Raw genomic sequence first — 135803 nt, 5'->3', positions numbered from 1 at the left:
TTTATATATCACCGAAACCTCTAATATTATTATATACACACACACACACACACACATATATATATATATATATATATATATATATATATATATATATAATCATAAATAATTTATGATAATCATAAATAATTTATTAAATTCATATTTTAAATTTAATGTTACTAACATAATTCATTACTTAAATTACACTAAACTCAATTGTTATTATTACTATTCCTTATTTGGTATCGGTTTCATGCAACTATAATAATAATATACCGTAATTATTACTAATTAAGAATAATTAATTATTATATTCATAAAATTTTAAAATTTTTTCATTTTCAATACAATATAATAAAAAATATATTAATTAAATATCTAACTAACAACACACAGTAAATTGTTAATCCTTAATTAAATATCTAAACACTACATTTATAATAACAATTAGCTTAATAATTATTCAAAAAAATTTTAAATTTATTTTATTGTACTGACTATTTCTAACAATAAATAATGATCTTATACATACCTAATATAATATTTTTACTTAAATCTATCACTATTATTTTTATTAAATCAAAATATTTAACAGTCATGCTACACATTCATGTAATTTTGTATCCAAGTCCATCCAAGCTGACCCAACACCAAAAAATTCCAATACCATTAAATGAGCATATATTACACGCGCCCCAAACCCCTCAAAAAGTTAACATTCATTCGCGCTTCATTATGAAAAAACGTTCCTTCTCCAACCTTGAAACCGCAATTGAAGAACTTCGAATCACTCTCAAAATCTCTCAAACTTCACTCATATTCTCTGCGAAAACCACTACTAGAGAAGAATCGTGAGAAGATTTCGAAAGGAAGAAGCAAAAGCAAACGAAAACAAGAACAAATACTGTGAAAGGTATGAGAAAAACTACTGTTCATTTAAAATCTCGCGATCTCGCATTTCTCCTAGTTGCATTTTAGGTTTACTGGATTGAGTTGCTTCATTTAGTAAATCGACTTATTCTGAATCAATTTTTTTTGCGTAACTAGGGCATAGGAATGGAAATGTGTTCTTAGTTTCATTCAGTTAAGTGGAGTTGGTCATTTTGATTCACTTGATCGTTAGTGTGTTCAATTGAGTCCTTTTGCATGCAAAAATGCTTTTGTTGCTAATTGAATGTTTATCACATTTTATTTACAGCATGAATGGTGTTCTGTTTAGTGGGCTTGGTTATTTTCATTTACTTGATTGTTAGTGTGTTTAATTGAGTCATTTTGCATGCAGAAATATTTTTCTTGATGATTGAATGCCTATCACATTTTATTCAGCACATGAATGGCGTTCGATTTAGTGGAGTTAGTTATTTTCATTCACTTGATTGTTAAAGTGTTCAGCTGAGTCCTTTTGCATTCAGAAATGCTTTGTTGCTGATTGAATGTCTATCATGTTTTATTCAGTACATGAATGGCGTTCGGTTCAGTGGAGTTGGTTATTTTCATTCACTTGATTGTTAGCATCTTCAGTTGCGTCTTTTGGCAGACAGAAATATTTTTCTTGATGATAGAATATTTGCCACGTTTTATTCAGAACATGAATGGTGTTCAGTTCAGTGAAGTTGGCTATTTTCAGTCACTTGATTGTTAGTGCGTTCAATTAGGTCCTTTTGCATGCAAAAATAATTTTCTTGCTGATTGAATGTTTATCACATTTTATTCAAAACATGAATTGTGTTCAGTTCAGTGGAGTTGCTAATTTTGATTCACTTGATTGTTAGTGTGTTTAGCTAGGTTCTTTTGCATGCAGAAATACTTTTCTAGCTGTTTCATTATTTATCATGTTTTATTCAGTACATCAAGGGAGTTCGGTTCAGTGGGCTGGGACATTTTTATTCCCTTGATTAAAATATGCATGCTTGTGCTTGTCGGTGTATTGAGTGAAGTATTGACCAAATTTTTTTGTCCTTACAGCAAAAATGAAGAAGACAATGGTGACAAAGAAGGAGAAGCCACGCTATAACCTAAGCATATGCACACATTAAATATATTTATCTGCTTTCATTCGAATAAAATCTATTTTGTATTATAAATATATCGTGACATTCTATTTCGAAACCTTACAGAAAACTCACGATTGCAGATGCCAGACAAAGGCAATAGCGAAGGTGTTTAAGGAAATGAGTCAGGAAAAGAAAGATATTGTTGAAAAAATGGGATTCGGTGCCCTGGCACATGTCTCGGAAATGAACGTCTCTCACAGCCTCTTGAGAGTTTTGATTGCTTGCTATGATGACTATCATGGATGTCTGAAAACTCTCCATGGAAAAATATACATAACACCTAGCAAGATAGTAGCTGCGCTGGACATAAACTATGGCGGTAATACACTTTTCACTTTCTGCTTATTTTCGGTTCACTGCTTCCTTTAATTTCAGTTCATTTGGGTACAAAAAATTAAACTGAGCCTTTTTGGGTGATTTTTTGATATTAAAATATTGTAGGGAATCATTTTCTTGAAAAGGTTGAGTATGACAGCCTAAATAAGGCAGACAAGGCAATAATTGATAGGCTTAAATGTGTTACATTGGCGTCTTTGACAAAGTCTGTCCTCGATATGAGTGTTGAAGGGGAGGAGAACCGGCAGAAATTCCGGAGGACTTTTGTTGTCTTCGTACAGAAGTGCTTCTTGCTGCCGACGACAGTAAGCATGGCCTCCCCGATCCATAAGCTGCATGCCCTTTGTGTGGACAACATCCGACAGTGAGATTGGGCAAATCATGTGCTCAGCTTCTTGAGGAAGGAAATCAAAAACAAGAGAAAGAGAAAGAAACAATCCGTTGACGGCTATGTTTTTGTTTTGATGCTAATTTATTTCCATGAAACCAATTTTCCTCGCTTGGATGCACCTAATGCTCCCGGGCCACCGTGGGTGGCCCACTGGACAAAGAAGATAATGCTCGACCGGGTTTCTCAGGAAGCAACCGACATAATGGTAAATTAAACAAAAATTTTCCCCTGAAATTTTGTTTCAAATGCTTCTAAAATACTCTGCTAACTAAATAAGATTGTGTTTTAGGTTATAATTAATTTATTTATCTCCTAGTTGTGTTTTAGGTTTATTGGATTGAGTTGCTTCATTTATTAGCTCGACTTGTTCTGATTCCATTTTTTTTCGCGTAACTAGATCTTGGAATGAAATGTGTTCTTATTTTCTTTCTGTTCAGTGGAGTTTCTAATTTTGATTCACTTGATTGCTAGTGTGTTCATTTGAATCCTTGTGCATGTAGAAATATTGTTCTTGATGATTAAATGTTTATCACGTTTTCTTCAACACATGAATGTTGTTCAGTTTAGTGGAGTTTCTCATTTTGATTCACCTAATTGTTAGTATGTTCAGTTAAGTCCTTGTGTATGCAGAAATGTTTTTATTATAATTAAATGTTTATCACGTTTTATGCAGCACATGAATGTCGTTCGGTTCAGTGGAGTTGCTCATCTTGATTCACCTTATTATTAGTGTGTTCAATTGAGTCCTTGTGCATGCAGAAATATTTTTCTTAATCATTGAATGTTTATCACGTATTATTCAGCACATGAATGGTATTCGGTTCAGTGTATTTGCTCATTTTGACTCACGTGACTGTTAGCATATTTGCTCGTTTCAGATGCTTCTAAAATACTCTGCTAACTAAATAAGTTTGTGGTTTAGGGACTTCTGTATAGAAAGCAAATAAAGGAGGAAAAAACAAAAAGAAAGAAGGTGGAGACGAAACCAATTTTTTTGAAGGGGAAAGAGAAAGGAAAAGGGATGAAAAAAGGAAAGAAAATTATTGTTCTGGATTCTTCTTCGGAAGAAGACACTTTTTTCCGAATCTGAATCTAAATTTGAATCCGACAAAATACCGCCAACCAAAAGAACAAGACAATAGAGGCTGGTGAAAAAATAACAAATTGTTCCAACAGATTCGGAAACAACAAGTGAATCTCAAAACCAGAGCAGTTCGACGGATTCAGAAAGCCGAACTGAATCAAAAAACTAGTAAGTTTTGGAAATGCCTATTTTCAGCTAATTGCTGTCTCTGTCTGATGTTAATTGCTATTTGTTTAAAATTTTTCTTATGCGCTGGTTCTTATGTATCAGAGAGAAGAAGAATAAATTAAAAGAAGAGAGACAAAAAAAAAAAAAAGAAAACAACCAGAGAAGGTGGTTGAAAAACAAAGCAAAAAAAAAAGAAGCTTGTGCCAACAGATTCCGAGAGCACAAGTGAAATTGAAAATCAGTAAGTTTGAAAATTGATTGTTTTTGGTTCAGTGCTGTGATTGTATAATGTTCATCTGGTTTGGTTTTGCTTCTATTTGTTGAAAATTATTTATGTGTGCTTGTTAAGTAAATTACGGGTGTGCTATTTGTCTCTGGTATAAATTCGATGTGTTTGTGTATGTTGCAGAGAAAAAAATCAGAAAAACACCCACAGTGAAAAGAAAACAACCGGAGAGGGTGGCCAAAAAACAAACCAAATCAAGTAAGATTGTTCTGACAGATTCAGAGAGCAAAACTAAATCTGAAAAGGAGTAAGTTTCTAAAATTATTTCAGTAAGCAAAACTAAATTATTGATGCTTTCATTTTAGGTTCTTTGGTACTTATTTTATGATTTTTTTTAGAAGTGAACAAGTAAAGGACAACGCTGCCGAAAGAAGAAGACAGGCTTTGCAACTGTTAAAAGAAAAGCGATCAAAGAGAAAAAATGATAGAGCTAAAAATAAAAATGTTGCTCCGGATGACTTTGACTCCACAGAGGCCCAAAATAATTTCTCTGAGACGTAAGATTTGGTTCCTTATATCGAGTTCTTTTTCTTTGTTTGCTAACTTTGCTAAAACCTCTTGTTACTGGATTTACTGAATAATATTGATTTTCTTGCTTAGACTGCCGACTGTAAATTTGGACAACGAGGCTTTAGAAACTCATATGAGCTCCACACCGTCTGTAAATGCACTGGCAAATGCCAAGTAAATTTGGTTTATTCTGGGTTTAAGTGTGGTTTATTGGATTCCAAAAATGAATTTGATGTATTTTTAATCATCTGCTTTTAATCTTGGTTGATGATTTGAATTTGGTATATTTTTTATTAGGAAAAATACCCCGAAAACCCCGATAAAAGTTTTTAGAAGAAAGAAAGTCCATCAAAAACAGAGATCCCAAACTCCACCTGTGTAAGTTGAAATATTTATGTTGGTCTTTTAGATTTAGGTAATAATTTTTGGTTAATTTTTGTTTATTCAAAACATGAATGCAGTTCGGTTCAGTAGAGTTGATCATTTTGATTCACTTGATTGTTAAGTGTTCAATAGAGTTTTTTTTGCATGCAGAAATATTTTTCTAGCTGTTTGAATGATTAGCACGTTTTATTCAGAACATCAATGGAGTTCGGTTTAGTGGAGTTGGTCATTTTGATTCACTTGATTAAAATATGAATGCTTGTGCTTATCGGTGTATTGAGTAAAGTATTGACCAAATTTTTGTTTAATTGTCAGTAGCGCTACACCTGAACCTGACCTCCAAATCATTGTAGGTCGAGAAGAAACTCGTTCTCAACCTTTGAAAATGTGAGTTTTTCAATGTACAGATTTCAGTTTCTTAGAACCTATTCTAATTATTCAACATTAACTTCTTCCTTGTTTAGATTACTTAGAACTCTGATTGTGGTGTCTCTTCTGAGTTCTCTTAAGGAAGAGCTAATAAAAGATGACTTTACCTATGACCTTTCCGAATTTCAAACACAAGAAGCTTCTGTTAATGAGTAAGTTGCACATAAAATTCTTTCTATTAGATTTAATGGAATAGGATAATAATTTGGGGTCATTATTGAACTCTTTTCTATTTAATGTAGCAACCCTCCGGAATCGCAACAGCAACCATGCCAAGAACCCCTGGCGGCAGGGCAATTGGAAGAAGAAACACATATTGATGGGTAAGTTTTACTGCTTGTTGGATCTGGGTAATTTCGGTTCATCAGAATCCAAAAATCAATTATTTTCTGTTTGTTACAGCCGCCCTCCAAAACCTAAAAAGCAGGCCGGCAAGGAATCTTCTCCGAGGAAGGCAGAGCCAGCACCTCCATTGAATGTGCACATTTTAATTAATATCATTTTTATTAACTTTTGTGTTATATGGTATACTGCTTTTTTCCTAATTGCTTGAAACTTTCCTCTATCGTCTTGTAGTGCTACTCGTCTTAGGCAATGGGAAGATGATGCACCTTCATTCAGCCTTGGGATAAGTCCTCCAGCATCTCAACCAAGTGCCCCCGCTCAACCGACAGTGAGTCAACTCGAAATATTGGTAGACACGGTGGTAGATGCTGGGGTGGCAGCAGCATTAAAATTTGCTGATGCAACAAGTGCCAAGCTGAGTCACACAGCGGCTGAAAAGTACAAAACTCCGGAGAAAGAGAAAGAAATCACGGAGGAGTTGATGGAGAAGTGTTATCATTGGATGACACATCTAAAACAAACCAAAGATAGTACCAACGAATATGATACTATATACGTCTTGAAGCATGAAGGAAATTTCGAGGGGCTTAGACATTATTTCATGTATCTAATGCCCGAACAACATGTGGAAAGCACGGTAAATTCTTTGCCTATTGCGTTAACATTAGTGATTTTTCTAAAGACTCTTATACCGTATATCTCATAAATTTTCTTCCTGTAGGTGGTCACTGCACATAGCATGATTCTCAACTAAATAAAAGGTCGCCGGTTTCAAGAACAAATATACTGTGTGCCGCTGGATATTGTGGTAAGCCAAATTTTTTATTCTCTACTGATTGATGTTTATTGCGTTTTGTTCAAAACATGAATAGAGTTTTGTTTAGTGGAGTTGTTCATGTTGATTCATTTGATTGTCAAGTATTTAGTTGAGTCATTTATCACATTTTATTCAGCACATGATTGGTGTTCGGTTTGGTGAAAATGATCATTTTGATAAACTTGATTGTTATGAGTTTTGTTGAGTTCTTTTGTATGCAGAAAAGTTTTTCTTTATGATTGAATATTTATCACATTTTATTCAGAACATGAATTGTATTCGGTTCAGTGGTGTTGGCCATTTAGATTCACTTGCTTGGTTCATTTGTGATAAATAATTTGGTTCATTTGTAATTTAAATGAGGTTTGTTTTGCAGTTGTTTATGTTGGGAAACCATGGCGAGAAATACATTGATCCAAAGACCAACAAGGCCTACTAGTTCGATATCGATCAATATGCCCACTACTGCTGTTTTCTTGACAAAAGAAAACTCGCATCGCATGCATTTATAAGTTGTGATTTCTATACATTCTTTGATAATTCTCTCATTTGCTATCGTTTCGACTAAAATATTCTATGATTTTCCCAAATTTCAACTATTTGTGCCGATTTGCAATGGAGGACACTGGTGGTTGTGGATTGTTGATGTCCAGAAAAAGGCATTCTATGTTCTTGACCCTGTGAACAAGAAGAAAAAAAATACCTGACTTGAGAATTAAACTGAACAAATTTGTTGTAAGTTATTTAAATCGTACATATTTTGTTGTAAATTATTCAAACATGAGTAGAATTCGGTTCATTAGAGTTGGTGATTTACATTCAGTTCATCCTTAAGTGTTCAGTTGAGTTCTTTTGTATGCAGAAATATTTCCCTTGTTGATTGAATGTTTATCTTGTTTTATTCAAATCATGATTGGTGGTCGGTTCTGTAGAGTTGCTGATTTTGATTCACCTCATTTTTATGTGTTCACTTTGGTTCTTTTGCATGCACAAAATGTTTCTCTTGCTGATTGAATGTTTATCACGTTTTATGCAAAACATGAACAGAGTTTGGTTCATTGTAGTTGCTAATTTTCATTCACATTTTGTATCCCTTTCAGGGATTAATAGTCTCCCAGATGAGGGTTTACGTTGGGGCAGAACCCTTAGTGGAGGACGGAGAGGGAGAAGAAGCAGAGTGTATCATGCTGAATGGTGAACGTACAAGGTAAAAATCTTTCTCTTTTATAGTGCTATTTTTAATGTATTTTATTTTGTATACTATTAATCGTATTTTACTTAATTCTTTCTTAGCTATGATTGTGCAATATATGTCATGAAATTACTTGAAACAATTGATTTTCGAAAGATCAAAAGCGGGAAGATGTATCAATATAAAGCTTGGACACAAGTAAGTGGTTTCTAAATTAATGAAATTCTTTCATTTCTTATTTCAGTTGGGTTTATTTCTTATGTAACTAATTCCTTACAATTGAATTGTAGGAAGAAATTGATGACTTCAGGCACGAATATGGTCCAAACATTCTGTTGCACAAAATAAACAAAATCAGAGACCAAGTGATTCGGGCATTAGAAGCAATAAGACTCTCGAAGCCATCTATTGTCCTCTCTAGCCCTTTTTGTAAATTCACATCTGGGGATTTAGATAGTAAATAGGATATACTTTGTTTGACTGGTTGTAATTAACAATATTTTGTTTAACTTGTTTAAAAAAGTAAACACTGCTTCTTTGAATGTATATATATGAATATTACTGTAAATGTTAATATTAATGTATATATCTAATGTTAATGTATATATCTAATTCAAGATGGATTAGTCCTTGTCCTGTCGGTCTGAGATGTTAATCTATATACCTGTTGAAACTGTCTGGCTGCTGTTTTGTTCCAGGTTCACAGTGAATAGAATTAGGGTATTTATCAAAACATTAAGAACCCCAAAATAGAATGAACCGAAACTAATACACTGTATGAACCGAAAAAGTGAATATATCAATATAACAAAGAGCTAATTTAAAAAAAAATGTTTCTATCAGTATTTAGTTCCAGAAACACCTGATAGAATAAAGTGACTATTCAATAAACAAAAAAGTGACTATTCAATAAAGAATTTCAGAAAGCTAATATCAAACACAAAAACGTGACTATTCAATAAAGACCAACACCAGTCAGATATTAATCCTCCTAAAACTTCAGTGAACTAAAATTTGCTCATACATGAATGGAAATTTATGTTAATAAAAACTGAAACTCCTATAATTCTCTCCGGGATAATTGATGAATCCATATTTAACGATATATTTTGGTTTAATTTGAGTGGATTTCATCATACAAACCTACATTTATTCACCTAAATAACATGCTTTTGAGTTCTCCTCCTAAATTATGCTTGATTATGAAAACATGCTCTTTTGTGCTTAGTATTAGTCAATTTTATTCCATTTACATTCAATTCGATACCTTGATGTTGTTTGTGAGTGATTTCAGATGCAATAGGTAGGAATGGCTTGGTAAAGATGGAAGAAGAGCATGGAAGAGGGAGGAAACATGAAGAAAACAAAGGAGAAGCACACACTGAAGTGTGCGTACACACAACCTACTATGCGTACGCACAAGAAGCACAACGGCATGTGTGCACACGCACAACAATCTGTGCGCACGCACAAGTGAAAGATCAGCAAGTGTGCGTACACACACGTCTGTGCGTACGCACAAGTCCCAGCACGTGACTTCATTAATGCAAATCACTGGGGGCGATTTCTGGGACTCCAGAGCCCAGTTTTGGGACTTTCTGAAGTTGATTGAGTACTATATCAAAGGGTCATCATTCCATGTGAAAAGGGGGGTGGGGGGAGCAATTAGGATTAGTTTAGCATCATGTAGGTCATTTTCTAGAGAGAGAAGCCCCCCTTATCTCTAGAAATTAGGGTTTTTAGCTTAATTTCTTTGTAATTTCTCTTTTTAATTCTTGTTTTCATCTAGTTTCTTCTACCTTTCTTTGTTCTATTGTCTTAATTTCCTTTGTTTATCTTGTTAATTTCTCATTTTGGTTACTTTTTATGTTTATGAGCACTCTTGTTATTTTGATTTCCGTTTAATGCAATTTATATTTTATGTTCCTTTATTGCTTAATTAAGTTGTTATTCTTACTTTCCTTGCTTGGTAGTTGTAGAATTTATTATTTCTTGCTATTTTATCATGCTTTCTTTTCATGCCTTCCAAGTGTTTGATAAAATATTTGGTTGGATTTTTGCCTAGTTTTTCACACTCTTGGTTGGAAAATTGGGTGATTGGATGAACTTGAGTGGTGGATGTCCATTCCACATTGTGTGAGGATTGTTAGTTGATTTGGTTTACACTTACTCTAAGCCTTCCATTAATAGAGTTGGCTAGGACTTGTGGATTGAGATTAACTATGCCCTTTTTGACTAATTCTCGATGTTAGGATTGACTAGGGATTAATTCCACACAATTACCATGTTTGTCGTCCATAACTAGGATAGAAATCCTTAATTCCCCAATTCTTGCCAAGAGCCTTTTTTGCCATTTATTTCCATTTTAATTGCTTTTACTTGCTTTTCATTTAATTACTTGCCATTTTAACTTCTTGCCTCTTATAATCATCAACCCCCATTTTCCCACATAGCCAATAGTTGATCATTTCATTGCAACTCCTAGGGAAGACGCCCCGGGGCTTGAAAACTCCTGGTTATTTTGTATTGATTGAGACACCTTTAGATTAAAATTTGATTGAGAGGATCCATTGCCGGTTTGGACTATACTTGCAACGGAAGAAATACTATTTTATCTAAATTCTGAATTGGCATAATTCTCTCTACCAATAATTTGTATCCGGTGCATTGTAAAGGATGGAGCTTGACTGAAGCATTGATATGCCGTCTAAAAGGTTCAACTGCAAAAGACATAATAAATCGTATACTAGCAAAATGCATAAATGAATTTTTCCCTAATTGAAAGCAAATCAACTTTACCTTGCTTGGAGTTGTCTTTTCCTTTTTCTTCATGGCGTTTGAGATCTTTTTTCCAGGTTTGATCCAAGTCTGTTCTTCAGCCGGCATCTTGTTCTAACACGTGGAGGGCTTTGAAGGTTTCACGTCGCTCAACGTCGCTTCTTCGTGGGATAACAAACTTTTCCCTTTGCTTCTCACTTGATATTCTTGCATCTCGGCCATGACATTGTCAAAGGCATGGTGTAGAATTCCGGTCAGCTCCTCGGACTCTAAGGCAAATTTGCAGATATTGTGGGATCGAAACACCAAATCATTGGATCTCTTGCTTCTCGGCTCCAATAGAGGCTCGTCTTGGCTGCTCTTGATGTGTTTGTGCCTCCTTTTTATCTTCTTGCTCCAGCATTCCAGTATGTATTTCGGTGCCATGTTTCTACTCGCTCAAAGCTTAGGATGCTCAGAGAATAATGGCACAGTATGCCCCTTGACTTGAACAACAGGCATTGACACTTTACCTCTCGTGATACTGCGTCATAGGTGACGAAAAACTTGTTGAATGTGGAGTTAGAAACCTGCTCCATCACTTTGTATGTTGTAAAACCTAGGGTGGAATGCTTTGGTCTTGTGATGTAGTTCACCTTTCCTCTAAATTGTGCTTGAACTTTCCTGATCTTCTGTGGTATACACATGCGAAAATCTGCAGCATCGAATTCTCTCTCTTTGCTCTTTGTTTGCTAGGCAATTATCGTATAGCTTTACAAATTGACTCAAGGAGCTGTTGCGTGTGATGAACTTGTTGAAAAATGCGTGCATGCTCTCGCTCCTTTGTGTGCTTCTCATCCTGGCCCAAAAGTGGTGATAAACTGAAATCCATATATGGCGATCTTCGTATAGCTCTGCATAATGAACTGAAGACATGAGCTGGGATAAACCGAAAGTTGTACACGTTTTAACCAGAAAAGTAACTGCATGAAAATAATTCGAATTGAAACCTCGGTTACCTGAGAGCCACTTGTTGCCTCTGAGGCCATACTTTGTGACAAAATCGTCCCAGTTTCTGTTGAATGCATCTTTTGTGAACGAGTTCTAAATGACGTGACTCATTTCTTGTTCGATTTCTTCATGTTGCTTGTAGCCGTTTAGTTTGTTTGGGATCTTCTTCATGATGTGCTAGATGCACCACCGGTAAATTGTTATTGGCATGCACATCTTGATGGCCTTTTGCATTGATGTGCATTGGTCGGTGAGAATGCCTTTTGGTGCATTCCCTCCCTTGCAACGGAGCCAACACTCGAATAGCCATTTGAATGACTGGATGTCCTCATTTTTCATCAAGGCGCATCTGAGAATTGTCGAATGACCATGGTAATTCTTGCGAGCAGCGAAGAAGAAGAAATCGCGAGCAGAGAAGAAGGTTTAGGTTGTAGCAGAAAAGGTTTACGTTAACAGTTTGTTACGTTAATATGTTAGGCATGTGTATCACAAACAAGTTGGAGGGTGGGGGAGGCGCGTCTAGTAAAAACTGCTTGGATAACTTGGATGTATTTTTTGCATGGATGTGGAGCATTATTGAATATTTAATAATAAAAACTTACATAATCTGAATGACCAAGATAATTAACAATGTGAAGTTCTGACTGATTAACTTATTTTATTTTTGGTCTTCTAGACATTGTTTTTGAATTTGTTGGTAGTGTTTCTTGCTAGTCCAACAATGAAAGAAGTGAAAGGAAAAGTGTGGTTGGGGGGTATGGGTTTCGGATAATGAGAAGGATGAGAGTGAAAGTGATCGGTGAAAGAGAGACTAACAAAGGTTAAGGAGAATCAAGGTTGGAGAGCGTTGCATGCAAGTCACGTGTCATTGGTATGCAAATCGAACGGTTCGATTTGTGTACCATTTAATTTGTGTAATCGGATCGTCTGATTATTTTTCCTCTCATTGGATTGTCCGATTTGTTCGACACTTGCATCACAACAGTGTGAATCAGCCTACATCCCAATAACCTTGTTATACACCAGCTATTACTCGTATCAAAATTAAAAAATTCTAGATATAATGAGTTAAACCCCAAAGTGGTCCCTGAGATTCACGATTTGCATCGATTTAGTCCCTGACTTACCAATTACACTGTATATGTCCCCAACTTTGTTAAAATTGCACCAAGGTCGTCCTTCTCTACATCTCCGGCCAAATTAACTGCCGCTGGTAGTGACATGGCGCTGAGATGCCATGTTGGCGTATATAACGGCTAGCTGAGGTGGCAATTAAAATTGTTTGATCTATTGTGGTCCCTGTACCTATTTTTAACCTTAATTTCTAGCATGACATTGTTATCGCTCTTTATCTTCTTGTCTTTGCTCAACAACGTTCTTCTCATTCTTTGTTGTTCTTACTCGTTGAACTGAAACGAAAACCATGATTGGATGCGGGAGCCATGGTCAAGGAAGCTCTACACGATCAACGACGAGATCTCAAAGTCAGAGCAGACCGTCGTGGGTGCCAAAGCGTTGTGGGTGCGGCTGTCGGCCCGTGCTTCGGTGATCCGGAACAAATACCAACCTGGACAAGCCCTTCTTTGGTTGTCCAAATTACAATGTGAGTTTTTGTTAAGAAAAATTTCTTAGTGATTTTTTGTTCTTTACTCCTTACCATACTTCATACACAGACTAGGGGCAAAATATGGTGTGGATTTTTCCTATGGGCTGATGATGTAGAAGAAGAAGAGGAATATAAAAGAAGACTGTATGCAACTGCAAATGACAATGAGCAGGTGAGAGTCAATTTAGCCTGGAGGATTAGAAAATTGGAAGCTGAAGTTAGGACCCAAAAATGTGTAATACAATTCTTAGGCATACTAGTCTTTGCCACTGTAGTTGTTGTATTAGTTATGTTTTTAATGTTCTGACAATGTTAGATGTAATGTGTTAATGGATGAATGAAAGTAAAATTGAGTTACTTTTTTTCTTAAGTAATGTTTCCTGTTTTGATAGAGTAGTTACCATAAAGAAAAATAATTACAAATCATAACTGATATAATGCATAACTACAAATCACTGATAAACATGATTGAGTCCCAAACATATTAAAGGGACAAAAGAAGTGTAACACAAAAGAAATCAAGTCTGGCAATACAAAAGTTTGGCCTATTGTCCTAAACAAAGCAACTATCTAGTAACTGTCTTTCACAAAACAAATAAGTATTGTCCTAAACACCCTGATGGAGAAAGTAGCATAGCTTCAAATTTCAATTGTTCTTTTTCCTTGGTATCTTGAAATCGAGAGTTAGGACAAACTTCAAAAAACTAGCCAATTTTGAATATGTTGCTACATTAGCTCCTTGTATTGGATCCACACCAATGGATTGAGGTGGTGGTGAGTCCCTCCTTTTGGTGGGTAACCTTGATGGTGCAGGTGCAACATCTCCTGCTATGTCCTACAACAGAAAAACAGTTCAATCCATGAGTCCAGTGCACACAAAAATATATTTTGTTATGTTGTGACAAAAAGAAGTGTATTACCTGTGATCCTTCATAGTTTGGTTGTGATAGCTCAATCTCCACAACAGGAGGATTATCAACGATTGCAGCAGCAGAAGGATTATCAGTAGGTGCAATAGCAGGAGGATTATCAGTAGGTGCAGCAGCAGTAATAGGTTGTGGGCCAGTCCTAGAAGCAGAAGCAGTGGCATTGGATTTGGATTTATCTGCAGCAGCCTTTGCAGCTGCAACAGCAATAGCTACTTCATCCAATCTCTTCTTTGAGCACCCTCTCTTAGTATGCCCTTTTACTCCACAATACCTACATGTGAAGGGCTTCAGATGCCTTTTCAAACTTTCACTTGGTTTGGCTTTCTTGTTGCCACCGTTACCTTCGTCAGCATCTTTTCTCCTTTTTTTGTTAGAGCTCCTGGCCTCCTCCTATCGTTAGGGGCTTGTGGCTGACTGTACACAGATTTCTCCCACAATGATTGGCCAGGAAGAGGGTTAATGTGATGGAAATAAGTCTTGTTGTCTGACTCCATAGTACACAAGTGGTGACAAAAGTCTTTCGGCCTCTTGTTCACCAGTGCAAGGGCAGCACAAGCATGAACACAAGAAATGCCTACAGTTAGTTACACAAATGCAGAATGAGATAATCATCAAAGTAATGAATACACAAATATTAATAATTAAGTAAAAGAGATTGATAAAGATCACCAGTTAACATCCAGAATTGGCAAGTGCATAGTCTTTTTCCAAGATCCACCACCATGTTTGTTGGATGGCCATGAACCTCAAATTTTTTATATTCTTCATCACCAGTCCAGATAGGCATCCAGTTCTTTTATTCTTTTCTGATTTTATCTAAGCGACTTTGAATTACAGGGGGGAGTATGCCAACATGATTTGCCAGTTTTACCTTATTTTTTGCAATAGATCTTATGACAGACATCCTCACCTCCTCAAGTAATGTGATGATGGATTTGCTTCTTGCCTCTTTGATTCTTGCATTGAAAACCTCACAGGCGTTGTTACAAATGTTGTCTAGCTTTGGCTTATGGCTGAACTGGGACTTTGTCCATGACTCTAGGCCATTTGTTGAGATATGCCCAAGCCTCCTCATTGACCCTCTTAATCTTGTTAAAATTATCAATGAAATTCTAGAATGTTGTTGATCTGGCACATTCCCAAAGTAGTCCCCTCAACTCAAGGTCCTTCCATTGTTTGTTGAAGTTTCTCCAAAGGTGCCACATGCAGAAACGGTGATGAACTCTTGGCATCACCTCCTGGATAGCATGAATCAAACCCTGCAAAAACATTGTTACACCATGTTTCTGTATCAGACAGTGTGTTCACAGTTTTATCATGCTACATAATAGTCCCTTAGTTTACATTAATGACCCATATTTAGTCCCTGACATTCATATTTTAATACAATGTAGTCCCTTCTGTTTGGTTTAAAATGCACGATTTAGCCCTTGTGCTATTTGGACATAACTCACAGTCTTTATCAACACCTAACCTCATGTATACAAAATCAAGTGGACAAATATAAAAAACAAGTGTAACTACCATTTCTCCAAAACAACAACATCAGGAAGGTTAACTTTATTAAAAGAATAGGAAAAGAAGCATAATTCCTGGGTCAAGTGCTTCATACACATCAACAATTCCTATACCTCCCACAAACCCCAAATCCACCTCTCCATCTAACACATCCTCAACCAATGCATCATCTGGTTGCATTATTTTCTCTTTTGTCTTAGCAATAGTAGATGCACCTCTCTTGCTGTCTTTTAGTTTCTTATTTCTTGGTTCGGACATACTTGCATTGTCTTTACTGTTAGAACTGTCTCCTTGGGTTGGCTTAAAGAAACCATCCTTTGAACGATCATCATCACTAGAGTCATCATTTATAGTTAAGTCAACATGCAGAACTTCCTTGCCCTTATTAGCAGGCCTTCTATATGTTCCAATAGCTTGAGATCTTGTAATTCTCCTAAGTAAGAACTAAGGTTTGGACTACATTTTTGATTTGCCTTTGCCTTTTGTTGTGGAGCATGCCTTGGTAGTCTCTCTCAGTTTGGTATTCAGGTTTGGGTTGGGCTTCTGAATGGGCTTTTGAGTCAATTTGGATTTGGAGATGGATGTTGGGTTGGACTTTGACTTAGGCTTGGGCTTCAGGTTAGATTTGGACTTCAGAATGGGTTTGACATGAGTCTTAGTAGGATTTGGATTAGGGGTTGTGTTATCATCAATGGGATTTGGTATAGGTTCAGGGTTAGTTTCAGGAGGGTTTGGAATAGGATTGCTTACAGGGCTTGGGTTTGCATTTGTATCACTATGGCTTAGGTTGGAAAATGAACCAGACTCTAGATTTAGTTCTGTAGTTGGGTTTGAGGTGTTACCATCAGCCTTGGGACCCTCATTTGTGTTCTTCTTACTCACCAAGTCTCCCTCACTAGGATATTCATAAGTATCATCAACCCATACCACAACTTCCTTCCCTGCTAGCAATTCTGGTGTGGACACCCCATGCTCAAAGTACACATCAACTACTCCATCACTCTAACGTGCAGTAAAGCACATCTCTCTTAAATCATCATCACTTGTAAGAGCCCTCAGTCCACCATCTAAGCTTCTCCCTGGAGGCAGCTAGGGGTGTGCAAAAAAACTAGTTTCAATAAATTGAATTGAAACTGAACTGAAACTATTTTAAATAAACCAGTTTTTTCAAATAAAAAACTGAACTGAAACCATATTTTTTATGAAAACCAGTTTATTAAAAACCAGTTTTTATGGTTCAATTTAGTTTTAAACCAAATTAAAACTGGTTTTATTCAAACTCCAAAATTAGCTTTTACATATTCTTTCTCTCTCTCTCTCTCTCTTTCTTCCCTTTCCTCTCTCTCTTCCTTTTTCTCTCTCTCTCTCTCTCTCCTCTTTCTCCCCCTCTTCTCTCCCTTTTCTCTCTTCTCCTATCTATCTCTCTCCTTCTCTCCCTCCTCTCTCTCTCATTTTCCTCTTTCTTTCTCTCCTTTTTGTCTCCTTCATTCTTTCTCTCCCCTCCTATCTCTCTCTCTCTCTCTCTCTCTCCCTCTTCCCTCTTTCTCCTCTTTCTTTCTCTCTCTCTCTCTCTCTCTCTCCCTTATTACTCTCTTTTTTCTCTTTCCCCTTCTCTCTCTTTCTCCCCTTTCTTTCCCCTCTCTTCTTCTCTCTCTCTCTTTCTCACTCTCTCACTCTTTTTTCTCTCTATCTCTTCTCCCCCTTCTCTCTTCTTTTTCTTTCTCCCCTTCTCTCTCTCCCTTTTTCTCCCTCTCTCTCTCCCCCTCCCATCCCTCCTTTCTCTCTCTCTCTCTCCCCTCTCCCTCCTCTTTCTCCCCTCCCTCCCATTTTTCTCTCTCTCTCTCTCTCCCTCTCTTCCCTTCTCCTCTTTCTCCCCCTCTACTTTCTTTCTCTCTCCCTTCTCTCTCTTTCCTTCCCTATTTCTCTCTCTTTCTCTATCTCTCTTTCCTTCTCTCCCTCTTCTTTCTCCCCTCTCTCTTTCTCTCTCTCCTTGTCCTCTTTCTCCCCTTCCATTCTCTCTCTCTTCCTCTCTCTCCTCATTTCTCTCCTTCCCCCTCTCTCTCTCCTTTCTCCTCTTTTTTCCCCTTCTCTCTCTCTCTCTCACTCTCTTTCCCTTTCCTCTTTTTCTCTCTCTCCCTCTCTCCTATTTTTCTTTTCTCTCTTTCTCTCCTCCTCTCCCTCTCTTTTTCTCCTTTCTTCGCTTACTTTTTTTTTCTCTCTCTCTCAACCTTCTCTCACTCTCTATCCCTCTCCTCTCTCATTCTCCCTCTTTTCTCTAAAGTGAAAAAGAAGAAGAGGAGAGAAAGGAGAAAGAGATAGAAAAGAGGAGAGAGAAAAAGAAAAGAGATAAAAAGAGAGAAGAAGAGGAGGAGAGAGAGAAAGAGAGGGAGAAAAAAGAGAGAGACAGAGAGAAGGGAGAAAGAAAGAAAAGAAAGAGAGAGGAGAGGGAAGGAGAGAAATGAGATAGTGGGGGGAGAGAGAGAGAGATAGGCAGACAAAGAGAAGGGAAGAAGAGAAAGAGAAAAATGGAAGAGAGAGAGAGAGAGAGAGAGAGAGAGAGAAGGAAGAGAGGAGAAAAAGGGGGTGAGAGAGAGAGAGAGAAAGGAGAGAGGGAACGGGAGAGAGAGAGAGAGAGAAAGAGAGAGAGAGAAAAGAAGACAAAGAGAGGGGAGGGAGAAAAAGATGGGAAGGGGAGAGAAAGAAAGTGGGGAAAGAAGAGAGGAGAGGAGGGGGAGAAAGAAGGAGAGAGAGAAAAAGAGAGAGAGAGAGGGAAGGAGGGAAGGGGAGAGAGAGGGAGAGAAGGATAAAGAGAGAAGGGAGAGAGAAAGAGGGGAAGTGGAGAGATAGATAGTGAGAGGGGAGGAGGGAGAGAGAAAAGGAAGAGAGGAGGAGAGAAAGAGGAGGGGAAAAGAGAAAAGTGGGAGAGAGGGGGAGAGAGAGAAGAAGAGAGGAGAGGAGAGGAGGGGAGAGAGTGAGAGAGGGAGATAGAAAGAAAGGGAGTGGGAGAAAAAGGGAAAAGAGAGAGATAGAGAGAGAGGATGGGGAGATAGAGAAAAGAAAGAGAGGAGGAGAGAGAAAGAGTGGAGGGGGAGAGAGAAAGACAAAGAGAGGGGAGGGGGAGAAAGTGGGGAAGGGGAGAGAAAGAGAAAGAGAGAAGGAAGAGAGGAGAGGAGCGGGAGAGAGAAAGGGATAGAGAAAGAGAGGAGAGGGAGAGAGAGAGAGAGAGAGAGAAGGGAGAGAGAGCGAGAGAGGAGAGAGGAGGGAGAGAGAGAATGTATAAACTAAAAACTATTTTTTTTTATATGTTAAAACTAGTTTTAGCCTATAAACTAGTTTAAACTGGTTTTTCAATTAAAATTGGTTTTATTTTTATGAATTGGTTTAAACTGGTGCACTGTATTATAAACTGGTTTAAAACCAGTTTCTTATGTGACAAAGCAATTTGGTTCAGTTTCTAAACCATTTAAAATGGTTTAGTGCAGTTTCAGTTCAGTTTATAAAAAAACTAAACCATGCACACCCCTAGAGGCAGCCACCAGCACTGAAGTATGTTGTCATACCCAAGCTCCTTGTAATAGTTCCTTACGAAGAACACATCCAATGTATCCTCATCTAAATCTCTTAAGCAAGTTCTATTGTCCGGTGAGTACACTAGTATTCCATCATCATTTTTTTAAATGTTCCCCAATGATAGAACATGATATCCATCAAAGTCTTCATCTGCATTATGCAAAAAAATAAATTGAAAAAACAAACAATCAGATTCACACATATAACAACAAACCATGACATTCAACCACAAACACCCATCAAATAACCCAAATAAAATTGCATTAGAAACAGAGCATGGAAAATTTTTTCACTGCCCACAAAAACCCTAGCAAATAACAAAAAACTTTAAACTTTCAACAAAAATCAAATTTTCACCCATGAGAGACAATGATGCATAACTTTAACTTCAAAAACATTATTTTTTTCTAGTTGAGGCCTACCTTCGTGTGTTCGCGATGAACTCTCTCTCCTTCCGTGAGCGACAACGATCGCACACAACTATCACAGTGGAAACGAACTCTAGGAAGCTCCGAACGTTTTCACCCTTCAAACCTTATACAGTTGCCAGGACTCAGGATTTCATGGTCGTAGTTTTGGTGTTCAAAAGAAGAAGAGAAAGATGAAGTGATCACAGAGATTGGGTTATTTGGGTTTTGAGTTTTAACTTCTCTCAAACGACGACATTTCATTCATTTTTCTCTTTAGTGCCAAAATTGACACTCCAACGTGGCACCCAGCATGGCATCTCAGCTCCATGTCACTGCCAGCGGTAGTTAATTTGGCCGGAGATGTGGAGAGGGACGACTGTAGTACAATTTTAATAAAGTCGAGGACATATAAAGTGTAATTGGTAAGTCAGAGACTAAATCAGTGCAAATCGTGAATCTTAGGAACCACTTTGGGGTTTAACTCACGTATCGTTGACAAAGGTCGAAATCTTTTACATCAAATTTAAATTATATAATAGCATTTTAAAATTTCCCTGTCTCATTTCTGCTAACACTTTTTCCCAAAGGTTCTACACTTCTACTTGACTGTCCGGTTGGCAGTTAATCAGCTATGCCTAATTCTGTAAAGAGGAAATAATCTCTCTCGACTCTTGTTTGTCATTGGTTTGCAGCTTCTTCACGTCTTTGTAGCTTTATATTACTATATCAGCATTTCCACTCACCATTATCATCAACGTAAAGTATTACCTCATTTTTTTCTATACTCTTTCAGTGCTACCCAAACAACTAGGGTTTAAACCCTAAATAATTCTAATCATGTCTGGGATGTATGGTCAAGATGGCGGTGGTGGCTACGGAGGTGGCGGAGGTTATGGAGGAAGGGGCGGAGGAGGAGGTTTCGGCGGTCGAGGTTTGTAACATGATACTATTTCTGGAATCGACTTTCTTTTTTTATTTTTTATTTTTTGTTTTTGATTGTAAGAAGCCCTAATTTGGTTCGAATTGCAACAGGTGGCGGCGGTGGTTTTCATGGTGGAGACCGCGGCGGACGAGGTGGCGGTCGTGGCGGTCGCGGCGGTGGTGGAGGTGGTAGAGATGGAGATTGGCGTTGTCCAAACCCAAGGTTTGGCTTTTTTCCCCCCAGATTCATTTATTATTATTTTTTTCTTGAGCTAGCTTTTCAGTGATTATTTCATTTTTTCTTCTGTTGAGTTTTTTTTTTCACTTTTACGGTTTCTGGAATTGATTTTAAATTGTTAATGTATAGTTGTGGAAACTTGAACTTTGCGAAAAGGGTTGAATGCAACAAATGTGGTGCTCCATGTCCTACTGGGTCTAATGATCGCGGCGGTGGAGGTGGTGGTTATAATAGAGGGGGAAGTGGTGGGGGATATGCAAATATTCGTGGGGGAAGCAGTGGTAGGGGTAATTACAGTGATGGTAGGGGTGGGGGAGGCAGTAGGGGTGGTTCATATGCTGGTAATCAAGCCAGAGACGATGGTGTATATGGCCAAGTCCCTCCTCCTACGGCTCAATATGGTGGTGGAGGAAACTATCCATCCAATTACAATTCTTATGGTGGGGATGCGAGTTATGGAACCGATGCTGTTCCTCCTCCTGCAAGCTACACTGGTGGCCCTACATCATATCCTCCATCATATGGGGGTCATAGTGGTGCTGGGAATAATCTTGGGGATGGGCGTGCTGGTGTTAGGGCTGGGCAACCTGGTGCATATGACAGTGGGTATGGTGCTGGTGGTCGAGGTGGGTATGGTGGAGCTCCTGCTGAGCCCCCAGCTAAGGTGAAGCAGTGCGATGAGAATTGTGATGATTCTTGTGACAACTCTAGAATCTACATATCAAACTTACCGCCAGATGTGACTATTGATGAATTGAGGGAACTTTTTGGAGGCATTGGACAAGTAATGTTCTGTTCTGTTGACTTTTGTATGATCTCTATATGGAGGGTTACCTTTTTTTTCTCTCAATTTTGTTAGTTCAAAATAGTTTGCAGGGAAATTCTTTTGGTATGTATGTATGGACCAAATGAATGGATCTATCTTGCATATGAAATACTTGAGTCTGTTATCTAAGGGGGACCAAATTTTAGCTGTTTATCTTTGTGAACTGTAGAGATGCTAGAAATTTATTATCTGTGATCTGTCGATTTCTTTATCTCTGATTTACAATTACAATATGTGAAGCTTCAGGCTAACTTAAGATATCACACCTTAATTGTTCAGGTTGGAAGAATAAAGCAGAAAAGGGGCTATAAAGATCAGTGGCCTTGGAACATAAAAATATACACTGATGAGAAAGGAAACAACAAGGGTGATGCTGCCCTTGCTTATGAAGATCCATCTGCAGCACATTCTGCGGGTGGTTTTTACAATAGTACTTCATCTAGCTACTCTCCAGTTAATAAAACACTCATGTTCTATGTTATACTTAGAGAAACTAATAATAATTCTTTCATTTCAGATTATGATTTAAGGGGCTATAAAATCAATGTTATGATGGCAGAAAAATCTGCACCACGGGCTCCACCTGCACATAACCATGGGTATCCATTATATATCATTTTACCTACTGAATGATTACTGTGTTTATTTGGTCTCCTTGCACTGCTTTTGAGACATTTAGGGGTACATCTGTTAGTATGTGTATTCTATTTGTGAATTGTTATTTCAGTGGTTTGTTGATGCTCATTTTCTTTTGGTTTATGGTAATAGTAATAGCACTAACAGGACCTTCACATTTGTATTTATGGTTACATACTACATACGATCTATGTACTGAAAAGGGGGGCAGTTAGCAATGCCTGGTTTATTTGCAATTTGGCATATAGTTGAAGATAAGATCTTCTGATTTCAATATTTGAGACAACTAATATGCCCATAAGATTAGATATTGATGTATGAATAAGAACCAGGTATCTGGTTCTGTATTGCTGTAATAACATATGCAAAGTTAATACTTAGAAAGCAAACTCGTGTCTGCCATGGTTGAGACTACATATTTTATTAGGCTATCTTGATATATGGAGCTGACTGATTATTCTTGTTATAAGTCCTTTTTTAGCTCTCAAATTATATTTACATTGGGCTTCATTCTTTGTGTTACAGCATGAGTAGTTTAACTGATACATGCATGTCATTGGATGTCTTCAAGAATTCAATTAGATGTGGACTATTGAGCTAATTTACCTATCAAATCATGTTCAAATGACAAGAAATGAAAAAAGCCATCATCAGATTTAGTCTAGAGGCTAATTAGACTGGGATATATTTTACTGTCAACATGGTCACTCAGATGTTTTTACTGACTATAGTAATGTAGAGTAAATGAATGCTCGTTTTTATACATGGTCAAATCTTCCCTTGGTCAAAATTGATAACTTATATAACATTGAGCATTAATTCCTTTTTCGCTTCTACACTCTGCAGAGGCAACAGGGGTGGCTATGGTGGAGATAGACGCCGAGACAATTATGGAGGTGGTTCTGGACCTGATAGGCGTGATAATTACGGTGGGAACCGTTCGCGTCCATACTGAGAGTTTCCGAAGTGAACCTTTTATGTACTAAGATTTGTTGTCTGAGGGATTTGTTGTATACGCTGGAATCTTGAAATGGAAGCAAAGAGGTAGGTTGTTCACTTACTTGAGCAAGAGACCTCTTTGCTATTTTCTCATGTGACTCGCTGGTAGGTTTTACTCCTTTAGGCAGGGATTAATTTGATAGTGTGCATGTTTTTATAGAGGCAAGTGGATAGTCTTCAAATGGCTTGCTGCTATGTAGGTTGATTGTTTCAGGTGAGTGCCGCTTTCATACTTAATACTTGATTGGTATTTGTACCTTGCATACCTGGTTGGCTGGTTCATGTGGCATTTGATACAATCAGTTTGAGGTATTATGGGGATCCTATATTTCAAAATAGTTTTATAGTCCAATAAAAATAACAAAAGATTATTTTAATAATTTCTTTTATTGCTTTTTCTAAGAAAAAGTAGCATTCCTGTTTTGTCATATTGCACATCCAATAAATCAAGAGTTTTGTTGGAAAGAGTGACACTACATGTTTTTGAAGAACACTAGCATTGTTCTTTAGCTTACTGGATGGCACTTTTGAAAATATTGATTTCAACTATAAATTTGGCTATAGGAACCTAGTTTGCTAAAGCAACGCAGTGAACTTAATGTCCCTTTGAGATGCTCTAGACACAATGTTATGAATTAGAACTATAGCATACACTCCGATGAGTTGCCTATAAGCATCCTATATCATCCTATTGTATTGTGTTTTAAAACTGATTTATTCTTAATTTCAGTTTTTGTTTCATCGTAGAACTAAGCAAAACTATATGGTACATACTAAAATCTAATGGCTCAGTAGGAGTTGGTACTTGGTAGGTTTATTAGTTCACTAGTCAACCTTTGATAATTTCATTTAATTGGTACTAAATATTCAAATGTCCTTCTGTGAGTTTGACGGTTACATGATTGGAACAAATTTATTCTTCGTTTAGCTTCTTTCCCGCTAAAAGGGTGAGTAGTTGTTTGGTTTCAATTTTGAAAGTACTTTGTTTTTCTTGGTTATTAACTTTCAACCTTGTTTTAGATGCATCGGATTAAACTTCTTGTTGTCATACAGGCAATTCAATGGTATAAATTCGAATTATGAAAAAGATGCATCTAACATGTATCAAATTGATACTTGATACGGAACAGAATCCTGTTCCAGGATAGGAGGATAGGATGAAAATCAAAGAAAGGGACTCTTCTACCTCAATTTGATTTTCTGATGCAACAGTTAAGGGAATCACCAAGGTTGCGAGAATTGAACCGGTCAATGAACCTGTGGAGTGACTGGTTCAATGGTTTAAAGGTTTAATGGGAGTTCAACCGGTTTAATTAAATATATAATAAAATTATTAAAAGTTTAATATATAATTTCAAATATTTAAATTTAATAATTTTTAAGTTGATAAAATTTAAAATTTACAATTTTATATAATAATTTATCTATAATTTATCATTAAAAATTAATAAATAACTTTAAACATTAAATTTTATAACTAAAAAAAATTAAAATAGACCAAAATGACAAATCAAAATTTAGAAAAATCAGCATATTCACCTCAGAATTTTCAAAACTTTCATATTGCACCACAACACATCAACAACTCAGAATAAAAAAGATCACTCACCAAATCAGAAAAACCAGCATAAACTCCTAAACAACTTAGAATCAGAATCATAGCATGAAGTCATAAACAACTCAAAACCAGAAAAATTTTAACATAAACAATATAGTGAAGCAATTTTTTTTTTTTGGTGACTGAACATAACACAAAGAAAAAAGACCTAAGAAAAAGAGTAGTACTCCTCTCTAATAATAATGTCTAAATTATTAGGAGGCAGTAACCACTCTAGATACATCTGCTTGTTTAAAACAGTAGTCTTAGCCATTAAATCAGCCGCTCTGTTTGCTGTTCGCTGGATGAGCACTAAAGTAGCTGTCTAATTCCGCTGGAGCATCTCTTTGATTTTGTCAAGCAGATCAGAGTCATTCCTAATCATGCTGGTTGTGCCTCGCGAAACAAGAAGAAACCCATCAAGATTATCAGTTTCACATATGACCTCTTTGCACTCGCAATCCCAAGCCATAACAAGCACTCTCCAAATAGCATGAAGCTCACAACAGAGAACACTAGAAAGAGGTATACTGACAGAACAACCTTTTATCCAAATTCCCATGCTGTCTCTAATAATACATCCAAAGCCAGCTAATTGTTCATTTTCAAAAACGCTTGCATCGCAGTTTACTTTACAGACATTCATTGGAGGTGGTTCCCAGTTATATTTCAAAGAAGAAGGAATAATATGTTTTTGGTTGATAACAATATTAGAGAAATCTCGAGCAGCATGTTTAACTAAGTGAACAATTTTCTCCTTACTCCATGGATCATCTTGGTGGAAGATGTCATTGTTCCTATCCCTCCAAATCCACCAAAAGGCCGCTGCAAAGAGAAACTCATTTTTGTTGAGGTTAGAACGAATCCAAGACACAAAATCCAAATTAGAGTCCTCAGCGGTCATTCCCAAATTTAAGCTAATCCAAATCTGACGAGCTTTTTGGCAAGTCCTAAAGCAGTGGTTAATATCCTCTAGAGCAAGATAACATCTCTGACAAAAATCAGAAGTAGAAATACCTTTTTGAAACCGGTAACTAGCTGTGGGAACTCCGTTGTTGAGGCAAAGTCAGAGCAGACACTTTATCTTCTCCGGTATTCTCAAGCGCCAAAGCCAAAGCCAATTTTCATTATCATTCCAGCCAAATTTCTTCTTCAATAGCCATTCATACCCGCTTTTAGTCGAGTAGGTGAGAGTATTTGAGTTTGTCCAAAACCAACCTGTTTTATCTTCTGCCTGCTTGATAGGATCAAAGAGCATCAAATCAAGTTTAACTTCTTCCGGAATCATTGTGCAAAGAATATCCCACCACCAATGCCCAAGGTGCCAGACATCTTCTAACTTCAAGTGAGAATCAGAAATGTGCACAAAAGGAGCCAAAGGAGCTAGCGTTCCGCATGGTCGCCAAGCATGATACCAAAAGGATTGAGACATCCTGCCTGTACACCAATCAAAACCATCACGAAGCTTTTCTATTGTCTTATAAATCGCTCGCCAAGTGCTTGAAACATTATTAGAAAATTTGGGTGAAAAGCAAGAACTCCCAGATAAATATTTTGCCAACATAATTCTTACCCAAAGCTTATCTTTATTATGCAATAATTGTCAAACAAGCTTTCCGAGTAAAGCAAAATTTACGCATTAAGTATCCCTAATTCCCAAGCCTCCATATTTTCTTGGAGTGACAACTTTGCTCCACTTGACCAAATTTAAGCAACGCTCCCCCACCTTTCCCTTCCACAAGAATTGTCTAAGCACAGAATCAATCTTTTGACAAACCGAAGTAATCTTTTGACAAACCGAAGTAGGAAAAAGAGTCACTTGCATCTGATAAATAGGAAGAGAAGAAGCAACAGATTTAATTAAGCAAAGCCTGCCTGCTCTGTTAAGGAGCTGACTTTTCCAACTAACCAGCCTATTCTTGATCTTCTCTAAAGAGTCCGAAAAAATAGATCTAGCAGCTCGAGGATGATTAAGGTTCACCCCCAAGTATTTGCCTAGGTCACTAGTAAAAGGAATATGAGAAACACCAGACAACATTTCCTTTCTTCTATTAGAGATATTTCTAGAACAAATAGCTTTAGATTTTTCAATGTTAATCTTCATACCTGAAGCTTTACAGAACAACTCCAAGGTGTGCACAACATTCTGAACTTGACTTTTCTTCGCTTTACAAAAAAGGAGGAGGTCATCTGCAAACATCAAGTGAGAAACTCTAGGTCTCCCTCTAGAAACAGCCACACCATCCCAAATACCCTCGTCAACTTGTTTGGAAATAGTGAAGTAATGCATCATAGCACCATCAACTGAGAATAAAAAAAATCAGCAACAAGCAAGTGAAGCATCTCAGAAATCAGAATAAATAAAATTTAACAAATAATGAATGACTCGTTCCACACACAACAGAGGAAACAAATAAAAAACTAAAGTGAAAAAGGGAGGAAATCAGTGAAAATAAAGAAGAGCACGAAGATGTTGAGGGATGGCGAAGATTGAAGAACTCACGGCGACGGCGAAGAGTTCACAGTGGCACGGGTATGTTTGCACTTCGCACAGAGAGTGGTGCTCTCCACACACACACACAGAGGGCCGACGACGGCGAGGATAGAGGCGGGCTTCACTACGAGCACAGAGACGGTGAGAAGGAGAAGAGTGGTGGCGGATGTTTGCTCTGATAGGGTTAAATACTTTGTGAAATTAGGGATTTTGCCATTTTGGTGACAGTGAGAGAGAATGGAGAGGGGATTGGAGGTCTTCTATGCGTTTTTTTTTTTAAATAAAAACGACGTAGTTTTGATGCTGAATGGGAGAATCGGGCCTTCAAAAAACCCTGCTGGTTCAGCCGGTTTTTCACTGATTTTTGCAGGCCGGTTTTAGATGTTAACCGAACCGGTTGGTCTGGTCTAGTTTTCAGAACCTTGGGAATTACTTTACCTCTCCTGTCACACCCAAGTTTCGCAAAGAAACTCAGAAATTTTCATTCATCAAAATTGATTCAGAAAGAGTAACAAGGAGTCTTTAAATAGGCTCCTAACAGATCAACCTAAGAATGAGCCAAATCTTCCTAGATATCTAATTTGAATTTAAATCTCTAAAGATAATTTAATTTAAATTAGATTTGATTTTTATTGGATTAGATCATATTTGATTTAACTTTAAACTTTTTAAAAATACTACTAAACAAATTAGAACTAAATCAAATCTTTTAACAGATCTTAATAACAAAACAAACTAAACATAAACTAAAAAGTCCTCCTGAATACGTATCATCCCCCCTGCAAAAAGATTCGTCCTTGAATCTTGTTCAATCACTTTTGAAAAATAATCCATCAACTGAGTCCACTGTGCATGCCTTTTGTTCAAGATCGCCTGAACTATCAAAATGCAAAACAAACTGCATTTTGTAGTATGTTGAATACTTGAGACATGTTCCATGTAGCCGCTCACTATAGAATGGAATTGGTTGTCCACTTGTCCTTCACTCCTTCCACCCACATTAATTCCTTCAAAATTCACCAATAAATCTGCAAAACCTTTAAAATCTAACATGTAAACACTAGGCAATTCATGATTACTTGATTAGATATATGAGAAACTGAAGACTCTATGAATGTCATAGACACTAATGCACTCTTGTTTAAACTATATAACTTTCAACATTTCTCTCACAAGTGTGTTTATTGCTCTTAGTTTCTTTTTTTCTCAATGACTCTTCTCTCTTACTATTTTCTGCCTTTTTCTCAAAACCCTCTTTTTCACTCAAACATTGATTCTTTTCACTGAAACACGCACTTTTTTTCTCGGTCTCTTCTCTCAAATACTTTTCTTTTCTCTCTTGTTTTTCAAATTGCTCACATCCCAAGCACTCCTTTGAGAACTGTTGCACCTTTGGTTCCTCTAAGTACTCATCTCCATCTACAACATACTCAACAAATGCTTTCATCATTGACTGTGAAGTAGAATTAAAGATAGGATCAAAAGAAGTTTGCTGATGTCGATCTATAATATTCTTTTTGAAATCTGCAACAGTGAATTTTGTCGTATCCTCAAACTTTGCTCATTTAGAACCCTGTGTAGAATTGGAGTCTGAAGAGCGCCAAATTGCCATAAATTGTTGTTGCGCCTCCACCTCAATTGCCAAATGGACTAAATCCTCCATTGTTGCATAATAGTAAAGGTCGACCTTATCTACAATTTCTTGGTTTAATCCAATAAGAAATTTTCCCATAAGAACTTTAGGACCCTTGTTAACATTAGCTTTGCACATCAAATACAGCAACTCCTTGTGGTACTCCTTTATTGATCTTGAACAAAAGGCATGCACAGTGGACTCAGCTGATGGGCTATTTTTCAAAAGTGATTGAACAAGATTCGAGGAAGAATCTTTTTGCAGAGGGGGAGAATGATACGTGTTCAGGAGGACTTTTTAGTCTGTGTTTAGTTTGTTTTGTTATTAGGATTTGTTAGAAGATTTGATTTAGTTCTGATTTGTTTAGTAGTATTTTTAGAAAGTTTAAATTTAAATCAAACCTGATCTAATCCAATAAAGATCAAATCTGATTTAAATTATCTTTACTTCTTTAGAGATTTAAATTCAAATTAGATATCTAGGAAGATTTGGCTCATTCTTAGGTTGATTTGCTAGGAGCCTATTTAAAGACTCCTTGTTACTCTTTTTGAATTAATTTTTATGAATGAAAATTTTTTCGAGTTTTTTTGAGAAACTTGGGTGTGAACAGATAAGATAGAGTGATTTTCTTAACTGGTGCATCAAATTGAGGTAGAGGAGTATCTTTCTTTGATTTTTCAGCTTATTTTGGATTCCGATCCGTATCAATACCGTTGTATGGCTTTAATGTATTATGCACTCAGGTTCAATGCAGTGCATCATAGCATTGTCCAAACGAAGGTGTTGATTGTGTTTTTGTGCGTGTGTTTTTTTCCCCCCTCCGGTTCTCTAAGATGGCAGCAGGTTGGTGCCTGGCGTGTTGTTGATTTTGTTTCCTTTGCCGATATTTTTGTTGTTTGATAAAGCAGTTCTGTTGCAAAGCTTTTGTTAGCCAGAGTGGAAGTTGGATTTTCTTATGTAATTGTGAATATTATTCTTGCTATTCAACAAGACGGAGCTCTAGGAAAACACGAAGTAGCTATTATAAGAACTCTTTCATTCTAGTATCATTCGGGCATGTTCAATCATATGTTGGCTAACCTTTCTTTGGGCGAAAAGAAGAGAAAAAAGGGGGAAGGGGGAAAGGAGGGAACAATTCTTTTTCTTTTTATCCTTTTGGACGGAGTGGCCAACAATTCTGGAGCCTCTAGTTTAGAAACACATGGAAACTACTTCTATGAATTGTTCCCAAAAACAAAGGATAAATGTTTTATGCAAAGCCACTCCAAAAGGGAAAAAAAAATTGTTCTATGCCTGGGACACTGTCAATGTCATAGAATATTAATTATTTACTTGCCAATAAAAGCATTAAATTATGTAGTGATTAATTCAAGTCATGTTTTTTATTTTTTATTGTAATTGTAATAATAGAAAAAAGCACAAAATAAAGACATTGGATTTTGCAACCAAATAAGAAAAAGATCATATCCTAATAAAAGAAAGTGTCTTAATTTTAGAATTTCACAATGCTTTGGGAAAAAAGAAATAGTTAAAATTTAAGAATTTAATTTTTATCACTGTTATTAAAAAGTTTTATACACATATTCAACTGTGTATTGTCACATTATTAAAAGTAATTAATTTTTTATAATACTGAGAGCTTAAATTTATATTTTTTGTTTTCTCTCTTGCCCTGTTTGTATGAACTCGAAAACAATCACTATTGACACTTGGAAATGGTCACCAGAAGAGGAAGATTTGGTGGCAAGGAGTACGAAGAAAGTAAAAATTGAGGTTCTAGGCAATGGAGAAGAACTGATGGAAGAAGAAACTCAAAAAGTAGAAATAGCGGAGGTAACGATGGGTGATGCTATTAGGGTGGGCATGGTTTGGATTTTTATAAATCCAAACTGGATCCATTTCAGAACTAGTTTTATGGTTCATAAAACCAAACCAGAACTGGATTGAAGAGAAAAATCGGTTTTAAACCGATTTGGAAAAACAAAAATCGGTTTTAAACCGGTTTTAGAATTTAAATCCGGTTTTATTTATAAACCGGTTTTAAATCCAGTTTTACATATAAAATCGGTTTTTAATCCAGTTTTACATATAAAACCGGTTTTTAATCCAGTTTTACATATAAAACCGATTTTAAATCCATTTTTTTTAATCCAAATCTAAAATTCGGTTTTTTAAAAAGTCCAAATCTAAAATCCGGTTTTTTTTTATAAAATCCAGTTTTAAAACCAAATTTTTTAACCAAAAATTCAGTTTTAAAACCAATTTTTGAAAACCAATAAAACTTCAACATGATTCCTAAACTAATGCATGTTCATATATCTCGCAAGACAGCAGCAGTGTTTAAATAAAAAATTCATATAAATTGAGAGTTATGTACTCAAGAATCTACTGCTGCAGAATCAGAATTCAGTTTCTTTCTGCACAAGGCACCATTTTTCAAAAGAGGAAGCGTTATTTATAACTCATAAATTTCTTTAGGGATATGCAGCCTAGTATATCTAAATTTAAAACATTATTAATGATCAAATTTAAAACTCATCTGCATAATCCAAATTCAAGCTTGCATCAGAACACAAAAGTAAAGACAATAAATAAATTGTTTTGTACAAAATCTAAGAAAAAAAACCAAACAACAGCCACATTTTTCTATCACATCACAATACAAAATAAAGTTTTACAATTCAGGAATATGTTACTTCTAAGAGCGTTATATCTTGCCAACATTCATAATAACTGGACATATTTTTCTCAAATACATGAAATAGTAGTGCAATTTGCAATGCAAATATATCTAAGCAAAAACTTCTAAGAGAATATTTAATTTCTTTCTTAGCTTACAGCTTCAGGATTTCTAAATAAGTAAATATTTAATTTCTTTGACTTCGAAGACTATTCCTTGCAATCTATGTTCTATGCAAAGATTTTAGAGCCTCCTCTAATGAATTTCTTCTCACATTTACATAAAGTTCACATCCTCCTTCAGTTAAGAAGAATGAAGGGTATGTGCTTTGCAAAGTAAACATGTACTTCTTTAAAAATAATTTTGTGATCTGCTCCAGCAGCCAGCCAATCTTTTTGATATATCATCAACATGATTTGGATAGAGAAATGAAAGAACTTCAAAAAAGCTAGAACTTGTGACAACATCTTTCACGGATAGTAAAATAATCTTCAAGGTTTAATTATATTTTTAAAGCAAACACAAATAAATAAAAAAATAATGAACAACAACAAAAGGCAAAACTACAAAAGCATATATATAGATAAAATCACATATTCAGAAGATCAATTAAACATTTGCCATAACATAATAAGCACAAATCCAGCAACACAAACTCAACCAATACAACTTCATCATTTCAGTTTATATATCATATGATTGAGCTTCTAACTACCCTAACCCTTATTCTTAGTAGCTGATTTCTCTTAGTATAATTCTCTTGGTCTTAAATCACAAAGAACCTGGAAATCCATTGTTAACCATTACTAAAAATTTTGCAATTTGCATTCATATATTTCTGTTTAGCTTTGGCAGGGAATAAAATACTGCTAAAAATCAACTATCAACTATAAACTATTCCCTAATAAAATCATACTTGCTTCCCTTCCCCAGTAAACAAACAATGAACTTTGATGTGTTGTATCCTCAGCAATAAACCATTAGCAAAGTGAAATATCCTATGCTTTAACAGTATGCTAGAACTAGAAACCTGGTGCAATGTCTCAACAACAGAGTAGCATGATGAATGAACAGGAACAAAATTCAAAGCTAATTAAAAAATTTAAACACAAGGCAAGGCAAATACCTGGTGCTTGGTGAGCCTTTGTGAATGGCTCTGGTCTTCTTACTTCTTAGGGTGGAGATCAAGAGCTTGACGTGTACTTCTTCTTCTTATAAACTTCCCTCAAGATAGCCTTCTACTTCTGAGAAATCACCGTCAACACTTGACCAAAGGACAACCACACAACCTTGCTGCAAAAAAAAAACCCCAAAATAAAAATGGCATTAACACAAACACTTGATATGCATAGCAGCATAAGCAATCAAACCTTGTTCAGTTTTTCAAATTGATGGAATGGAACAGAGCAGAAAAGAACATGGAAGCACCTTTGGCAATTTCAACTATATAATCACAAATGTAGTAAATCCATATCTACCACTCAATTCATTTTCTCAGATGATAGATTTACTCTGTGGTTCTTCTCTGTTGCTTCACAACATTTCAATCTACCAAATTAATTACTTAATGGTAAACCTATCTAACCTTGAGGGTACCCAGAGAACGGAGAAGAACAGAGCTGGGTCACGGCGAGAAAAGGCGGACGGCGGAACCGCGGATGGCGGAACAGAGCAGTGGCACGACGCGCTTGTGGTGGTGGTGGCAGCTACGAAACTGCAGTGCCAGTTGCCTGCTCCGGTGCGGCGGTGCCGGCTGGCGGCTGCGGGCGAAGGAGAAAAGGATTTGTGAATCATGACGGTGCTCTGGATCGGGATTTTGAGAATCAAAAGTTAAGAATTAAGGTTTTGTGAGATTTGGATTTTAATCTGGATCCGGATCCGGATTAAAACCGTTTAAATGGATTGGACTTAAAACCAAATTATAAAATAAATTTGGTTTGGTTTGGATTTTTTTTTTTTGTTTAAAACTGGTTTTTTTTTTTAAAGGTTTGGTTTGGATTTGGTTTAAAATCCAAATTTTGGATTTTTTTTGCCCACCCCTACATAAGACCTCCTTTGGCACCATATCGTACGCTTTTTCCAAATTAATAAACACCATATATAGATCCCGTTTATTACTATAATACCTCTCCGTCATCCTTCTTAACAGGTATATCGTTTCGGTCTTATGGCGGAATTGCCATAATTTACAGCATCAGAATTAATTACATAATCTTCCCTTGTCATTGCAACGACTCCCTCCTTTAATTTCTCTCCCAAAGATTTTGTTCCAATCAAATCTTTCTCGTTTTGGTTTGCCAAAATTTCCTGTTTGGGATTATTCTGGTCAACAATCCCCCACCTCCCTCTTGGTGGTTTTGGCAACCCATAACCATCTTTGACAGCACATTTCCATTGCATCACTAAGCATCTTCGGGCACCCATCCACTTTGTGTTCATATCTCCCACAATGGAAACAAATTTGATGGAGTCCTCCATACTCCAATCTGAATTCTTTTCCCAATGCTGAAAATGAAGGAACCAACTTTTTCCTTAGGTCAACTTCCACGCAAATGTGTGCAAATTTTTCTCTAAAGTGTATGAAAGTAAGTTCGTCCACCCTTAGCTTTGTGACTATCGTTTTACCCACATTTCGAAGGAAGTACTTATTATATAATTTCACCAGAAAATTAGGGATCTTAACCCATACTACAACCTTCTGTACTTCAATCTCCTGTGGGGTAAGCAATGGCTTCCATCTCTAGACTAACATGTAGTGATTTGCAATGATCCATGGACCTTTGAAGAATGCATGCGTGTAACCTTCTTGGTTAAAGAACCAAACCAGACAAAATTTCATCAAGATCCATAACGCGGACAACTTCCTTCCTAGTCCATCTCCTACTAATCCATTTTTCCATGGTCAGTAGGTTAAACTTCTTTTCGAAAGATTTAATTATAAGAGCTTGTTTCCAAGTCTACACCATTCATCATATTCCTCAAGTGAGACGTCTAGGATTGTATTTGGATTGAAGGGAGTTTGGTTCTTTTCTCCGTGATTCATAAGCTCTTTATCGGAATCTTTAACCACCATCTCAACAATTTGTTTAAGATTCAGCTTTCCAAGCCCATCATCTAGCAATCTGTCCTTATAGGACGTCTTAAGCTCCTTCGAAACAACAGCATCGGACTCTAAATTGTTCTTGAACGTGGGTATAGCATCTAGGGGTGGGCAAAAAAAAATCCAAAATTTGGATTTTAAACCAAATCCAAACCAAACCTTTAAAAAAAACCAGTTTTAAACAAAAAAAAAATCCAAACCAAACCAAATTTATTTTATAATTTGGTTTTAAGTCCAATCCATTTAAACGGTTTTAATCCGGATCTGGATCCAGATCCAGATTAAAATCCAAATCTCACAAAACCCTAATTCTTAACTTTTGATTCTCAAAATCCCGATCCAGAGCACCGTCATGATTCACGAATCCTTTTCTCCTTCGCCCGCAGCCGCCAGCCAGCACCGCCGCACCGGAGCAGGCAACTGGCACTGCAGTTTCGTAGCTGCCACCACCACCACAAGCGCGTCGCACCACTGCTCTGTTCCGCCATCCGCGGTTCCGCCGTCCGCCTTTTCTCGCCGTGACCCAGCTCTGTTCTTCTCCGTTCTCTGGGTACCCTCAAGGTTAGATAGGTTTACCATTAAGTAATTAATTTGGTAGATTGAAATGTTGTGAAGCAACAGAGAAGAACCACAGAGTGAATCTATTATCTGAGAAAATGAATTGAGTGGTAGATAGGGATTTACTACATTTGTGATTATATAGTTGAAATTGCCAAAGGTGCTTCCATGTTCTTTTCTGTTCTGTTCCATTCCATCAATTTGAAAAACTGAACAAGGTTTGATTGCTTATGCTGTTATGCCTATCAAGTGTTTGTGTTAATGCCATTTTTATTTTGGGGTTTTTTTTTTTTTTTTTTTTTGCAGCAAGGTTGTGTGGTTGTCCTTTGGTCAAGTGTTGACGGTGATTTCTTAGATGTAGAAGGCTATCTTGAGGGAAGTTTATAAGAAGAAGAAGTACACGTCAAGCTCTTGATCTCCACCCTAAGAAGTAAGAAGACTAGAGCCATTCGCAGAGGCTCACCAAGCACCAGGTATTTGCTTTGCCTTGTGTTTAAATTTTTTAATTAGCTTTGAATTTTGTTTCTGTTCATTCATCATGCTACTCTGTTGTTGAGACATTGCACCAGGTTTCTAGTTCTAGCATACTGTTAAAGCATATGATATTTCACTTTGCTAATGGTTTATTGCTGAGGATACAACACATCAAAGTTCATTGTTTGTTTACTGGGGAAGGGATGCAAGTATGATTTTATTAGGGAATAGTTTATAGTTGATAGTTGATTTTTAGCAGTATTTTATTCCCTGCCAAAGCTAAACAGAAATATATGGATGCAAATTGCAAAATTTTTAGTAATGGTTAACAATGGATTTCCAGGTTCTTTGTGATTTAAGACCAAGAGAATTATACTAAGAGAAATCAGCTACTAAGAATAAGGGTTAGGGTAGTTAGAAGCTCAATCATATGATATATAAACTAAAATTATGAAGCTGTATTGGTTGAGTTTGTGTTGCTGGATTTGTGCTTGATTATGTTATGGCGAATGTTTAATTGATCTTTTGAATATGTGATTTTATCTATATATATGCTTTTGTAGTTTTGCCTTTTGTTGTTGTTCATTATTTTTTTTATTTATTTGTGTTTGCTTTAAAAATATAATTGAACCTTGAAGATTATTTTACTATCCGTGAAAGATGTTGTCAGAAGTTCTAGCTTTTTTGAAGTTCTTTCATTTCTCTATCTAAATCATGTTGATGATGTATCAAAAAGATTGGCTGGCTGCTGGAGCAGATCACAAAATTATTTTTAAAGAAGTACATGTTTACTTTGCAAAGTACATACCCTTTATTCTTCTTAACTGAAGGAGGATGTGAACTTTATGTAGATGTGAGAAGAAATTCATTAGAGGAGGCTCTAAAATCTTTGCATAGAACATAGATTGCAAGGAATAGTCTTTGAAGTTAAAGAAATTAAATATTTACTTATTTAGAAATCCTGAAGCTGTAAGCTAAGAAAGAAATTAAATATTCTCTTAGAAGTTTTTGCTTAGATATATTTGCATTGCAAATTGCACTACTATTTCATGTATTTGAGAAAAATATGTCCAGTTATTATGAATGTTGGCAAGATATAACGCTCTTAGAAGTAACATATTCCTGAATTGTAAAACTTTATTTTGTATTGTGATGTGATAGAAAAATGTGGCTGTTTTTTGGTTTTTTTCTTAGATTTTGTACAAAACAATTTATTTATTGTCTTTACTTTTGTGTTCTGATTTAAGCTTGAATTTGGATTATGCAAATGAGTTTTAAATTTGATCATTAATAATGTTTTAAATTTAGATATACTAGGCTGCATATCCCTAAAGAAATTTATGAGTTATAAATAACGCTTCCCCTTTTGAAAAATGGTGCCTTGTGCAGAAAGAAACTGAATTCTGATTCTGCAGCAGTAGATTCTTGAGTACATAACTCTCAATTTATATGAATTTTTTATTTAAACACTGCTGCTGTCTTGCAAGATATATGAACATGCATTAGTTTATGAATCATGTTGAAGTTTTATTGGTTTTAAAACTGAATTTTTAGTTAAAAAATCTGGTTTTAAAATTGGATTTTATAAAAAAAAAAAACCGGATTTTAGATTTGGATTTTAAGAAAATGGATTTAAAACCGGTTTTATATGTAAAACTGGATTAAAAACCGGTTTTATATGTAAAATTGGATTTAAAACCGGTTTATAAATAAAACTGGATTTAAATTCTAAAATCGGTTTAAAACCGGTTTTTGTTTTTCCAAACCGGTTTAAAACCGGTTTCTCTCTTCAATCCAGTTCTGGTTTGGTTTCATGAACCATAAAACTGGTTCTGAAATGGATCCAGTTTGGATTTATAAAAATCCAAACCATGCCCAGCCCTAGTCTTATGGAAGGTTTTAGAAAAGAAGAGAGTAAGGAGCGCATATATTCGTGCAATTAAAGACATGTATGATGGGGCCACAACTAGTGTGAAGACTCAAGGTGGTGTGACAGAGGAATTTTCTATTGGTATAGAATTACACCAAGGATCATTCTTATGTCCATACCTTTTCACATTAGTCTTGGAAGTACTCATAGAGCACATCCAAGAGCCTGTGCCATGTGCATGTTTTTTGCCCATGATATCGTCATTATGAGAGAGTCAAGGGAAGACATAAAAAAGAAGTTGGACTTATGAAGAGAAGCTCTAGAAGTGTATGGTATGCGCATAAACTGTAGCAAGACGGAATATATACAATGTAAGTTCAATCTGAGGAGGGAAAACCCCAATATAGAGGTGAAGATTGGAGAAAACATCCTACGAAAAGTTAAAAGTTTTAAGTATCTTGGATACATCATTCAGGATAATGTAGAGATTGAACAGGATGTAAATCATAGGATCCAAGCAGGTTGATCAAAATGGCGTTGGTTTTATATGTGAAAAAATAGTGCATTTCAAACTTAAAGGTAAATTATATCGCACTGTATAAGACCGGCTATGCTTTATGGTATGAAGTGTTGGGCGGCCAAAGGGGAACACGAACATAAGCTAACTGTGGCAAAGATGAAGATATTGAGATGGATGAGTGGTCATACGCGATTGGATAAAATAAGGAACGAAGATATAAGGGAGAAAGTTGGAGTAACACCCATTGTGAAAAAATGGTAGAATTGCCTCGGGTGGTTTGGATATGTGAGAAGAAGACCAACAGAACACCCAGTTAGGAGGGTGGATGAGATGGAAGATGGATAAGGAGTGAAAGGCAGAGGAAGACCTAAGAAGACTATCTATGAGGTGATCAAACGAGATCTACATGTAAACGGTCTCTCTGTAGACATGATACATGATAGAGTTCAATAGCGTCGTTTGATTCATGTAGTCGACCCACCTAGTGGAACAAGATTTTGTTGTTATTGTTGTTGTTGGTGGTAGTGGTGGTGGTAGTGATGGTGTTGCTGTTGTTGTTGGTATTGCTTTTGCTGTTGCTGCTATAAATTTTGGCAATTCCATTAAAGATTCGGGATGAGTCCATTTGGACCTTGGATGGTGGGAAAAAACCCCAAAGGAGAAACAAGCAAGGATTAGAGAATCATATCGCAAATAATAAGGAAGGAAATTTTTCTACCCGTTTTGAGGCTCTAAGACGGGATGAAAAAAAATCAGAAAAGTGTGGATACCAATGAAGAGGGGGAACAACCGAGCCTTGCTAGCCAAGATCAAAGAAAAGAAATTAATGCTAGAGTAAGCCGGTTTCATGAGAAGCCAGAAAATCAACAGAGGATCAACAAAGCCCCACCAAGACTCAAAGTGCCAAACAACAATACCAAAGCAAAGAATATTAAAACAAGCAAGAAACAAAGCTTAGCACAACCCAAGTCGGGCAGAACTTCGCAGCAACACCAAGAAGCCAACAACTCGGATCAAGTAATAGATAACCAGGGAAATAGGATAAAAAAGGATGACAGTCATCAAGCTTATTGGAATCAATTCCATAGGCTTGGCAAGAAAATTTATAAGAATCACTAACAAAGAAATTTCATCCCTACAGATGGCTCTTTGGATCCTCTGGCAATCTCTCTTATAACTAAGATCATGGGAGGAAGCATCCAAGAGAACAATAGTGGCAAGTTCAAAGATAAACCACTTGAGCCAAAAGGTGCTACTGCTAGTCTAGATCATAATAGAGGAGACATGAAAGGTTTAAAGGCGGGTTCCCAAAGTGAAAACGATGCCCAGGATGATTCGATTGTACAACCTATGGAAGCATAATTTTCCTTAGAACAGGGAGTTCTTTTTCTCTATGATGTTTTTTATTTATTTCCTTTATGCTTTAATAATGAAAATCATTGTTTGAAATTGTCGAAGCCTTTGCTAAAGACTTCAATTCTATTGTCAAAGATATTATGATTAAGTATAAAACTAAGTTCTGGGTTCTTCTTGAAACCCAAATCAAAGGCCAAATCCATCATTAAGGTAGCGTTTGGTGGAGAGACAGAGACGGAAAGACTGAGACTGAGAGACAGAGACTAAGAGACAGGGATTGAAATAAATCTCAGTATTCTGTTTGGTGCAAAATGGGAGACATGAATTGAAACAAGAATGAAACTCTAATTTAATTTGCACAAAGGGTAAAATTGGAATTAATTAATTGAAATGAAAGTATTTTAGGTATAAAATGTTATTAAAGTTTCAGTCTCCATCTCTAAAAATTCCAGTCCCCTGTGTCCCTACTTTTTGGAGGTACTGAAATACTGAAATTTTAGAGACAGAGACAGAAATTTTAGTACCAGTCTCTGAACTAACAAACACGATACTGAGTCACAGTCTCTCAGTCTCTGTCTCAGTACCTCAAAACAAACGCTACCTAAAGGAATCGGTTTTGATTTTTGGTGTATTAGTGAAGTGAAGGTTTTTCGGGAGACATTTGGTGTTTATAGATGAAAGACCTTTGAAACGTCACATCCATCATTGTTCACAAACAATTCATACATATGGAAGTCAAATGGAAAAATGACCGACCTTGGCATTTTACTGCGGTTTATGGTAGTCCTACAATGGGAAACCGAAATGACCTTTGGAGTAATTTGAAAGACATGGCAAGGATAACTAATGGATCGCGATGCTTAGGAGGGGATTTCGAACTCGTTTGGGTGCCATTTTTGAAAAAGATTTTTTTTTAATATTTTTTTAAAAGATTTTTTACAAAAGTAAAAGGGATTTTATATTTGGATATCTTAAAGGTTTTTTTATCTATCAATTATCGTTCGATAAAATAAGATAAAAGTATTTTTTTTTTCATTTATTATGTGAAAAATATTTTTTTTATAAGAATAAATAGTCATTTCTGACCATGAAAGATTCGGATACTGACAAAACTGACCATGAAAAATTAAAACTAAAGTTATACCTATATAAGATAAGTTTTGTCTGACAAAAATAACTAATTTTAAATTTTTGTTCATAATTCCGTAAATACCCCTAGCCTTTCATCTTCCTCTATCTCTAAATCCAATCCCAAACCCTATCAATTTAACCCAGTTCCCTCCTCCTCGGTCTTTACCCTCCAATCTTCTCCGCCATCACAATCCCCTTCCACCACCACCATCCCTTCCATCCCCCTTACCCTCCCTTTCCCGGAGACCATCACCAACTCCAACACCACCATTGCTCCATTCCCTTCCCCACCCTCCCTTTTAATCACTTCTTCCACTGCATTGAAGACCCTCATCAGGTCCTTCAGAGAGAAAAAACTTTTCAAATTGAAAATCCCAGTGTCGATGATTCTATCGCACTCCCAGTGTTCTTGCCTTCCACTTGTTTTCTCGCTGTACGACAAGAACCGGAGGGTTGAGTCGTTTGTGTTGGTTCCATATTGGGTGAATTCGCCGGTGCCGCCTCCGGAAAGCTTGCTGTAGGTGTTGAAGCATTGTTTGAAGTTACTGTTGCCTCCACCGTAGCTTGTGAAGGTCTCGTTTTTGCCGCTGAAATTGCGGCTATAGGAGCGGAACTCGATAAACACAGGGTTGCCAAAGCTGTTGGGGTAGTTCTTGAAGTCGTTAACGCTTTCGGCTTCGTCGCTGTCGTAGTTGGTGAAGTTATGGCCGTCTTCATAGCCGGTGAAGCTTTAGCTCTTGTCTCACTTGGAGAGATTGGGCTTGATGTCCGGGAGGCAAAGAAGGTGCGCGGAGGAACAGAACTCAGGGAGGCGCGTGGTGAGGGCGTTGGTGGCGGCGAGTTTGGAGTACTTAGCAGCTTGGATGACGGTTAGTGGTGAGGCCTTGGAGGTGGGGAAGGATGGCTTTGGAAGCGTGTTTTGAATGGCTTTGCCCTAGTACCGCAGCACATACGTCTTGGCATGAATAGATTTTTGTCTTCATCATTGCCGCCGCTGCTGGAGAAACTAATCTGCGTGTTAATAATGCGTTTGATGAGAAGAATGTTATTAGTTTCTTTCTCACTTTTGAATTCTGATCAAATAATGTGTTAGACTAAAAACTAATATAGAAATTTTAATTCTACTTGTACTTCAATTTTTTGTAACAGGATTCCAATTTGAAAGTGAAATAATTATTTATGATGGATAATACATATATATTAGGTACGACGGGGTTTCCAATTTGAAAATTTTTTTTCTCTCTGGAGGAGCTGAGGAGATCTTCAATGGCGGTGGAGGAAGTGGTTGGAGGGGAGGAGTGGGAAAGGAAATGAAGCGGTGGTGGTGTTGGAGTTAGTGATAATCGACAGAGAAGGGAGGGTGAGGGGATGGAGGTCGTGAAAGGGATTGTGACGGCAGAGAAGGTTGGAGGGTAGAGGAAGAGGAAGGGGTTAAATTGATAGGGTTAGGGGTTGGATATAGAGATAAAAGAAGATGAAAGGTTAGGGGTATTTTACGGAATTATGAACAAAAAGTTAATAATTAGTTATTTTTGTCAGACAAAACTTATTTTATATGGATATAATTTTAGTTTCAATTTTTCATAGTCAGTTTTATCAGTATCCAAATCATTCATGGTTAAAAATGGTTATTTATTCTTTTTCTAAAGAAAAAAGATCTTTTAAGAAAAATGTAAATTGTAGTTTTTCAAAAAAGATATTTTTTTTAATTTTTTAGTGCTTTTATTTTTACTATTAAAAATTTGTCAAACACACTAAAAAATAAAAATGAAAAAAGATCTTTTTTTATCGATTTAATGGCGCCCAAACAAGCACTTCAACTTCACCTTATCCCGAAATGACACGAGAGTTCTTCTAACTTTTTCTTTGGATTCTCATGAATTTGTTAATTGTATTTATAATTGTGATTTAAAAGATTTAGACTTTTCAAACCCTCCATTTACTTGGAGTAAGGGTAATATTAAAAGAAGACTTGATCGCTTTCTTAGCGACCTTGAATTTTCTAATCTTTTCTCCTTTTTGACTATCTCCTAGGAGTGGCAAAACGGGTTGAATCAGAATAAAAAATTGGACTAGTTCAAGCAGAGAAACCCAAGAAAATGAGAGCTAAGAAGAGGCCTAATTGGATGAGAGACTTTGTTATGGGATGAAGGAAGAAAATGAGAGTTAAGAAGAGGCCTAATTGGATGAGAGACTTTGTTATGGGATGTATATGAGAAGCATAGGGTTATATCTCTTGCTGGCGTGGAGAGTTCGTTACGGAAATAATGGGATATAGTTGATAAATTTCATTTTATCATTCTAAATTGTATCAAAAAAATATGAAGTTTATCAACTATCTTGCACAATTTCGGCTCAATTAATTGAGTTTTTTCGAATATTGCTCCCAATGTTGTGTTATGAAAAATATGTTTTTTATACTCCTAATTATTAATCTATTAATCTCTTTCTATACCATACGATACTGTGATGAAATTTCTTTAAGTGTTTTAGGGTTAAGATATATCAACGACTTCGAAGGATCGAAGAGAATGGAGCGAAGAAGCGAATTCGAAAAGCAATTCAGAGTGGAGATTGTTGGCACCTCACGTGGGTAAGCATTTCTTGCTTAGGCAAGCTTTCTGTGTAAGCGATCATTTCTCGCATGCGCGAGATGACCCTACATGCTAAGTTAATAAAACACGTACATCATCATATTTTGGACCTTTCAAAAGTCCCCAAAAGTTATTTTCTGATGTAGTTTGAAGCCAAGATAAAGATTTTTTTTCAAACACTTGCCTTGTAATTTTTTTAATTATGTTTCTTAGAATTTTTTTTATTGCTATTCGATTATCTTGAATTTTCTCTAGTTAATGGCATTTTCATTTCGGGTATGTACATAACTTAGAATGTTTTTTATTTTAGTCTACTTCTAGTTTATCTTGGTGTTTATATAGTTTATTTTTTCTTTCCCTTAATTCTAGTGTAGGATGAATGCAAAGATTAGAATTTAGGTTTTTTCCTTTATGCATGTTAAGAATTGAGAATTATAGACAAAATAGAAAAAATCTTAGAATTATATTTTCACTCAACTACTTAAAAAAAAATAAAAATTAATTAACTCATTGTTTGCTTGGTTAAAATAATAAGTTTTCATGAAAATCTTTTAAGGGTGTCCCATTAACTTGAGTTGGAATTTATTTTTCAATGAACTTGGTTGAACAAAAAGGATTATAGAACATAGATTGTAGCTAGAATATACAACCTAGTGAGATTTGAGTCTTTAATGAGTGGTTATATACTTTTAACCACTATTTCGTTCTTGTGTGTTACTCTCTCTATAATTGCAATATTTAACTTATTTGATTCTTGAATTCCAATATTTTATGTATGTATCTATTTAGATGATTGAGTTGTTTCATATATGCTCACTTACTCAAATAGTCTTATCTTTTAATTTTTCTTTGTTAGCCAATTTGAGCTTTATTGATTCCCTTTTTTCTTAATTTCTAGCCTCCACTAACACTAAGCAAAAAATAATAAATGTTTTAATTAATCTTTGATTAGTTTAACCTAGTGGTGATTGTATCATTAGGTATGAAAAAGGAGAATTTGAAATTTTCGGTGTAAAAAATGGGTGTTTTAAGTTTATTGAAAATTTTTGAAATTGAGTGCATATACATGCATTAAGTACTTGAATCATATGCATTTATCTTTTGAAAAAAAAAAAAACTAAAAAGGGGATAAATATGGCCCCAAATGAAGTTGTAGAAGTAAGTGCATATGTGGTGTAAATTAATTGAGAATGCGTAAGGGGGTGTGTGTATGAAAAGTGAAAGATGGATAAAAATACAATGGGTAGTAGGTTTTGCATTATAGTAAATAGGTTGTTATAGGTTAGGTGAAAGTTTAAGCTAATTAAATATTCAAATTTCTAATCCTCTTAATCAAATATATTTTCACCTTGTCCCTAACTTCATTACAACTCTCTAAAGTTTTCTTGATAAGTGTATGTATGCATTGAATACTTGTTGATTGTTAAAAGAAAAACAAGTTTTAGAAATCAAAGTTGGAAGAGAATTGAGTGATTAAGCTTATATACTAGAGCGATAAGAGAGTAAACACATCCGGTAAAAGTTTAATTGCTTGATTCTATGTTCCACCTATTATATAGCCTTGTAAGTTTATACTTCTTTTAGAACTTAATTGATTAATGAGATTGAATTGCTTGATATTGCATTTTTGCCCTCTTTGTTTTACTATATCTTAAAAAATTATTTGATTTTAACCAATCCCATGTAAATAGTAGGTAGAATTAGGTAGTTGTATATAATAAACGGTATGCATATATTTTGGTTGACATCCTTCATTCTCTTTATTAATTAGCATTATAGCATAAGAATATGTTAGTGTTTAAGTATAGGGGATTGATAAGCTTCATTTTATTATTCTAAATTATATCAAAAAATATGGAGTTTATCAGTTATCTTGCACAATTTTAGTTCAATTAATTGATTTTTTTTAATCTTGCTCCCATTGAAGTTGTTTATAAAAAATATATTTTTATGCTCCTAATTATTAATCTATTAATCTCTTTTTATACCATTCGATGCCGTGATAAAATTTCTTTAAGTGTTTCAAGGTTAAAGTATATCAACGGCATCGAAGGATTGAAAAGAATGGAGCGAAGAAGCAAATTTGAGAAGCGATTCGGAGTGGAGACTGCTAGCATCCCGTGTGGACGTGCATTTCTTGCTTAGGTGAGCTTCCCGTGTGAGCGACTATTTCTCGCGTGCGCGAGCTTTTTTCGCATGCAAGAGACGATCCCACGTGTTGAGTTAATGAAACATGTGCATTATCATATTTTGGGCTTTTCAAGGCTCCCCAATAGCTATTTTCTGATGTATTTTGAAGCCAAGATAAAGAGAAAGGAGGCAAGACTCAACCATTTTTTATAATGTTTTAGGTTTTAGTTAGATTTTAGAGAGAGAAGTTTCAACTTATCTCCGAAATTCCTAGGGTTTTACTTATTTTTTTTTCTCTAGTTTTAGTTTTTAATCTTGTTCTAATTTAGTTTTATTTATATTTTTATGTTTTATTATCTTAGTTTACTAGGAATTTATTGTTAGTTTCTTATTTATGATATTTTTGTCTTGAATCTTTATTGAATTTTCATTTTCTTTTAAAAAAATTGATGTTTTATGTTTTCTTATGGCTTGTTCGAAATGTTATTATTACTTTTTTTGAATTGTATAGTTGTAGATTTTACTATTTTTTACAATTTATGATATTTTATATTTATGCCTACGAAGTGTTCTATAAAATGATTCACTTAGTTATGGAGTAGAATTTTTCTTTCTTGGCTTGGGTTGAGAAATTGGGTAACTTTGAGTCATTAATGTCCAAGTTAATTGATAATTTAGAGATGTTAATTAATCTTGTTTCTATTGACGCTAATATTTTACTAATTCAATTAGTAAGTTAGTTAGGACTTATGGATTAGGATTAATTAAACTTAATTGACTTTCCTCGATTTGTAGAGGTTGACGAATTGTGTTTGCTCTTTATAATTATCATGTTGTGGTTAATGACAAGGATAGTGATCCTTAACACTCAACCCTTGCCAAGATCTTTTAACATTTGAATTTACTCTCCTTTTCTTTCTTAGTTAATTAATTATCTTAATTGCTTCTAGTTTAATTCTTGATATTTACTTATTGCTTGCTTTTTTAATTTCTTGTTATTTAAATTCTTGTTTATTGCAATCCAAACCACTTTTTTTTCATAGCCAATAATTGAGCACTTAATTGTGATTTTAAGGAATAATGATACAGGATTAAACTCCTGGTATTTGATTTGAATTTGTGATATTTCACTAAACTTTGAAGAGTGTTAAATTTCGGGTTAAAATTACAATGAATCTTGAGTTTTAAATTTGTGAATATTTTAAATTGGTATTTGTAAAAATCGGAATAACCGTTTTAATAAATAATAATTTTTAACTGTCCGAAATAGGTTCAAAAATATAGAAATGATATTTTGAAAATAAAAAGGTGAAATTTGAATTCAATGAATTTTTTTAAGTGGGAAAATGTATCTTTTGCGAAAATTTTTTGTAAAAATTCGTACTGGTGTTTAAGTCAGCAGTACTGGCTCTAGTATATCTGATACCACCTATTTTGGAAAATAAGATTTTAAAAATTGAATTTATTGTTTTGAAAGGACAAAAATAATTTAGAATCGAAAACTAGTCACTAATCTTAAAGGTTTTGGCCTAAAGTGAGCCAAACGAACCTAAAATACTAACGAGTTGGACCAGGGCCAAGTTATGCCTAAGCCTAACATATATAAACCCCTTTTAAGGAGCATTCAGCTCATTCTTACCCTAATTTGAGAGAGAGGGGCTCTGAATTGATAAGAGAGGAGAAGAGGGTAATGTTACTATTCATCACCATCTTCCGGGAGCTATAACTCGAGCTACGATGCTCCGATTGACGAGCCGTTTATGGCCACGCGAAGCTCTCGTCAAACTCTTCGTTTCTATCTAAACAAAGTTGTAATATTTTTGAAATCCATGCTCTAGTTTCCAGCTCTAACAATTCCGCAATTTTGGTTTTAGTTCTTAAGTAGATTTTGGTTGTTTAGGTGATCTCTAGTAGCGGGTAATTGTTGGGCTTTGCTCCAATTATTGTTGGATAAGGTAAGGAACCTCTATATCCTTGTGGTTTGGTGTAGTGTGAGTTTTAGTTATTAATGTATGGTAATATTGTATGTATGAAACTTGTTTTTGGAGTTGGTTGTGGCTTTTGATTTGGCTTTGGTGGTTTGGAGCTTGATAGAAGCTTGTTGGAATCAAGTTTTGGTGTTTGAGCATATTAACACTACAACAAATATGGACTTTAGCAATGCCAAATTTTGCAATGCCTTAAAACCGTTCTCTTAGATAGTTTTAGACAACGGTTTTTTATAGTGTTACTGTTGAATTCAATTTTTTTATTATTTTACAGCAACAAATTAAAACCGTTCTCTTTGACTATTTTAAAGAACGGTTTTATAACCGTTACCATGATTTGGTTTTAAGCAACGGTTTTTTGTTGTTGTTTAAATAATTGTACAAAAGAAACGCATAAAAACCGTTGCCAAAATGCTACACTTTAAAACCGTTCTATTAGATGGTCTTAGACAACGGTTTTTACAGTGTTACTGTTGAAGTTCAATTTTTCATTATGTTATAGCAACAAAATAAAACCGTTCTCTTTAGCTATTTTAAAGAACGGTTTTATAACCATTACAACAATTTTTTTTTTATCAAACAATAATTTTCTTATATTATTTAAATAATTATACAAATTTAGATAATTTTTTCTATAAATATTAAATTTTTAGAACACTCAAAATTATTGTTATAAATATATTACAAATATTATTTATAGAAGAAATAAATTTATAACAATGATATATTTTTGGTTTCATTCCCACTCTAAAATTTAAGATAATATTTTTTTAACACATCAAAAAAATTTCAACAACCTCTCTTCAAAATAAAACATAGAGACTTGTTAATTTTTCCTTCCTCTATTAGCCCTAGCGCTCCATAACCGACACCATTCATCATTAGAGCCATCATCGAACAATGCCAAACTTGTAACAACCCAAATTTTTAGAAAATTAAATAATAATTTATTTATAATTTATCATATTTGTTGATAATTTTTGTAAGCCCCAGATTTTAGAAAATAAATAATGAATTATTTATAATTATATATATGATTTTCTTTTTAGAAAGGTTATGAGACTTCATGTTTTAAATTAATTTGATTTTATATAAATTTTAATTATAAATTAGATATTTTTGATTTACTAAAATTAATGATTTTTGCTTAATTAAAATGCAGAGTTTTAGTAATTGGAGATGAAAGAGAGTTTTGTATATAATTTAAATTGAAATAATTTAAAGTTTTGATTAATATTATGAACTAAAAAAAATTTATTTATTTATCTATAATTTTAAATTAAAGTATTTAATTACAAATAATTTGTAATTTGAAGAATAAAATAGTATTCTTAAAATTAATTATATTGATTAAAATGATTAAATTGAGTTTTAACTCAAAACTCTACTCAAATCCTAAATTCCCAACTCTAAACTCTAATTCCTAATTCATTAACCCTAACCCCTTTCTACCCAACCCACACACACATGTACCCCTCCCCCTACCACCTGTTCATTCTCCACTGAGCCACTTCACCTTTTCTCACTGCTACTCACTCACAGCACACACCACACACCAAATAAACAAACATGCACAGACACATAAACATACATAGAGGGAGAGAGAGATCTGAGAGTGAGAACCGAAGGGAGAAGAGGAGAGGAGGGGAAGCCGCGCCTTGCCGCCGCTGCTGTCCGCGAAGTCATCTTCATTACGGATCAGAACTGAGGCGAGAGAGAGGACCGCGATGGAGGAAGGAATCGCGCCGCCCAGTCGCCGTCCATGGGGAGTCGTCGCCGGCGTTGTTGCGAGGAGGAGAGGAGCCCGCGTCGAAGGAGAAGAGCCGTCGCGTTCTACCACTGCTGAGGGACCAGTCGCCGTTAGAACCGTCACTGCTGTTGTGTTCCGTCACCGCCGCCACGTCGTGACCCCGTCGTCACCACCGAAGGCTCTAGCACTGCCGCTACTTCTATGGCCGCCATCATCTATTGCATGTGCGAAAGGAGAGAGGAGCCTTTAGAACAAGGAAAGGAGTCGTGTGAGGCTTGTGCCGAGAGGCAGAGGGCTGTTTAGCCGCCACCGCTGCTGCCATGATCACCGTTACGGTTTCAAAAAAAAGGGGGATGCCGTCGAAGTACCTCTGATATGGTCTAGATCCCTTCCTCTAATTTGCTCTGTTTCCATTCTTGCTCTGCTGCTATTTCATTGGTTACCCTATTCTCGTTTTATTTTATTTCAGCCCCTATAGCTATGATTATTGATAATGTTACTGCTGTTGCTACTGCTGGGTCTAAGCCGCTGCTGCTGTGAATTTAGAATAAGAGAGTTTGTCGCGTTTAAATTCTGCGGTCTCGACTAATTGAGGTAGGGGATTTGTTTTAAAAATAAATGTTCAGTTATGAATGCCAATAAAATTAAATGAGTAACTGCAAATGGTTTATGGTTGCTTTGTGTGAATAATTGTTGGAATTGAGTTGAATCATGGCTGTAGTTGGTGATTGGTTTAATGATTTAATGTAGTGATTATTGACGATGTTGTGTATTTTGAAGTTATACTTGTTTCTAGTACTTGTTGATGATGATTTTGTGTATGGAATGTTGCTATGGTTGCTGGAAATTCATTTGATGAATCAGAACATGAGATATGTTGTTATAGATGAGATGCTGAAGAATGGATGTTATGATAATATGGTTACGTTGCACCTATGATATGAAATTGTGATATATTGAATTAATAGTTCTTGGGCAACTTTGGTTAGTGAAAAGAAAGTTAGAAATGTGGTTTTAGATGAATCCTAGGCTTGAATATAGGATTTGGTATGTGAGGTTGTTAGAAATACTTTGTGCAGAATTTCTGCAGAAATCTGCATAATTGGCAGCAGAACGAATGACTTTTTGGGAGCAGTCCAGACCTAATTTTTAGATGAAATTATTTTTCTGTAAAACTTTAGTGTGTCTTGAAAATTCCATAAAAATTTCAGGGAATTTGGCCAAGTGGTTTGGAAGATATGATTTTTTGAAGTTTAGTGGTTGCTGCAGATTTTTCTGGTTTTCTGGTTCTGCAGTACCAACTTGCAGACGCTATAACTTTTAATTTAAACAGAATTTTGAGTTGATTTTAAAAGGATTTTAAAGATCTATCAGTCTATTTTAAGTGAGTACAAGTTTCATGTTCATATCTATTTTATAGACTTAGATAAGTCACTTGGAAGGTCGGTTGTTTGCTGAAAACTCTGAACTGGTTTATGAAAACATGGCTCCACTTCCAATTGATAATTAATTAATCAAATGAAGTGATATGAACCTGAAACTTGTGGATTCTGAAACTTAAGGATGTTGACTGTAATCTCACCAAAATTTAGAAGCAACGGATTAGAATTGAACTAAACGCTAATAGCATAGAACTCGCACAAATAATATCATTTTGAATGTGTTTTAAGCTAATCATGTTTACCTTTATTTATTTGAATCTAGTTTTACTAATGCAAGTAAAATTGTTGGATAGATTCTTAACAAACAATAATGAGTTCTATCTAGAAAAATAGAATTAAAATGAATGCCACATTCTCAGATTCCCACAGTGCCAGGTTATTGAAGTGAATGCACATTCTTTATTCAGTAAATGGTTTTCTGAAAATGGCAAGCTGGTATGCATGTACAATAGTTATTAGAAGTACCAATGCTTTGTAGTTGATGAATTTCCAATTTGTTATCACTTCAGAGGTTATTGATAGATGAACTGTTATTATGTTGTATTGTTGCACTGAATGCACAATTGTGTTTTCTTGTTGTTTAGGTTGCAAAACTTTTCCAAAAGATTCAAGAAATGGTAAAGAAGAAAGCAATCTAGTATTTGTTTTGATTGGTGAGGCAGAACAAAATTTAACTTAATGCTATATGCTTGTCATGTGCTTTGGGTTAAGTGTGTGGTCATGCAGATGAAGTTGAAAGCCTTGCTGCGGCGAGAAAAGCTGCTATATCCGGTTTAGAACCTTCAGATTCTATTCGGGTATACCAATCTCTCTGGTCCTTCCTGGAGGAAAATACCCATTTTCTTCCCCGCTATTCCTTTTTTTTCTCTTTCTTTTTTTAAATAGTGTGTGAGAATGTTAAATATCATTTAAAAAATGCAACCGAGAGATGTTGGATTTTCTTGGGTATTTGTATAGTGTGTTAGTAATCCTTAAATATGAATATTTCAGGTTGTAAATGCATTACTAACTCAGATCGACAAGTTAATATCATCTCCAAATGTGATAATCCTAATCACATCCAACATAACTACTGCTATTGGTAAGCCTAAATCAAACTTCCATTCCTTCAATTATTAGCATTAGGCTTAACATTATATTTAATTTGCTAATTTTTTTTTTCACAGGAAAATTATTATGAAGTAGAAAAAGAACTTAATCACATAAATTGTGAAGATCAAATATTAGAGAGTAAAAATCACCAATTTGTGAAGATGATGAGGAATCTATTTGCTATTGTAATATATTAATCTCTTTTCTTTATGATTAGATATGGTTATGACTTAGACTCTTATTATGTAATTTTAAAGTATCTTAGTTTATTTGACTTCTAAAAGATTCACAAATATGTATGAATCTTATAGAATACTTTAAAAATCAAATTTTATGGTAAATATTCAATTAGTTTTCTTTAGTAATTTGATTCAAATAGTTAAGGTTATTTATTGACACTAAATTAAAAAAATAGTTGGAATATTAATTTTAATGCAATATGAGAAAATTATTGTAAATAAAAAATATATAACTACAAAAAATCGTTGTCAAAAGTCACAAAAGGAATGATTTTAAAAAACCGTTGCCAAAAAATGAAACTAATGGTAACGCTTTAAAATCATTGTCTTAGACGACTATTAAATGGTAATGGTATTAAAACCGTTGTCAAAAAACGACACTAACGGTAACGCTTTAAAACCGTTGCCTTTGTGAATAATAAAACTACAACAGTTTAAAACCGTTGCCTATTCAGTTATGGTTTTAAACCGTTGGATCATGAAAGAGAATTGTTTAAAACCGTTCCTTATCGAGTAACGGTTCGAAACCGTTGTTTAAAATTTTCTATCAAAACCGTTGTCTATACCAGTAACTTTGGCAACGGTTTTTTTGTTACCGTTGCCTTAGGTAAAAAACCGTTGCCTTTGAGCATTGGTAACGACCACATATACCACAGGTTAAAAATCGTTGCCAAAGCGTTGCCTAAAGTTTTGGGAACGGTTTTTCAATCTACGGCAACGGTTTTTTACCGTTGCAAAAACCCTTATTTGTTGTAGTGTAAAAATCGGCCAAAGTATGGTTTCGGTTTTCTTTATGTAATATGTAATATTTCTGGACACTTAGGCTAGTAGAGTTTAGGATAGGATTGAATTGGTTGTTGAAAATTATTGGATTGATGATGTATGATGATTTTGAAGAATATAATGATTTTGATGAATTATGATGGGAATTGTTGATGTTGGGTAATGAATGTAGATGATGAAATGAGTATTGATTGTGTGGATGATAATTATGATAAAATGATTGTGATGTGATGATGTTGTAAATTGATGAAGGGTGTATATGAGGAATTAGATTGTATAAATTATTGGTATGAAAATATTGAATTGAAATTATGGATTTGTGTTGATTTATGGTAGAAATGTTGAGTGAATTAGGTGTGGAAGTGATGGAAGTACAATGAAATGATAAAGTGTAGTGCGTGGTAGTGTTTTGTGATAGAATTGGGTATGTTTTGGTTTGGTTTAGTTTTGGAATTTGGAAAGTAGAGAACTTTGATGTTTTTGTGTAAAACTTGATTTTTGGTGAACTTTGACAGATCATAATTTGAGACTCAGTCGTTGAAATTGAATGATTTTTATTTTAATTAAAGAAGATTTCAAGAGCTTTAAAATAATATAAAGTTTGTTGAAAATGGAGTTTAGTAGAGGAAGTTATGAACATTTAAAGTTTGGAATTTAAAACTGAAATTTCTACAAGTTGAATTTTTCTAAATTCTGCAGCACATGCATACGCGGCACCATGGTGTGTACGCGGAATTTTGGCGTGTGCGTATGCACACAGGGACATGCGTACGCACAGAGGGATGTGAGTATGCACAGACTCTGTTTTACTTGGCATACGCACGCCCACATGGGCATGCGTACGCACAGACCCTATTTTGCTGAAAAATAGTTTTCCTTCTGTTTTTAAGGGTTCTCTAACCTTTCAAACTTCTTTATCTATTGTTTAAGATTGCTAACTAGTAATTAGGCCTTAAGGCTAATAGAGATGGGCTAGTAAATTAAATTGGTAATTTATATATGAGTTTAGAAGATGGAGACTTAGGTTTTTGAAGTGTGGGTGAACTAGTGAAGTGCTTTATTGGCGATGGTTTTGAGAACTTGTGAGTGGATGATAACTTGTGGAATTAAAATTGATGATAGTTATGATGAGTTGAGAACTTGAAAAGGAATGATGAGCTTGATGGATATCGAAAGACAATGTGCCAGGGACTATATCCTCGGAACGATAGTATGCCGGGTACTATATCCCTAGAATGTTGAAACTTGAGAGTTGAGAATGGAATGAGATGAGAAAATGGTGATGACTGATAATGATTTGAAAGCGTGCCAGGCACTATATCCTTAGAATGATAGTGTGTCGGGCACTATATCCCTGGAATGATTTATGATGAAATAGATGTTGTTGTTGTTTTTCTTCTCTGCCGCAAGAGTGTGCCAGACATTATATCCTTGAAATTATGCATGCAAGTGTGCTAGGCCCTATATCCTCGGAACAGTAGTGTTCCAGGCTCTATATCCTTGTACATGCACAATTAGAAAATGGATTAATACAAACAGATTTACAGACAGATTTAGTCTTTATTACAGACAGATTTTTGGTTACCGACGAAATTACCGACGGATTTTGTCCCTCTGTAAAAGCCCCGTCGGAAATTATTTACCGACGGATTTTTTTTTGTCGGAAAATTACTGACGGATTTTTACCAGTTACCGACAGATTTTTCCTCTGTAAATTCTGCATCCATTTTTCGAATGCGACGAACTTTTTGATGGATTTTCCGTCTGTAATTACAGACGGATTTTCAGACAGATTTTTCGTCTGTAATTACAGACGGATTTTTAGACGAATTTTCTGTCTGTAATTACAGAGGAATTTTTTGACAGATTTTCCGTCTGTAATTTGAACTTTGAAAAATCATCTTACATTCTGATTACAGACAGAAAATTTGTCTGTAAATCCTTCAGTAAGGTAAAATAGAATTTTTTTTTATTTTTCCAATTACAAAATAAACTTATTTTCATACAAAATAAATATAAATTTAATACAAATTTTTATCTAATTTATATTCAAATATTTATAATATTTCAAAACATAAACAAATTCATCGTATTATCAAACTAAAAGAAAAGTACTATAAACAAGCAAGTCAATATAATTCAAAACATAAACAAAGTGTATTGATACATCAATTATAATAATAAGTAATAACCATACATCAACAAAGTCCATTGATACATAAACTATAATTCAAAATATAAACTCTGTATTCAAAACATCTTTCTGAAATCCCATGTCCAGTAAATGATCAACTTCATCGAGCACCAACACTTTCACACCCATCAGCCGAGTTGCAAAGCCAGCAATATTCTTCACATGATCTGTAAGTCTTCCAGGTGTAGCAACAAGGTTCTGTATAGCATGTATAAAACATTAGTGATTATTTCCTAATAGATCATAATATTCAGCATCTATATGAAAAGGTTATTTAGTAATGTTGAAAAACTACTGATCTTTTTGTTTGCTTATATACATGTCCTTTGGAGGATTTACCTAATAGATCATAATATTCCAGTAGAAATGTTTGCTTATATACATCTATATGTAAAGGTTATTTAGTAATGTTTCCTAATAGATCATAATATTGCTTATATTCAGCCGCAATAATAGAAGGATTTACCTAGCAAGGATTTGCTTGCATACGTTTCTGTTCTAAGGCAAGTCTCGTCCCTCCAATAACAAATCAGAAGAAGTCACAACATTCGCAGCTGAGCTTGACATTGCTTGACTCATATGAAATGCGCTGCGTGGTTCAAGTTGAAGAGGGGCTAAGCTAGACACTCCACTGAAACCTTTACCAATATTATTTGCAGAAACATTTGTCATGGAAGCCATAGCTATGTCAGCAGGAAGGAAACCCTGCTTGCTGGCAGCATGCCGTTTGTTGTCGATTCTGGGGACTTGTTGACCCCAGCTACCAAAACTGCTCTCTGGCTCTAGTCTGAAAGCATCATTGTGTCTCACCACAGGCTTCAGAATTTTGGACCTTTTTCTTGCTTCAGCAGCAGCCTTGGAAACCTCTTCTGCATTTAATCGCGCCAATGTCCAAGGACTAATTTGACTGCTCCAGGATTCTTTCTCTTAGATGGTTCTTCTCTAATACTCTTCTTTCCAAGTAAGCTTATGGAACCGCTTTCTGGTGGGATTACATCAAACTGCAGCCAATGAAAGCAACATATGGTGCCATGTAAGAAAATGGAACACACAAAAGCACCAGGGATGTCATGTCTGACAAAGAAAGCACATTAATACCAAAAGCAAGTTGAATTTTTTTAAAAAAATGTTACCTGATCTTCATCGAGGCGTGGTGGTGTGCACCACGAACCACGCTGGAACGTAGTGAAGGATCTCGCACTGCTGAATCCAGTTAGTGAGCTAACAGTTGACATTTGAGGACTTTGTTGACCACCAACTCCTTGCTGCTCCTGCTCTTGCTCCGTCAGAGCTATGATGTAATCATAAGTGCTGATTCCCTAAGTAACTTAGCAATAACCATAACATTTGGCATAAAAAATGTACACTTAATGAGAATTACTAGAAAGATGAACTTGTAGAGGATTCAGAAAAGGGTACACAAATATCAGAATATTTTTCAATTGGCTTCCTTCATTTTCTTTTTGCTTTCTTTTTTCCTCTTAATGCCTAATGTTTTACAAAATTACAAAGTATGAATGTTTATCCATATTGAAGAACTACTAAACTAAACAATTAAGAGATTTTTCTTGGTCTCGTTAGGTACCTGAGCAAGGGAGGCAGCACTTCAATTGTTTAATTAAACTACTAAACTAAACAAAGTATGAACGTTTATCCTTAATTGATTTGATCATCACTTCAATTGTCCCCTTCTTACCATATTTGCTACCACTCCTCCTTCAAAATTCTACCACTTTTAATTCAACCTAAATTCTGCAAACGAATATATATAAGAATTAAAAAAATAAAAAATATTGAAGAGAAACTAATGAGTTAATTTTAATTTATGTGTGCAACTCACCACTTTTCTGCCAATTAGAAGACTATATAAGTCAAGATTGTTGTACTCGGATACATGGAAGAACACAGAATCTGGCTTCAATTTCAATACTCTGCTTTTCAAATGCATGCGAATATATAATATAAGAAATCCCTATAAAGAATAATGCTAAATACATATCGGGTTTAATTTATTTAACCCAAAATTGTTAATTGATTATTTAAAAAAGGTTCAATTAATATATTGTCATGTATGTGTGAGTTAGGAGGCACATTGTGCAGTACGTGAGTAACATTTTTTCCATATCATACAAGGATATACATTAATAAACAAACTAAAGAAAAATGTTTATCATCACAATGAGCAATATTTTGCCATTAAAATTTAAAATCACCTCTTTGTATGTTCAACATTCCTCTGTGGTATATAGTTGCTTATGAAAATCTTGGTCTTCCACTGAACAGTAAGCCTGAAAAATTAAGAGGAGCAAATAAAAAGTAGCACCCTACATATATATAATTATTTTAGAGTAATATCATATAAACTAATTTTGTATAATTTTTTTATATAGTTATGTTTAGTATTAAAAATGATTTATAAGAAATGAGAAAAAATGATGTAAATATTATTTTTTATTATTTTTATTCGTAATTATTTGACACTTAAGTTGTGTGGGTCATCGGCATATTCTAATTTTGCTACAATTTTATTGAAATACGCCTAGCTGATAGGTGATGGGATGGCAAACTGTAAATTAAATAGGATAATATTAAGGTCATCATCTACATCTAAATATATCCGAAACTTAGCTTCTTGCATTGCTAGCTTTTCTAAGCAAAAATTCAGGGGTAAAATAAAGGAGGATACACTTACTCAAATGGTGTCAATTTTTTCCTGTAGGCCTATTTCACAAATCAAATTTTGGTGTTTGGTGCAGCTTGAACTACTTCCAGAAACATCAACCTTCCTTCTTGCATAGTATCCTATGCTGTTTGGTGCAGCTTGAACTACTTCCAAAAGAGCCTGCTTTGCGGCCGCTTGAAAACTCGAATTCGTCCTAGTTTTGTTGCCACAAACAGCCTTGTCCCCTGGCCCTGCATACTCATCAAAGAAGCTATAATTTTCAGACCTCATGAAGCATCCATCAAGAAATATTTGGGACGTTGTGGCTTAAAGCAAACATGTTAAGGAACTAGTTTGTTGCTCAACAACAAAATACTATCATTAACTATAACTTTGCAAAAGCAATATCAGGACAGCAAAGAGAGATCAAATTAAACATGACCTGAAGTATTATTGTAATAGCAGTTATCATGCAAATTGAAATGAGTTTAAAATGAAGATGTAAATTAAAGGATACAATGAGAAATATCCATCAGGCCTCAAAAAAGTAACTCTCTGACCACCATTGAGTATGACTTTTGACATTCGACACTTTTTTGGAAATTATATAGTCTTTTGTTCCTAAATCTGCAAACAAATTTATGCACACCATTAACAAGAAATGGATGCACACCACAATGAACTCTAGCAAAACCTTGCTGAATTCCACTCAATTAACATTATCAGATACACCTAAGTAAATAAAATGACACCGGAGATGCTAATAGGCTCTGACAGCCATCTTTCTAAATATTTCAAATTACAATTGATACTATAAACCAACCGAAGCTTCAAATTAGATGAATTCTGAATGACTAAATCAAACTTGATTTTGGTGTGAACTCCAAAACAATATGAACAACTTGAACTGACATATGACCCCAAGCACCATTACCAGTCCCATCAACAATTCAAAGTCAATCTCACATATTAAAGTGCTTTAGTGCATCTACATATTAAAGTTGAAAGCTTTAGTTCATCTAAATTTTATTGAACAAAATATAAAAAATCTGCCAATTCAAATGCAATGGTTATTCGCATCAGTCACCATCCAACAATTAGATTTTGAATTAACTAAAAAGTAAGAAAATAAAAATCAGAGTGACAAAAAAGAAAAACAAAGCATACTGCTGGGGATCTTCACTCGACCATAAATGGTGTAACCTTCAGCGGACCTGAAAAAAACAAATTAGGATTAAAATCGATCCACATAACATAATTCTAAACCAGAGAGAACAAATGGAAAATTAGGGTTAAGGGACGAGAATTAGGGTTAAGAAAAACAGGGAAGGGACAGGGTTAAGGCTAAGGATAATGAAATCGGAACGGGTTAGGGCTAGGGACGAGAAGGAGGCGGAGGCCTTCCTAAACTAACAGTGACGAGAAGAGACAATGACAAACCTCCGGCGAGGAGAGAAAAAGCAGCACGAGAGCGGCGGCGGAGGGAGCTCGTAAGACAAGAGCACGGCTGAGAAAGCTCGTGTGACGATGAAAGGAGCAAACGCATTGAGAGCGGCGGTGGAAGGAGCTCGTGCGACGCGAGCCGCCGCCGCGGCGACAGCGGAGGACGTCACATCTTCAATGGAGAGAGAGAGAAGGCATGGGAGTAATTCAAGGAAACGTGAAAAAAAGTGAACTGAAGTATTCGGGAGTAAAGTGACCCATCTCCTTATTCTAATATATTTTCGACGGAAAATTTTAAATTACAGACAGATTTTCTATCTATAATAATTTAATAAAATGCAGCATTTTGCTTATTTAATTACAGACGGATTTTCTGTCTGTAATCATTTTTCACAAAAAAAATAATTTTACCGACAGAATTATCGACAGATTCTATTTTCTGTCTGTAATTTATGCTAATTCATTTTTTTATTTTCCGACAAAAAAATCCCTCTAAAATTCCGTTTGTATTTCCGTGGGATAAAATCTGCCGGAAATATCCATCTGTAATAACTTGTTTTCTAGTAGTGGTGGCAAAAAAGGCAACATTCGAAAGGATGTGTCGGGTTGGCATCTATGGACCGACAAGTAATATTACGAGCCAATAGGACATGCATTCATCATATGCATATTCTAGATGCTTGCTTGCTTTGATTACTTGAGTTATGCCTATGTGAATAACATGCCTAAATGCTAGTTGATTTACCTGCTATACTATTTGTGTTTTACTTGCTTCCATTATCTGTGATTGTCTGGTGCTGAGGAAGTTAGGTTGGCGATGGCGATGGGATCGCGTGAAGGGTAGATTAGTGAATGCTGTGGGACAGCGGTGTAATTTGGTATTAGTTAGAAATCTCCTAAGTTTAGATAACCCTGTTTATGGTTCATGGTTTAAGTTATTTATTTCGTTAAGCTTGAATACCTGTATTCGATGTTAAGTTCTAGGATTGCCTTTGGCGTTCCAGAACTTTATATCTTACATATTGGGCACTGTTACCGTACTGAGAACCTCCAGTTCTCATACCATATATTGTTGTTATTTTTCAGATGCAGGTCACAACCCACCACGGTGAGTTTGTGGATATGGGGACAGAGCGGAGGATGACCTTTCTCATGTTTTATTTCACTTTACTTTGTTGTAGTATTCTCTCACCTTTTATGTATTTAACGTTGTTGTCTTAGAGGCTTTATTTCTGAAACTTTGAGAGATAGGTTGTTGCTGTTTTAAATTTCAAAACTCTGATGTATTCAGTTTGACTAGCTAGCCTAAACTCCGCAGGCTATAACTAGTCCTCTTTTGTATATCATACTTATATATATATATATATATATATATATATATATATATATATATTGTTTATTTTAATTATTACCTTGTATATCTTGGAGCTATCTACAAGGTTTTACATATGTTATGTCTTGTTCTATTTGTTCCTACGCGTTTAGTTATCGTGTGTGAACGCTTCGCATTTAGTTATCTTTTATTCGTTCATCGGGCTTCTAGTATTACTACTTCTTTCTATATATAATATTATATGATCCTTAGAACTATCGTGACACTTTGTTATCCTTCGCTTTACGGCGCGAGGTAAGGCTTAGAGTAAAATGGTGTTACAGTATTTAGCGCTTGTCAATAGTGCAAGGGGATCATCATTTAATTTTCACAATAGAAAAGAACATGAGAAGAGTTTTTTTAGGAGTTTCCTAACTCGAATAGAAAATTTTATATTGTTTATCTTCTATATTCCAGTGTCTATAATAAAATTCCATTTGTTCTTTTTCAATTTTGTGAATACTATGATTACTATCAATATAACTGCTGTACTACAACAACTAAAGTTTCTTACATAGCATCTCTAGTGTGAAATTTAACATGCAGAAATCAATTTCAAGTACAAAGCATAAATATAGATATCACAGTAAACAAATAATGAATTTATTATTTGTTCAAAAATGCTATGTATATAAAAATACTATATATATAAAAAATTGATCATTATATTTTTATATTTTTTTGGCAAATCTATATATTTTTATACAAATATATATTATTTGATTTATTTTGAATGCATATTTTATATTTTAATATATATATATATATATATATATATATATATATATATATATTTGTATATATATATATATAATTGGTTTTTTAAGGTACATAACTAGGCTCAATTTTTTATATCGAAAAAATGTGTATATTTTTGTTGGAAATAGATATTTTTGGTGTATATAGAGGTGGGTGAACGTTGCACGTAGGAAAGGCCCAACACGCACATAAAGTGCTGAGTCAGCACTTAGGATGCATAGCAGACATGTGTCAAGATTAGGGGTAACATGCATTCTGTGTGTTGGACACATGGCGAGCATCGAAGCAACACGCATGGTGCATGTTGGGCACGTGTCAGCTACTAATTTGATGTAATACCAACACGTAACCTGTGAGATGGGTCTTCTGCCTATAAAAATCGAAGCTCATTACCATTTTCCTCCATTGCAAGAGAGGTGTTTTAGTGCATCGTTGGTGTGATAGAAGGCACTCCAAATATAGTGGTTTACCACAACGGTGAGATTATACAAAATACATATGAGAGGGTGAGTTTTGCGTGTGAGAATTCGTTTTCATTTGTGGTTTCATGCACTATGACGTTCACAAAACTACACTATGGTCTCTATCAAAGCATATAGTGCGATATTTTATGTGAAATATTCTCTACAAGAGTCTGGTTATCGTATTTGGCAACCTAATACAGTTTGAGATTATGTCGATCGTTGACGAAACAAGTATTCAACGTATGTTTTATATCCACCAGCAAACTCAGGTGCAATCCCAAATATTGAGTTGTATATTGAGTTTGAACATATAACTACAGATGGAATTCAACATTACCCAAATGTACAAGATGATAGAACTAAAGTTCACGAAGGAATAAACAGTGATAGCGAAGAGGAATTCAAAACTACCTACGAAGCCGGTGACGAGGACGAGGATGGCGATGTGGGAGGTGAGACAGTCGTGAAAACTGTAGTGGTTCTACCCGTAGTCAGTCAACCCATAGACGTTCTACCTTTTATGCGTAGCTTGGATCTTGACGCCATGCATGCACCGGAGTTCCCCAAATATGCGAACATAGGTACGTGAGGAGTGAATAATGCATTTTTCTTAATTTATTTTTGGTTTAATTACTCTGTTAGTCCCTATAGTTTTGCAAAATTTTTAATTAGGTCCCTATACTTTTTTTCCTTTTAATTGAATTCTTGCACAAATTTTTTTAATTGGGTCCCTATACTTTTTTTTCCTTTTATTTGGGTCTCTGCACTATTTTTTTTAGTTGGGTCCCTATACAATTAAACCAATTACTGTCAAGAGAGACCTAATTGAAAAAAAAATTTGGTGCAGGGACCAAATTAAAAAGAAAAAAATTATAGGTACCTAATTGAAAATTTTGCGAAACTATAAGACCAACAAAATAAATTAAACCTTTATTTTTTGGATGGATCAATGAGCGACAATTTGTTTTTGCTATAGGTGTTGCTGATTCTAAGGACAGAGAGTTCATGGTTAGAATAGAATACAATTTTAGAAAATCAGTTATCACGGTAATTCGGAGTTACACTATCTCTAGAGGAGTTGATTATGTTGTTTATGAGTCCGAGCCACACACGTTCTATGCAAAATGCAAGACATCATATGACCGTAGGTGCAATTGGCTTATTCGAGCCAGCTTGATATGGAACAAAAGTTGTTGGTAGTTTAGTTGATTTATGGGAGGCACACGTGTTCTATGGGAATGATTTCACAAGATCACTCCAAGTTGGACTCAGACACGGTTGCTAAGGCTATGCGGCCATTAGTTGAATCCGACCTATCCATAAAGGTAAAATCTATAATTGCGGAAGTCCAGCCAAAGTTCAACTACACCATTAGTTACCGAAAAGTTTGGTTAGCAAAGTAGAAGTCGATAGCAAAGTTTTTGGTAGATGGAAAAATCTTACCAAGCTTTGCCATTGTGGTTCTTGGTAATGGTTCAGAAGATGCTTGATTTACAAGTCCAAATAGATGGTGTCAGTTAAATACTTTACCGGGTATTCTGGAGTTTTAATCCATGCATTAGAGCTTTTTGGCATTGCGAATCACTGGTTCAGGTTGACGGCACATGCTTTTACGAAAAATACAAAGGTTGCATTTTGGTTGCAGTTGCACAAGATGGGAACCAAAATATTGTACCAATTGATTTTGCCATCATGGAAGGAGAGACCGCTGATGCATAGTACTTTTTTCTCAGTAATTTATGAAGACATGTTGTTAAAAGAGACGGCGTGAATATAATCTCTAATCGTCATGAGTCAATCCAAACAACAATAAACCGCAGCGGAGGTGACTGACAACCTTCAAGAGCATGGTGGATGTTTTGTATTCGGCACATCGGTAGAAACTTATTAAGGACATTCAAAGTCTTGTACTTACAAAAGCTTGTTGTCAACATGGGGTATTCAAGGACAGTGGAGGAGTACAACATCAACTACAAGAGATTGCAAAAGCGGCACAAGGCATATGTCTAGTGGGGCGAAGATTGACGTAATGCTGATCCACTACGATGACTTGTGTAGGCTCAAGGGGGATTATGTCATACCCGTACTGGCGCATGACTCAGTTTGCAGGGCATCATTCGACACACTCAAATGACAGCAACGGCCCCACTGACCTCAAGGTGTGCAAGTAGGTGGACAGGTATGATGATCCTTTAGTACGATCGCCAAACAAATGCAATATATTATTAGAAAATTAGATTATTAATTACTATCGTAAATTAATACCCTTACTAACCTCATCCATGTAGTCTATTTCTTGCCTAAAAGATGTCATGCTCTTCAACATTGACGCTCTGTTTCGTGGATGATGACTCCACCTGTAATATATAACATTAAAACACAGTTTACATTATGTATTACCAGTAAAATATAAATAAAATACAAGTCAAATTTGGTTAAATTATATACTATTACCCTTGTGCGACCAGTATTTCAGCTAGTGCAAGCTGTTGTCTTGGAATGGGCGCAAACCACCTCATTCACTACTCCCATGCCCAAACAAATAACAGATTAAGTGGGCTATCCATCTCTTTACAATCATATCGTGATGCACGGCATAATGACTTGTAAAGATATGCGAGAGTAGCTGCCCCCAACTCTTAGTGCAAATCTGCTCAAAATTTTGGAGTTGTGGTAGATACGTCGCGTAGGCATATGCCGTCGACTTATCCTCGAAGAGGGTGATACCCAACAGATAGTAGATGTTGCACCTAATGTATCACTAAACAGACTTCTAAGTGTCTAAAGGTCGTCTGTCTCTGATATGTTGAACCCAGGACAACTTTATGTAATTTTTAGAGGAACTACTTACAGTGGGTTCGTTGCCGAAAATTGCCAAGCTCTGGTTGACCAAGAAATCATGACAACTATATGTCCATCCAGTCACAACCTCTCTATCGATCGGTAAGCCATATATATGTGCCACATCTTTAAGTATCACTGTAATCTCACCAACAGGCAATACGAAAGTGTGAGTCTCCGGCCTGCACCTTTCTACAAGAGAAGCTAGCAACACGAATTGTCCTCTGATCTTCCATATTCTTGAGATCTGGTAGAGTGCCATTGTTCGTAAGGCCTGATCAACTACTGAAATGCCACATCTTTGGTGGATCAAGTTTACGGAACATAAGATTCCTAGTAACCTAATACAAATTAGGATAAAATAATAATATTATAAAAAAATAAAATAAAAAATTACAAAAATTTTGAATTCAATAAAAATAAAATAAAATAATAATATTATAACAAACGATAAAAATAATTATACAAAAATCGAAAAAAGTTATTTTTTATATTTATATTATTTATTAATTTTAATAAAAAATAAAATAAAATAATAATATTAAAACATAAAATAAGAATAATTATATAAATGTCGAAAAAATTATTTTTTTATATTTATATTATTTATTAATTTTTAATAATTACAAATTAGAATAAAATAATAATATTAACAAAAAATAAAAATAATTATATAAAAATAGGAAACATTATTTTTTTGATATTATATTATTTATTAATTCAATAATTATAAATAAAATAAAATAATAATATTGTAACAAACGATAAAAATAATTATACAAAAATAAAAAAAAGTTATTTTTTATATTTATATTATGTATTATTTTAATAATTATCAATTAAAATAAAATAATAATATTATAACAAAAAATAAAAAATAACTACAAAAAATTCAAAATTTTTTTATTAATATTTATATTATTTATTAATCTTAATAAGTAAAATAAATATAAAATAAAAATATTATAACAAAAAATAAAAACTAATTATAGAAATCCGAAAAATATATTTATTAATAATTATATCACTTATTAATTTAAATAATTACAAATTAAAATAAAATAATAATATTATAACAAAAAATAAAAAATAAAAAAAATAAAAATATATAATAATATTATCACATAAAATCCATAAAAACAATGAAATAATTAATTACAGTAATATTACTTAAAAAAATATTAACCAACATAATTTTACTAAAAATCATATTAACCAAATAATTAGGTTTAGATTAACAAAAATAATAAATTTACGTACTCTGTTATCTCAAATAGTTGACAATATATTCTATTACGGACGTATAATCACATACTATTTTTATTAAATACATATTTATAATTTTTTATGTATAAATCTCATACTAAATACTCTCAATAAAACAATGAGAGTTCTCTTCACTCTTTAAACTCTCTTTTCAGGTGGAGATATTTAAAACCAACTTATGCTGTGCTTCATGTTCCTGGAACAAGACATATCTCCTGCATGCAAACATGTTAACAACACGCCTGCACTATGTTGGTCAAAAAACGAAGAGAATATCTGAAAAATTGTGCAAATTTTTTGAAAAAGCAAAAGAATCTCTTTTCACCTGCAGCAACATGCAGTCTTCGTGTTGATCGTGGCTCGCCACGATTTTGCTGCGAAAATTATTTTTACTAAAAACAACACGCGACCTGCGTGTTGATGAGGATTCGTCACATATCTTTCTTTTTTGCAAAAATTATTTGAGTTAAAGCAACATGTAATCTGTGTATTAGCTAAGATAACTGTGTATTAGCTAAGATAATGTTACAACTCCGCGTTATAATATACCATGATAGAATATAACTACAAAACATATAAATATTGTCCATATTAAAAATAATTCCTAACACAACTACACATAACCACTATTCGGCTCATTTTTTTGGTTATTGGAGAGAAGAATGTGTTGTGCTGAGTTATGGGATAAAGGGGTGCTTAACATTAATGTGGGACAGAAATTTCTGACATGCTAAGGTAATAAGTCGGACCATGCGACTTGTATGAAAGAGAAAATAGAATTTACAAATCGGACGGTCCGATTTGCAAGGAGAAAAATTCGAATTTTGGATGTAGCAAATCGGACCGTCCGTTCTGTTTTTTTATATATATATAAATTGTTAATCAATTCGAACCGTCCGAATTGTATAGTTTAATTTTTTTTGAATTATCTGGAACTACTCAATAGGTCCGAATTGTGCAGATGCATTTATATAAAATTGGGCAACACAATAACAAGGGAGTAGGTAGTCTAACTCAAACATTACCATGGAATTAAATTTTCTCTAACTATATATATATATTTCTAACTATTAGTTACTTATTATCGTTTCTTAACTTTCTATCAATAATAATAATAATAATATCGTCACTGACCTTAAATTTAAACTACTAACAACCTATAATTAAATTTTTAATAATAATAATTACAATTCTGAAATAATAATAATAATAATAATAATAATAATAATAATAATAATAATAATAATAATAATACCGCCACTGACCCTAAATTTAAACTACTAACAACCTATAATTAAATTTTTAATAATAATTATTATAATTTTCAATTAATAATAATAATAATAATAACAATAATAATAATAACATTTATAAACATTCTCAGTTTTCACGTTGAGCTAGTAGTACTAACAGCAACAACTACTATTATAACTCTCAAATACTAAATCGGAGGGTGTGACTACATGCAGCAAAGCCTTATGCTGGGTTATGGGGCACAGTTGCGGGGAGCAACATCAACGCAACACGTGGTGGGAGAGAGACAGATCGAACCCTCCGATTTGTTGCAACAATGCGGACCCTCCAATTTGGCTTCGAGATTTCGGATCGTCCGATTTGTCTATAACTAATCCCACAAACTGGTAAAGCTCACCTGCACCCCATATTCCCGTCCTACCCCAATCCCTCCTCCATAACAAAAATAAAAAGCGCCACTATTCAAGTGCAAAACATTAAACTCCTCTAGATATGGAAATTAAATTTTTATTATACTAGGAGATAAAAAATCCTTCAAATATTTGAAAAATTTCTTAGAATTTTCTCCCTGAGAAGTAGAGTGAGTTCCACTGAAAATACATAACCTATCCAGAACATGGCGGGGCGCAAGCCCATAGGGTCTTCCCACCCTCGCCTCGACGTCAACCACCGTCTCCCCCACCCTTCCTCCTCCGCCGCCGCACGCGCCCTCCCTATCGCCGTCCTCGAGGAACGCGTCGAAGCTCGCCACCGTCAGATCCAGTCCCTCCTCGTTGACAACCAGCGCCTCGCCGCTACCCACGTCGCCCTCAAGCAGGACCTCGCCGCTACACAGCTCGACCTCCGCCGTATCTCCTCCGTCTCCGCGGAACTCAAGGCTGAACGCGACGCCGAGGTACGCCGGATCTACGAGAAGTCTCTTAAACTCGACACCGATGCTCGCGCTGTCGCCGCCATGTCCGCCGAGCTCGACCGGGTCCGCGCCGAAGCTCGTGAGCTCGCCTCCGCCGGTGAGGAACTCGCCGCGAAGCTCAGCTCCGTCGAGAGTGACCTCGCCAGGGCGCGTGCGGATGCTCAGGTCGTGCCAGCGATCAAGGCTGACATAGAGATCGTTCGCCGCGAAATTCAGCGAGGAAGGTATAACAATTTTTTTCCGTGCTGTTCTTTGTTATTTGTTTGCACTTATTTATTTATTTAAAAAAGATGATTAGTGGGTTTTGTTGCTGCTGTTCTTGTTGTTTATTTGCGTTAACGGCATTTTCTATTTATATTGATGCTATGGTCAAACGGATGTGTAAGTTAGGGTTTTTCTTTCTCTATAATTTGGTAATGAGGTTGGTGTTTGTGTCAGTGAAATTGAAATTGAAAAGCATGCTTAGCTATTTTTGCCATGCGATAACAAGTATTGTGATTTCGTTTTTGTACTTATCAAGGTTTGAAAGATGAAACTAGAGACTTAACTTTACTGTAAACCCTAGATACGACAATGTATCAACCAGTGTTTTTTTATATATATAACTGTAAATTAGATTTTCCTTAAGATTTTCATTTTTAGCATGTGGAAATAATTAGTTTCAAGGCCAAGAAAAAGTTGAGCTTGTTGGCAATGTTAGAGCTTGTGGATCCTGTAAGAAAAAATTTGAGCTGGCTATCATGTGTCATTGATAATGCTTGTGTTAGCTTGATATGCAGTAGCAGCCATTTGGGTTTGCCTTATCTCTAAGCAAGTGTTTGCTTCTGAATCTTTCAATTATGACCTGTTGGAGTTTAATGTTATAGAGCACAGACTGGAGCTTATTGTTCTTTATCCTTAGTTATTTCATGGTTTGAGTCACAAATTGAAATTTCCTTTCCTTATTGAAGCTGCATAATATGGTAGTTGATGTTAGAATTCTTATTAATAATATGACTTCCTGAAAACCTGATAGAGTTGTAATGAAGGCAATTTAAAAAATAAGGCTTTTGGATTACTGTGCAGTGTGTAGAATAATATGTCGATTTTATCCAAGATATTAGTTGTATGCTCTGATTTCTTATATTAAACACTGATCAGTTCCATTACTTGTCTTCATGGACCAAAATACTGCTGACCATCTAGGTGTTCTAAATGTGTGTTGACTACTGAACCTAGTTTTCTAATTCCACCATCCTGTGTTTTCCTGTTTGAAGAGTGATCTATCCTGCATCTACTCGGATGTTGGGGAAAGGGTCACATAGTTTTGTATATCACGCATTTTTTTAACTAACATTTTTTTATGCATATAGGAATGCTGTTGAACTCGAGAAGAAGACATATGCTGCCAATCTTGAGCAAAGACGAACAATAGACAACAACATGATTATTATGGCCCGTGAAATTGAGAAGTTGCGTACTGAGCTGGCTAATGCAGAAAAGAGGGCGAGGGCTGAAATTACTGAAGCTAGAAACCCAAGTAATTCGACTTTCTTGGTCATTCATCTTGAAGTGCTCACTGAATACAATAGAATAATAGCTTGAATGCTGTTTTGAAATCCGTGGAGTTGTTAATATGTAGGTCCTGGATATGTTGCAACTCACAATCCAGAGTTGGGACATGGAGGAATGTCATTTCCTCCTGATTCATATAGCATGCATCAGGTATATATGGCTCCATGTTACACACTGTTTTATTTACTCATTATGTATCAGTCTTCAAGTAATTACACCATCAAATTGCATCAAGATAACTGCTGACATTCGACCATCCTCATTCCTTGATGTACTGATTCATTTAGGGAGAAAAGGCAACTATTCTAATTATTCTTGAATTTGGACTTTGGTAATATACAAGGACACTATTGTTTTTGCTAGTATATGTGTGTGAAACTATTTATGGAAGATAAATAACTAAATTTGCTTGACATTTCAGATTCAACAGGGGGTTGATGGTCATCATCAATATGCATCTGGAACACTACATCATCCATATGACATGCAGCATACACATGTGCCTAGATAGCAACCAACAATGTTTCATTCTTGAAAGAAGAGAATGGAAACAATGTAAAGGAAAACTTCAAACAGGTGATGCCACCTTGTTTTCTGAAAGAAACTAACTAAATAACAAATCTATTTTTCTGATATCTTAAGATAGTCATTAGTTCCTAAGCTTGTATATATGTGTTGTTGTTGGTTCTTAAAAAAAATCTTACAATCCAACATCTTAATAGTTTACAATTGAAGACAAAATGTATTTAATGTCTACCATTATTCTTCAGGCCTTCTTTTTTGGGGAGGAGGGGGGGGGGGGGTTGGGGTTCATTTTGAAGGAAAAGACAAAATGTAGAATTTCGGAAGAAAATCAAAGAAGTAACAATCAGATGCGCCATTTCCACTGAAGGATCATAGTATCCATCAAGCAATCCTTAGAAGAACCCTTCTTTTTTAAATAGGCAACACATGTTCCTCAGGTTGTGTTTGGTAGTTAGAAAACACATAGGTAAAAAGACAGAAAATTTTATATATCTTCTATTTCTACTCTTTAGGATAGAAAATACAGGAAATTTGTCTATTAGAATACACTTATCTTCTATACTTGTCTCCAGCTCCAATCACGATCTTTGTATTTCCTTATATCCATTCTTCTGTTGCTGTCGTATCCTAACTACCAGTAGTCTCAGTGTGAAGGGAAAAGATTTCATGGCTTCATTAACGTAGCCCTCTACCCTTTTTAATAACCCTGATGGCTTCAGCCTTCAAGAGAGTCATTGTCAGTTGTCAGACAAGATTGGCACACTGCATGTGTCTCTGACAAGTCTCAAACCACGCAAAACAGGCTATCAGTTCAGCAAAATGATTGAAGCTTGAATGAAACAAGAAAAGCCACCCGACAAAGTACATTAACTATATCTAATAATGCACCACAACTATTGGAGCAAGATTACCCAAAGCATGGCCATTAACATAAGGTGTGTTCTACGGTGCCTAAAATTCGCATGTTTTACCTTCACAAAAGAGAGTCCCATCTCTGAACACTCGTATTTAGGCACATTAGAAATGCCCTTAACATTAACCTTGACAGTTCAAGAAGCAAAACCTGCCCATTTTAGCTATGCTTAGAGATTTAGACTGATAATTACCCACTGAAGAAAGGTGAGCAATCCACTCCTCTATGTTATTTATTTTTGTATCCGTCCTCTTTCTATATCGCTCCACTTTCTTACTTTTTTCCATTTTCCTTTTTTTATTGTAATTTATTTTTACTTTTTTAGCCTGTGTTTTAGTGCCTATGGACATACTCCTTTGGTATGTACATATAAGATATAACGTGGAGCTTTTTATGGGGGGTCCAAACTTGGTTGAGAACCTTAAGGTAGCGTTTGTTTCGAGATATTAAGATAGAGACTGGGATTTAGTATCATGTTTGTTGATCTAGAGACTGGTATTAAAATTTCAGTATTTTAGTACCTCTAAAAAGTGGGGACACAAAAGACTGAAATTTTTAGAGACGGAGATTGAAAAATTAATTCCAATTTTATTCTTTGTGCAAATTAAATTAAAATTTCATTCTTATTTCTGTATTTGTCTTTCACTTTACACCAAACACAATACTAAAACTTATTTTAGTCTCAGTCTCTCAGTCTCTATTTTTCTTCCAAACGCTACCTAATAGTTTTAGATGCCAATCTAAATTTGAAAACAACATAGGGTTTTGTTGGGTCTATTTTATTTGAGCACCTTTGTCCCTTTTTAGCCAAATATCATTTTTGTCCCCATACTTTAGGGTGCTTTCAAAATTGTTTTTGACTTTCTTTTTCCATTCAATGTATGCCCTTAAACATTTTATTTTTTTGCAATGATGCTCTTTCATCCAAATTTGAAATGTTTCTTATAGTGCCCCTATTTCATCTTCTTTCTTGTTTTCTAAATTATTTTTGTCATTTAAAATATGTTACTGCAAACACTAGTATTACCACTATAACCATCAACGACAATCTAAACACATGATAACGAAACAACAAATGCAGTGAGGATAAAAGTAGAATCAATGGCAACAAAGCTGACAACAAGGCTAGTTAGAGGTGGTGGAGTCCGATGAGGGCGAAGGAGAGGCAGTTGCTGTTGAAAAAGATAGGTGATGAGGGAGGGACGGATTGTTGTTTTTGAAAGAGTAAACTACCATTTGTACCTATAAAAAAAAACGCTGATATATCTATCCATAGGAAAAGGAAATTACCATTTGTACCCATGAAATATGATTTTTACAAGCAAAATTATCCAAACCCTAAAAAATTAAATAAAATTTCTAAACTACCCCTCTCTCCACCACTACCACTATCATCTCCTCCTCCCTCTTTTCTCTCTCTATCTCTCTCTCTCTCTCAATCTCTCTCTCAATCTCGATGGAGGCGGTGTGGGTGCCATGGCCATCGGAGTCCCTGGGAGAACGGTACTTAAGGATGTCATTCATCTTGCCGTTGGTGGCCTTGTAGCCGGCGGAGAAGTAGCGAGCCCTAATAATCTTTCGGTTGCAGGAAGTCCCTTCTAGCAACGCAGCTGTCCTTCCAGTTGGGAGGAACAGGGCCGAGGTCGCGGTCATTGAAACTCTCTCTGTTAGGACTCAGGACAGATACCGATGTCAATGACTCCAATGACGAGATCTGAACCGAAATTTGTCTCCTTGAGGAGGCCGGCCCTGTCGGCAGTTTTGAGGCCCAAGAACTGCGGCGAGCGGGTAGTGTGGAGTTGGCGGACCTGCTCCGGGATCACTGCGACGATGTGGGACAGGGATTCTAGCTTCTGGGCCTCTAAAGGTGAGAGCTTTGCTGAGAAGTCGTGAAAGACAGTGTCGTAAGTGTGAAGGACGGCGGCGGAGGCGGCGGCGGCGGTGGGTTCAGCTGCAATGGCATGGTTGATAATAGAAGTGAGAGAGGATTCGTACCAGTGCTTGTGGGTTGGGAAGATGGAGGGCTTGGCTTCATGGTGGACTTGCACTATGAAGGTGTTCTTCTTCGCTGGGGAAGCGACAGCAAGTGTTCCTGTGACTGTGAGGATGAAAGAGAGGAGGGTGTGGCAAGGAGCCATTGGAGCAGCGGTGGGGACTGAGTGGGAAGTAATGATGAGAGTGTGTTAGAAAGGGAAAGAGGGGTGGTGGTTGAGTGAAGAGGGTGGTGGTGGAATTTGAGATTAGAAAGGGAAAGAAGGGTGGTGGCTGGGTAAAGAGGGTTAGGGTTAGAAAGGTGATTGGGTGAAGGAGGTGGTGTGATGGTGAAGATAAGGGTAATTTAGGAATTTTAGGTAATTTTTTAGTGTTTGGATAATTTTGTTATGCGAAATCCATATTTCATGGGTACAAATAGTAATTTTCTTTTTCTATAGGTAGATATGTCAGCGTTTTCAACTTTTATGGGTACAAATGGTAGTTTACTCTTTTTGAAAAATTTAAAAACACTAGAGCTGCAAACAAAACGGAGAAAGATTTTATGGTCGATTTAAAGATACCCCAAACTTTATGGAGCTTGCTTCAGTGCCACTATTCCCAGCCAATTCTCACGGTTTTGAATGCACTCTAATGCAATCTTGTCGGAATTTGGATTTACTCAAACTCTTAAGTTAAGACTAAGTCAACTTAACCCTCAATACTTAGCAAGAAAGTTAAGAACACAAGAAAATACAAAAGAAAAGAAGTTCTGGTAGAAAGAATACTTTATTACCAAAGTGTTTATTACAAATGACTCACATCACAACACAAACTTATTCCTCCATTTATAGCCATTCACCTCCTCAATGGATAGTTAGAATTAAATCTAATCAACGGTCCAGATCAAGTGTCCAAAACATTCATAACAAATATCTAACCTACCATATTTCTCTAATATTTTTTTATTATCATATATTACTCTTCATATTTCTATATATATACACACTCTTCTAGAATGTTCTATGACTTTCCAGAGTATTCTCAAACACTGTAGAATGCTATACAAATACCGTTAAATGTAACATCCTAAAATTTACTATGACATAATACACACTAATGTTAGAGATAGGTAGAGAAAATTTTAAGAGAGAAGGTCGGTAGAAGTATGGGATTTTTTTTAAATAAAAAATAAATATTTTAATTACCTAAATATACAATTTGGAGCGTTTTTATTGAAATGCATCTTATTTCTTATCTCGTTTACAGGCCAAGAAGAAATGAAGCGTATATATCTTTTACAGTGTAAATGACTTAAGAGAGTAATTATGACGTTTATACTGTAAACAACATACGTTAAGACAAATTTCCAGCAGTTATAAAAGGATGTGCAACCCTTTGCATATTTCACAAACATTTCACTATTTTTCTATCTATTCCTTCAAAAAATAAGACAAAATGTCTAGTAGTAGTGGATAGTTAGCTGTAAGTGTGTATTCGAATTGCCGTATGAGAAATAGTGATAATAGGGTGACATTTGAGTGTGAGAATCTCATTCTGTTACGTACTCGGCCAGTAAGTTCATTAGCAGAATTAAAGAGTGATATTAGGTAGCGTAGGTGGTAGCGGGAGAAAAGAGATCGGAAGGATGAGGTATAGGTTGCTAGCACCGATGGAAAACAGAATTTTTCGGTTTCGTCTGTTTTAGCTCCATGGCGATGAGCATGTGCGCTTGTTTGACATCCATGGGAGAATCATGTCGGAGCAAGTGATGGAGCTTTCTGCGAAAGTTGGCGACGTTAGTGGCAATGGATCTGGGTCTGGGTCGTCAGACTTCATCTAGGATGACCCACATTTCGTACCACCACCATTCATGTTGCCAGTCCAGTGGAACACATGGAGGTTGACGGGGAAGACTCCGACGAGGAGTATGTTGTGGATAGCAACGAGAGCGGTTCCTCCGAGAATGATGATGAGGAAGAGTTTCTACTAGAGACTCCAATTGAGGCATCACGTAAGTATCTTCGGCCTCCCCCTCACTCAATTCTGGCCTTGTCATTTGTACCCAGTCACTATGGTACATTGGATTTGGACGCTATGCAAGAGAAGAACCTATTTTCCAACACGGGTGAAGAAGATTACAACTTGGACGGTGGTGTGGAGTTTAGGTTGTTCACAATTCAAAAGTAGAGATGTAGCAATGCAGGGTGTAAAGAATTACAGCATTCGAAGAAGTGTTAAATACCGAATAGTGGAGTCGGATCGATTAAAGTACCATGTCCGTTGTCGACAACATGCAACAGGCTGCCCTTGGAATTTCCGTGTTGCTCTTCGACAGAATCTCGAATACTGGTAAGTTAAAGATTCACTATGTTCTATATTCTCAGATGTCATTGTTATGCTTGTTAAACCTGTTTACTACTGTTCTATTTCGCTTGGGAGGTGCGTAGAGTGGGAGGAGTGTGTTGCAGGACCACCGTTAGTTGGACAGCAGTTTCATCTGTTGTGTTATCCTCCCGTTGATACAATCAAACCTGTTCGTCAGCATCTCAGTCCTACAAGGTCCAGTTAGGTAAAGCTATCACTTTAAATCCTCGTATAGAGTTATTGTCCAAGACCGATGTGTGAGATCAGCGTTGCACCGTAGTATGATGGGAACCTCATGGTGCATGATTGCAACATGTTTGACAACGTATTTTGGGCGTTGTCTCCCTGTGTCGAAGCTTTCAAGCATTGCAAGCCGTTTGTCTTCGTCGATGGTGTGCATCTGTATGAAAAATATGGTGGTGTCCTGCTTATTGCAGTGGTACAAGACGGTAACAATAATATCCTTCCTATAGCCTTTGCAATTGTTGAGTCTGAGATGACGAAATCATGGTCTTTTTTTCTTACCAATTTGAGACGACACGTCACCACACACGAAAGTCTGTTGATTATTTCTGATAGATCTCAAGCGATCAAGGCTGCATTAAGAGCTGAAGACAGTGACTGGCAACCTCCGAGAGCATTTCATGCTTATTGTGTTCGACACATGGTAGCAAACTTCATGTCTCGTTTCAAGTCTGTTGAGGGAAAGAGGTATCTCATAAATGCTGCTTATAGTCCAAGCAAGGCTGGGTATGAGTGGTACATGGATGCATTGACATTGTTGTCGCGGGAGATGGCGGATTGGGCTGGTAGATTCAATAAAGAGATCTGTTTACAACACTGCGATGGCGATCGCCGGTTCGGTCACATGACAACAAACCTCTTCAAGTGCATAGATGTCGTTCTTAGGGTACACGCTATCTACCTATATCGGCGATCGTGCGATGCACTTACAAGAGGCTGAAGCAGTTGTTCGTGAGGAAGGGATGGGAGGCACACGTACAACTGGTGGTGGGTAATCAGTTTTCACAATGACTCATGGCGGCTATTGAGAAGACCAGAGAGGGAATCTCGAAGATGCGAGCCACTCACTATGACAGATTAGCTTCTGTGTTTGTGGTTGATGAGTTGGAGCCATTCGAGGGTTGGTCGCATGGGTCATTCCGTGTTAGCCTGGCGGGAGGCACGTGTGACTGTGGCCTTTCCTAGTTACTCCGTTTTCCATGTCATGCGCTGGCCGCCTGTGTCGCTGCGAGTTTCGAATGGGGTCCATACGTCCATCCGGTGTACACATAGCAGGCTGTGTTCAAGGTATACTAGTCGGAGTTTTCGCCAATACCAGATGAGAAACTTTAGCCGGAGTGGTTTGGGACACGCCTCCGACCTAACCCTGCCATGCGCAGGAAGTCCACTGGCAGACCGATTTTCACTAGGTTTCGTAATGAGATGGATGAGAGTGAGCACCAAGAAAAAAGGTGCGGTCTATGCAGGCAAACCGGTCATACCCGAAGAGGTTGTCCAAACCAGCAGATGGATTAGGCCTAGTTTACGGTTGTTACTTTGTATGTGTTTGGTTTATGGTTTATATTTGCGTAGTTCATGTGTTTATGTGGAACAAGTTATGCTTAAGTTTGTCTTATTTTCACTCATCATATTTTATATTCCAAATTTGCAAGATTAAATATACTGAATTCTAAATATTTTGTATTCCATATTTTGTATCCCAAAATTGTATCCCGCCCGTAGCGTTTTACATTCAATTTTAAATATTGCAGTACAAATCATAACGCTGACATGAAACATGCACAAAAGGAGCAGTATGCAACATAAATTTTTAGGTCAAATTACATCAAATGTTACTTTATCAAAGTAATCAAATGTAACTACTCTGATATAAATACATCAAAGTACATCAAAATATATCAATGGTAAAGAGAAAAGTATCAGCATACAACAAAAACTATGATGTCATCGGCGGAGATGGAAATGACGTAGATGACCAGTGCCACACGGCGGAGGCTGCGCTTGTCTTTGAGGTCTGCTCGGATGTGGGTTCGCCTGAGGCTGTGGGAGATACTCGGGTGCCTGTGGTTGTATGCAGTTGTGACGGGACTGGATGGTATGGGGCAACATAACCACCAGAGTAGGGCATCGGCAGATACGGAGGGTGCTAAGGTGGAGGAAGAAGTGGTGCAGGTGTCGGCTGGGATGCCGTCATCAATCGGCCGTAATCCACCAACGGCGGTGTCGCATACTGAGCACCGGGTCCAAGGTGTGACTCGGAGTATGTGCCAGAGGCCGGGGAAATGTGGGGGACCCAGAAAGTGGGAGACACAGGCGCAGAAGAATGCTGGTATAGTTGACCCATGCTTTGCTCTCGACTTGTCCAAAATTGTTCCGAACGTGCTGCATGGCGGGCTGGTTGGTGGTGTGAATATTAAAAGCCTCCTCGAAGTCTATCTTATCGACCATCGATGTCTCAAGGAGACTGCTGGATGGACCGAAGTCATGCCAACCAGAAGGGACAACGTCCCAATCATCTCGACCAACCCCTGAGCCTGACCCAGATGGCGGATGTGGTGGAGGACCAGGTGGTTGTAACAACCCAAATTTTGATACGTCATGATTAATGCCAAACGTTTAGGTGTTACTTGTCGTATGGACCTAATTGGCTCTAGACTCAGAATTTCATTATCAGGTGTTAATATAAGCCTTTGTCGGATTAGCGTGATTAAACTATTTTTCGTAAAATTTATTTAATTTTTTCGCAAATTAATACTTAAAGCGACATCATATATATATATATATATATATATATATATATATATATATATTTTTTTTTTTTGAAGTTTTTTTGAAGACGGCCTAAAGTTAGCGTCCAGCCTGCTATTATCTTTTCCTATTTCCTTAAATAGCTATTTTTTCTATCATTCTTCAAGGCTATTTTCTCTGGGCCAGCCAGCTTTTTGAAAGAGAAAGAGGTGAAGTCCCTTTCCGCTAGCCAGTTAGACTAAAGGAAGTGAGCTCTCACGGCCAGTAGGCAAGCTGAGTCTTTCAAGCACACTTCCTCTAGACCGGTATATATATATATATATATATATATATATATATATAAGATGAGGTTTGGAGATACATGCCAAACATCAAAATACTGAGTACTACATCAAGGTATATATACATAGATAAAATAAGAAAGACAGTCCCCACCTTCACACGGGTCTCCTAAGCTGGAACTGGTCTACTGAAAGGTCCTATTTCTCTAAAATACTGCAAAAGCGAGGGAAAGTAACACTACAGATCACAAAAAGGAGTAGAGGATCAGCTATGTCAAACTCTGGGATGGTCTCCGAATAACTCCCTGATAAGTGGTCCAAACTCCTCGGGAAAAGGCTCCTCATCCGACTCCAAGTCCTCCTCTAACTGATCAACCTAGGTGGGTGAATCATCAGAAGAGTCAGCCTTGGCGAGATTAGAAAGTTTGGCCTGAACAACTGCTGCTTGGTGTTCCTAAGAGTCGTTGGGCATAGGCTCAATCTGAAGTGCGGGAATAGGAAGGTGCTGAGCAAGTTCTAGGTCTGCTTTGTATGCGTACGGAGAATCCGGATAAGGTACATCGTAGTGCGGTCCTACAAAAAAGAGAGGGCGAGAAAAGGAAGACTGGTCTCTAGCTAGATGTAACTCAGATAGGGTAAATACGTATGACATGCCGGGATCGAAGTGTGGGCGATATACAGAAACTCGAAACTTGTGTTTGCACGAAACGTAGATGCGGGTCCAAAGTGTGCTCCATATGAAAACTCCGCTCCTTATAGCTCAAGATAAACCAAAACTCAAAGAATACCTCTACCGATCCTATCTGGGTAGGGAAAAAAGAAAGAGAAGAAGGGTGAGAACCTGAGGTTCCTAGTAGAGTGAAAAAAGGGCCTATGGTCTTTGTCTTTAAGTTTTCGTTAAATGTAAAATCACAGTATAGGAATAGCAGAGTACAAATATATAGTGGACAAACAGAACCAGTCATTGACAATTAGGAAATTGCAGTAAACAATCACAAGAAATTCACATGCGCAAACAAGATGATGTATGTCTATTCGTAGTGCAGGCCATGAGCTCATGCGTTGGTTGTCTACCTGCAACCCGACGTTACTCGGAGCAAATCTCGAATATGGTTTCTCTATTGTGTCAGTCAGACACATTGGTATCATCGTGGGCGAAACCATGTCAGTCAGGATACCTTGGCATCACGGGTTATCCGTGTCAGTTAGGCCAAATTACAATGATGTCGCTAGCATTTTTATATGCATCACAGTAAGAAACTGACTATCAGTTAGGCAGACATTCTCGCATTAGCAATCATAGGCTATCAGTCAAGCAGGCGCTTCCGCATTAGCGGTTTGGCACAAAGGCCCAGTTAAACAAACAATTCTCAATTTATCTTTTATTCATTGTTTCTCATTTCCTTTCTTTTCATCATGCCTCCGCAGCACTATATAAATATGCTCCGCATCACCAAATAACTAAGCATACCCCCGCATCACTGTTTAACTTTAAATCTTTCTAGGGACAATTTACACATTTTCATTTAACTAAGTTCATATACTTTTACAAAATTTGGACATAATCTTTAATTTGAATTAAGTTTTACTGCATTTAAATTAGAATTGAATTTTATACAAAGTTTTGAAAATCTACTACTGCACTCATAAAGATTTAGAAAATAGCAGGCAGCAGTGTTTTTGTAAAATCTATAATAATTTCAATTCTAATCTGTTGCTTCTAAATTTTGGTGAGGTTATATTCAACACCCTTAAGTTTAAGAACAAACAAATTTCAGGTTCATATAACTTCATTTGATTAAAAAATTGTCAATTGAAAGTGATGTCCTGTTTTAATAAATCAGTTCAGAAGTTTCTAGCAAGCAACCCAACTTTTAAATGGCTTAATTAACTCTACAAAATAGCTATGAATATTAAACTTGTACTCAATTAAAATAGGCTTATAGACCTTCAAAATTCCTTTGGTAGCAACGCAAAATGTTAAATAAATCGAAAGTTCTAGTGGCTAGAAAATGATACTGCATAACTAAAAAACCAGAAAATTCTGTAGCAACTATCAAATTTCAAAAATTCAAATCTCCCAAACCATTGGCCAAATTCCTTGAAATTTTTATGGAGTAATATTGTTTTCTCGAAGTTTACTAGGAAAATAATTTGGACCAAAAATCACGTCTAGTTGCTCCTATTTTTCATTGCAAGCTGCTGTCTAAAATTATGCAGAAATTCTGCAGCATAAATGCTTGCTGTTCTAATCACTAACTTTGTTTTTCTTAAGTTTTTAGCCTTGTGACTCAAATTCTGTTATACAGGCATATATACTGGTCTCAACTCTTATCATAGCCCAAGAATTTTTAATTCAATATGTCAAAAATTCGTACAATAGGTACAAGGTAACCATAATGTCACAACATAAATTTTCAGCATCATCTCATCAACAATAACATATCTCAAGTTATTGTTCATCAGCAAGATTTCCAACAACCATTACAACATTCAATATGCAAAATCATCATCAATAAATACTAGAAGCAAGTATAACTTCAAAATACACACAATCATTATCATCAATTACTATAACAACTAATTGCATACAACACTAATCTAATTTTTCCTAACCCTTACTTGGTTGTGTTAAAAATTGAGTGCATTGCTCCCCAGCTCACCTTCTTGGCTACAACACCTAATGCATCATAATTCAATTTCGTTCATCATCATCAACATGGCCTTAAGGCCGAACCAATGATAACAAGAAGGAGGAAGTTGAAATACTCACCTTCTCTACCTGGATGGTTCGGGGATTCAGAGGAATTAGAGGAAATGGCCTTGAGTTTCACAAACTAGAAGGAAGAACAAAGGTTGGCTTGCATGGTGATGTTAGGAACCGAATTGAAGAAAGAAGGAACCGAAGCTAGCTTATCTAGTGAGGAATTTCAGGACAGCAAGGGTTGATGGGGAAAGATGAGAACTACATTCTTCAAGCTCCAATGGAAGTCGAATGATAGAAGAAGATTGCATGCTAATTGTGCTCTCCCTTAGGGTTGCTCTCAGCCTTCTCCATTTCTCTCTTATTTGAATAGATTATATATGTAAGCAATTGAGTAAGTGAAGTGAGGGATAGGTGTAAGCATGTATGTTTCGTGGCTCATGTGTGAGGATAGAGCAACACATGTACTTAGCATTAATGACTAAGTATTTACTAGGCTAATTAACTCTGTGGTGTAACCATGGTTTGAGTGTGTTGTCCGTGAGAATAAAGGGAAGAAAAGAGTGGGTTTTTGTTCTTAATCATGGTTGAATTATGATTGGTTTGAGTGAGGTAATGGTTCAGTTTACTTAAGGTTTTATGCAAGAGTGGTTAAAGCTTTAATTTGGCCTGACGCATAGCAAGGGCATTTTGGTTCAAGAATAAAAATTGTGATCATGCACTAATTGATTGATAATGCAACTAGGGTTGTTCCTTTACTAATTCATTATTTAATGAATTAACGAGATGTGGCTAATTCGAGAAAAAAAAAATAGCTATAGCAGTAGTTATCTAATTACCAAAACTTGTGATCGGAAAACTAAAAAGTTTTAACGCCATGGGTTATATATCTAATATATTATTTACACTATACATATCTAAACTTATGCGTATCGATGGATGTTGTCAAGAATAAGAAGTCACAGATCTCGTGCGGTAGGGTGGTTACATTCTACCTCCTAAAAAAATTGTCCTCAAAATTGATATATTAAGACTGATCACCTTAATATTGATTGTTAGGTATTAATAGGACTCAAATGGTTGCGAACAGGCGAAGACGCCCTCGGTGGGAGGAAACGAGTAAGGAGACTTTTCTCGATGCAACGGCTATCTTCGAATCCGTAAACGCCATGGCCGCTGCTGTACGCGATTCAGTAGCTGCTACCAATCGAGTAGCTGAACGTCTCGATCGTCACAACAGAGCTGGAGGTAGGCATGGAACTATACATGGAAATGGGAACGGCGACGAGGGTGAAGATGAATTACGCAACGATAACCGACCAATGACGCTAGCTTCCTTCTTGAAGATAAATCTGCTGCAGTTCCATGAAAACACAAGCGCTATGCTAGCTGATGACTGGTTTAAAGAGATAGGACGGTAAATGCGAGCACGATAAGTCCCTGAAGGATAGCGAGTAGAATTTGTTGCCTACATGTTGAGGAATGACGCGCAACATTGGTAATAGGGAGTACTTCAATTACTAGGAAGAGAAGCTGTTGACATCACTTGGGAAGAATTTTCAACTGAATTTTACAAGAAGTATTTTCCTCAGTGTTTTCGTACCACTAAGGAATTAGAGTTGCTTCAGTTGAGATAGGAAAACATGGTAGTAACTGAGTATACTTGCAAGTTTGAGGAGTTATGCTGATTCTCGAAAGTTTGTCAAGGAGCATCGGTTGCATTCGAGGAATGGAAGTGCGTTAAGTTTGAGGGAGGACTTAGAGAAGAACTACTAGCTCACGTGGGTCTAATGGAGATCCGGAATTTCACGGAATTAGTTAACAAAAGCCAACTGATAGAGGAATGCGTAAAGAAGCTAGTAGCAGCACAAATTAGCCAAAGGAACTTTCTATCAAGAGAGTCCAATCGTAACCTCACCCCCAAGGAGGAAACTTAAAGTAACAAGGCAGCCTATTTCTCGAGAATTCACAGAATGATAATTTTCCTCCACATCTCAGCATGAATAACATTAATTGGCACCTAGATTTGGGTAAACAATCACAATTGACCAAACTAAGACTAATATGCACTGTGTGTGGTAAGAATCATGGAGGCAGACATTGGCTGTTGAAGTCAGGGGTTTGCTATAATTGTGATAATCCCAGACACATGGCCAAAGAATGTGCACGACGAAGGACTGAACTTGCTTCCCCTGGGCAACAACAGCCAGGAAGGGTGTTTGCTATGGACGCTAGGAATCTCACTGAAACCGATTCCCTCACTCGAGGTAACAATTTTGAGGACAAAATTTTTTTTAGGGGGTAGAATGTAATCACCCTACCTCACGAGATCTGTGACTTCTTATTTTTGGTAGCGTCCATCGATACACATAAGTTTAGATATGTATAGCGTATATAATAGATTAGAATTATAACTCGTGGCGTTAAAACTTTAGTTTTTCCAATAACGAGTTTTGGTAATTAGATAATTATCGCTATAGTTAAATTTTTTCTCAAATTAGCCATATCTCGTTAATTCATTAAATGATGAATTAGTAGAGGAGCAACCCTAGATGCATCATCAATCAATGAGTACACTATCACAATTTTTATTCTTGAACCAAAATGCCTTTGCTATGCGTCAAGCCAAATTAAAGCTTTAACCACCTTTGCATAAAAACCCTTGCATAAAACCTTAAGTTAACTGAACCATTAGCTCACTCAAACCAATCATAATTCAACCATGATTAACAATAAAAAACCCACTCTTTTCTTCCCTTAATCCCCATGGACAGCACACCCAAACCATGGTTAGATCACATGAAGAATATAAGAGAAAATAGTTAAGGCTTCGGAGTTAATCTTCCGGATTAACTTTTTTTACCAACTATTTTATTCATGCAAGATTAAACTCATGGCAAACTATATGTGACTAGATCCTAATTCCTTAGTAATTTAGTCTCCTATAACCTAGTTAACTGCCAATTACTTGGTCACTTAAGTTCAATTAGAGGTTTAAGTCCAATTTTAGTTATTATACTATAGAAACTCTAATTACCCAAATATAGGAGGATTATATGTCACGTATCCCGTTAAGTTCAGATAATTAGTGATTTAGGAGAAATTGTTTTCAAGCTGTTGTTCAAGTAAATTATTTTTCCAAGATTTAATAAGAACACAATTAGAATAAGGGTTATTCTTTCGATCTACCCAAATTCTTAAGATGAAGAACGAAAACAAATTCTTGAAATTGAAATCAATACATGAATTAAAATAGAAAAGTAATAGTATTAATCCATATAATAAATAGAGCTCCTAACTTTAAACAGTGAAGGTTTAGTTGCTCATGGTTCAGAGAGAAAATTAGGGTTATAAAAACTGTAAAGTGCGGAATGAGGTGCGTAAAAAAAAAGAAGAAACCCCGAAGGGCTGAATGTTTTTCTTTTATATCTAACCTAATAAATATAAAATATATTTTCTAAAATTAAATAATATTTTTTTCTATGTGTAAATAAAATGAAGTTTTAATCAAAATAAATAAAGGATCTCGATGTTGGCTCATGCATAGGCGTGGGGACCACCAAATTTCCTAAAGCTGGTGCCAACCTTGGACTAGGGCAAGTTTGGCGCCACTCCACCCGTGTGTTTCTTGTTTTTTCTTCATCTTAGCGCCAAACTTGGAAGATCCCAAGTTTGGCGCCACCAAGGCAGTGCAATTCCAGGAGATTATAGTGATCATGGTGCAAAAGTTGGAAAATCCCGAGTTTGGGGCTGCCAAGACAGTGATTTCTTAAGAAAAGTATGTACTATTATATATTGTTGAAAGTTCTGAAAGTTAGCTTTCCAACACCGTTAAACCGTGTCAATTTGACATTTGTAGCTCAAGTTATGCCCGTTGGAGTGTGAGGAGGTCAGGGTTGACATCATCATTGGCTTTCTTCCTTTTTTTTCTATTCGAATGCTACCTGAAATAAACTAAATTGCACACAACTCAAAGTAGCATTGATAGTGACTAAAAAATACCTAAATCTTGATTAAACTTAGCAAATTCAATTGCAAATTCACTAGAAAAAAATAGAAAAGATGCTCACACATCACAACACCAAACTTGAATTGTTGCTTGTCCTCAAGCAACCAAAACTAATATAAACTTAGGATGTGAATTTGCATGAGAGGTGAGTTCTCAATTAAGCTCCCGTTTGTCTCAAAGTGGGGTTTATAATACTGAAACTTTGAATAGTTTTGGCATCTCACCATCCCTTGAATATGAGGAATGTCACTGTCATTCGGAACTAGAATCCGGATAATATTATGAATTCTCTGACCTTTTTACTTTGGATTAATCCTTGAGCACAACAACTCTTCTTTTTAGCTCTTTTCTTTGGTGTTTTGCACCTTGAGTCTAGTTGTGACTTTAAATGTTTTGTCTCAAGCTTTACTTGACATAAAAATACCATAAGCACTTAACTGAGAAACTCTCTTTGAATTCTGATTTTTCTTTTAATTACTCCCAGACAATGGTGCTCAAAGCCTTTGACATACTCTGTCAAATGCACTTGATCTCGACTCTTAATGCTCTGTTTCAATGTTACTTGACACATTTGCACCACAAGCATATAGCTAGGAGAACAACTTTTTGAGCTTTTAATCATACTTGACCTTCCTAGCCATTGATGTTCAAGAGTCTTGGATCTTGCTTTTCTTTATTTTTTTACTGTTTTTTGTTTCAAGGATTAAGCTCTTGTTTAATTCAGAGAATTCATAATAGTTCTATAAATTCCTGTTCTTCGTGCATCAATATCATTTGATTCAAATTCAAATATGCACTATTTATATTATGCATTCAGAATCACAGATAATACCACCAAATTTAAGTAAATAAGACTACTCTTAAACATAACTCAATTTCTCATGCAATACATCACTTCTTTTTTTTCTTTTAGATTCAAGCTCAGTGAGTGGTACATGAGACATCTTTTCACAGAAAAACAAACTACTAAATGAAATTAAAACCTAAGAACTGAAAATACTAAAGATCATGAAAGCAATCAAAGCAACAGAAAATAGGAATATGACATAATAGTAGCGGAAGGAAATAGGAAGTGGAAAAAGGGACTAAACCACCTCGGTCGTCATGGTGAGGGTCTCTCTCATCAGGATGCGGTCCATATGGTCCTCTCAGGCACCCAAAGTCATGTCTCAGTTGAAAATGGTCATGGCGCTGAGTCTCTTGCTCCATTACTAACTGATGTAGAAGAGTGTTCTGACTATCCTGTGCTGCCCTCATCTGGTCAAGAGAGGAAATGAGCTGCTGCTAGTACTCCTGAGGTGGAAAGTAGTGTCTCTGAGGTAAGGGAGGGTGGTTCTGTTGAGCATCTTCTTCAACTTGCTCTCCTCTTGGGATCCTCTGGTATTTCCTAACATATTCCATAGTTTTCTTAGTGATTGGCCTCTCAACTAGAATATGGAAGTCATTCTCCACCTTTACCCTAGCGGCCTGACAGAGGTGGTAAATGAGATGCGGGAAGCCCAGCCTAGCATTCTTAATGGAGTTGGAGGCAATGCTATAAATTTGCTGTGCTAATCTCCACTAGGGCCCCTGGAATGCATATGTCAGTGAGCACTTGATCTAATTGCTGATCTCTATTCACTCTCTCGCTGTAGCATTCTTCTTCCGTGTGATCAATGAGTGGCAATTGGAGGGTCTGTCGAATATTCTGTGAATAGAAATCAATGATTTTTTCTCTCACAAAGCTTTGGTGATTCTTTTTATTAACTCCAGTGACCTCCTTGTAGGTGACCCAAAGGTTGCCATAAAATTTCTGAAACATCAATTATCTTACCTCAGTATATGGATTACACAGAAATTGCCACCCTCGCCTCTGGATTTGGAACTGGATTTCTGGATACTCATTCGGTTGAAGTGCAAATTTTACTTCTGGAATCACAGGTCTCTTGTAAGTGACATCATAAAAATGCTCCTCATGTAATTTGGAGCGGAATCTCTGTGAATTATAGGAACCAAAGATCGTTGAGCCCTCAAGAAAGAGGAAAGAAAAGGAACCAGCCATCGGTTCCTATAATTCATGGAGATTCCTCTCCAAAATACATGAGGAGCATTTTTATGATGTCACTTACAAGAGACCTGTGATACGGGAAGTGAAATTTGCACTTCAATCGAATGAGTATCAAAAAATCCAGTTCCAAATTTAGTGGCGAGGGTGACAATTTCTCTGTAACCCACATACTGAGGTCGGACAATTGATGGTTCAAAAATTTTATGGCAACCTTTGGGTCACCTACAAGGAGATCACTGGAGCTGATGAAAAGAATCACCAAAGCTTTGTGAGAGGAAAAATCATTGCTGTTAGTCCACAGAATATTCGACAGACCCTCGGATTGCCACACATTGATCACATGGAAGAAGAATGCTACAGCGAGAGGGTGAACAAAGATCAACAAATAGATCAAGTGCTCGCTGACATATGCATTCCAGGGTTCCAGTGGAAATTAGGTTCGGAAAGGAGACTGTACCAACTCAAGAGTAGTGACCTTCCGTTGGCTAGCGGATGGCTAGATTTCATCCAGAGGTCTCTCATGCCCATGACGAACTGAATTCCTGCACGATCTAGAATTTCCTAAAAATAAATCCTCGTTGCAAGTATAGCTTTTAAACTGGCAAGGAATCCCTTTCGTACAAACGTTTGGTTGTCACTTAAGCAAACCCAATAAAATTGATAACCGAGTATTTAAACCTCGGGTCGTCTTCTCAAGGAATTGCAGGAAAGTATGACTTATTATTAGCTATGGAAAAGGTAGAATTTTGGGTTTTTAAAATAAGGAACAAGTAATTTAATTGACAAGAAAAATAAATTATTGATAATAAAATCTTTTGGTAAGGTATAAGGATTTGGAATTTCTATCCTAGTTATCCTTATCAGATGTGATGAGAATTGAGTTTTAATCCCACTTAGTTAAGCTTTACTAAAGCAAAGGAAAGTCAAGTGGACTAATTAGTTTAATCCTCAGGTCCTAGCCAATTTCTAAGGAAGGACTAGAGTTAGAGCGATCTGGATCAATTAGTAATCTGCCAATTTCAACCACTACTGAGTTTGACAACTCAAGTGTTACCAATTACTTAACCAAAGACAAAAGGAAGAAAATATCTAAATTAAGTTAAAAGCATTCATAAATAGAATAAAACAATCATAAACTGAAATACCTCAAATAATATTAATTAGGATATTCAAATCTAACAGGGAAAAGTTCGTAAGTTAAATTGGAAAAATAAATAAAAGGAACATTGAACCTGTGATGAAGAAGAAATAATCCTAAATCCTAAAACTAAATCCTAAGAGAGAGGAGAGAACCTCTCTCTCTAAAAACTACATCTAAATTATGAAAAGTGAATAATGGAAGACCCTGTTAATGAATGGATGCATTCCCCCATTTTATAGCCTCTAATATGTGTTTTATGGGCCGAAAAGTGGGTCAAAAATAGCCCAGAAATCACCCCAGCATATTCTGGTACGTATAGGTCGCGGGAAAGTGACGCGGAAGCGTCGTCCACGCGTTTGCGTGGATTGCGTTTCTGCCAGGTCACGCGTCCGCGTGATCCACGCGTTCGCGTCGCCTGGCTTCGGGGCAGCTATGACAAATTATATATCGTTGCGAAGCCCCGGATGTAAGCTTTCCAACGCAACTGGAACCATATCATTTGGACCTTTGTAGCTCAAGTTATGACCGTTTGAGTGCGAAGAGGTCAGGTTGGACAGCTTAGCAATTTCTTCAACTTCTTGTATTCCTTCCACTTTTGCATGCTTCCTTTCCATCCTCTGAGTCATTCCTGCCCTGTAATCTCAAAAATCACTTAGAACACATATCAAGGTATCGAATGGTAATAAGAGAGGATTAATATTAGCAAATATAAGTCAAAAGAAGCATGTTTTCAATCATAGCACAAAATCAGAAAGGAGAATGTAAAACATGCATTTTGTATGAACAAGTGTATGAAAGATTGATAAAATCCACTCAATTGAGCACAAGATAAACCATAAAATAGTGGTTTATCAACCTCTCTACACTTAAACATTAGCATGTCCTCATGCTAAGCTCAAGAGAAGCTATAAAGGAGTGAAGAGGAATGGTAAAATGTATGAAATGCAATCCTATCTATATGAATGAAACTAAATGTGAAATGCTTCTACCTACTTAGTTAAAAAGTAAATAAGTTCTCCAAGACAAACATAAATCAAATTCCACTAATTCAAACCATACAGTAAAAACAAGTAAACTTGTAAGAAGATAGCTCATGAAAGCAGGGAATATAGAATCAAGCATTGAACCCTTATTGGTAGTGTATATCACTCTAACTCTCAAGTGTCTAGGGTCAATCACTCTACTCTTTCCTAGTCATGCTTTCTCAACCTTGTTCTTCATCTAACCAATTAACAAATATTTAGTATACCAATGTAAACATCATGCGGTCTTTTCAGGGTTGTAATGGGGTTGAGGTAAAGGTATATATATATATATATATATATATATATATATATATATATATATATATATATATATATATATATATATATATATATATAAGGCTAAGTGAGCTAACAAAGTGAATCCTTGATTAGTCTAAGATCTCACCTAACATATACATACTTTATATAATTTAAAATGCTTTACCTAGCTACCCAAATTTTTCCACTTTTGTATTACATGCTCATGTATCAAACTTATTTTTGAATTTTGTCCCATGTGCATTGATTCTTTTTATTTTGCATTTGGGGTAATATTATTTTTCTTTCTCTTTTTTTTGTATCCCCTTATTTAATTATTTAATATTTTTTCTTTCAATGCACATGGTAATTTAATTATTTTGATTTCACATGAGCATGCTTCCCAAATTTTCAAATAACTTATTCAATTTAATTTTTCCTTTTTTTTCTATCATCCCATGTTCCTATAAAATTTCCCATACTTAAATTATACACAATATCTATCTTAAGCTAATCAAGGATTCAACTTGGAATTTTTATTTTGTTTTTCTGCTTAAGGCTAGTAATGTAGTTATGGAATAGAGGGGGGTTAAAAAGCTCAAAGTGGCTAACAAGGGTGACATAAAATGGTAGGCTTATTTGGGATAAGTGAGTGAAAACAAGTAATGGCCTCAATCATATGCAAGCATGTAAATACACTAAATAATGGACATATAGAGTGGAACAAAGTAAAGATTGCAATTATAGAGAAGAAAACACACAAGAATAAAATATTTATGGTTAACTAATGTAACCATATAAATAAGCTCAAAATCTCACATGTTGTGTGTTCTTTAGCTCAAAAACCATGTTACAATCTACGATCTTCAAACAAATTTAACACATAGAAAATTTTAATTTTTAATTTTTTTTAATTTAAATTAGTGAAATTTTTTTTTAAAAAAAAATAGGGTCCTAGAAAGAAACTTATTATTTTTCAACCAGGTAGTATTTAAATGCAAACAATCAACTACACATGCAATCTATTATGCAATGCAACAATGAACTAATGAAGAAAATAAGACATTGGTGTTGAGAAGAGAATAATTAACCAATGGAGATCGGTATCGATCTCCCCACACTTAAAGGTTGCACCGTCCTCGGTGCATGCTAAGATGTATAAGTGGACGGGCTGCTCCAACTGATGCCTTTCTCTATAGATTGTGCATATTGACTTGCCTCTCTCCCATATAGAAGATCTTCCTTTTCCCTTCCTCGGTGGCCATCCTGAAAGAAGAGGAAAAGGGAAAAAAGTAACCCAGAAATAAAAATAAGAAAAATAAATAAAATATGGGTTGGTAATGCCAAATAATAAAGGTCTCAATTACATGGTGGCTACAACATGCAGTGAGAAAACAGTAGAAGTATACGACATATCAATAGTGCAAGAATTGCAACAATGGGAAAGAGGGTGTGGGTAATGCAAAATAGTGTAAGTGCATATCAATGCAAAAGGAATATCAGTATTATAAAAATTAGCATTGACTTATGAATAATAATACCCAATTAGAATAAAACAAGTCATGAAGCACCAGAATAATTCAAAAAGATGTAACAGTTGAATGAAAAAATTTTAACACCAATGAAAAAAAAATAATTTTAGAAAAGAAAATAAAAATATACCCAAAATTAAAATGTAATGGATAAAAGTATGAAAATAAATTAAATAAAATAGAATGGAAGTGAAGAAGGATGAGAAGTTAAAAAGATGAAGTAAGAAAGAAAGAAGAAAGAAGAAAAAATAGAAAAAAAATTAGGATTTGAAAAGAAAAGATAAGATAATTGGCGCTGATCAGGCTAAGTTGTGCGACGCGGGCGAAGCGGACGCGTGGGTGACGCGGTCGCGTGGTGTGCGATAAGTTCAGGTGACGCGGACGCGTGGGGCACGCGAACGCATGACTCGAGTTGTGCTAGTGGCGCGAGAGCAGCCTCGCGTACGCACAACTCTCTGTTTAAATGCATTTTTGCCAAAAATCTGGGGTGACGCGTTCGCGTGGGTGACGCGATCGCGTGGATGACCATATTTGCAAAACGACGCGGACGTGTGGTGCACACGTTCGCGTGGTAAGGCTTGTGCTTCTAGCACCGTTCCAGCACCATTCCAGCCTAACTTGCTGCCAAACACCTGTTTACGTCGATTTTACATGGCCACGCGTTCGCGTGGGTGACGCGGACGCGTGGGAGGCATTTTTCCCACATGACGCGGACGCGTCAGCGACGCGGTCGCGTGGATCAATTTGTGCCAAAGGCACGCCTCCAGCCACGCTATCGCGTGACTCTCTGTTCAATCTTGTTTTCTTCCCAACGCACGTATGACGCGGACGCGTCGCGTGCCAGTTTTCTTCTATTTTTTTATTTTTTATTATTATTTTTTTGTGTAGAATACAAAATGCAATGCTAATGTGGATGTTATGAATAATTTCAGGTTCAATGAAATAAAATAAAACTTAAAAACAAACAAAACGAAATAAAATTAAAATTGAAAAAGGAACGATCATACCATGGTGGGTTGTCTCCCACCTAACACTTTTAGTTAAAGTCCTTAAGTTGGACATTTGGGGAGTCCTTTGTTATGGTGGCTTGTGCTTGTACTGATCCTTGAATCTCCACCAATGTTTGCAATTCCAGTATCCTCCGGGATCCCAAACTAGGCGCAGAAAGCCTCCAAGCAAGTTAAAGCAAGTGACAAGGCCCCAAGAGTGTTGATTGCCAGAATGAATTCTAGGTCCCAAACCTTGCTTTTGCACCCGTCTTCTTGTTGATCATTATGATTCCATCCGGGTAGCAAACAATCTGAATTCTCACTAAAGCGGCCAAATAACTTCTTAGACCCATTCAGTTGAGCTTTACACCAACCCTTGCATTTAAACTTTGAGCACACAACCATGTTGAACCTTGCTTGACAACTCCAACCACTAACCATCTTTCTTTTACTCTTAATGCCACAAAGAGCTCTAAGTTGACCATCCGTCTCTAGTAGCCCATATTCAAGTGGAATTAGAAAGCTAAGGGATATGAATTTTACCCACTTGAATGTTGTGAAGGATGTTGGCAACTTAGGGGGAGGTATTTCTAACGAATTTGCAAGCTCCACTCCCTTGTGCTCTTCTCTGACAACTTCCACCTCTTTGCAAGTTTCTTTAATATCAATCTCTTCCTCTTGGTAGCTTTCTTCCAATTTAATCTCTTCTTCATTGCTCACCAAGGGCATAGGAGGTTGTGCTTCTTCTTCTTTAATCTCCATCTCTTGACCAACCTCTTCCAAGTCTTCAACTATGATATGCTTTGGAGGTTGTATACCCTCTTCAACATCAAATTCAAACTTCTCAGCGGAATCCTGTACAGTTCTCGATTCCCATGGAGGTTCAGCATCTCCTAGATCTTCAACCATTTCTTCCTCTGCAACTATTATGGCTTCCTCCACTTGTTCCAATACAAAGCCATGTTCCTCATTGTCCACCGAAGTTTCTAGTGTCTCCTTCATGCTACGCTCTTCTTTTGATTCTCCATATGCAGCCATGGGAGTACTTTGAGTGCTCAGATGTTGAGAAGCTAATTTATTTATTACCTCGGTTAAGGCAGTCGTGAGTTCCAGTACATCTCTTTGCATCTTCGCTTGCCCTTGAAGAATACCACGAAGGAAGTCATCCATTGGAGATTGGGGTGGATATGAGGGTTCATTATTTTGGAGAAAGGGTTCATAATAGGAAGGTGGTTCTTCTTGATAAGGATATGGAGATGGTGAATATTGAGGTAGTGGTTCTGGGTGTGGTTCATATGGTGGTTGGTGTGGTGGATATAGGTTAGGGTCATATGGTGGTGTTTGGTGATAAGGGGCTTGTGAGTATGGTGGTCCAGAGTTGTGTTAAGGAGATGGTTCATAAGCTTATGGCGGGACTTGTTGGTAACTACAAGGGAGTCCACCATAGTAATCATTTTGGTATGCATCACAGAATGATTGTTGGTTATAGTGCATTTGAAGGGGTTGTTGCCAAGAGGGTTGATCAAATCCTTGTGCCTCCTCCCATCTTTGATTCTTCCAACCTTGATGCCTATTTTCATTATAGTTTCCATTCCTTACAACAACATTGGAACCAAACTTAAAGCGATGGGGTGAGAACTCATAATAGCAAATAAAAGTTAAAAACAAAAATAAAAACAAATTTAAATTAAAAGGTTATTGAAATTTAAATTTTGAATTTGAAAATTAAATTTTGAATTTTAAATTTTTAAATTTTTAAATTTTGAATTTTGAATTTTTGAATTTTGAAATAAGATAAATTTTTGAAAAAGATATGATTTTTGAAAAAGATTTGAATTTTGAAATTTAAAACTAAGATAAGATAAGATAAAAATTTTAAAATAGAAATCTGAAAATTTTTTAATGCAAATTTCGAAAATTCAATTAAAATAAAGAGAAAAGATATTTTTGAATTAAATGAGGAAAGAGAAAAACAATAAAATGACACCAAACTCAAAATTTTTAGATCAAAACGAAGAGAACAACTAAGAACAACTTGAAGGTCAAGATGAACACGAAGAACAACTTTTTGAAAAATTTTTATTAACTAAATAAAAACCAATAAGCTCTTAATTTATGAAAAAGCAAAAATAAAAACAAAAATAAAAACAAATAAACAAGCAAAAAGCAAATATTTACAATAACCAATAATAAGGCATACGTTTGCAATTCCCCGGCAACGGCGCCATTTTGACGAACTGAATTTCTGCGTGATCTAGAATTTCCTAAAAATAAATCCTCGTTGCAAGTATAGCTTCTAAACCGGCAAGGAATCCCTTTCGTACAAACGTTTGGTTGTCACTTAAGCAAACCCAATAAAAATTGATAATCGAGTATTTAAACCTCGGGTCGTCTTCTCAAGAAATTGCAGGGAAGTATGACTTATTATTAGCTATGGAAAAGGTAGAATTTTGGGTTTTTAAAATAAGGAACAAGTAATTTAATTGACAAAAAAAAAATTAATAATAATAAAATCTTTTGGCAAGGTATAAGGATTTGGAATTTCTATCCTAGTTATCCTTATCAGATGTGATGGGAATTGAGTTTTAATCCCACTTAGTTAACCTTTACTAAAGCAAAAGAAAGTCAAGTGGACTAATTAGTTTGATCCTCAGGTCCTAGCCAATTCCTAAGGAAGGACTAGAGTTAGAGCGATCTGGATCAATTAGTAATCTGTCAATTTCAACCACTGCTGAGTTTGACAACTCAAGTGTTACCAATTACTTAACCAAAGACAAAAGGAAGAAAATATCTAAATTAAATTAAAAGCATTCATAAATAGAATAAAACAATCATAAACTGAAATACCTCAAATAATATTAATTAGGATATTCAAACCTAACATGGAAAAGTTCATAAGTTAAATTGGAAAAATAAATAAAAGGAACATTGAACCTGTGATGCAGAAGAAATAATCCTAAATCCTAAAACTAAATCCTAAGAGAGAGGAGAGAACCTCTCTCTCTCTAAAAACTACATCTAAATTATGAAAAGTGAATAATGGAAGACCCTGTTAATGAATGGATGCATTCTCCCACTTTATAGCCTCTAATATGTGTTTTCTGGGCTGAAAACTGGGTAAAAAACAGCCCAGAAATTTCCCCCAGCGTATTCTGGTACGTACAGGTCGCGGGAAAGTGACGCGGAAGCGTCGTCCACGCGTTTGCGTGGATTGCGTTTCTGCCAGGTCACTCGTCCGCGTGATCCACGCGTTTGCGTCTTCTGACTTCGGGGCAGCTATGGCAAATTATATATCGTTGCGAAGCCCCGGATGTTAGCTTTCCAACGCAACTGGAACCATCTCATTTGGACCTCTGTAGCTCAAGTTATGACCGTTTGAGTGCGAAGAGGTCAGGTTGGATAGCTTAGCAATTTCTTCAACTTCTTGTATTCCTTCCACTTTTGCATGCTTCCTTTTCATCATCTGAATCATTCCTGCCCTGTAATCTCTGAAATAATTTAAAACACATATCAAGACATCGAATGGTAATAAGAGAGGATTAATATTAGCAAATATAAGTCCAAAGAAGCATGTTTTCAATCATAGCACAAAATCAGGAAGGAGAATGTAAAACATGCATTTTGTATGAACAAGTATATGAAAGATTGATAAAATCCACTCAATTGAGCACAAGATAAATCATAAAATAGTGGTTTATCAGCCCGCTAGCAACCGATCCGAATGCACTGTGGACCGAGCCATTATGATTCACTGCATTATGAAGGGAGAGATAGTGGAGGTAGAGGACATCATTGCACAGCTAATTTATAGCATTGCCTCCAACTCCACTAAGAATGCTAGGCTGGGCTTCTCGCATCTCATTTATCGCCTCTGTGAGGCCGCTAGGGTAAAGGTGGAGAATGACTTCCTTATTCTAGTTGAGAGGCCTATCACTAAGAAAACTTTGGAATATGTCAGGGAATACCAGAGGATCCCTAGAGGAGAGCAAGTTGAAGAAGATTCTCAACAAGACCACCCTCCCTTGCCTCAGGGACACTACTTTCCACCTCAAGAGTACTGACAGTAGCTCACTCTCTCTATTGAGCAGATGAGGATTACATAAGATAGCCGGTGGGAGTAGCTGACTACCTCCATTGACTAGATGAGGGCAGCACAGGATAGTCAGAACACTCTTCTCCATCAGTTAGCAGCGGAGCAAGAGACTCAGCGCCATGAGCTTTTTCAGCTGAGACATGACTTTGGGTGCCTGAGAGGACCATATGGACCGCATCCTGAGGAGAGAGACCCTCACCATGACGACTGAGGTGGTTTAGTCCCTTTTTCCACTTCCTATTTCCTTCCGCTACTATTATGTTATATTCCTTTTTTCTGTTGCTTTGATTGCTTGCATGATCTTTAGTATTTTCTATTCTTAGGTTTTAGTTTCATTCAGTAGTTTGTTTTTCTTTGAAAAGTTGTCTCATGTACCACTCATTGAGGTTGAATCTAAAAGAAGAAGAAAAAGAAGTGATGTATTGCATGAGAAATTGAGTTATGTTTAAGAGTAGTCTTATTTACTTAAATGTGGTGGTATTATCTGTGATTCTGAATGCATGATACGAACATTGTATATTTGAATTTGAATCAAAGGATGTTGATGCATGAGTAATAGGAATTTTGAGAACTATTATAAATTCTCTGAATTAAACAAGAGCTTAATCCTTGAAGCAAAAGAAACAAAAAAAAAATAAATAAATAAAGAAAAGCAAGATCCAAGGCTCTGAGTATCAATGGTTAGGAAGGTCAAGTATGATTAAAAGCTCAAAGAGTTGTTCTCCATATGCTTGTGGTGCAAATGTGTCAATTAACCCTTGAGACAGAGCACTAAGAGTCGAGATCAAGTGCATTTGACAGAGTATGCCAAAGGCTTTGAGCACCACTATCTGGCAGTAATTAAAAGAAAAATTAGAACTCAAAGAGAGTTTGCCAGTTAAATGCTTGCGGTGTTTTTGTGTCAAGTAAAGTTTGAGATGAAGCATTTAAAGTCACGGCTAGGCTCAAGGTGCAAAGCACCAAAGAAAAGAGCCAGAAAGAAGAGTTGTTGTGCTCAAGGATTAATCCGATGTAAAAAGGCCAGAGAATTCATAATATTATTCGGATTCTAGTTTCGAATGACAGTGACATTCCTCAGATTCAAGGGATAGTGAGATGCTAAAACTATTCAGAGTTTCAGTATTAAAAACCTCACTTTGAGACAGACGGGAGCTTAATTGAGAACTCACCTCTCGTGCAAATTCACATCCTAAGTTTATATTAGTTTTTGTTGCTTGAGGACAAGCAACAATTCAAGTTTGGTGTTGTGATGTGTGAGCATCTTTTCTATCCTTTTCTAGTGAATTTGCTAAGTTTAATCAAGATTTAGGTATTTTTTAGTCACTATGAATGCTACTTTGAGTTGTGTGCAATTTAGTTTATTTCAGGTAGCATTCGAACGGATTTGACAGAGTTCGTGTAGAAGAAAATGAAAAAAGCGAATGATGCTGATATCCCTGACCTCCCACACTCCAACGGGCATAACTTGAGCTATAGAGGTCCAATTGATGCGGTTTTAGCGGCTTTGAAAAGTTAACTTTCAGAGCTTTCCAACAATATATAATAATTCATACTTTTCATCGGGAATCACTGCCTTGGTGGAGCCAAACTTGGGATTTTTCAAGTTTGGCGCCGTGATCACTATAATCTCCGGGAGTTGCACTGGCTTGTTGGCGCCAAACTTGGGATCTTCCCAGTTTGGCACCAAAATAAAGAAAAAGCAAGAAACACACGCAGGTGGAATGGCACCAAACTTGGTCTGGGCCAAGTTTGGCGCCAGTTTTAGGAAATTTGGTTGTCCCCACACCTATGCACGAGCCAACATCGAGATCCTTTATTTATTTTGATTAAAACTTCATTTTATTTACAAATAGAAAAAAGATATTATTTAGTTTTAGAAAATATATTTTATATTTATTAGGTTAGATATAAAAGGAAAAAGATTCAGCCCTTCGGGGTTTCTTCTTTTTTTACGCACCTCATTTCGCACTTTACTATTTTTAGAACCCTAGTATTCTCTTTGAGCCATGAGCAACTACACATCCACTATTAAGGTTAGGAGCTCTGTTTATTGTATGGATTAATACTATCACTCTTCTATTTTAATGCATGTATTGATTTCAATTTTAAGAATTTGTTTTTGTTCTTCATCTTAAGGATTTGGGTAGATCGGAAGAATAACTCTCATTCTAATTGTGTTCTTGTTAAATCTTGGAAAAGTAATTTACTTGAACAACAGCTTGAAAATAATTTCTCTTAAATCACTAATTATTTGGACTTAACGGGATACGTGACATATAATCCTCTTATATTTGGGTAATTAGGGTTTCTGTGGTATATAAACTAGACTTGGACTTAAACCTCTAATTGAACTTAAGTGACTAAGGAATTGGCGGTTAACTAGGTTAGAGGAGATTAAATTACTAAGGAATTAGAGTTTAGTCTCATATAGTTTGCCATGAATTGAATCTTGTATGATTAAAATAGTTGGTAAGAAAAGTTAAACCGGAAGATAAATAACTCCAAAGCCTTAACTATTTTCTCTTATATTCTTCATATCAATTTTACTGTTTGCCTTTAATTCTCTGAATTTACTGTTTAATGCAATTGAAACCTCAAAACACCAATTTCTGTTTGTCTGACTAAGCAAATCACTCAATCATTGTTGCTTGATCCATCAATCCTCATGGGATCGACCCTCACTAACCTAAGGTATTACTTGGTACGACCCGGTGCACTTTTCGGTTAGTTTGTGAACTTCAAATTCCGTACCACTTTTTTAGGCCAAATAGAGGCATCTGACAGGGTGACCCCCTATCTTCGTATCTCTTTCTTTTTTTATGCAGAAGGGCTTTCCTTCTTGTTACACAAGGCAGAGTAAAACAGATTAATTTAAGGTGTTCAAGTTGATCGGAGATACCAAATAGTTAACCATCTTTTGTTTACTGATGATTCAATCTTTTTTTGCAAGGGTTCACCTAACACAAGCCAAAGCATTTTGAAATTGCTAGAGATCTATGAGGGCTTCAGTTGGCAAAAAGTCAATTTGAACAAGTCGGCCATCTTCTTTACTCCCAATACATCTCAGGACACAAGACTAGCTGTTGCGCAGACACTAAATGTTGAACATATCGGAGCCCAGGACAAATACTTGGGGATGCCCACCATTGTTCAAAAATCAAAGAAAGCAACTTTTGGATCTATCAAGGATAAAGTCCAAAAGAGGATTCTAGGTTGGAAAAGAAGCTTATTGTCCTCAGGTGGCAGACACACACTATTAAGAGCGGTGGGAGAAGCAATTCCTATTTACACATTCTCTTGTTTCAAGCTCCCAGACACGCTGTTGACTGAGATTCATAGCATGTCCTCGCAATTCTGGTGGGGCCAAAAAGACGCAGAGCGAAGAATGGTATGGGTTAAATGGGACACAATGACGAGACGAAGAAAGACAGAGGGCTGGGGATCAAAGACCTAAGGGCACAAAATTTGGCTCTATTGGGCAAGCAATGTTGGCGTCTAATCAAATACCCTAATTCTACACTATTAAGAATGTTTAAAGCTAAATATTTTAGATATACATGTTTCTTACATGCAGAGTTAGGAAGCATACTGTCATGGGGCTGGAGAAGTGTTCTTGAAGGGCGCAAGGTGATCGAGAAAGGCTTGTTATGGAAAATATGGTCTGGTGCTAATGTCCGCATCTTCCAAGATCCCTGGCTCCCACCACTATTGCCCTTTAATGTCCCTCAAGCTGCAACCACAATCCCACTGAATCTGCAAGTGTATTATGTTAGTGCGCTACTAAATCCTAATAGAAGTTGGAACAGAAACCTGATTGAGTCAATTTTTCCAGTTGATATATGCAATAAAATTTTTTCAATCAAACCAATAGAGGAGGAGGATGAAGTTAATTGGTGCTGGACAAAATCTGGTATATATGAAGTTGGGTCAAGATACAAGATTGCTTATGGGTTCTTCCATTCCCCTACTTTACTGAGGCCTCAAAACACACAAAATAACAGAATATGGAATAGCATTTGGGAATTGAAATTACCTAAGATTAAGGTTTTTTTGGAAGAGTCTTCATGAAAAGCTTCCGGTGTTGCAACAAATCCACAGTTGGTTTGCATCCACCCCGCCACTTGCCTAAGATGCATGTTGAAAATGAATCAATTTCTCATGCCTTGTTCTAATGCCCTCTATATTCAATAATCTGGAGACTAAGCTTAATAACCCCTGACCTATGGCAGAGAGAAGACGAGACCTTTCTCAATTGGTGGCAACGAGCCTTATCTTGGGAAGCAGCTCAAATCGACAGTAGACAAAAGACCCTCCTCATCGCGGCTCTGTGCTGGAGCCCTTAGAAGGCGAGAAATCGGTGTGTCTTTGAGAAGCTACTAATCCTAGCACTAGAAATAGTGCAATAAGCCAACAATTTAGTGCGTGAACTCAATAGCCACACCTGATGGTTGCTGTTAATTCCCTTTTACTCTTACTTTACTCTTTCTTAAGCTAGTTGTCTTCCAATCACGTTTGGTGATAATTGGGAATACCCATTTTCTTTTATACTTTCTTATGGAAACACCTTTATTTTATAATAATAAAATAACATTTATCTTTGAAAAAACAAAACTAATTCTAAACATATATTCATTCACCTAACATATACTGTATATTACCTCTATAAAAGTACCCTAATTATGGCAACACATCTATGCTTTAATATAACCATAAAACAAAAAATAACACCAACCTCAAAGTTGGCTGCCCCTGCAATGTGTGAAGTCACATTCAGTCTGTTAATGTCTCCATCGTGATTATCAGCACGCGCCATATTCTTCAAGTAGTTCAGAAATATGATTAGAAAAGGGTAAAAGTGGGAGAGGAGGCCAAAGAAGGGAAGTCAAAGAGTCTGCTGAAGGTTGTAGACGAGATACATATATATAGGCATCCGCTTCTCTTATTTCGTTTACACTTCTGCTTTTCTTATCTCGTTAACAGTGTAAATGAAATAAGATAACGTATATCTCGTTTACATTGTATTTACACTATAAACGAGATAAGAGCATTACATAACACATGTATAAACGTGATACGACCATGTCGTCCCGTGCTTTATCTCGTTTACAGTGTAAATGAGATACGTGTTATCTTATTTCATTTACATTGTAAACGAGATAAAAGATGTGATGTTTTTCAGTAAAAACGTTTCAAAATGTATATTTTGATAATTAAAATATTTATTTTATTTATTAAAAAAATCCTAAAAGTAAGAGAAGGGGAAAAAATGAGGAAATGATGAAAGGAGATGGTTATAGTGTATATTCGTGAAGAAGGCACTAGGCATATCCTTCATGGAAACTGCTAGCCATCTAACCGTATTCTAGTCGGCGAAAAATTAAGATAAGCTAGCAACCCTGTTCAAAAGGGTGTCATTGGGGTAAATAATAGTATAACAATAGAATTTTGGTAATTAGCTATATCAATAGTGGCAGTTAATTGAAAAATAGAAAAGGATTTAAAGCTATCAAGAATTTTGTAGAAATTACTCATGTTCCAAAAGATTCAAAAATACCTGTAACCCAGCAACCACGCATAAACCCATACACTTTTTACCACAGACAGAAACGTTCAGCCATAACCAATATTCGTCATCTCATAACTAGAAATCTTACACCTCATGTCAAAGAAATTATCCAGACCTCCCATTTACAATAATGTGGCCTTCAAGCCACAGTTGCTGAAAGAGTATGTCACAATTGAGATCCCACAAGAACTTATTCGTGATTAACTGCAACAAGGGTACACTCATTTACATCTAGGGGCGATAAGGCTAATCCTGACCTTACATGGTAGGAAAGGCTTACCTGTAACACCAAAGATTGCACTCCTAGATACCACATTCAAGGAATACCTTATCGAAGTACTTGTCACCATCTTGATAAATGGAAGTGTGATCCTCATGATCTCTCCAAATTTTACCATAAGACTCACTGATCCAAAACTTGCTCAGAGAATCAAGATACAGGTCCAACTGATTGGAGTAACACAAGATGCTAGTGCTGAGCAGGCTACACTCCAACATCAAGTCCTGTATAGAGTCCAAGATCATGCCTTAGATCTGAACCTCCCAAATTTCACAGAAGATGCTCTCTTAATGTTCACAGATAAGAATCATGGGCTGGCCATAGTTAACATTCCAATAATGATTACTACGGAGGAACTTTCCACTATAGTACATGGATTACTAATTATGAAAGAGCTTTTCCACAACACGTTCCTGATGTGCATACAAAAATGCCTCTGGTCATCAGCCGAGCACCAAATGGAACTGTTAGAATGGTCTTCCACAAGGCAAGAACAGAAGGACAATAATCCTTTTCCAGGTTATCATTCAAGAGAATTTGTACTATTTCTCCTCTTACCGTCCAACATACAAGTTACCAGGATGATCCCCCGATCCATTACTTCCAAGAAGGAAAACCTATTTATGTCTCGCACATTAATGGCAATTTTATATGGGATGTTGATCTCAGTATGTGTGATTCTGATTGTGATTGTGACTTTGACTTATGGGGTGACTCTGAAGAAGAAGACAGCTTAAGAAAGCAGTCAAGAAAAAAGAAAAAGAAGCAGAGTTGTACTGCTCCACCAAGGCTTTATCTACTAGATGAACTTGATGAAACACCAAGATTCAATCCAAAGAAGCAATCCCAAAAAATCTTTAAAGCTCAACAACTTGATTAAGACCTCAGAACATATATCCAAACTCAGTATTTTGGCCCTAAATTTCACAAAAAAGATCAAGAGTTGACACGCATAAAGGCACAGCTCAACCAAATTGATGAAGATAGGGCGAGGCAAACCAAACCCCAAGCTTTGGCCATAGACCCATTATCAATGTATCCACCACCATATCCCTAATGCTCTTCCATCTTTACTCCTCCACAACAACCTCCTCTTGATATGCTTGATTATGATAGTATCTTTAAGATAAACTATAATCTTGCTCAAAGATTTCACCAAAAAAAGGAACAACACATTATTAATCCTACAGGCCTTCAACCAAAAGGATCTCATGAACCAAGGCCAAGACCACCATGGTAAACAGGAAATTTCTTTAAATGGGAAGTTTCTGGACAAAAACTGGCACGACATCTGCTAAAGAGAAGGAAATTAAAGAAGGATCGCCAACTCCTGGAAGAACCATAGGAATGGTGAGTGCAGAAGCAGTAATGAATGATACATTCACTAAGGACACATCTGATCCATCAGATCTTTCAAAAGATGAATCATCTAAAGAAGATCATATGGTAGACCTGTCTGCTATTGCAATGGTCAACTCCGTTCCTGAAGAAGAAAAAGACAGAGGAGAGGTCTCTAAGGTAGAAGAGGAAGAAAACAATCCACCGTTACAACCTCATCAATCAGACCTAACCCAGATGAAGGCAGGCAATCATTATTTCAGCTTTGACAACCTCCCTCCACACAAATATAGAGGAAGGCTAAATGATTTTGGTGCATGGATTGATACTAGAATGACGGCTCTAAACACAAGCATCCAGCAAGTTCTCTCTGAATTTGTCACCAGAATGATATGTAATATTAGAGAATGGATCAATGATGTAGGATAAATGTCGGTTAAGAATTTCTCAAAGGAATTTCATTGCAAGTATAGTCCAAACCAACAAATTATCCTCAACAAATTGGTGAGCTCCTCGTCATGGTGGCTTGTGCTTGTACTCATGCTTGAACTCCCACCAATGCTTGGACTTCCAATAAGCTCCACTATTCCAAATCAAGTGCATCAAGCCTTGATGGAGTTCCGCACAAGTTAAGGGCTCCCAAAATTGATCCTCATGTATGCCGGGATCCCAAATCTTGTTTTTACACCCGTCTTCTAGTTGATCATCATCCCAATTGGGTGGCATACAATTCGAATTTTCACTTAAGCTCACAAACATCCTCCTTGACCCAAACACTTGAGCTCTACACCAACCTTTGCATTTCAAATTTGATCTTTCAACCATAATGGACTTTGAATTGAGATTCCAACCACTAAGCATCCCTCTTTTGCTCTTAAAGTCACAAAGAGGCCTAAGTTGACCATCCGTCTCAAGCAAACCATATTCAAGTGGAAAAAGAAAGCTTAAGGATAAAAGTTTTACCCACTTGAATGATAGAATGGATGGTAGCCTAGAAGGAAATGGTTCCACCCTTCTTGACAAAGAAATTCCCACTCCCATCCTTCTTTGTTGAGGAACTTCAACCACTTGATAAGCTTCTTCAACTTCCACCTCCTCTTCACCAAATTCTTCTAATTCTTTCCCATCGCTCAAGTCATAAACCAGAGGCAATGTGAAATCTATCTCAACATCAACCTCAAATTCAAAGGGGGAAGATTCATTAATCTCAAAAGGATCACATGTTGATGCAGAATCATCATAAATAGGTGGACCTGTTGCTTGCTCCATTTCTTCCAATTCTTCATGCATAACATGCTTTGGAGGTTGTGCACTATCGTCCTTAACATTACTTTCAAGCTCAACGGAAGAAGGCTCTACAACTTTAGATTCCCAAGGGCATTCAACATCTCTTAAATCTTCAACCACTTCTTCCTCTTCTTCAACTATCATTGATGAATCCATATTTGACGATATATTTTAGATTGATTTGAGTGGATTTCATCATTTAAACCCACATTTATTCATCTAAATAGCATGCTTTTGTGTTTTCTCTCTAAATTGTGCTTAATTGTGAAAACATGCTATTTTGTGCTTAATTTGATCAATTTTATTCCACTTTCATTGCATTCGATGCCTTGATAGTTTTGATGAGTGATTTCAGGTACAATAGGTTAGAATGGCTTGATAAGAGTGGAGGAGAAGCATGAAATTGGGAGAAAACATGAAGAAAACAAAGGAGAAGCACACAGCCATGTGTGCGTGCGCACAATACTCTGTGCGTACGCACAAGAGGAAAATCAGAAGGTGTGCGTATGCACACATCTGTGCGTACACACAGGTACCGGCGCGTGACTTCATTAAAAAGTCATGTGGCTCGCAATTTTGAGGGCTCTTTGGCCCATTTCTGATGGCTTTGAGGCATATATGAAGGGACAAGCAACACCAAATGAGGAGGGACACTACCATACATTAGACAACACACTTAGGAGTAGTTTAGGGTAGTTTAGCTTAGGTTTTTCTCTCAATTTTCCTTAGAGTTTAATTAGGGTTTGTAGAATTTTATAGTTCAAGTTTTGATTTTGGATTCTAGCTATCTCATTGTAAGTATTTCTTAATTTTCTCTTTTACCATATTACTTGTTCTACACTTTCATATATTTTAACTTCCTTTGTCAATATATATAGTTTTGCAATTTTGAGTTTTGGTTAATGAATTTGATGTTTGATGGTTTTTATATGTGTATTGGATTGCCATTGTTGATTTTGTTCTTTTGTGGTTCATAATGTTCATCATTTTTCTAATTTTGCCATGTTTTACGATTATTCCCTCTATGTGTTTGATGAAATGCCAATTTTGATTATGGGGTAAATTTCCACCCCTTGGCTTGGGGAAATGAGTATATGGATTACTAGAGTCATAATGTCCGACATTTAGTGATAATTCGTAGGTTGTTAGTTGTTATTGTTTCCACTAACGCTAGCTTCTTACTAAGGTAATTAGTAAGTTGGCTAGAATTTGTGGATTAATAACAATTATGCTCACTTGACTTACTCTTCGATGTTAAGGGTAGAGTAAGTGAGATTAATCCATCATAATTATCATAGTTATGGTTATGGTAAGGAAGAGATTCCATAACTCATCCCAATTCAAGGTTCCATTTACGTTTTGAACCACAATTCCTTCAATTTTGAGTCTTACTTGTCTATATTACATACATAGTTATTCCTTTATTAGTTTATTAATTGCAATTTTGAATCATTCTTTAATTCCTTTATTTTGTTTTCTTCAATTATTGAAAACCCCCTTTGCTTCTCACAACCAAAATTGTTCGCTCTTAGGCACTAGTTCCAAGGGAAGACGACCCGAGGTTTAAGTACGCTCGGTTAATTTGAATTAGAAATTTTAAACTTTGATTGATGGAATTTAAATTGCCGGTTTCGACTATACTATCGACGAAGACATTCTCTTTTCTAGAGTGAAATTCCGAATCGGCACGAATCTCGTCTAACAATCAGAGCTTCCTCCAATTGCTCCAATACAATGTCCAACCCCTCATTTTTCACCGAAGTTTCCAATCTCTCTTTCATACTCCATTCTTCATTTGATTCTCCACATGTGGCTATGGGAGTACTTTGAGTGTCTAAGCTTTGGTAGACTACATGGATTACTCCTTGAAGAATAGTATAAATCTCCCTTTTCCCTTGGAGATATGAAATGAGAAAGTCATTCATTAATGTTTAAGGTGGAGAGGAAGGCTCATTGTTTGGGAGAAAGGGTTCAAAATAGGAAGGTGGTTCTTCTTGTTAAGGGCACGGAGGTGGTGTATATTGAGCTGGTTTTTGGGAGTAATTGGGTTGGAATTGTTGTGGCTCTAGATATAGCTCATATGGTTGTTGGTATGGTGGGTATGGGTTAGGATCATATGGAGGTGAATGGTAGAATGGGGCTTGTGAGTAAGGTTGACAACAATATTAAGGGTCTGATTCATAATTGTGCACATTATGGGGTAGATTGTTACCATAAGAGACCAGAGGAGGTTGTTGCCATGAAAATTGCTCATAAGCATATGGCTCCTCCTTAACTTGATTTTCATTCCCATAATGTGATCTTTCATTGAAGCTTTCATTCCCTACAACATAATTGTATCCAAACTCATAGTTAAAGGGATGAGAATTCATAATAGCAAAAGAAAATAAAAACAAGATCTAATAAAAAACAAAGAAACAAAATCCTAACTACTAACCAAACAAGCAAACAAACAAAGAGAAAACTATTCACAATATTGACATATGTATAGTAACCAATAACAAGGCACATATTTGCAATTCTTCGACAACGGCGCCAAAAACTTGATGTAGGATAACTGTCGGTTAAGAATTTCTCAAAGGAATTTCGTTGCAAGCATAGTTCAAACCAACAAATTATCCTCAATCAAAGTTTAAAAGGTTGTCACAATACAAATCAAAATAACCAGGAGTATTAATCCCGGATCGTTCTCCCTAAGAATTGCAATCAAGTGCTCAATTATTGGTTATAAGGAAGTATTTTTGGGATTTTGTAATGAGAGACAAGAAATGTAAAGAACAAAAGAAATAAGCTAACAACTAAGAAAACTCTTGGCAATGGGTGAGAATCAGAAGTTCTATCCTCATTATCATCCTCAATTGTGATGGTAATTGTCTCTTGCTCTCACTTAGTCATCCTCTAACAATTGAAGGAAAGTCAAGTGAGCAAAGTCAACTCTAATTCACAAGTCCTAATCAATGATTAACTCTAGTGGATTTCAAGCCAACTAGCAATCCTCAATCACCAATCAACAAAAGAGTTTGATAACTCATGAGTCTCCAATTACTCATCCCAAACCAAGAATGCAAAATTCTACACTAAAGCCCAACCAAGCATTTTATCAAACACTTGGAAGACATAAAATAAATGCATAGAAAATTAACAAGAATATGAAATCTATGGCTACCCAAAGTAAGAAAATAATAATAACAACTCAAACAAGCATCAAAGAAACATAAAACATCAAATTGCATTAATGGAAATGAAAGTTAACAAAGTGCTCATAAACATAAAAATGATATAAAAGGAAAATTAACTATATAAACTAAGAGAACCAAGATGTAAGAACAAGAAATAGCAAAGAAAAGTAAATCAAAACAATAATTGAAACCTAAATCTATGAAAAGAAGTAATCTAAAACCCTAATTTCTAGAGAGAAGAGAGAGCTTCTCTCTCTAGAATTCTAACCTAAAACATGGTAAAAACTTAACTATGGCTACTTGGTTCATTCCCCTTCAATTCTTGGGTTCAATAGCATCAGAAATGAGTTGGATTTGGGCCTGGATGGCTCAGAAATCGCCCCCAGCGTATTGCCTTTAAGTTGGTCATGTGCCGCTTGTCCCACGTACGCGTGGGTGACGCATACGCGTCGCTGGCGGAATTACCTCCCCGCGTAAGCATGGGCCACGTATACATGTCGCCATGAATTTAGCAAATCCTCATTTCTTTATGAATTCTCCACTTTGCATGCTTTTCTCTTCACTTCCATCCAATCATTGCTTTATAAGCCTGAAATCACTCAACAAACATATCAAGGCATCGAATGGAATTAAAGTGAATTAAATTTAGCTATTTTAAGGCCTAAAAAGCATGTTTTCACTCTTAAGCACAATTTAGGAGAAATTCATAAAACCATGCTATTTCATTGAATAAATGTAGGAAAAGTTGATAAAATCCTCTATATTCAACACAAGATAAACCCTAAAAATGGGGTTTATCAATCAACACTCTTAGTGAGTATGAACGACTGTAACTCATTATTGGAACTGCTTCTCAATTCTTGGGAACATTTCACAAAGAATTTTTAGGAGATATTACTATCATCCAAAATAGAAATTCTCAAGAATACTTTGAGATGAGATGCTGCTCTCTCAACAAAAAAGATCTGGAAGCTCACTACAAGAAGATGGTAGACAAGTACTACCCTCTTGGAGGACAAAGTAATCCACTTCTCAAGCAGTTATTTCTTGCCTCACTACCAGAAGAACTCCAACTGGAGATTCAGAGAATGATGGTTACCATCCGAAAGCAGATTCCTACAACAACTTTCGGGGAAATATACTAGCTGGCTTTAGTAGCTCTTGATAAGCTTTGTGAACAGCAGCACATGATCAAACAACTGACAAAAAATTCTCAAAAGCTAAAAGGAGCCTGTAACAAATCCTATCTGAAGATCAAGTGCAAATATTTTGATTCTTGTGATTGTCAAACAAAAAGAAGACATCACTTCAGGAGAGCTCAACGGTCAATCCTTAGCCAGAATCATTTTGGAAACAAAAGCAATTTCAGAAGAAAAAAACCACGTCATTTCATAAGAAAGAACTTCAGAGAAAAAAATTCAACAATTGTTTCCTTTGTGGTCAGATTGGGTATTTTGCAAAAAGTTATCAAAAAAGTAAAACAAAAGAGAGATAAAAATGTTTCAATCTCTACAAGATGTCGTCTTTTTACAAGACGATGAAGATCTTGAGTCTATCCTTCAAGGGCAATCAGATAAGGATGAAGACACTCAATATGTCTTACATATTTCTTACTGAAGGAAAATAGTCTGAAGAAGATGATAATACCTACAGGCCAATCCATTGTATGACAACTCTGATGCCTCAATATGTCTGCTTCTTTTTTTTTTTTCTTGATTGCTTTCTTAAGCTGTCTTTTTCTTCAGAGTCACCCCATAAGTCACAATCACAATCACAATCACACATACTGGGACCAACATCCAATATAAAATGGCCATTAATGTGCGAGACATAAATAGGTTTTCCTTCTTGGAAGTAATGGATTGGGGGATCATCCTGGCCACTTGTATGTTGGATAGTAAGAGGAGAAATAGTAGAAATTCTCCTGAATGATAACCTGGAAAAGGATGATTGTCTTTCTGTTCCTGGCTTTTGGAAGACTGTTTTAACAGTTCCATCTGGTGCTCAACTGATGACCGGAGGCATTTTTGTATGCACATAAGGAACGTGTTGTGAAAAAGCTCTTTCATAATTAGTAATACATGTACTATAGAGGAAAGTTTCTCTGTAGCAATCATTATTGGAATGCTAACTATGGCAGGCCCATGATTCTTATCTGTGAACATTAAGAGATCATCTTCTGTGGAATTTGGGAGGTTCAGATCTAAAGCATGATCTTGGACTCTATACAAGACTTGATGCTGGTGTGTAGCCTACTCAGCACTAGCATCTTGTGTTACTCCAATCAGTTGGACCTGTATCTTGATTCTTTGAGCAAGTTTTGGATCAGTGAGTCTTATGGTAAAATTTGGAGAGATCATGAGGATCACACTTCCATTTGTCAAGGTGGTGACAAGTGCTTCGATAAGAGCGTGCGAGTATTCCTTGAATGTGGTATCTAGGAGTGTAATCTTTGGTGTTACAGGTAAGCCTTTCCTGCCTTGTGAGGTCAGGATTAGCCTTATTATCCCTAGATGTAAATGAATGTACCCTTGTTGCAGGTATCACGATTAAGTTCTTGTGGGATCTCAATCGTGATATACTGTTCAGCAGCTGTAGCTTGAAGGCCACATTGTTGTAAATAGGAGGTCTGGATAATTTCTTTGACAGGATGTGTAAGATTTCTAATTATGAGATGACGAATATTGGTTGTGGTTGAATGTTTCTTTCACTGGTAAAAAGTGTATGGGTTTATAAGTGGTTGCTGGGTTACAGGTTGATGAGTCCATATTTGATGGTAAATTTTGACTTGAATTGAGTGGATTTCATCACATAAACTTACATTTATTCACTTGAATAGCATACTTTTGTGATTTCTCTCTAAATTGCACCTCAATGTGAAAACATGCTTTTTTTGTGCTTAAATTGATCAATTTAATTCTACTTTTATTCCATTCGATGCCGTGATATGTTTTATTGAGTGATTTCAGGTCAAATAGGCAAGAATGGCTTGGTAGAAGTGGAAGGAAGCATGCAAAATAGGAGACTTCATAAAGAAAACAAAGGGGAAGAACACACTCAAGTGTGCGTATGCACACCTTTCTGTGCGTACACACAAGATGGAAATCAGCTATTGTGCGTACACACAAGTCTAGACGTGTGACTTCATTAGAAAGTCACTGACGGAGGGAAATCGTCAGCTAGGAATTTTCACAAAAATAATCTTGTCGAAGTATAGATCCAAACCAACAATCAACCCTCAATCAAAGTTTAATTTTTTTTGTCACAAGTGCAAACCAATAAAAACCAAGAGTATTTAAGCCTCGGGTTGTCTCTCCAGGGAATTGCAGGGAAGTGTACATTTTATCGGTTGTGAGATATTTTTTGGGGTTTTTGGAATGATGAGAAAGAAATGTAAATAACAAGAAAGTAAACTAACAACTAAGAAAGGTCTTGGCAAGGGGTGAGAATTAAAATTCCTATCCTCAATTGTGATGGCAAGTGTAGTTTGCTCTCACTTAGTTATCCTCTAACAAATGAAGGAAAGTCAACTGAGTACGATTAACTTGAGTTCACAAGTCCTTTTCAACTAGTGAAAGACTAGATTTATTGAAGTTCAAGCAAACTAGAAAGCTTCAATTACCAATCAATAATAGAATTTGACAATTCAAGAGTTTCCAGTTATCAATCCAAGCCAAAAGTATAAAAATCTACTCTAAAATCCAACCAAGTATTTTATCAAACACTTGGAAGGCATAAAAGGAAAGTATGGTAAAATTGCAATAATAATAAAATCTAAAGCTACCAAATGCAAGACAATAATAATAGCAACTCAATTAAACATCAATAAACAAAGAAACATCAAATTGCATTAATAGAAGATCTAAATCCAACAATAGTGCATGAACATAAAAGTGACATAAAAGGGAATAACATGTAAACTAAAAGAAAGCAAGGATGTAGCAACAAGAAATTGCAAGAAAAACTAAATCAATACAAGAATTAAAGCCTAAATCTAAGAGAGATTAAACTAATCATTCCCTAATTCTAGAGAGAAGAGAGAGCTTCTCTCTCTAGAAAATGACCTAAAACATGTTTCTAAACTAAACCTAATTTCTCCCCCTTCATCTTTCTTGAATTTGGCCTCTAATAGCTTTAGAAATGAGTTGGATTGGGCTTTGGCAGGTCCAGAAATCGCCTCCAGCGTGTTTTCTTTAATGAGGCACGTGATCACTTTTGTTGGTACGCATGCCTGACCATGCGTACGCATGGTTGTAGAAAAATGCAAGCGTGCGTACACATCCAAGCTTGTGCGTACGCATGGATGTAAAAAACTGCAGTTGTGCATATGCATGAATGCTTGTGCGTATGCATGGCTGTAAAATTCTCCAAACTTTATTTCTTCACGAATTCTTCACTTTTGCATGCTTTCTTCTCACTCCTTCAATTCATACTTGCCTTGGAAAACTGAAATCACTTCATCAAATACATCAAGGCATCGAATGGAATTAAAATTAGCAAATTTAGAACATAAAAAGTATATTTTTACTCTTAAGCACATTTTAGGAAGAATTTACAAAACCATGCTATTTTAGTGAATAAATGCAGGAAAAGGTGATAAAATCCACCCAATTAAAACAAATAAATACCATGAAATATGAATTTATCAGTCATGTAACTCGGGATTTTGGGGGCCTTTTGGCCCAATTTTAGAAGTCCTGAAGCTAATTTAGAATGTATATCAAAGGGGCAACATATGATATGAACGCGGGGGGGGGGGGGGGGAGGGGAGCAATTACACACCATATTAGAGAGTTTTAGTTAGTTTAGGTTAGTTTTAGAAATTCTCTCCTAGAATTTATTTAGGGTTTATAGTAGAACTTTATATTCTCAATTTTGATCTTTGATTATAGCTTGTTCCTATTGTAAGTAATCTTTACTTTTCTCTTTAATTACACTACTCTTGCTACATTTTCTTATAGTTTAAGTTACTTTGTTAATATATCTAATTTTGATGTTTTATGATTTATATATGCTTGATTGAGTTTCTATTGTTGATTTTGTGCATAGTTTGGTTATAGTTTTCATTATCTTTTGCAATTTGCTATGTTCTGCTTTTATGCCCACCAAGTGTTTGTGAAAATGCCAATTATGAATTTTGAGTATATTTTCACCCCTTGGCTTGGGAAATGAGTTCCTAGGGGACTAGAGTCATAATATCTAAAATTTAGTAGTAATTTTTGGGTTGTTAATTGCTCTTATCTCCACTAACGCTAGCTTTTTACTAAGTTAATTTGTAAGTTAGTTAGGATTTGTGGATTAAGGTCAATTATGCTTACTAGACTTACTGCTCGATGTTAGGGATTGACGAAGTGAGATTAACTCATTATAATTGCCATAGTTGTAGTTATGACAAGGATAGGATTCCTTAACTCTCATTCCCAAGTCAATGTTTTTTATGCATTAATCACATTTTCATTAGTTTTGATCTTTTCTCCTTCTAATTGGCATTAATTACCTTTTGATTCGTTGTTAGTTCATTTATTCTTTAGTTCTTTTTAATTTTCATTTTCATGCTTGAAAACCCCCGTATTTCACAACCAAAAGTGTGCGCACCTAATTGCTAGTCCGAGGGAGACGACCCGGAATTTAAAACTCCCAGTTTATATTTGTTTTGGATTATGACATCTTTATTCTAAACTTTGATTGTGAGAGTTATTTGTCGGTTTGGACGATACTTGCAACTTAAGTTATTTTGTGAAATTTTGAATCGGCATAATTCTCATCATCACAGGTATTTTTTAAACTTCTGGAACATGGGTAATTTCTACAAGATTCTTAATTTTATTAGAGAAGGTCTTCTTAAGGGTTGAGGGTAATCTTTCGATGGCAAGGGCTGTATTATGAAAAACAGACTGGTTAGGTTCAGAACTAGACATTCGTTAAGAATCTCTCTTACTTCCTATCATCTTTAATATGCTTTTTCTGCATAAATCTTAAGGCTCTGGTACCACAGAGGTAAATCCAAGCATACTCATAAAAGAGAAATCAGATTCTATAGATGTTATAGATGTTTCGTAACTATTTCCTGACAGACCTATAATAATCTCAACACAGAGGTCGTCAGTGGAACTCTTAACAAAACAACCTGAGAATCTGGTACTCTTTTCCTTTCCAACACTAGAAAATCCCATGGATCTGATCAGTTTCATTTCTGATAGGCAGGATCCTCAGATAAGAGGTAAGCATACAACATACGTGAAACTAAGAAACAATGATAGACATATTAAAGAATCAAGTTTTCAGAGAGGGAGAGAAATTTAACAAGTATTCATGATGAATATTTCATAGTGGGTTTTATTCAAACTGAGTTGATCATTTACAAGGGTGGACGCCTCTATATATAGAGGTTTTCTTCTAATAAAGACAAGATATGTGGTAGATAAGAAGGAATCTTATCTTCAGTTACATCATTATATAAGGACAAGAAACTTTAGACAAACCACTAAGATACAGATACGTGGAGGATAAGGATAAGGATCCTATCAACTCCATTATTACACATTTATTGCACACTCATAATTATTTATTGACTAAGGATCAAAACTTAGTGATGGGTTCATTCTCCGTAAAGTTGTCTATGTGTTCCATATGTAGAGCAAACATGGTCTTATCTTCTTGATGAAAATAGTCATCACCAAGTCATTCGTAAGCGGCTAACGGCTCTTCAGCTGGTTCTTCAGTGTCATCTCTCGGCTCTTCAGGTGGTTCTTCAATGTCATCATCAACTCTTGCATCCACGTGTGTTGGGCTAGATAAGAGTGGATAAACTCTTGCATCTGGTTCTTCTTCATAATTGTAGGTGTTCTGAGAAAGTGGTGGATTATCCAATGGGCTTGAGTTTTGAGCAAGTGATGATGGTGTTGGAAAAGAGATGGGTCCAGTAAATAAATTAGTCTGGAACTGCCTTCACTCTTCTTGTAATGTTCTAGAGGAACTCGAATCATCCTCTTCTTGGGAAAGAGAAAGTCCTTCAATAATTTTTGATAGCGTATAGATATCAAGGTTATTACAAAAAGTAAGATGTTTGGCGAGATTGTTGAGATAAGTCTTTTCATCAGTGGGCCACATCTTTGAATATCCTACTATGTTGATGTTGCTTCTTGTATAGAGGGTTTTTTACTTGTAATGGAACTGTCTTCTCAGGACAAAAGAGTAATAGACTTTCTGCCTCTTTTTATGAGGGATATTCCATATTCCATGAGTATCTAGTGCATTGTAAAGTTTTTCTTGCCAGGATGGGATAGAGGCAAACATAGTCAGAAATTGCTCAAGGAGTGATCCCGATAATTGTCTATCATAAAGCAGGTGATACATGGCGAGAGCGGGAATAACTATGGCACAGTCATATTGAGCAGAAAGTGCTCATATGAACCATAAATTTTTTTGGGAATTGGTCCCTTGATAATGGGAATGATATAGTAGGAAAAGTCGATATCAAAATATCGAGGGTTGGCTATTATCTGTGTAACAAGGAGGAGTTTGTGTAGTCAGTAAAACAGACATTGTTGGGTTAGGGTTTTGACTTTAGTGGAGTTTGTTGGCTTGGCTGAAAAGGAAAATGGCTCTGCCGGTCTTTTATGAAAATGATTGTCTTGAGGGCAGTCCGGGAGAGGGAACGTTAGTGGATAGATGGTGTTCATCATTAAGAGGTAGATGATCTTTGGTGGGGTTCTTTATTACGACGAGAGAGATAATCAACTATTATGTTGTGGTTTCCCTTGATGTGCTTAACTATAAATTTATAGCAAGAGAGCCAATCTTTTCATCTCAAGAGCTGTGAATCTGGAAGTATCTTCCCTTTAGCATCCAACATTGATGGAAATGATGTATTGTCCATTTCCATAATAAAGTGGTAAGGACTCAGATGACAACTGAACTCCTCTATCCCTCTTTTGACTGCAAGAATCTCTTTGTATGTGGCATGGTAGTGCTTTTAGATTCTTTGAATTATCCACTAGCATGTGCACAGTAGTGTCTTGTTCTGTCAATCTCTTCAAGTAGAACAGCTCCCCAGTAATTATCGCTAGCATCAGTTTGCAGAATGCGTTGTCCTTTGCTAGGGATCTTTAATGGAGGAGGGTTTCGAGCTACTTCTTTTAAGTTCTTAACAGCTACTGTTTGTTTAGGACCCCAAGGTGAGGGTTACTTCTTTAGCACCCTTGATATCTGACTCGTGTGCCTAGTCACATCTGGAAGAAAGTCGTGGATATAGTTCACAATACCCAAGAACTGTTGGACCTGTTTTGCCGACTGGTTGTCATCAGCAAAATTCGATAGTTCTTTGAAAATGTGATCTCCTGGTTGAAAGAATCCGTCGTGAAAGATCACTCCCAAAAATTCAATTTGGGCCTATCCAATGTGACTTTTTTGTAGATAAGATAATTCCATATTTTTCAATAATGGTAGTAAATTGGGCCAAAAGAGACTGATGAGTTGGACCATCTTTTGAGAACAGGAGAATGTAACGAATGGCAAGAAGTCTTTCTTGTAATTTAATCCATTTGGCCATATGAAAATTCCTTGTGTCTGATAATAAGCATCAAACCTGAAGAGTACGTCTTGTTCAAGAAGAAAGCTTCCTAAGACTCTTAGCCATGTTGTTGTTCCTAGGAATATCTGTAATCTGACATTTTCTCTGGAAATGAGATCAATTGTGAAGATCTCTTGGTTTGCAGCTGTAAATTTTTTGTTGAAGGGGATCCATGCTTCTGGGGGGAAGCAAATCAGGTTTGACAACTGTGGCGCAGGATCCTGTGTCTAGTAAGGCAATAGTCTTTATGGGCACATCATATATTGATGCCTTTACTTAGTGAGGCCGAGGAGTATCATCAATCTGCTTGAGCCCTAGGTTTGCAAGTTATCCTAACTCCTTCTCGACTTTTATCCATTGTTGGGGCATCAGAGTTGTTATGAATTGGATTGGCTTGTAGGTATTATCATCTTCTTCAGACCATTCTCCTTTAGAGTAAAAAATATGTAAGACACATTGAGTGTCTTCATCCTTTTCTGATTGCTCTTCAAGGATAGACTCAAGATCTTCATCATCTTGTAAAGAGACGACATCTTGTAGAGATTGAAGCATTTTTATCTCTCTTTCGTTTTTCTTTCTTGGACAAGTTTTTGAAAAATGTCCGGTCTGACCACAAAGGAAACATTTGTTGGAATTTTTATCTCTGAAGTTCTTTCTTCTGAAATAATGTGATTTTTTTCTTCTAAAATTTCTTTTGTTTCCACAGTGATTTTGGCCAAGGGTTGACCGTTGAGCTCTCTTAAAGTGATGTCTTCTTTTTGTTTGGAAATCACAAAAATTAGCATCTTTGCACTTGATCTTCAGATAGGATTTGTTACAGGCTCCTTTTAGCTTTTGAGAATTTTTTGTTCGTTGTTTGATCATGTGTTCCTGTTCGCAAATCTTATCAAGAGCTGCTAAAGCCAGCTGGTATATTTCCCCGAAAGTTGTTGTAAGAATCTCCTTTCTGAGTGTAACCATCATTCTCTGAATCTCTAGGTTGAGTTTTTCTGGTAGTGAGGCAAGAACTACTTGCTTGAGAAGTGGATTACTTTGTCCTCTAAGAGAGTAGTACTTAGCTGCCATCATCTTGTAGTGAGCTTTTAGATCATTTCTGTTGAGAGAGCAGCATCTCATCTCAAAGTATTCTTGAGAATTTCTTTTTTGGATGATAGTAATATCTTCAAAAAATTATTTGTGTAACGTTCCTAAGAACTGAGCTACACTTCCATTAATGAGTTGCAGACGTTCATACTCACTAAGAGTGTTGATCCATTCTCTAAGATTGCCTGTCATTCTGGTGACAAATTAAGAGAGAACTTGCTAGATACTTGTGTTTGGAGCCGTCATTCTAGTATCAATTCATGCACCAAAATCATTTAGCCTTACTCTATATTTGTGTGGGGGGAGGTTGTCAAAGGTGAAATAATGATTGACCGCTTTCATCTGGGTTAGGTCTGATTGATGAGGTTATAGCGGTGGATTGTTTTCTTCCTCTTCTAGCTCAGAGACCTCTCCTCTGTCTTCTTCTTCACGAAAGGAGTTGACCATTGCAATAGCAGACAGATCTACCATATGGTCTTCTTCAGTTGATTCGTCTATTGAAAGATCTGATGGATGAGATGTGTCCTTAGTGAATGTATCATTCATTACTGCGTCTGCACTCACCATTCCTATCACATCTGAAGAAATGATTCAAAATTAAAGGATTTTTGAGATATATGTTGAGTTTTTATCATATGTATCACTTTGTTATGTTTAATTGAACTATCGCCTTTTGACAAAAACAAAAAATGGTTTCTTAACAAAATAAATGTTTAATTACTCTATTAGTCTTTATAGTTTTATTAAAGTTTCTATTAGATCTCTATACTTTTTTTCTTTCAATTGAGACTCTATATTTCTTTTAATTTTGTAATTAGATTTTTTTGTGTCAAAAATATTAAATTAATAGAATATTCCTCCAAAAAAATATATGGTCAAAGATTGAATTTGGTTTTTAATTGTGGATATCTTCAATATGCGGAGAAATATTTTGTTAATTCTTAACATTTTTCATTGACAATGATCTAATTACAAAATTAAAAGTAATGTAGGAATTCAATTGAAAAAAAAGTACAGGAACCTAATTACAAATTTGGTAAAATTATAGGGATCAATAGAATAATTAAGTTTAAAATAAAAAATGTGTTTGAGAATACACATGATAGCACGAAGATTTGAAATATAAGGTTGTGTTTGGAAGAGAGACTGAGAGGTAGAGACTAAATTAAATTTCTCAATTGTATTTGGTATAAAGTATATAAGACTGAGTTATGTCTCAATATCTTATTTGATTTAAGATAAATATAAAGACTAAAACAAGTAAAATTATTTAAATATCTTTGTTAATTAAAATAATAAAAATTAGCTTCACTTCTCAGCTCATAATATAATTAATAAAAAAAATTTTATTTTTCTCTTTATAATAATATATAAATAAAATATCGCCATTTTTAATTTCTCCCAAACTTTCTAGTTCAAGGCTTTGAGTGCAAGTGCTATTCAATTTCTTTCTCTTTCTCTGTACTCTTCACACACAGAGGCTAGCTCCTAATTTTTGAAGAAGCAATATGCAAGTACGAACCTTCAATCTCACCCCTTTCTATTTTCTTCGGCACCCTAATTTCTTACTTCAGCTTTTGATGCTCTTGTTTGCATCTTAAGTTCATGTTATCAAATAAATGTACATATTTGTTTTTTTTTTTCATTTTACTCAAAGTAAATCATAATCAATTTTTTGAAAGCTCATTTTTGAAATCAATTGGCTGAAGTCTACGTTTGATCATTCCTTTTTTAATTTTTTGGACATTTTGGTGGGTCCAATGGTGAAATGTGAGAAAATGGAAGTGAAGTTAGAGAGGTGAAGATGGTAGAAAGGATAAAATAGGATTTTAAAAAAATAAATGAGGATATTTTCGAAAAAAAATGTTAAAGTTTCGGTCTCTGTCTCCAAAAATTTCAGTTCTCTGTGTTCACATTTTTTAGAAGTATTGAAAATACTAAAATTTTGTCCCAAAACTGAAATTATAATTTCAATTTCTAGTCATCGAACATAATATTCAATTTCAGTCTCTAGTCCTAGAAAACAAATGCAGTCTAATAAATATTATATACTAAAATATTTTACTTTTAAGACTACTATAGACAAACACCTACATTATTCGCACATCCTCTCCCCCAGTCCTTCATCTTCATCACCGCTGAGAACCTCACACCCAGCCCTCTCTCGCAGTCCTCTGTCTCACCTGCTCTGTCGCAACTTTTGCACCCTCAACGCAAGCTTCCTTCTCGAATTTGCAACCCTCCATCGGTGCTGCTCCGTCGGCGCACCCTGCATCGGCGTGATTCCCTCAGCGGTCTCTCTCTCCCAAACCCTAAACACTAAAGACGCTGCCTCTTTCTCGCTCATCCCTCAATCGTCGGTTCCTCTCCCTCAATTGGCACTTCCTCTCCCTCAATCGGCGCCCCAACCCTCACCATAAACACTACAAGATAAGTATTTCTTCCCTCTGTTTCTTTGTTCCTATGATAAGGGCCATTATTTTAGTTCCCTGGCTGTTTTGCTGTTCCTATGTTGTAGTGATGTGAAAATGGAAGTTTAAATATTGACACATTAAATTTAGAAAAATGTTAGGATCTGATTTTTATTGTAAAAAATCTGTTTCGTTGTTCCCTGGTTTGTTTGATTCTTGAGCTTCATTTCAGTTCAGATGTGTGTGCTTGGTTCTGGAAGCTTGTTTTCTTGTTCATTATTAGGTATTTGGAAAAATATTTGATGGAACTCTCATGAAGAGCTCCATTCAATAGAATTGCCAAAATTATTTATAAATTTACCCCAATTTATTATTTTATATTCACTTATTTTCAATAAAAGTTTTTATATTTTTTAAAACAAGTTCAAATTAAAAAACACTCAAAATAAATGTTAGAGTCATGGTGGCAATCGTCTGCGGTAACTTCATGGTGGCGGAGCTGCTATCGAAATTTCAGATCCATTATTCAAATTTTAAGGTTGGTACCTCCCTTTTTCCTCATTCTTCTCGTTTGATTTTTTTACCCTCTTCCTTGATCTGTGGCCGAGTTATTTAAATCCTATTTTTGGGCTTCTGGCAATGAGTCGTTTCACGTTTTCCCTTTTTCCCCCTTTAAAATGTCTTTCATGTCTTCTGGAGGGTCGCGAGCATTTTGAGGACGAATGCTTGGGGCGTTTAAAGAAAGGGCAGTTTTATACTCCTGGTAACACAAGTATGATAATATTTTTATCCTTTCTATACACTTCTCCTACCAAAGTTTGGCTCCGCACCAAAAAATACATGGCCTAGTGTTCAACTATCTATTAACCGCGCACCTTGTACTTGTGAGTCTAAAATCTAAATGGTTAGCAGCACGCTTAGATGTTTGTTTAAGGTGTTACATGATTGATAATTTCTTCCAAAATCAACACAACCCCCTTATTATTTGGACAGTGATTACTGTATAAGATAATAAAAGGTAGGCAGATTTAACATTTAGCTTGCCATTTGTATTGAAAGATTTTGCTTATGGTTCACAACAGGGTCTGGACCAGAATATGATGAGAAGACGATGTATTCCATTGGTACAAGGTTGAAAGCATTCTCTGATTAGTTGCCGAAAACTATGGTATCGGGCAAACTTGATGCCACTCGCTGCTACACGCCAATATGCGCTATTGATTGAGGAGTTATGGAATGAGATGCAGCCATTAAGGCCACATATACAAAAAGAAGTGAATTAGAAATGTTGCTAGAAGAAGTGTATTAGATTAGTTTATTTCTAATATAGAATTGTAATTTTTTTAAATGTTTATTTTGGAATTTGATTTTTTTTAAATATTCCATTCATATTTTATTATTTACATAATCCATATAAATCAATGGAAGATTAATTTTTTAGTATTTTATTTTATTTTAAAGATTAATTTATTAATATTTCTATTTTATTTTCTATTTTTTCTTTTTTTTTATTTGAAAAGGATTAGGCAACGCTTTGGAAGTGTAGCGACAAGTTTTCACTTTTTGGCACGCTTTAAAAGCGTGGCTGTATATCCATTTTTTGGCACGTTTTAAAAGTGTAGCAGTATGTCTATTTTTCGGCACGCTTTAAAAGCGTGGCTACAGAGTTATACATACAGCCACGTTTTTAAGCGTGCCAATAGATAAAAGCATGACAAAAAGTAAAGCATGCCAATAGATCGAGAAAAGCGTGGCGATAGATCAACCGGCACGTTTGTAGATGTGACCCTTTTAAAAGCGTGCCGGTAGCTCAAAAAGCGTGGCGAAAAGTTATCGGCACGCTTTTTTGCATTTTCGGCACACTTTAAAAGCATGACAAAAAGCTTATTTTCTTGTAGTGAGAGTATTTTTTTCCTTAAAATATTCATAAATTAATTTACCATGGGTAGTTCCAAGTCTATTCAAAAGAACAAGAGATTTAATGATAAACTAAGACTTGGTTTGGTAAATTTTTTTAAAATAATATTTTTAAAATTTTTTATTTTATATTTGATAAATCAAGAAAAATATGAGCTTGTGCTTATGCTTGCATTTTTAAAAAAATAGAGATGTTTATAAAAATGAGTAAGTAGTCAAATTAGTGTTAGTTTGGATTGGCTTATTTGAACAAAAGATTTACTTTTTATAAAAAGTAAAATATTTTTATTAAATTTTAAATATGTTTAATTACATCTTTTAAAAAATATTTTCATTAAAAAATAAATTATTTGATATTTCTAAAAGCCAATAATACCTTACTTTAAAAAAACAAAAGCAAAAGATGTTTTTAATATTTGAAAACTCTTTTTAAAAAGTCTATTCAAATGTAAAACAGTTTTTGTCTATTAAAAAAAGATAAATATGTATTTTTTTCAAAAGTTAATTCAAATTGATTCTTAGTCCCTGAAAGATCATCTATTTTTTAAATTGGTTTCTGAAAGATTTTTTTAATCAAATTCGTCCTTTAAAGATTTTAAGTTAGTCATGTTAGTTCTTCCGTCATTTCCGTTGCTAATGGTATAAGAGTTTGCTGATGTGGCACGTTAAGTGACACCACAACACACACCTGGTAGTCCTAATTGACGGCTAACATGATAAGTTTATGAAATTAGATCAAATCAACTCCAAATTAATGGATTCCAATGCGTCAAAGTCCCTTCTCAATTAGGTTTTGATTTGATCTAATTTCATAAACTTACCATATTAACAGCTAATTAGGAATCTTAGGTGTAGACTGTGGTTTCATTTAACGTGCCACATCAACAAACTAACACTGTCAACAAAAAGTGATAAAAGGACAAACGTGATTAACCTAACATTTTTGAATGACGAATTTGATTAAAAAAATTTTCGGCGACTAATAAGGAGAACGAGTGATTATTCAAGGACAAATTTGACCATTTATTCATTCGAAAATATCTAAGGTGAATATTTTTAAAGTTGACTTATACTTCTCAAAATTAAAGCGTCTAATATAATCATATACATTAATTAATTTGTAAATTTAATTCTTATATTTATGTCTATTATAATATTTTAAAATTTTAAAAACTATTTTACCAAACGCAATTATTGTTTGTGTTTACTATTGGAAGTTATTTTTAATTTAGTTTATCAAATATAGATGTTACAAATGTAGAAAGTTATAATTTTATAAACTAATTTTAAAATATAAAAATTTTATCAAATTAAATTTAAAATAACCAAGGTGCATTTTAAATTTGGGCATTTGGCCATCTTCAACCATAGTCTCAACGTAAATTGAATTTATATTTAGTTTCCTCCCACCCCAAAAGAATGTTAAAACTAAAATTAAATATTAAAAAAATTAATCAAACTACTGAATCAGCTAATTAATTTTTAGTTGCTTCATCGAAATTTATTTATCGATATAATATGATTAAGAAGAAGTCTAGATAACTAACACTTCTCCAACTAACATTTTAACAAAACTAGCCAACTTTATAATAAAACGTTGTACGGAAAAAAATGCAAAAATTAAAAGAAAAAATTAAAATTATAGAAAAACAACTTTCGAAACTTCAAAAAATTAAAATATAAAATCTAGAGGTATTGTTTACTTTCATTTATTTTTATTATATATTTTTAGAAAAATTTTCGAAACCTCTAAAATTTAAACATACGAAATTTAAGTATCAAAAATATCGAAAGTGATGTATTCTTTTTTTACTATGATTAAAGGAGTTTTTATTGTGATCAAATTTTGAATATTTTTTTGCTTAAATTTTAGAAGTTCTTTTACAATAATTTTTTTGGATGTTTATTTTTATTTAATTTTAAATTTTTTTTTGTTAGATTTTGAATTTTTTTTATTTAGTTTTGGATGTTTTCTTTATTTGTTTGTAACTCAATTAATAATTGATTGTCATTGGCTAATATTCTAGTTGATTACCTAACATAATTGTAAACTTAAAAGCTTCTTAGCATTGAAGATAGGATCCGACACCATTATGAAAAAATTTCTGAAGTTTGAAGAAAAAATAACAAAGAAATATTCAATTTTTATGGGGTCTTTCTAGAATATTTAACACGAACATTGAAATTCGCATGAAAAGTAACATCCAAACCTGTGGGATGAACCAATTTATTAGAGCTATATAGTGTACCCTATTAAAGGTAAAAATAATTATTGAGATACCGACAAAAAAAAATATGGGATTTCGTTAGAGTGCCTAACACTATTAATAAAATAATACAATATTCTTTTCTTAAAAGGAATATCTAATGCTAAATACTAATAGCAAATGAACACAAGGAATCTTTATTAGGAAAGGATTTTAATCCATTTCTAAATAAATTTTTTCAGTACCATTTATTTTTTGTTCTTTCTTCTCTTGTACTCTTTTTCCTCGGCAAAACGTCCTGCCCATTGAATCATTGTGTTTATGCTTGACGCTGTGAATAGTGTCTTCAACTCCTATTTATTTCTGGGATTATTGTGCGTACAAGCATAGCAACATTTTCTAAGGACTTTAAAATAATCCCAAGTGATGTGTTCGAAAAGCTCTGTATGATTTTAAATATTATTTTTCTTCTAAAAGCCTTTAAGGTCTCTTATAAATATTTGTTATTAATAGAAACAGAGAAAAACATTCCCGTGTGTGCAAAATGAGTTCACAAAATCTTGAAGGATTTGGCAATCTCAAATAATCTCATTCAGCCAAGTTAGAGCCTTTAGTCTAGTTTTTCATGTATTTGATCACATAAATGCCGCAATCCCAACTATCAATTAGAAAACAGGGAATTTTCATATAAGACTATATAGGAACTGCAAATGCTATGCAAAGGAAGATATTTTCTGCGTTGTGTTTTAACTTGTTTAGTTGTTTGGGGACATTTGCGTATGTGTAATGCAAGTCATTTCCAATGTGCTCAAATGACGGAATAGCCACTTTGGTAATATTTTTTTATCAATCTTCCTTGAAAAAACAAGTGGCATTTTCCTAGAAGCAAATATATAAAGCACTGAAAATAATAGCATGGCTATCAGAATAAGTTTTATGCATATGCATCTATGCTTTTTCGCGTATGCTATCTAGTACTAATAGCTTCTATACCCATCAAGGCTGCATCTATGCTTTTTCGCGTATGCTATCTAGTACTAATAGCTTCTATACCCATCAAGGCATGGATATCTAGTACTAATAGCATCAGGTGTAGCATCATTGATGCTATATATCTAGTACCAATAGCTTCTATACCCATCAATGCATGGATATGCATATTGGGAAAAAAGTTAATGCGGACTAATGAATATTAAAAAAAAATCGATACCGTTAACATCCGGCTCAGTTTTTTCAATATTGGACATTCGGAGGAGTTGTGCAGAGAAATGGGATATGGTGGTGTTAGACAATGGTGTGGGGCAGCTTTTTCTGATTCATGGCAGGGGGGAAGTCGGACCCAGCGACTGGCCTGCGCGGGAGCAAAAGTTGAAATTGTGGATGGAAATCGTAGGGTCCGATTCCAATGTTAAGTTTATTTATTTTGTGTATGAAAGTGGAATCGCAGGGTACGTTTGGGGGGTTTTAATTTTTTTTTTTTTTTTATGCATGGACTCGTTGGGTCCGTTTGGTGGGAGAGGTGTTTTTTTTTTTTTTTTTTTACATGGAGTCGTTGGGTCCGTTTTGTGGGAAAAAAATTTTTTTTTTCTATGGAGTCGCTGGGTCCGTTTTGATGAAAAAAAAAATAAATTTTTTTAGTAGGATTCGGGGGGTCCGATTTGTATATATATATATATATATGTGTGTGTTTTGGAAACTCGGATGCACTCCTCATATCTGATTCCTCTTTGTTGTTCCGCGTCTTCTTCCCTTCTTCCTCCCCCTGTTTCTCTTCTACTTCTCATTGCGTCTCTGTGATTTCATTTGAACTCCAAGAGTAAATGAGAGTTTAGGGGATATTTATGTATGAGAGTATGAAAAATGGTTGATAGAGTTACAGTTAGAGTATATTATTTTGGTCAGATTCTATTACAAACACCTGAAGGAGTGAGATTTAGTTGTGAGAAGCCGTTAGATATTGTTATTCCGTTCACAATCTCATTTGAGGAGCTAAAAGGTGTGATTTGTGAGAAGATAGGTTTTGAGATATCCAAAAAAATATCATGTATGGTATATAGATATCCCATACCGGTATTTGGTGGTTTCGTGCAGTATCAAACCAAGTATGTAACCGACGATTCGAGTATGCAGGAGATGTTTTCAATGTATTTTGAAAGTCGCGGTCAGATATCGGTGATAGAGTTGTACGTCGAATTCGAACAATCTGAAGTGGACCGAAATATTGAAGAGGAAGAATATGATAGTGACAGTGAGGAAGAGTTTGAAAGCAATTACGAAGCTGTTGCTCCAGAAGGAGAAGAAGATCAAGGTGACGGGGTGGTGGCTCCAAATGTGGGAGACGTTGCACATGCACTTGCAAACGAAGATCCCTTTGAGGAGCCGTCCTTCATGCGGGTTCTGGACTTGGAAGCCATGCATGCGCCGGAGTTTCCGGAATATATGAGTGCCGGTACGTATTAACATATAAATATAGAAAGTAGTAGACTTTGGGAAATAATCTATGTTGATAGATGTAAATAAGAATATAAGTCACGTGGAAATTAATTTGTGTGCATTCGTCCAAAGTTTTTTATGTGTTTATGTTTGTAGGATTTGAAAAGTGGGATGACAACATGATAGATAGGAATAATATTTATATTGATGGGGATATAGGGAGCATTGACGTAGTCTTTAAGTTATTAAATGTATTTGCCATAAATTATTTTGATTTGGCTGTCGTTGTGGTAGAAATTCCTATGGTCGCGGATGGTGAATTTGCAATCGGAATGGAATTCAGTTCTAGGGAAGCTGTTATGATGGCGGTGAAAGATTATACCATCCGAAGAGGCGTAGACTACCGTGTGTATGAGTCGGAGCCGTTGACCTTCTATGCGAAGTGTACACAGTATGGATCAGGGTGTGATTGGCTTATCAGGGTTAGCATGATCAGCAGAAAGTATTGTTGGGTTATAAGGAGGTACAACGGTTCTCACACTTGTACTAGAGCCACTATTTCTCAGGATCATTCGAAGCTGGATTCGAACACAATTGCGGAAGCAATAAAGCCGTTGGTTGAGGCTGACCCGTCGATAAAGGTGAAATCAGTTATTGCGGAAGTGCAGTCGAAGTTCAATTACACCGTCAGCTATAGGAAGGCATGGTTGGCGAAACAAAAAGCAGTGGAAAAAATATTTGGCGGTTGGGAAGCATCATATGAAGCTTTGCCTATATGGTTTCAGGCCATGTGTAACAAGGAGCCATCAGCAATCGTCCATTTCGAGACTATGTCTGCATATCAAGGTGATGAGGAAGTAACTGATATCCGGGTATTGCATAGAGTCTTCTGGAGTTATTACCCCTGCATTAGAGCGTTCAGACACTGCAAGCCAGTTGTCCAGGTTGATGGGACTCACTTGTACGGAAAGTATAAGGGTTGTTTGTTGGTCGCCGTTTCACAGGATGGTAACAATAATATCGTCCCTATTGCGTTTGCAATTGTGGAGGGGGAGACTTCTGATGCATGGCACTTTTTCCTTAGTAACCTGCGACAACATGTTGTGACTAGGGATGGTGTGGGACTGATTTCTGACAGGCACGAATCCATCAATGCAGCTATTGCCCGGAGCAACGGAGCTTGGTCGCCCCCGAGAGCATTCCACATGTTTTGCATCAGGCATATAGAGTCGAACTTCTTGAGAAAGTTCAAGGCACCGTACCTGCAAAAACTTGTGGTCAATATAGGTAAATGTTAATAATTTGAATTTCCTTATTAACCGAGTGACCTTCCAGCAGCGTTTCTCATGAATTCTTCTCTTGTGTGGCTTTGATTGTTGTCCAGGTTATTCGAGGACGGTGCGCGAGTACGAACAGCGCTACCAGCGTTTACGTGAACGGGGCGAGGCATATACCAACTGGCTTAACCGAATCCCACGCGAACAGTACGCATTGGCGTATGACGGTGGCTACCGCTGGGGTCACATGACGACAAACCTAGTGGAATGCATCAACTCAGTGTTGAAGGGGGCACGCAATCTTCCTATAACTGCACTTGTGAAAGCCACATTCTACAGGCTTAACGAGTTGTTCACTAGAAAAATAGCCGAGGCGGAGTCGCGGATAAGAGCTGGACATGTTTTTTCTGAGGTTGTCACGTCGAAATTGAATGCCAATCAACTTGCAAGTTCTAACATCCAGGTTAGCTGCTTCGATAGGATGAATGAGGTCTTCGAGGTTCGTGAGATGCCAGCTGGAACTGAGTATGCCGTCGATCTCCGTCAACAACGATGTGACTGTGGTGAGTTTCAGGTGGATCGGATTCCCTGTCGACATGTTTTTGCATGTTGTGCGAATCAGCGACTGGATTGGCGAGTGTATGTCCACGAAGTTTACAAGATGGACCAAGTTCGGAGGGTTTACCGAGCTAGGTTTCGGCCACTGGGCAATCCCACTATGTGGCCTGTGTACAGCGGCCCTCGATTTGTCCCGAATCCGAACATGAGACGGGTGAACAAAGGTCGCCCGAGGATGACACGTTTCTTGAACGAAATGGACACACGAATGTTACGTGCTCCTAGGCGTTGTCGGCAATGTGGAGCCGAGGGACACAGCCGAAGTAGATGCCGTCGGTCAGCTGGTGTAGGTCCCAGTAACCCAGGACAGTAGATTTATGCCTATCATGTTTCATTGTAGTACTTTATGGCATTTGCTTGTTTATTTTTTTATGCGTTTGTTTATGTTTATCGGGACATTGTTCTTTCATGAAACCTCTTTATGAGACCTGAGACTTCTTTATGACCGTAGATATCAAATTAACTTATTCTCTAATTCATTAATTAATTAGTATCTATTACACTATTTAAATATATGTTAAAAAATATTAAAATTAATACATATCATATAATTTACCAATAAAAAAAATAAAACCAAAATATTAATTTATAGATATTTAAGAAAGTTTAATTTTTACTTTAATAATGATATGATTAAACCGTAATTAATTTAAGAAAGATTAACTATAAATCAAAAATAAATTAAATTAATATGAGTAAAGGATAAGTAAAATCACTGTTAGCAGAAACCGGTCCGGTTAAACTGGCAGAAACCGGTCAAATTCGGTAGTTACCGGTTCGACCGAACCGGAACAATTTAAAATTTCCTCAAAATGGATCATCTGAGGTTCGAACCCCCACCCCTCCACGATATAAAAGGGAGCTGCTTCCACCAGGCTGGCTTATCTGTTACTAAGATTTATGCAAATTAAATTATATATTAATATTATTTAGTAAATAAATTACTTTTATTTTAATTATAAGTTCACACATGTTTAAAGTAATTATATTTTTATTTAACAGTAATTATAAACTCACTTATTATTTTTTTAATAATTATATAATATCTATTAATATTATTTTTCAATAAATAGTTGTAGTATATACTAGTATAATAGATATAAACTAACTAATAAATTATTAAAATTAAAGAAAATTACTTATTTTAATATAAGAATATTAAGTTCAAAATACAAGTACTCAACATAGATACACAACATTAACTTCAAAATACAATTCTCCAACATAAATACACAATATTAAGTTCAAAATACAAGTACTCAACATAGATACACAACGTTAACTTCAAAATACAAGTATTCAACATAGATACACAAAATTAAGTTCAAAATACAAACACAACTTATGATACAAAGACAACTACTTTCTTCTTGCCCATTTTATGTTCTCGAGGATGTTTTTGCATTTCTTCTTGGCCTTCTTGAACATGGACGGGGTATATCGATTAGCGCTCCGACGTGGCGGGTCCACCCTGAGATTGTAATATTTACCTGTCTCACATGTACATAATTTAATGAAACAGACTATCCAAAATGATGCAAACACGGGATAAAAAGGCAAGAAAAGAAAAAAACCAACAAGTTCAAAACATAATCATAAAGTCGGACCTGCATCATCCGCATCATCAGGACCATTGTTGCGGGATTCTTCATCCTCATCCATCTCGTCATCGTCGCTCTCCTCTTGATCCTCATCCATCTCCTTATCATCCGGTTCTTCCACGAGATACTGATCCGTTTCATGCTCACCTGTCCCGGCATTTTCTTCAATCTGACTCATTGATACACGCCGTAGGTTCCGGCTAGTTAATATCCCCCGACCGCCTTCACTTCTACTGGAATCTCCAGCTTCCAAACCTCCAGAAGCAACTGAGGCAGTGTGGCATGGAATCCTCGCGTCCAAAGAATACCTCCCGGGCATAAATTCAGGTTGATGGCCAAATTGTGGCTGCCCTGCATCCGCAGCCATGAAGCCAAGCAACTGGCTAAAAGAAGCACCCTCTCCAGCATCCCATTGTGGAGTACTCCAATATTGTTGATCTATTGGGTATGACGGGGTATATTGTGTCGGAACAGCATATGGTACCGAGGCCTGAAATTGTTCTTGGGAAGCTGGAGGTGGAGGTGGATGTGGATGTGAATGTGCCCCCGGTTCTTCATTGGCTACATGAATAACTGGGCTACCCTCATCTTCCATTACTGGGCTACCCTCATCATTTATAGCTGGGTTACCCTCATCATCCATTACTTGTTCACCTTCATCGTTCTCTTGAACCACAACATTTGACAATCTCAAATGGTTGCCATACCGTGCACGATACCAGTCCATGTAAACATCCAACGGATGCTGTGAAGGTTCCACATACTCACGCAGAATGTAATTATACCTGTTTGTCCAGCGCATAATCCAACATGAATGGGACGGGGCTGTGGCCCAGTCAAGATTCTTAGGACCAGCAAGTGTTTCTCCATGTGCCCTTCCCAGATTTGTTTCCTCAGATGGAACTCCCTGAACCAAACCAAATTGTCTTCTAATTCTATCCGTTGCATGCCACTCAATAGATTCGAATGAAATCAGCGAAACCGTAGCGCTCCAGACTACTGCGTGCAGGAAGATGTCTTCTGGGATTATGCCCGGATCAATGCGATCCACACCATAAGCAACCCACACGAACTGCACACAGCATAAGACATACGTGATTACAAGCCAAATAACAGTCAACCTCAGTTGGAGACAAATATTTTCTATTAAAAACACACCTGCCCTTCCTGAACCTCATCTAACGCCTTCCTAAAGTGGCCGAGACTAAGATATCTATACCGATTGTCACCACGCTCCCAGTTACGCCACCTGAAATTATTTATGTTACTAGCACATCTTAAATAGAATTATGAACATAACAAGTAAGTTGACAATGTTACCTGTTTGCAAGCGGAAAACTGCGTGGTTCCCTAGTAGGGGGCGCAAGATAGGGTAGGCGGATCCAAAACCAAGCTAGCAGCAGTGTTAACGGACCATCGATTTCTTTACAATCAAAACGAGAGGCCCGGCATAAGGACCGGTATAGGTGCGCCAAACATGCCGATCCCCAACTAAAATTACTGATACTATGAAAATCCCGGAGCAAAGGCAGAAACTTCCAGTGCACAGATGCCCCTGACTTGTCTCCAAGTAAGATAGTACCCAATAACAACATAATGTGGCACTTGACGTACCTCTGCATACTGTTTTCGTCAGTCAGTTGTATACGTTCTTTTAGATTCCTAAGCCATGTCATTTTTATGCCGCTCCCTCTGCAGTCGGCCTTTCTCGGTGCAACCCCAAACTGATGGAAACACTCACCCTCCAATGCTTCAAAGCTGCTCAAGGTCATCCCCGTCACCGGAAGACCGTTCGTCGGGAGGCCCAAAATAACGGCTACATCCTCCAGGGTCACTGTGCACTCACCAATCGGAAGGTGGAAGGTGTGTGTTTCCGGCCGCCACCTCTCAACTAAAGCATTTATCAATGCTTTCTGTCCTTGAACTACTCCAATCTGAGAGGCATGATAAAACCCAGTAACCCGTAAATGATCCTCTACACTTGGATGGTACCGATCAGGGGGCAGTGGGTGGTCACATGTCATCATCCGTGAACTCTGAAAAAACATAACATGTTCCTAGTCAAATCATTAATGATTACTAATTTACAACTTAAATTAATCTTACTACTTCATCGATTAATCATAATTTCTAGCCCAATTACAAAAAAATAACTAACAAATTATCAAACTACAGCATGTAAACATAACTTCAAAAGGTTATCATAATTCCTATAATTATAATTTCCTAAAATTAATCATAATAATTTACTAATTAATTAAGTATTCTCAGCTATTTACAAACAACATATGAACAACATTATCTAACTAACGACATACAAAATTAAGGTTACTTTAGTATTCTTAGTTTATTTATAATTGAATTCTTATAATTTACCTTTCTTCCCAAATAAACTATGTATTAAGTAAATTGGCCTTGCAATTAATATTAACAAATTTCGTTATTAATGATGCAGTTCCGGATTATAAATTCTTAAATTAATAACAAACGTAAATTACTAACAACAGTAAATTAAGTAATTCTAAATTCCAAATTCTAAATCTATTACAAAATCAGAATTATAATTTCCAACCTTGATCACAAAAGTTAATTAGTAAACTACAATATCTACTCGTACTACAAAAAGATTTCTAACATATTCTCCAACAAAAAATTATAATAAATCCTAAATATATAATTTCCAACAACAATGTGTGGAAATAATACCTAAACTTATAATTTATAACATGAATCATAAAAAAACTAACTTACTAAATTATAATTTCTAAATCTATTCGAAAAATAATATCTTACATTTCCTCCAACTAACTAACAACATCTATACATAATAACAAACAATTTACAATCATAATTTATAACTTTAATCATCAAAATTTATTCAGTAATCAAAATAACCGTCTAACAAAAATATTTTTAAAATATTTTCCAATTAACTAACAATATCTAAACATAATAACAAAAAATTAAAAAAATTGCTAACATTATAATTTTAAAATTAATCATCACATTTTATTAATTAATTAAAATTTCTAATACTACTCTCAAAAAATTCTCACAAAATCTTTAACAATCAACATTTACATATCTAACTACCTAACTGCAACATTTAACCATAAAATACAAAAAAAATTTCTACAAAATTTAATTAAAATACAGAAATTTGCAAAAAATTAAAAAATTTAACTTACATAATCAGGATTAGACAAATAATTTACAATGTGAAGTTCAGGACGATCAACATCTCTAGCTTTCTGTCTTTTAGCCATTTTCACAGATTCTATTGCATGCAGAGTTTTTGAACAAGAAGGGAGGAGGAGGATGAACTCAGATGAAAAAATGGAGTTTCACTTTTGAAAATGATGTTTCGGACTGAGGGAGTGGGGGAAAGGGGGGGGGGTATGCTGGCTGCTGGGGCACCGTTCTGGGGAGGAGCTCGTGTCCGACACGTGGAAGTTGGCGCAATCGGACCGTCCGATTGCTGCATACGGAAACGCTTGGTCCGATTGGTGTGGGGTGGGGGGGGAAACGCTGGGTCCGATTGGTGTGGGGGGGGAAACGCTGGGTCCGATTGGTGTGGGGGAAGAAACGCTGGGTCCGATTCCTTTTATACAACCCTTTCTGACACCACACCCTAGTAACTCACCCACTCACCCCATATACACGCCTAACACCATACACTCCCCAATATCAAAATTAAAAAGCGTTAACATCCACAATGCAAGTAAGAGAAATATCCGAAATTAATTTACATTAACCATTGTTCATTCGGGACATGGATTTAGCCATTTTCACTTAGCTGCCTCTACTCTGTCAAAGTATTTTCTACCAACACCGAGTTGTGCACCCAACCCTATATATATTGGGTTTGTCTTATCCATAAAAGCAGCCAAATTTTTAGGGTGAATCTCCGTCTCCTGTACAAAAAAAATAGTAAATATGATGTAAGAACACTTATGGAGAATAGTGTATGACTTGTATAACGTGAATTAAGAACATCCAAAATGATATGAATGTAAATATACTAATATTCTTGGACACGCAATAAAATTCATGCTTGAATATTGGTGATGAGTCATTGAAGGCGATGCACATCCACTACACGATCTTCATGTTAAAGTTTTCAGTGTAGAAATATGTCATAAGTTCCTTATACAATATTAAAATAAGCGGTTTATGATATCAAATCCATTGTCTTATTTACTTACTCTTTTGTTCAGCCACTTACGAACTTGCAAAGTGCACAAGTCCTCCCTATGCAAAATCAGATCTGTTCTACCCAAATACTATGCCAAGGTCTTTTCTTGTTCTCACGACTTGTTCACAACCCATCGATAGAGTCGTTAAAGCTCAGACTTACTAAATTTCCAATCACTTAGCAATGGATGTGCGAGTAAAGCATTATGAACTTCTACAGATGGAGGAGGAGATTAAGTTGTTGTCTTGGCCACCTGGGTGATTCCGAGTGAAAAAGACGGCCGTGATGGACTAAGTGTTCCACTAAACTGCCGGATCTGCAAAATGCCTCTAGTGTCACACCTTGTCCATTAAGGTCGTCTTTTTCACTCAAAATCACATAGGTGACCAAGACAACAACTTCATCTCCTCCTTCATCAGCAAAAGTTCATAATGCTACACTCGCACATCCATTTCTAATTGATCGGGAATTTAGTAAGTTTGAGCTTCAACGATTCTATCAATGGGTTGTGAACAAGTCATTAGGACAAGACAAAATCTTGGCATGGTATTTGGGTAAAACAGATTAGATTTTGCTTTGGGAGAATTTTTGCACTTTGCAAGTCCGTAATTGGCTAAACAAAGTAAGTAAATAAGACGATGGATTTGATATTATGAACCGCTTATTTAATATTGTATAAAGAACACGACATGTTTTTACATTGAAAACTTTAACATATAGATCATGCAGTGGATGTGCATCGCCTTCATTGACTCATCATCGCCAATAATCAAGCATGAATTTTATTGTGTGTGCAAGAATATTGGTATATTTACATTCGTATCATTTTGGATGTTCTTAATTCATGTTATAAAAGTCATACACTATTCATCGTAAGTGTTTCTACATCATATTTACTATTTTTTGTACAGTAAATGGTGATTCACCCTAAAAATTTAGCCGCTCTTATGGATGAGACAAACCCAACATATATAGGGTTGGGTGCACAATTCAGTATTGATAGGAAATACTTTGACAAAGTAGAGACAGTTAAGTGAAATGGCTAAGTCCATGTCCTGAATGAATAATGGTTAATATATATAAATTTCGGATGTTTCTCTTACTTGCGTTGTGGATGTTCTAATTTGCAACAGTATCTGATTTTCTTTTTAAATACTCAATCGTCTGCATTAACTTGCAGTGGTTTTTTCTGATCTGCATATTCAAGCATTAGTGGGTATATATATACCTTGGAGATGGCATCAAGGAAGCTATTGGTACTAGATAGCCTCAATGATTTTGCACAGAAAAGCATAGAGGCATATGCGGTAAAACTTATTCCGATTCTCGTGCTGTTATTTTTAGTGCTTTAGATATTTGCTTATGGGAAAATTCCACTTGTGCTTGTTTTTCCAAGGAAGATTGATCAAAGTCATTGCCAAACTATTTTTCCATTATTTGAGCAAATTGAAAATGGCTTGCATTGCGCATAAACAGATGTCCCCAAACAAGTAAGTTAAACACAATGCAAAACATATCTTTCTTTGCATAGAATTTGTAGTTCCCACTCAGTCTTATGTGAAAATTCCTTTTTACCTCATTAACAATTGGGATTACGGCATTTATGTGATCAAATATATGGAAAAGTGGACTGAAGGCTCTAACTTGATTGAATGGGATT

The 135803-nt window shown here is 36.0% G+C and overlaps 5 protein-coding genes and 1 pseudogene across 17 annotated transcripts; 5 read left to right on the top strand and 1 right to left on the bottom strand.

The window, feature by feature from the left end:
• Positions 1-20350: 20350 nt before the first annotated feature.
• Positions 20351-45424, top strand: LOC107607023 (transcription initiation factor TFIID subunit 15b). 9 transcript variants are annotated; one of them, XR_015892229.1, is made up of 9 exons: positions 20358-20710; positions 20812-20923; positions 21068-21722; positions 22044-22194; positions 22282-22363; positions 23247-23444; positions 23560-23613; positions 24453-24628; positions 42847-45424. XR_015892229.1 is itself a non-coding variant. In XM_088493652.1 (7 exons), the coding sequence occupies exons 2-7, from the start codon at positions 20617-20619 to the stop codon at positions 23353-23355; spliced, it is 1203 nt and encodes a 400-aa protein (XP_088349778.1). In that variant the 5' UTR covers positions 20351-20463; positions 20573-20616; the 3' UTR covers positions 23356-29718. The 9 variants fall into 9 exon arrangements, 2 of the variants coding, with proteins under 2 accessions (XP_088349778.1, XP_088349777.1); XR_015892230.1 differs by lacking the exon at positions 24453-24628; XR_015892231.1 differs by lacking the exons at positions 24453-24628; positions 42847-45424 and adding an exon at positions 35768-37436.
• Positions 45425-51251: 5827 nt separating this feature from the next.
• On the top strand, positions 51252-52159 carry LOC107610184 (pachytene checkpoint protein 2 homolog). The gene is made up of 4 exons (XM_021107494.2): positions 51252-51369; positions 51443-51513; positions 51707-51797; positions 51883-52159. Exons 1-4 carry the CDS (start codon positions 51252-51254, stop codon positions 51894-51896), a joined length of 294 nt encoding a protein of 97 aa, XP_020963153.1. The 3' UTR covers positions 51897-52159.
• Positions 52160-67589: 15430 nt separating this feature from the next.
• Positions 67590-105540, top strand: LOC107609472 (protein FLX-like 1). Of its 5 annotated transcripts, XR_015892199.1 has the most exons (6): positions 67590-68222; positions 69351-69517; positions 69620-69702; positions 69974-70128; positions 72072-72202; positions 73467-73646. XR_015892199.1 is itself a non-coding variant. In XM_016311462.3 (4 exons), the coding sequence occupies exons 1-4, from the start codon at positions 67702-67704 to the stop codon at positions 70061-70063; spliced, it is 861 nt and encodes a 286-aa protein (XP_016166948.1). In that variant the 5' UTR covers positions 67590-67701; the 3' UTR covers positions 70064-70308. The 5 variants fall into 5 exon arrangements, 1 of the variants encoding a protein (XP_016166948.1); XR_015892202.1 differs by lacking the exons at positions 72072-72202; positions 73467-73646 and adding an exon at positions 105006-105540; XR_015892200.1 differs by lacking the exons at positions 72072-72202; positions 73467-73646 and adding an exon at positions 99130-100043.
• LOC148550612 (subtilisin-like protease SBT1.5 pseudogene) lies at positions 72658-73128 on the bottom strand (annotated as a pseudogene).
• Positions 75162-76292, top strand: LOC148550611 (uncharacterized). The gene is made up of 3 exons (XM_088494553.1): positions 75162-75313; positions 75404-75497; positions 75609-76292. Exons 1-3 carry the CDS (start codon positions 75162-75164, stop codon positions 76290-76292), a joined length of 930 nt encoding a protein of 309 aa, XP_088350679.1.
• Positions 105541-125879: 20339 nt separating the features above from the next.
• LOC148550610 (uncharacterized) lies at positions 125880-128660 on the top strand. Its single transcript, XM_088494552.1, has 3 exons — positions 125880-126468; positions 126747-127739; positions 127837-128660. The coding sequence occupies exons 1-3, from the start codon at positions 125880-125882 to the stop codon at positions 128658-128660; spliced, it is 2406 nt and encodes an 801-aa protein (XP_088350678.1).
• The last annotated feature ends 7143 nt before the right edge of the window (positions 128661-135803 follow it).

This window comes from Arachis ipaensis, chromosome B7 (genome assembly GCF_059453495.1).
Source record: "Arachis ipaensis isolate K30076 ecotype BB chromosome B7, ASM5945349v1, whole genome shotgun sequence".
Taxonomy (NCBI): Eukaryota; Viridiplantae; Streptophyta; class Magnoliopsida; order Fabales; family Fabaceae; genus Arachis; species Arachis ipaensis.
The sequence above is the reverse complement of the archived record's forward strand: the minus strand, read 5'-3'. Positions and strand labels throughout refer to the sequence as shown.

Bases quoted from the DNA above. Each gene is read 5' to 3' on its own strand.
- LOC107610184 (XM_021107494.2), top strand. From the start codon at position 51,252: ATGTTGTATTGTTGCACTGAATGCACAATTGTGTTTTCTTGTTGTTTA. The intron at 51,370-51,442 runs GTGAGGCAGAAC...GTGGTCATGCAG, and splicing joins TCTAGTATTTGTTTTGATTG to ATGAAGTTGAAAGCCTTGCT. The intron at 51,514-51,706 runs GTATACCAATCT...TGAATATTTCAG, and splicing joins AACCTTCAGATTCTATTCGG to GTTGTAAATGCATTACTAAC.
- LOC107607023 (XM_088493652.1), top strand. From the start codon at position 20,617: ATGTCTGGGATGTATGGTCAAGATGGCGGTGGTGGCTACGGAGGTGGC. The intron at 21,723-22,043 runs GTAATGTTCTGT...TTAATTGTTCAG, and splicing joins TTTTTGGAGGCATTGGACAA to GTTGGAAGAATAAAGCAGAA. The intron at 22,364-23,246 runs GTATCCATTATA...TACACTCTGCAG, and splicing joins CCACCTGCACATAACCATGG to AGGCAACAGGGGTGGCTATG.
- LOC148550610 (XM_088494552.1), top strand. From the start codon at position 125,880: ATGGTTGATAGAGTTACAGTTAGAGTATATTATTTTGGTCAGATTCTA. The intron at 126,469-126,746 runs GTACGTATTAAC...TCGTTGTGGTAG, and splicing joins TCCGGAATATATGAGTGCCG to AAATTCCTATGGTCGCGGAT. The intron at 127,740-127,836 runs GTAAATGTTAAT...ATTGTTGTCCAG, and splicing joins AAAACTTGTGGTCAATATAG to GTTATTCGAGGACGGTGCGC.
- LOC148550611 (XM_088494553.1), top strand. From the start codon at position 75,162: ATGCAGGGTGTAAAGAATTACAGCATTCGAAGAAGTGTTAAATACCGA. The intron at 75,314-75,403 runs GTAAGTTAAAGA...TTCGCTTGGGAG, and splicing joins CGACAGAATCTCGAATACTG to GTGCGTAGAGTGGGAGGAGT. The intron at 75,498-75,608 runs GTTCGTCAGCAT...GTTGCACCGTAG, and splicing joins CCGTTGATACAATCAAACCT to TATGATGGGAACCTCATGGT.
- LOC107609472 (XM_016311462.3), top strand. From the start codon at position 67,702: ATGGCGGGGCGCAAGCCCATAGGGTCTTCCCACCCTCGCCTCGACGTC. The intron at 69,518-69,619 runs GTAATTCGACTT...GTTAATATGTAG, and splicing joins TACTGAAGCTAGAAACCCAA to GTCCTGGATATGTTGCAACT. The intron at 69,703-69,973 runs GTATATATGGCT...TTGACATTTCAG, and splicing joins ATTCATATAGCATGCATCAG to ATTCAACAGGGGGTTGATGG.